The 144179-nt window shown below is 34.8% G+C and overlaps 2 protein-coding genes across 2 annotated transcripts; one reads left to right on the top strand and one right to left on the bottom strand.

Annotated features, from left to right (window-relative positions):
* Nucleotides 1-17138: 17138 nt before the first annotated feature.
* On the bottom strand, nucleotides 17139-101540 carry LOC149561430 (uncharacterized). The gene is made up of 3 exons (XM_089823788.1): nucleotides 101113-101540; nucleotides 18214-18329; nucleotides 17139-18039 (listed from the first exon to the last, which is right to left on the bottom strand). Exons 1-3 carry the CDS (start codon nucleotides 101336-101338, stop codon nucleotides 17413-17415), a joined length of 969 nt encoding a protein of 322 aa, XP_089679914.1. The 5' UTR covers nucleotides 101339-101540; the 3' UTR covers nucleotides 17139-17412.
* Nucleotides 94783-95636, top strand: LOC149561431 (uncharacterized). The gene is made up of 2 exons (XM_089823787.1): nucleotides 94783-95008; nucleotides 95131-95636. Exons 1-2 carry the CDS (start codon nucleotides 94787-94789, stop codon nucleotides 95539-95541), a joined length of 633 nt encoding a protein of 210 aa, XP_089679913.1. The 5' UTR covers nucleotides 94783-94786; the 3' UTR covers nucleotides 95542-95636.
* Nucleotides 101541-144179: the final 42639 nt, after the last annotated feature.

Genomic DNA, 144179 nt, shown 5'->3' on the forward strand with positions numbered 1-144179 from the left:
TCTTATTCATAGTACCTATGTACTTGGAGGTTCTCTAGTTTGATGATGACAATATGGTATTTGATGCATCCAGGGTGTTACTCTCAGTTTTTGAGCGGCCTGTTTATTACATCATCTATTTAGGTCAAGTTGTCACCATCTACTGGATTATGCATAGTTCATTGATACATTTCTACCTTATCATATCGGTTGGTTATGACAATAGAGTTTGGGATCCAGGTGTTGACAGTATGTATCTATGGCTTATTGAGGATTTTGTTGCAGTGCTGCACAATTTGAGACTAGATGCAAGGATAATCATAATTGTTCAATTTATAGGTGCAGAGTTTTTTCAGAGAGCTATATGGGATCCAGGGATCCGTTTGAGAGATAGATTGCAAAGTGACACATTGCTTCGTAGTATGGCCGAAATTGTTTTCAATCTAGGCTACAGGGCTACCTGCAAACTCGTATGGAATCCTAGTACTGATTGCTTGAGGGCAAGAAATTTTAAGAAGGGGAGATTTGTAATGTCCCTTTTTTGGGACATTAGAAATATTGAAGTCTTATTTTATATAATGTTAAAATTGACTATGAGATGTAGACTCAAATAAAATTGACTGTGAGATGTAGACTCAAATTATTAAAAGATCAATTTAATGTTATAAAGAGGGCAAAAGGTTGAGGAATAAGATGAAATGCCAAAGGGAAGTTAAAGAGTCACAAGGGAATAGGATGAAAGCCGGAGGGGAGTCGAAAAGTCTTAGTTTGTGTATTAAAAAGGGAAAGAGGCTCATTCCTGGGCATGCTTATTTTATGATTCATTTCCAGTTTTTTCTCTTGTGAGAGTTTTTCAAAAAGCTTCAGCTTCAACTAGTTTGAGGACATAGCCCCTCGTGCTAGCAGACAGTGGACTTAAACCCATTGTCCCGGGAGACATCAGTTCAGGTGTCTCACATGCGCTTACAGGTTCTTATTGTTGGGCCCATTTGCCGTTGCACCAAAAGCCATGACTGTTAGTGAACATGGAACACCACATAATTAACCACCTGTGGGCAGGGGAGCACATTATATTTATGCTTGTCTTTCATGGATATGGATCTTGAGCTATGGTACATGTGTTAGTTCTGGAGGGTTCATTTGAGAGATGGTTTAGCATTGGTTATCTCCATGTGCATATGTTGTTATGCTGGTTGAGTTTGGGAGATGGTTTTATATTGGGCATATTCCTTGGATTAGGAATGGTTTATTGAGTTTGATCTTCTTGTGAGAGGCTTACATCCATGATTAGTTATATGGTATGGTTTGGGTGTTGTTAAAGCTTCTTGTTGGGGTTTTATGGAGGAGATCATAGCTGCACAGTTTACATCTAGAGGTGTGTGTAGAAGGACATGATACAGGTTATGATTTGCATAGTTTCTCCAGTCATGGTTGTCTTCATGGATGTTTAGTTTTTCCTACATTGGATTTGAGATTGGTTAGAGATTGTGATCTCTAGTTTGTGCTCATGTATGTCATGTGAGAGATGACATGGTTATTCTTTTATCTCTTTCCTCTGTTGGTTGTGGAGAATTTGACTTGTAGTTGAGCAAGGAGAACAAATAGCTGTTGTAGATTCTGATACAGCGCTGTGGCACAACAGACTTGGGCACATGAGTGAGAAAGGTATGAAAGTACTTCATTCAAAGAAAGTAAGAGTGAATATAACCGTTTCCACATAACCCATAATAGATCTGAAATAAACACGGAATTAAAATCCACATGCAAGAGAATAGACAACATACCCACAAAATTGTGACACAAAATATACCCTAGGAAACCCTCATTGAGGGAAAAACCCAGCCTCCAAAAGCATCCATCAACATGTATTATTCAGCAAAAAATACCATTGCCATACAACCATGGAAGCCTTCATGGCCATAGCCACAATCGAGAAAACTATGTGAACAAGCATGAATCAACACATCCCATGCCATGCTTCCAACTTTCACAAATGCTCCCTTGGCTAACCTATCAAGCCTTGTCCCGCTCAACTCTTGCCTTTTCTCCTTCTTACTCTCTACAATAACTACCCTTATGGCTGCTTATATAGTAGCAAGTCCCACAAAACCACCAAGTGGTATTACATAAACCATGTGCTACCTTACCCACTGACCTCACATTTAATATTGGGCATTTAATTCTTTTTCCCAATATTAAATAATTACATGAAATATTTTCACAATATTACAATACAATTCATCAAGAATATTCCATGGGAATCTTTACATGTTGCACATCCATCTAGGTACAATATTACATAATAAAATAAAATAATAAAATATAACAATATTATGCAATGTGTGCAACACCCATTATCTCAACACTTATTCTAGTATTCCAATCTGACTGTTAATCTGTATTTAAGATTGGATTCATTAGTGTTGGTTATTGTATTGTTGTTGTATAATGCAATAATGTATTTTAAGAAGTTAAAGAGTTTGTTGGATTTAATATTATTGGCTTGTACGCATTGCTATATGCTTGAATTCCTGAACATTATTTTGAAAAGATGGGTTTATATCTGTTGGAAGATCTGTTGTTTATCTATCTCTGTTAATAGTACATCTGCCTATGGTTTTAGTTCTGAATATTGGTTTTGAGGAAATAACTGGATAGACGACCATTGGGGATGTTCTCTAGTATTTATATTACCGGCTTTTACTATGCAACTTCACATATGTGTGTTCTGAATGTTATCTGGGAAAGAAATCAGCAAATATCTGGTTAGGGATATTTCATGTTATTCGTGATATATGATTATAAAATTATGTATAAACAATACTCTGGAAACTGCTTTATCTAATTCAAATCTCTATAGATATGCAGTTCTAATAATAAGCTTTGAATGTTTTATGTTGACTATATAAACTTATTTCTAAGTTTATCTAAGTTAATCAACTGATCTTATCTTGGTCTGCGGGCTGGTTTCTCTCCTAACGCTGACTAGAATATTATTGCAATTAATAGTATATTCTTACCACTTATGCAAATCTAAATCAGTAAAATGATCTCTGATTTATCTATCAAGGTTAATTTGAAATTGCAAGTTGAATGTAGATGAGTTTGTATAATTATTCTAGCCTTGAATGTGATAAGAGATCTACATAAATCCAGTATACTATTGCTTGATTGCATGCTAGATCTAGCATTGTCCAACTGTGACTCTTGGGTTATTCAATCTGGACCAAGATGATGTTTCCCATCTAGTATGGTAATCTAATAGTTCAGTTTTAACTATAGGTGATGTTCTCAAATCAACGGTTGGACTTAGAAGGCTTGCACTCATCCTCTACTACCAGTGATGTTAGAGAGGAAGACTATTGTCTTTGTATTGATATAATCATAAACAGATCTAGAAATATTGAAGTATATAGCTTCTATATCATTGTCTGTTGGAATCTACTTGCCCATGTGATGAATGATTCCTGAAGTTTCCATATTCTTCTTTTGTCACCAATGTTTATATGTCTAATTTTATTGTCTTCTCATTTTCTGAAATGTTCTCAACACTATTTGTTTGCTCTTCTTATATCACTGGTATGAAACCAATTCTCCTATTATCTTCCTTGCAAATGTTTCACTGCTCTCTTCCTTATCCAAATGCGATAGAATACTTTCTTTCTGTTCAATCTGCAACTTAGATATGGAACATAGAGATGTGTTTTGGTATATAAAATGCTAGATGTGGGATCCAGCTCTTTCAACATTGTTGCTCTCCCTCTCGAGCTTCCTGTGTGATCTGAATTATATTGCTCTAACTATGGTAGCCATCTTCTTTCCCTGGCTTATCTACCTAACAGTATCGCCAATCTGAATATATGCTTGCTTGATTTCCTTGGTCATCACTCAGGGTACAAGATGTCTTTCCAGTATAAGAACATTGATTCGCGCCTCATATATTTCTCGTCTCATTTGGAAATTATTGATAGTGTTCGCAAGCTCTATAAAATTGAATATAATATATTTTCCTCTTTTAAATTATTATCTGCCCAGATGCTCCATAATGGCTCCCGATGACCTGACTGTGTTCGTAATTTCTACGATATCTTCAAATAATAATCCAATGAAATTCGCAGCTCATCATATCCATACATATGATGATCCAATGCAAGCCGTGGCTATTAGATTGGGCATCTGTCCTCCATATATTTATTGTTTTCTCTCTTATATATTTATACATTTATTATTTTCCTCCTGTCATAATTCACTTTTGACTGGTCTCTGTTCTGTGCATTATTGTAATCCCCTTATCAATCGCTTGCAGTATGGTCTATATACTTAGTGCTGACTGTACATCTCTCTTCCTGTTAGATAGATTCTTTACCATTCATTCTTCCGCCTTTATAATCCTTGTAACTTCTCTGTTATATAAACGGTGATTACCAAGTTGTTCATTGGTTTCAAATATTACTTCCCATCTAAGATTCTAATACCCCATATTTCATCTTAGCGTTATCTATTAATATCAATTTATATCAAATTATGAACGTATATTGTACATTCCATGTGCTTATTTCAAAGTCTTACATATTCGTACTACTCTTTTTCTGCCACTAGGTGAATATAAAGTTATGAAGCATTCAAAAATAAAATATTTAGTACAGGTTTTCGACTCTCTGTAATTCATTTGCTTCTCCATTGCCTTCAAACACTATCTTACATTTTGCAGCCTCACGTTGATACCATGTTGGGTTTCTAGGATCGCTGCAAATGTACTAACAATTGCCATTGTATTGATTATGTTCCAAATGCAAATGAATGCTTACAAATAAGAGAGGAGGAGACATGTCTCATGAAGAGACATGTCTCGACGGTTAATCATCATTAGTTAACATATTAATATATTATTGATATAAATAACCATATATATAATATATTATATATAATATATATAACAATATATATAAAATATATACTATATTATATGCTATATTATATATATATATGTATGTATTATATAAAATAATATATATTATTTAACATGGATAAGTATATATAGGAAATGGTGATTTACCAACAATAATGTGTATCAGATTGAATCAATCTGACTGATGCTAAAATTTTAACAAGAATAACATTTCCCATCACCTCATTCCAAAGGAAGGGAAAGAAGTTTATTTGGACTGAAAAATGTCAAGCAGCCTTTGAATATATGAAGGAAAATTAACTACCGCCCCAATACTTAGAGTACCTGATCCACAAGGCCAATTTGTAGTTATAATAGATGAATCTGGGGAAGGGTTAGGATGCATACTAAAGCAAGAAGATCAAGTTATTGCCTATGAATCCAAGAAATTAAAGAATTACAAACAAAACTATGCACCGCATGACCTAGAATTAGCAGCCATTTCTTCATATGTAGAAGCACTATTTGATAAACAAAACCCTTCGAAATCCAATCAAGTCATCGTAGATTGAAATGCATATTTACTCAGCCTAGCCTCAATGCTCATCAAAGAATATGTCTAAAGTTTCTAGCAAACTATGACTTTGAGCTCAATTATATTTAAGGCAAAGAAAACAAGGTAGCAGACATTTTAAGCCGGTGAAGGCATATATCAGCCATAATAACAATAAATACTGGGCTCAAGGAGCAAGTACTACAGTATCTACCCAGGGACAATGTGTATAACAAGGTTAGTCAAGAACTTCAGAGGGACCCTCAAGACCCCCGATATGGAGGTTACCAACTAGAAGAGGATGGACTCTTGAGACACAAGGGTAGGATGTATATTCCTAATAATCCAAAAATTCAAAGGATCATTTTTGGAGAAATCCATATAGCTCCATATTCTGGACATCTTGGGATGACCAAGATGTTGCTAGACATTAAATCTTTGTACTTTTGGAAAGGGATGAAAACAAAAATAGCAGAATATGTGGTAGGATGCCTCGAGTGCTAGAGGGTCAAGGCAGAGCACCATTATCCAGCTGAGCTATTGTATCCAAATGAGGTTCCAGAGTGGAAGTGGCAGATAATCACTTGGATTTTATTCAAGGATTACCCATGACCCTAAACAAACCCAATATCATCTTAGTGGTTGTGGATAGATTAACCAAGGTGGCTCATTTCATACCAAGTAATTTAACAGATGGAGCACCAAAGATTGCTTGCAAATTTGTTAGAGAAATTTTCAGACTCCACAAGGTATCGGAGAAGATTATATCCAACTAAGATGCTAGAATAACATCCAACTTTGGGAATCAAGCTAAATATCAGTTCCACCTATCATCCTAAGACCAATGGCCAAACAAAAAAGGTAAATCAAATATTAGAAGATCTTCTAAGAGTGTATTGCATGGATCGGCAATACCAATGTAAAATGTACCTTCCCTTAGTAGAGTTTTCTTATAATAATTCCTACCAATCTGCTATCAAATTGGCACCTTTTAAGGCCCTATACAACGGCAAGTGCAAAACCCCTGCAAGTTGGAACCAAATTGAAGACAGAATCATCATTGGACCAGAGATACTATTAGAGATGGAAGAAAGGTAGTTTAGTTCCATCAAAGACTGAAAGAGGCAAATGACAGACAAAAAAGTTATGTAGATACAAGAATAATACCTCAAGAATTCGTAGTGGGAGAAAAGGTTCTTTTAAAGGTAAAACCACAAAAGAACACTATCAAGTTTGGGAAGAACACCATGCTAGCCCAAAGATACGTGGGAGCATTTGAGGTGTTATAAGTTGTAAACCCGGTAGCCTACAGGATTGCACTACCTCCAACCCTTCCCAAATTGCATGATGTATTCCAAGTATCATATCTTAAGAAATATATCAACCATAATGAGGATATAATTGATTGAAGCCTCTTGCATGTACGAGACCCAAGGGTGGTGAAAATAGAGCCACTCAGAATACTCGAGGTGCATAAGCTTTCGCTTACAAGACTGGGGCATAACCCAGTACAAGGTCTAGTGGGACCACTATGAGGTTCCAAAGTGGAAGTGGCAGATAATCACTTGGATTTTATTCAAGGATTACCCATGACCCTGAATAGACACAATACCATCTTAGTGGTTTTGGATAGATTAACCAAGGTGGCTCATTTCATACCAAGTAATTTAACAAATGGAACACCAAAAATTGCTCACAAATTTGTTAGAGAAATTTTTGGACTCCACAAGGTAACAGATAAGATTATATCTGACAAAGATGCTAGAATAACATCCAACTTAGGGAACCAAGCTAAATATCAGTTCCACCTATCATCCTGAGACCGATGGCCAAACAAAAAGGGTAAATCAAATATTAGAAGATCTTCTAAGAGTGTATTGCATAGATCGACAATACCAATGGGAAATGTACCTTCCCTTAGTAGAGTTTGCTTATAATAATTCCTACCAATTTACTATCAAGGTGGCACCTTTTAAAGCCCTATATATGGCTGCAAGTGCAAAACCCTCGTAAGTTGGAACCGAATCAAAGATAGAATCATCATCAGATCGGAGATGCTATTAGAGATGGAAGAAAGGTAGTTCAAATCCAGCAAAGACTGAAAGAAGCAAATGACAAACAAAAAAGTTATGCATATACAAAAATAATACCTCAAGAATTCTCAATGGGAGAAAAGGTTCTTTTAAAGGTAAAACCATAGAAGAGCACTATCAAGTTTGGGAAGAACACGAAGCTAGCCCAAAGATGTGGGACCATTTATGGTGTTATAAGTTGTAAACCCAATAGCCTACAAGATTGCACTACCTCCAACCCTTCCCAAATTGCATGATGTATTCCAAGTATCAGATCTTAAGAAATATATCACCCATAATGAGCATATAATTGATTGAAACCTCTTGCAGGTACGAGATTCAAGGGTGGTGAAAATTGAGCCACTCAGATGACTTGAGGTGCATAAGCTTTCGCTTATGAGACCGGGGCATAACCCTGTACAAGGTCCAGTGGGACCACTATACCTATGAAAATGCTACCTAGGAAGATTATGATGAATTCTTCAAAAAAAAATCCGCACCTTTTCTCGAGGACTTGAACCATAAATATTTTTTTTGTTTAATTGTCACTCAAGACCTTGTATTGTTTATTTAAGTAGAATATTGGTTCTTTTACATTATAAAGTTCATCGTGGACGATAAAATACAAGGGCGAGGGTATGTTACATCTCAAAGTTTTGTCCATTTAAAATTGTCATATAGCCGTTATATCATGTGCATGTCAGTTGGATAGTTAAAACAATTGAATGTCACTATCATGTGAAATGGAAATCATGGTTGATCGTATTTATTTTTCATGTAAAGATGACTGGTTAGCTATTCATTACAATTGTAACTAAAAAAGAATATTTGTTATTTTTACAAATGTTAGTTGTTTAGTAGAAATGGTGGTTAGTCATTGTAATAATTATGAAATAAATTTTTCATTTTAGTTACCTTGATTTAAATTGAGTATGTTATTATCGTGGGAAAATACTTCTTCGATGCAGGAGAGGACGAGGGGGGGGGGGAGGAAGTATTGCTAACAAGAGATAAGGATTGAGGCACCAAAAGTCAATCGGCAGGCCATAAGGTATGGGTTCTAACCGTCTTGGTTAAGGATTTGATGACTAGACAAGCAAGAGTATACCTTAGACAAGCAAGAGTATACCTTGGACAACCATGAGCTACACATTCAGTTCATAACGCAAGAAAACATTAAATATTTAAAATAACATAAAATTGTTACCTTTTCATATTTGATATCATTGTGTATTCACCTAAAAATAATTCAATATATTGACACCATGTTATCTTAGCATACGTACTTAAACCTACATGTATATATACACATGTGGATAAACTAAAATAATGATACAAAAGAATTACATTTATGCACATATATGTATGTATGTATGTATGTATGTATGTACGTACAAATAGAGGTGGCACAAATAGCATGATGCCAATATAATATAAAATCATGAGGAAGGATAACCTTTATGTATATCTTTAATTTTGGCTCCATATTATTTGAGCAATTGCCATCTTCATATCAGCTCATAATTCTTTTAAAATTTAAATCAATGGAGTTACTTTTCTTTATTGACAGATTTTAGTTAGCATTCCATCGGATCACAATTAGTGATCTCAAGCCGCGTTAGGCAACGTAACAATCAACTTCAGGTTACGCAATCATCATTCTTACTAAGTTACCACTTCTTCATATTGTTCATTGTTGATACCAATTGTTGCAAACAATGGTTTTATATTAAGTTGCCATAGATTGTTTGCTGAAGAAACTATTATGCAATCTCTGAACATCATTTTGACGTCAACGTTTTTAAAGTGTTGCTAGTAATTCAGTCTTGCAAATAGCATAAATTGGCTTCGGAGTCTTTGTAAATATTTCCATAACTACTTTCCCTTGGCATATCTTGTGCATGAAGTATTTTATAAACAAGCACCGAAATATTGTTGTGCCTAAATCAACTTGACTTATACAGAGGTGTTGACAATATACCTATGAGATAAGATCATCTCAAGATGTTAAAGAATTTAGAATACTGAATGCTTAATCTGTTACTTGATTTGTCCATGATCTTGGGATCTCCTAGGATACACCCCAACACTAGAAGGGTCAAGCAATAATGGGTGGGAGGAGAAACATCCTTGTCAGAACAAAGGAAAGAAAGAAATGAAAGTAATTAAATCGTAAAACTGTATAAGTAATACTGAATCAGCTCATGGTTGTCCAATATATAATTCTTGTTGTCAAGTCAAGGGGTGGGTGATTGGGCACAATTAGTAGCCCACTGAAATCCTTGACCAAGGTAGGTTAGTGGCATGCTTCTCACAGAAATCACTAGAGGTCAGAGTGCTAGCTGATAGAGGGGTGGTTGTTGGAGTCACAATCTTACTATTTATGCAAACTTAGAGCTTTCAGCCTTGCTATGATTTCCAAAACCCTCTTTCTGTGCTATCCACATTGTAGAGACTTCTTATAACTCTCCTCTCAATACCATGGTCACTTCATGTCTTCATGTTGGCGGACAAAGCCAAATCATCCAACTTGTTTCTATTGTAATGTCCCCTTTTTAGCATTCATAGCATGATGTTGTCGTTAGCCTATTTCCCCACAGTCTCGTAGGCTAACCAAGACATTAAAGGGACTTAGAGGCCATTTGGCCTAGATAGTTTCAGTTGCAGGTCTTTCTGAGGGGTTTTGAGGCAACTTTGGGCATACTTACTATTTATAGTAAGTCATCTTGGACATGGTTGGACATCCAGTGGCAGCGGTATGTCGATGGTAATTGTTTAAAATCGAGAAGAAGACTTGTTTATCATTGATAAGATTTGTTATGCATTAATAAAGCTATTTTATAAAGTTAAATTTAAATATTTAACTTTATTAATGCATAGACTATAGTTTGTGGAAAATATTTAAATTAAAAGAGTCCCCTTTATTTTATAACACATTGGAGACATAAGTTACATAAAAGGAGTTATGTTTTATCCCACATTGAGAAAACGAAGGACTGAGCTCTTGTGAGAACACTATAAAAGAAATGGAAGAGCTTCTTTTTAGTATGCTTGGATGAAGATAAAAGTTATGTTGTTGGATATCTGATTATCAGGCTTGGAGGACGGAATCCTTCTTTGCTAGCATTCTCTTCGCTGTTAGAAGACACAGTCAGGAGGATCAATGGTGTTTTCACTTCAGGGAACACGCTGGGTTTAATTTGGTGCTCTCGCATAAAGAATTTACAAGGGTTTGAAAGTGCAGATCTGAAGTTAGTTATTGCTACAGTGCGCATGAACAGTATTTTGCTACAATACTGCATGAATAGTGTTTGCTACAGTATCGCGTGAATAGTGTTGTGCTACAGTATCACGTGAATAGTGCTGCTACAGTGCGTGAACAATGTTGGTATCAAGTTTACTTGTTTATCCGGCTGATTAGAAGTTTGGACTTAGGTTGTCACTCCATTCGCAAATCACTACAACATTCAATTCCAAGTTTCTTATATCATACTTCCATGTCTATGCATTATAATTGTTGAATACAAGTCTGAATAGTTGTCACAGCCTTTAAGGCAGCTGTAAGTACACATCTACATTTAAAATCACCCTTTTATCAGCACATTAAAAGAGTTTCCAAATTTTTTATATATATAATTAAATGTGTGCCAAGTGTTTGTCAAAATGTTATGATGTGTATTACGCATTTTGAATGTCACTTCATAGTTGTTCGTAAATCTACTCATTGGAAATCAATTTATTGAGGAAATCAGCTTTATGAGTTTGTATACAAAGTGTTTGACAATATTCCTTAAGTTAAATTTCTTCAAGCCAAAGTTCAAATCAGGGGAGGATATTACAACTATCAAAACCCTTTTTGGTCCTCTTTGATAGACCTATACACAGAGGTCTATATCTTTCGAAATAAGTCTTATTTCTTCAATGCAACCGTTGATTTTGGATGTGCAAGTAGACCCCCAACAGCATATTCAAATCTTGGAAAAATCTAATGGTGGAATCAAGTGATATGGTCCCCAAGCCGAGACTAAAAAATTCTGAGACAGTGATTCCTTCAACATGACTGTTACTAGTTACTTCTAGTCTCCAACAAACTACCAACTTGTCTCTTTTCCAAAGATGCTTGGCCTCCTGCACATTGAAAACTCAGAATACATCCTATTTACATTGTCATGGCAAAACTATGGGCCTTATTTCACGTGAGAACAATGCACACACTACATTTTATCAAATTCAATACATTACCAAGGGTTTATAACTAATTTCAATCAGATGCATTATCTTTCTTATTCTATAACCAAATGGAATGATACAAAAGCCAAATGGATCTCAACTCAATTCTTTAAACTGTCCAATAACATTCCTTTTCAAACAGTAGCAAAGGAATCGTCAAAAATCCATGAAATAATGACTGTTCACGGGTTGGAAAAAAAGACAATTTTTGCAGGGAACATAAACTTTTATTGATAGAACTTGCTCCAACATACCATGTCCCATATTTGGGTTTGATTTACAATATATAAAGATTATTTGGTCTCTTAAAACCGATAATTAACCACCTAACTACCCATTCAATTGTTTTGGGGGTTATTTGTTCTCAAACATGTTGTCAAGCTGACAATGAATTGTCAACTTTGACAACTCTCATCTTTTCTTCCTATTGTTAACTATAGCTGAGCATTTACATTTAATTAGGCCTATTCAATACCTTTACATCACAAAATATAAGGACTAACAACCAAACCCCAATCCTCTACATTAGGCCTTCAAGGCTATTGACACTAAATGAGCATTATTGGAAACTTATCAACACCTATTACATTCTTTTAACTGAAAGGCCACAAAATGACTTTCAAAATCATTATTACATTCAAATGACTTTTCCTTGGTCTCGTTGGTAGTCAACCTCTCTTAGGGTCCATTGGTTACCCTTGGTGTTGATGTTTTGGTAGCTTTAGTAGAATAAACCTGCGATATCAAAGAGAAATTAATATAATTACATATATAGATAGATAGATAGATATAATTAAGTTTGCCATTATATTAATTATATTGATGAATAGACATGTCTCATGAAGGGACATGTCTCCTCTTGTTCTATTCCTTATAAAAATACAAAAGGACACTGCCATTTGGAATGTACATACCAAACATTATGGCAGTGCTATTACATTTGCAGCAACCCTCAGAAAATCCACACGGGATCAAAGCAATCTACAAATGTAATAGAATAAGAACCATTCGAATAGGAGACATATAGCAGACACATATCGACACAATCACTGTATATCATTGCTAGTGACTATAGTCGCTGCTCAAATATGGAACAATCAGAAATTAATCCATTCGATTAGAGAGGAAGAACATTTGGGTAGCGATTACACATAGCCAGCCTTTGGGATTCAGAATATAGGAAGGCCATATGTATGGTCATTATAGTTGGAAAATAAAAAGCATCACAGCCAATATAAGAAGAAGCAATAGCCCATATGGAGAGCAATTGTAGCGTATATGTATAAGGATCTCCGAGCATAGATAAGACCCAGTCAGCTTTAAACATTCAATTCATGTTTTTTTATCTGTCCTTAGAATATATATGCACAATGGAAAGCATGTTTAAGTTTATTTTAACTCTTTAAACTTTGGAAAGATTCTGAAACCTATTGGGGATAATGCAATACATTGGAGATAATTATATGATGAGCACTTAAATGACTGAATATTTAATCCACATTGGTAAGCATAGAGAGCAATCGCAACACATATGTATAAGGATCTCCGAGCATATATAAGACCCAGTCAGCACTAAACATTCAATTCATCTTTTTTTTATCTGTCCTTAGAATATATATGCACGTTGGAAAGCATGTTTAAGTTCATTTGAACCCTTTAAACTTTGGAAAGATTCTGAAACCTATTGGGGATAATGCAATACATTGGAGATATTTACTTATATGATGAGAACTTAAATGACTGAGTATTTAATCCACATTGGTAAGCATATAAAAATGAACGATGATCGTATTGAAGGGAGCTTCAGATCTTGTGCTTACTTCTCCAATATGCAACTGTTGATGAATATACCAATGACTAATGATGTTGATAAATATTGCTATTTGCTAGGGCCGCTAGAATTTGTCAAGTATCCAATGTGTTATTCTCCAAAGCTCAATTTTAATGTCCAGTGCGACAATCCTCAAATGTGAGTCTGATATTATTGATGCATTGATGCAACAACTACCACCTTGCCCTCAATACCGAATGGATATGCTCAACAATGTAGTTGTGCTCAATAATGATGTGTTGTGACGCTGCGAACAAGTGATGATGTCACCAATTTGCAGCATAAACGGCAATGAAGAGCACGGGTAGTGGGTATGCTTTTGCCTGGATATGCTCAAGTGACATCTCCTCCTACTAATTTGAAGCTAAAGAATGAAACTGTCTCCTTTTGCCTGAATATTGCGTGGAAAATGTTCTGTGAGTCTAACTTAGCTATTGAAGGTTCTCAATGTAAACGGTGGAACATTACCAGCATCCCCGATGACGGATAATAATATTTATCAATACTGTCATGAAGAGCATTGCCAATGTTACTGGAAAATAACCGCATTATTTTATTTGTGCGATGTCATTTATTCTTTGTTCATCATAATCATGAAGATGTACTTTCCGAAAACAAACTTATGTTGAAGGGGAACTTGCAATAAAAAAGTTGAGTTCTTAAGAAGTATGCGGGTGAGATACAAATTCAACCATCAATACAACTATTGAGGTTTGTGCGCGATTATTTACAAAGTCTTGAATTATTCTAGCTGATGTAGAATTGGAGTCAAGACATCATCAATATTAAGGTACCTAGCATCTATTAATGCCATGGGGACAGTGCAAAGCAATCGAACAGGAATATAAGAAAGGAACACTTATTTAAGGTGTCATAACATTCATGCATAAATTATGGTAAATAAGACATAACATGAAGAAATAAGGGGAAGTCAATAAAGTATTAAGGGCATGATAAAAGTGGAACCATCGACGTCAATAAAGGTAAGTGATAAGGTATGCTTTAATGGCAATGTTTGTTTTTTTCTATGTTGGAATAAACATTATATGAGTTATTAGAGTTGGGAATATATGTGGCAATAAAATGTATTTAAGTATGTATAATTGTATTTGAATTATGTACCTTCGTTCAAAATGACATTTAATAATTTAATATAATGATTGTGAGATTCATTATGGTAGTATGAAGGGTAACATATATTAAGTATTATGTTATCTTACTTCAATTATTGAAAATATAAAATAAAAGTTAAAATCATTTATGTTATTGTTAGTAATAGGCATGATTTAAATTACTAACAGCCTAATTGACATTCTTATTTGCATTTCATATGTACTAAAAGAATTATTTGCCTTGATCTTTTCCGAAATTGTTTGTCTATGAAAAAGAGGATTGCTATCAAACTCAGAAGGATTATGACACTTCTTCAAAGGTAAAGGAGCTCAGAAGATTGATGTTCAAAGAGAGCCTGACATTTCATTAGTGGTAACCTTGAAAGAGGAGCAGAGAGAGGATATGATTCAGTCAACCTTCGGTGATTTCAATCATACTGATTCAGAGGGAGTAAACCATGTTGTGATGGATTCTTCAGTGATCAATAAATTGTAGCAATCAGGAGGATTGTAATTCATGAATATACCTCGTCACTATGTGATTTTAATGGACCTAATCCCTGTGTACATCATCACAAAGTGACGACTTTCAAATGATTATCACTTGTATTTGTAGAAGTTATTGAAAAGTGACAATCTTACAATAACTTAAATTTCTATTATGACAAATATCTTATAATGTCTCTGTAGATCATGATAGATTATACTTTGCATGGTGGATGTTTATATGGTACACATTATGAGAATGTGTGTGCACATACCTTATAAACATTTTTAAGTACATGGTGAATGTAATGCAAATTGATGTTCAGAGGATCATTATTCACAATACATGGTAAATATCTTGCATCTCAACATTCTGAAAGCCATTACTCAAAGAGTATTTGGAGAATATCATATATTTTTATTCTAGAGACCAATACTCAAATGTGACATCAAAATGGTGAATATCATATGTTGACATTCTGGAGACCATTATCGTATTGAGTACATGGTGAATATCAAGTGTTGATATTCTGGAGACCATTACTCAAAGTTTTAGTAAATATCATATGTTGATATTTTGAAGGTCAATACTCTTGATATCATACGTGATATCAAAATTGTGGATATCTTCTGATCAAAGATATCCTTAAAATTTGTCATACTTGATATTACCAATGGTGTAATATGTGCCTTGTGTTTATCCTCCCTAGCTAAGAGGGAGTGTTGATGTTTTGATAGCTTTAGTAAGATAAACGTATGAGATCAAAGAGAAATTAATATAATTACACACACACACACATATATACACACACAACTATAACTAAGTTTGTCATTATATTAATTATATTGATGAATAGGCATGTCTAATGAAGGGACATGTCTCTTCTCTTGGTTTATTCCTCATACAAATACAAGAGGATGCTGCCATTTGGAACGTACATACCAAACATTATGGCAGTGCAATTACATTTGCAGCAGTCCTCAAAAAATCAACAAGTGCTCCTCCTTACCATGGTGCCCCTGCACCAGGATTGAAGAGTGGGGGGAGTGGACTATGTGAAGCTTGTTATTTGGTCTTTTGGGATGAACAGAAGTTTTATTGGAGGCTGTAAACTTATGTAATACCTTCTATAATTTAATAAAATATATATCAATTACCAAGCATTAAAAAAACAGTCTAATAGCAACTAAATTTATTATTATAGGAATGATGACAGTAATAGTGCCATAATGGCAATAAATATATCATTTTTAATGATTCGTAGTTAATGATATAAGTTATATAACAGCTAACACTAACAGTGATTATTTGGATTTTCTACTTCATTGTTCAAAAAAGTCTGAAACTAGAAAATTATCAATATGATATCAGAGTCAACTATTAGTTGCAAAAGAGATTAAAGGTGCATTGACCATGGTTTGGTACAGTTTAATATTCTGAAGTGCGTGCAAACAAACAGTGTTTTTTTTGTTTTTTTCAAACGAGGTTTTTTTCCATCCCAAAAAAATGGCCCTTAGACTACCATCTTCAAAATGCATCTACTTCTCTCTTCCCATTCCCATCCCAAAAATGCCGTGAAACATAGGAAATCACAAAAACTAAGGAGTTAATGAGGCCCAACCTAACCATAAAGAGAATCCAAAGAGTGTAGTTTCTTATATTTTCTACTCTTAAATTGGATTCCAATGAGAATCAAATGCCTCAATTTCCTCTAAACTTTGGTCCTAGTTTTTCTTAAAAGGTTATAATTTGGAGATCAGTACTTTATAACAAATATTAAATTGTAATAAATGAGTGATGATAAATATTTTTGGGTTGGTGAGCATAGCAACAATTGGCAGAACAAATAAATCCAAAGGCATGTGAGTTATCAAACAAAAGGTTTCATGAAATTTTCTTTTGTGTGCAGCCATGATATAGAAATGTATAAACAAAATCATATCCCCAAATGGAAAAAGAGAGGAGCTGTAGCAGTAACAATAACAATATTACAATAGCTACTAGTTTTAAATTAAGGTAAAAACAGGTTTTGCGGGGACCCAAAACCCCTAAAAACAATAAAAAAAATGTTCAAACATAGCATAACCAGGACACAAGATCCTAAGACCAAAAACAAACACAAAATCAGATTTTACAGGGACCAGAAACCACAGAATGTATCCAGAAAATGCAACCAGGTTTTACAAGGACCTGGAACCTACAAGTCTTACAAAGCTTATCAAATAGAAAACTAAAACCAAAAACAGAAAAAACCAGACCACTACTGCAGTTCCTTAATCATCTTGGCAGCCTCCTTCCCCACATCAGTTGTACTAAGAGTAGTATCAGCAGGGGAAAAGCCAATACCAGCAGTAACTTCAGCAGCCTTCTTCCACGAGCTCAACCTAGTCCTTTTACTTGGTCCTCCAGGAGATATAATATCCTTATTGGTCTTCTTCCCCAAACTTGCCACAGCCGCACACAAACTAGAAGTATTGCCACTTTCCTTGATCATATGCCGAAGACTTTGTTCATATTCCTTCAGTTTTTCAAGTATATTTCCCACCTCAATTTCCAGCAGCACAAGTTTGGCCCGGTCATTCTCCTGATCCTTCTGCACTTTGCCCAATTTTTTCTTAAGTTTCATAATCTCATTGTAAGTCCAGGAATCTCCACGAAGAGAGGAGTCGGCTTTAATCTTTGCAGTATTAAGGAAGGAGAGCGAAATCCCCAAACTCGGGTCATCCTCCTCCTTCTCCCTAGGGATCTCCGTGCCCTTCTCATCCTCTTTACCTAAACCTTTCTCCCTTCCCATCTCCTCCTCCACATTCTCCTCTCCAAATCTCTGGGTTTCACCACCCTGGTTATCTTCATTACCAGTATTACAATAGCTACTAGTTATCTCTACCTGTAAACAACATATAATTTTAAAGTTGTAAGGAAAACATGGAAAGTAAGAAGAAACTAACATCATTAATGATGTCTGTCTTAACTTGCTGTGGATATAAAACAAATGTATGAACCAGAAGAAATATAATAAAAATTAGAATGCAAATAAAAGAAAGAAGGAAAGAAGGAAAACCTTTGATTTTCTATTCTGTGTTGTCCTCTGTTTTTGTGTTTCTTTGGACAGATTTTTGATATTCCTGCGTGTACAGGATTTCTTTTCAATTCCAGGCAAAGGAATGTTTTTGAAATCTGCTAATAACATATAAATCCCCCTATAAAGTCAATAAATTAGGGCAACTTAAAGAAAATCACAAGAAGAATAAATATCGATGTGGACAAAAATCCAATTCTAGCCATTTTTAACTCAAAAGCTGTCAGTAAATGCTCTAGTTACACGATGTACATGAATCTGTTTGCTACTCCTGCCTAATGATAAAGAGCCTTTTCTGAATCTAGTAAAGCTAATAAATATAGTATAGCATATAAGTAACATCAGTAATGTTTTTATCCAAATAAATGCTTAATGTTAAACCTTACAGATACAAAACTTCAAAACAGATATGATAAAACTACCAAAGACCGATATATGCCAATTAGAAATCAAATTTGAATGGAGGAATCATAAATCAACTTCTTCTAAAAACAAGAAAACTCATCACAAAAATTTTCCTGGTACATTAATCACTGCCTTTTCACATCAACCAATTATGCTTTTATTACATATTGAAATTAGAAAAAGGACTCTTGCCAGATATGAAGCGTGTGCCATGAAACAAAGTATCATGAACAGACATCATGGTCATTGGGAGAGCATGTCACAAGCTCCAGCATAGCCAAACTAAAGGCATTGAAGGATGGAATAGTAATATCTGATTGTATCCATGCTATTAGAGCATCTCATGCATAATATCCTTCCATAAAACAAGATGATTCGAGATTATTTGACTCCATGTTTAGAGCCACTTCAATAATGCTGCTCCAGTTTCTGATCCAATTGTAGAATGCAGTTCATCCTTTATTCCTAATTGAGATATGCAGCAACCCATCATATAATGTATCATAATAGTATGATGTCTATAAAGTAAAGTACAAGATGACTGGATAGGCTGGACTAGAAGATGACCCCTATATAGGGCAAAATGGCATTAAGTGTTAGGCAGGTGACATTTATTACAATGGTAATTGCTAATCTTGTTCAAAGAATGAAATGTACATACATAGGCAATTACAATGACGATGCATCTTAAAAAAACAATTGATAACTGAAGAAAAAATTAAAAGCTATCTAACCAAACCAATATTACATTATTGACCATTAAATAACATGATATGCAAAATATATGCAAATATTATTCTGATACTCTCCCTTAAATGGTCAATCTGTCAACTATGGAAAGTTCCCCCCTTAATTTTATAAATTTGTCTAGGTGCAAAGACCTGGTGAGAACATTCATAGTCTGATCATTAGTTGGAACATACTGCAATTATACTTATTCATCCTCTACAAGCTTACGGATGTAATGATAGTGAAGAGCTCATGGAAGACTAGATTTTTGACAAGTTTGAGCACACTTTGATTATCACAAAATGGAGGTGAAGGATCTGCTTGAGGCATGTGCATATTGTTAAGGTTTAGAGGATCACTGCAAATGTATTTGCACTGCCCTTTTAGATATGTGATTTCCAAAGGTAGCGATCTCTTTCATTCATATGGAGAATAAACCAAGAAAAAGACATGTCCCTTGATGGGACATGTCTATTCATTATCAAATAATTAACATAATGAAAATTATAATAATAATTTTATATATATATATGTTCACATGTCTCTATATTTTTATCATAATAATATTAAATATAAATATATATATCAAAGAATATGTATATATGTATATTTCTCAACAGTTTTGTCATCTGACCGAAGCTATCGAAACATCAACACTCCCTCTTAGCTAGGGAGGATAAACACAGGATAATATTAGGAACGGTAAATTTTAAGGATATCTTTGATTAAAAGATCTCCATTACTTGTATATCATGAGTATTGGCCTCCAAAATATCAACATGTGATATTCACCAAATTATCTGAATAATGGCCTAGAGAATATCAACACGTGATATTCACCAAGTACTCAATAAAGTAATGGCCTACAAAATATCAACATGTGATATTCAACATATCATACATCTATACAAACAACTCATAGACCATTAACTAAACGACATCTAACACTTAGTTGTTGATTTGCAAGATATAATATATCATGATTTGTTTCAACATTTACATAAATTGTATATCATGATTTAAGTTATTGTAAGATCATCACCTTCCAATAACTTCTACAAAATACAAGTAATAATCATTTGGAAGTTGTCACTTCCTCATGATGTACACAGGGAGTAGGCCCATTAAAATCATACAGTCACACACATGGACTTTCAAACTCCCTCTGAATATCAATCATTTGAGCTCCTCGTCCAAACTTGTGTTTAACAAAATATCAGACTCCCTCTAAATCTAATATCAATCACCTTTATCCTGCAATCACATTCTCGGAGGAAAAGATCAAGGCACATAGCTCTTATAGAAAATAAAAAATAAGAGAGGGACTGCAATGAATAGATAATTGTAATACTCAAAGAAAAAATAAATACTTATCTATACAACAAGATCCTTACTTGTCCCCGTCATGGCTGATGTGGCAATTATACATATAATCCTGAATTTCTTTCACCCTTATACTTAAGATATTATATTCATCTTAAAAAATATATCAATCATTTCTTAAATAAAAATTATTTATATAACAATGTTTTATACATTCTCATTTGTATATAAATGTAAAGCATGGAAATGAATATTCATATAAATGAACGTTACCCATAAATCCTACTAGGTGTCTATTACTACTATTGATGTAAGAAACTTCTATAACATATTTCGTAATAGTTTGCAGACAAACTTAAATAATGATGTGTCACAAATGCTTACCTTAAGGGGATCAATGCCCCAAATTCTTATTAATCGCTTGTACTTCTTAACGAAGTTGACTACCCTCTGTTGAGCACAATTTCTTCCTTGTATGGTGTCTGTCGTCAATTCTTGTTACACAGTCATGAACGTGTCCAAGGCTCAAGAACTCTGCACTACTCATGTCCTATTAAGCACGTGGGAGTGATGTGTTAATATTGTCTATCGCACCAATGTGTAAGGTAGGCCTCACATATATTGGCAGTTGTTCTATTATACACTTCTCAAATTCACACTACTTTGAGAGTATCTTTTCTTTCCGTCAATTAGTCAACCCTCCAGTGCAATTTGATGTTAATTCCTCCTTACATGTGCTAATTTGTGGTGGGTCCTTCCAGTTTCCTTGTGTATCCTTCATGAATTCCATGCGATTAGTATATTTGTTATTGCATCATGTACTGTCTTCCATTAGTTGTAAATGTATGTGACTACGATATGGGTCGGCTTTCCCACCATTGAATCTTTCACCTCTTATGTGTTACATCCCAAATTTTGCTACAATTGAAAATAATTTTCTAGTCATTGGAAATTCATGTAAAGTTAGTTGTTCAGTAAAATTGATGAAATACTTGTTCATGTGAAATTGATCTATCACAAAAGTTGTTGAGATATTTTGATTCTTGTACAATGGAATTTTGATTATTAGTTATTGCATTATGTGACATGTTAGTTAGCCGTTATAAAAAGAATTAAAAATGAATATCTTAGAAATTGAAAATGATTGTAGTATTTTAATATTATTTTAAAATTATGGAAATATGTTATTACTTGGAACCATTTCCATTTTGCAGGAGCACGATGAAGGGGGAAGTGTTGCCAAAATGGAAGTTAGGAAGGGGACATCCAAATCCACTGTTAACCATCAAGTATGAAATCTAACCACCTAGACCAAGGATGAAATGGTTGGACAAGCAAGAAAGTACAAGGATGACCATGAGCTAACTACTTAATTTATTAACATTATAAAACTCAAATAAGAAATACTATCTTTTTATGGATGAGTCCCTATGTACCTTTCTTTGCTATCACGTTGTAGTATAATAATATCATGCCTATACTCATACTTGTGTGGATATAAAATTTGTATATATGTATACACATGTATATATGTGTGTGTGTGTATGAATCTCAAAATGTGGCGTATGCATACATATATACATATACATATATACATATATACATATATACATATATACATATACACACACATGCATATTTAAGCTACTCAAAAAAGCATGAATATAAAGGGGTGAAATTAATATATGAAGGCAGGAATAATGATGTTGTTGCCACCCTTATTTTTTATTTTGAACCATTGCTAAGACTTCTTATTTATTTAATTACCTTGAGTGGCCACCTTTATATCATCGGCTATGGCCTCTTATTTTATTTTTTTTAATTGTGTTTTGAAAGGTTGTGCGAACATTTCTTTGCCACCTCAGTTTTGGCAGAACTGAGCATGCATGCGAGTGATACTAACCTATCTTGCTCACTCTCTTGTTGTATTGTATACTCTCACTCTCTTGCTCGGGCATTCAAATTTTTCCTACTAGTCACACCACAGGATCCATTCTTGTTCAAGCTAATTTATCTTTGTTCGATCCCAAGTAAGAGGCTGATTGATATCAGCAGTTGTACCCTATTTTCGCCAAAGCTTGTGAAACAATTCAGTAATTCTTCCTGAACGTTTTTGGAAGCTTTGTAGCACAGACAGGTGCTCTATCCATATTACTTAATCATGCCAACTAAAACAAGTCATGTTCTACGCTTTCATATATTCGTTATGCTTATGTTTGAAATCTGATTTTGTCGTTTTCTTTCAGAGCTGGCCCATATATTTGTTTAACAATCCAGAATCGGTTGTGTTAATTTGAAGCATTCCTTTGATTGTCGAAATGCTTTTCTTGTAATAAGCTTTTTAATTTGAAAATACTTATTGCTCTTTGTCATGAGTGTTGACCCATATAGAGATATAATTGATATATCTTTCAGATGGGATACTGCTCTATATGGTAAAATAACAATCAGACTGAAGGCTTAATTTTTTTATGATGCCATAGGCCAAAACTGACATGAAGGATGGCAAACATATAAGAACTCATGGATCAAATATCATATAATGAATCTCCTTAGTAAAGACACCATGGTTGAGATCAAGGAGGAGAAAGTGGGAATAAACCTAAAATGAAAGAAAATAGAAAATCAATAATAACAATCAAGTACAGTAACTAAGCTCATAGAATATTTTTGTATATTTTTTTATTGTCAAGTCGAGCAGTGGGTCATAGGGCATTTAAGTTGCCCAACTGATATCCTTGGCCAAGGTAGTTATTGGCACAATAGCCACAACAATCACCACAGATCAGAGTCCTAGCAGTTGTGAGATTGGCTGATTGGAAAGTGTCCACAGCCTCGTCAATTGACTCGTCAACACTCTGACACTAGGATGCTCAATGGCTGGATAAGGGTGTCCAAGGCCAACTCTCAAGGTAGGGAGGGCCTTTCTCAATGGAGATTATGTGGGGATACTAAGAGTCTGCACTTAGGAGGTTAAGCCCACGGCAATGCTTCTCCTCTCTTCCAGATGCCAAGGCTTGCACAACTCAAGGCCATCAATCACTCATTCTCTAGTAACCTTTTTATGTAATTACATTTCATTTGATAAATATGTTGTTTTCCATATACTTTTATATTTCCTGATGTCAAGTAGTTAGTTTATGATATGCAAATGGAATAGTAGTTAGTGACTTAAGGTCAAGAGAAGTTAGTAACTGAAATGGTAGTTAGTTTCTAGTTAATTGGAAAATAATTATGTTAAAAATATATTTTTCCTTCATATGAAAGAAATAGAATAACTGCTCTATCTATCTCTTTTCATTTGGTTAAGATTGTGATACCTTTACTTAATCAGATAACTAGGATATAATGTTCCCATTATAAAATAAATCATTTATCAAACTATTGTTAATGGGCCGATTGATTTAACATATCTTGGACCCATTTTTATTTTGTTTCTATAATTTTTTTTGCCGTCGGCTATCTTTGTACACCCTCGGAAAAGTTTCCCGATGGATATTTTAGCACGACTTGTAGGTAGTCTTTAGGCATGCAATTTGGATTATTTCCTCTGTACTGCGAATTCTTGTTGGGATTCTCTGTTGATCGCCATTTCAAAAGTGAAAGATCTTCCCTATTTGGTCTTTTTGGTTTCGGTGGGATTCAACCCTTGCCTGTAATACTTCGCTCAGAACTAGCAAATCAGAGCACCATCTTTCGGCAATTATTAATTGAAGTTATTTGTATTCAAAATCTTCATTCTTGTTTGGCATTATTTGATGTATTCGGGATTAATAGTTAAGTATAGATTTGAAATCATTCCTTCTCCATATCCCATCCGCAACCCGTAATACTCAGTGCGCATACCATACTTCCCATTCTATCTTCATGTTTGCTTCTATACGACCTCCCATTTGTACGGCCTCTCCTGCAACACCATACAACCAAGTCTCCTACATATGGCTCATACTATCTTTCGTACAGCCATCACTGCTCCCTCAACTATACAGCTTCCTTATAAACCATCGTACGACCAGCAAAGGACACACCATACAACCTCTTTCCATGCTCACCATACAGCATACTAATTACCCCACACTCCACCATACGACCTGTACTGTATGGTTGTTTAATTGCCACCATACGGTCACACAATCTTCCCACATTTCAGTTCGTATGACCTTCTAGCCTGTACATGCCTGGTCCCATCCATACAGCCATTCTAGTTTCTATAACTCGTGTCAATTTGGAGTTATTCGGAAACATTTCAGTGGTATTAGAGCACTTTGATCCTGCCAACTTGTGGACAATTAATGAGAGTTTATAGCCAAAAGAGAAGGACATATTCTGTTGATAGAATGGTTGCCAAACTAGAACCGATAATTGCCAAACTCATGGCACTACTAAGAGAACTTGCCAGGAATCAAGCACAGATCACTGATACTCAGCGACTCATGGAAGAATCTCTCAAAAAGTTGGCAGACAATAAAATATCTGGAGAACAAAATGGTCACAACACAAACTCGGTGTCGAGTAAATCAAACCCTCATCCAGCATGCTCTCGACCTTCCATGCCATCTTTCCTCCACGGACAGAGGCACCACATGGAGGGAAACAACCAACCTTTGAAGAGATGCAAAAAAAACTGATAGAAGACTGGAAGAATGTAAATTCTGAGAAAGATATTTCCTACAAAGACTACACAGATCAAAGAATGAGATATTCGAGAGGCAGAAACAGAGGATATTTTAACGATGATCTCAAGAGGAAGTTGAGTAAAGTAAATTTGTCCCCATTTGATGGATCCAGATCCATATCTGTGCAAGCATGGGTAATAAAAGCCGATACTTACTTCCAGCTGAATCCTATGCCAGAAGAAGCAATCAAATTTGCAGCGCTACACTTGGAGGGAGTTGCACATGAATGGTGGCATCATGGCACCATCACACTGGGGCATTGTGCTGTCCCCAATTTCAGAATAGGTTTTAATAGGAAATAAGGATTAATTACCAATATTAGATTATTAAAATAATATATTTATTATTATTATCTATTTTACAATATAAATATTATTTATAATAAATAAGATAAATAATATTAAATATCTTTAATATATACTATTGGATATATTTAAATCTAAAATATAATAATAATATTAAGGTTAAATATAAATTAGAATATATATTTCATATATAATAACATATCATTATAGACATATATATATTGAAATAATAATAACATAATATATCGACTATTATTATATTTTATACAATAATAAATATTAATATTTTAAGCATATAGGTTATGAGTTATCTAATTAAAGTATATATAATGAATTAATATTAATAATATTGTATTAATAAATAATAATATAATATTAATATTAATAATATAATATACAAACTAAATAAAAAGATGTGTCTCTTCTCTTATTATGATATAAGAAGTATTATGTCAATATGGGGGATATGAATAGATTTTATAAAATCTAAAATATAAATGGAAGGTACAAATGGAGAATGCATGGAGATAGGTCATTACAGTGGTATCAGAGCATGCTCCTGCCATCCTGTGCTCATAGAAATTTATACAAAATTACAAGAGAATATAAAAATAGAAGGAAAAATATATCTTATACAAAAAAAAAAAAAAAAAATCTTACATCAATGTAGGAGTTGATGAAATCCAACTCAACTCGCCAAGATCACCTGCATGCAAATAACCTGTCGAAAGGAAACCAAGAAGGAAGAGGTGGAGCTTGGAAAAACCCTAAACGGACATGAGAGAGAACATGTTGCAAAATAATGAAAATGTATTTACAATGAAAAAAAGTCGAGAGATACAATGAGAGAGCCCAAATACAAAAGCCTCATGGAAGCTTGTAGAACAAGCTGGAAAGAGGTAGAAGATAAAGTTGACAACTAAACACACTTCCACAAAAAGGTGGAACATGCCAAAAGGGAACAAACTCTCGTGTTGTCAACAACTCACTACTACATGCATTAAATACTAAATATTAAATAAATGCATTAACCTAAGTAAGCTTAAGTAAATAGAATAAATAATTAATAAATCATTAATTATTTACTCTAACACCCCCTCTTAACTGCAACTTAGGGGAATGCCTTAAGCTCGCAAAACTAAGATGAAATGCAGAATGGGTCTCGGCAACAAGGCCATGTTAGGTACCCATGTACAATGCAAGAGAAATGCAACCTCTAAAAATGGGGAAAGAGAGAAAACCACGTGGGAAAAACCCTCCCCCAAAAAGAGGTAAGAACCTAGTGAAGAATTGAAGAAGCCTCCAACTAGGGGAATGTCCTCTAAAACAAGAACAAGAAGTGATCATGAAGAACATCACTGAAGCATGAAGAAGCCACAAAATCTGCCATCAGAAAGTAATTGCTGATCTAAAGAACCTCCATGGAAGAAGGCACGAACCAAGCGTGTCTATATGGTAGATGATCCATCTCACCGAAATGCATAAGTGGCCAGCCACTGCAATCGCCTCGTATATAGGATCAACCATTGAATACATAGTTCACACTATTAAACCATCGAACGACGGATGCATTAGAACAACAACATAATGCCCCTTAATGCAGACGAGGTGAGATGACAAGCAACTGAGAAGGTGGGCCAAAATCCTCCACAGACAGAATCAAGAACGACGAGAGAGAAAGAGGTACAAACACCTATAAAGACACGGTCACACCAACGCTGCATTCGTAGAAGGGACACTCACTTGACAAAGGGAGAAGGCCTAAAACAGCAAACAACTATCCCCCCCATGGTGCTTTATAAAAATAATGCAAGAACAACTATCTCAAAAACAACGTTCATGAACCCGAAATGCAAAAGTGGCACTTTATCTCAGGGTGTATACAAAAGAGCTTACAAATGATGTCTACAATGATCAAAACAGAAAAAAAACTGACACAAAAGATAGGACAGCCCAAAACAAAAGAAACTATACCAGAAAAACAATCCTCGAACCTGAAACACCCAAGATATCCACCATAGAGCAAAAATGTCAAAATTATGATAGAAAGAGCATAGGTCAGATTCTAAGGAAAAAGACCACATTTCTAAAAAGGTGACAAAACCAACTTTTCAAAAATATAACGTTTCCAAAAAACTGACATGGGAAGCAAAAGATATGCATACCGGAGTCAAAAATAGAACTTCGGACTTCAACTGAAAAAAGGGCAACAAAACTACATCAAAACCTGAAAAATACCTACACCAATGTCTCCGTCTCTAAACTAGCTTTTTGTCGCTTCTTTCGGATCGGAAAAATACTTCTGTATGCTCAAGTTATGGCCAAAAAACCGCAAGTAGGTCCAAAATGACCCTAAAGAGGTGCAAGAGGTGGATGATGCAGTGCTGATGTCATGTTAACGTCAGCAAAACACTGATTTAAAATTGACAGTTTCTGGACTGTCGTAGCAAAAGAGTCACGTGGCATGCCACGTGGCAAAGAAAGTGACGTGCCAGGGTCCACATGGCACCTATGCCACGTGTCACCTGCACATTGTGCCAAGTGGCAAAAATGCCATGCAAGTGTTGACAATGTCTACACAAGCGCTGTTGACTCTGCGCAAACTGACACATAAGCCAAACAGGTGGCGGTGAGCAAAAGAGCTAAGTGGAGGTTGTGCAGACCTGGCGGTGGCGGCAACAGTGAGAGGAGCCGCTAGTGTGGGTGGCAGTCGGGTGGCCCAATAGCAACGGTTGGGTCGCAACGGTGTTGAGGTGGTGCTACCGGCTACAACGGCTGCCGAGTTGCGCGTGGGCAGCATGGCGACAACCCCGAGGCGGTGTGCTGGTGGCTGCTCGGCTATTTTTTTTAAATTCTTTTTTCCACCGAAAATGTCCGTACGACAATACGGCGAAGCCTGCAAACAAAAAAAAAATTTCCCTCCCGGAGCTCTATCTCCAAAATTGACAAGTTTTATATGAATTTTGACTGCAAATGGCCTTCTGGATCTAATGGCAGCATCCGTTTGGGCCCAAAGTGCTCCGAAAAAATGCTCTTCCCCCAGAATGAAGAAAAATGCCCAAACAAACTAGGGTTTGTGTCTCCAAATCACAGCTTCAAAAAAAATCCTTCGAACAAAAAGCAGCAGGGAGGCTCTGATACCATGTAGGAGTTGATAAAATCCAACTCCACAACTCACCAAGATCACTTGCATGCAAATAACCTGCCGAAAGGAAACCAAAAAAAAAGAGGTGGAGCTTGAAAAAACCCTAAACGGACATGAGAGAAAACATGTTACAAAATAATGAAAATGTATTTACAATAAAAAAAGTTGAGAGATACAATGAGAGAGCCCGAATATAAAGGCCTCATGGAAGCTTGTAGAACAAGCTGGAAAGAGGTAGAAGATAAGATTGACAACTAAGCACACTTCCACAAAAAAATGGAACATGCTAGAAGGGAACAAACTCCCGTATTGTCAACAACTCACTACTACATGCATTAAATACTAAATATTAAATAAATGCATTAACCTAAGTAAACTTAAGTAAATAGAATAAATAATTAATAATTAATTAATTATTTACTCTAACAATCAAATCAACATATAATCATTAGAAGAGATAATTATATAAATCACATATAATGGATAATAAAAATCACAAGACTGGTGCAGCAGCAGCGATAACTTACATTGGAAGTCAGCAATAAAGAATTTATATAGGTAGGATTACAAGCAAAACGTTTTTTTCTGAGGCTACATGGATCAACAGATGCGGTGTGGTAATAAAAGGCATTCGCATCAAAACCCCAACAATCAAATCAGCCTATGAGAAGAGGACCAAATAGCCAATTTATGAGAAGACAAAAACTATGGAAGACATTGCAACCAGCATCTAGAATCATCCTGACAACCAACGCACACAATTGAGGTCTGCAAATACTCTGTATGGAGATAAGGAGAACGACTATCTATGAGAATATATTATTATTGGCAGCAACAAACCAAGCAACACGAGACACTCTTCACATATACAAATCAGTAAAATAAACAAAACACCAGTGAAATAAAAGACGCATATGAATTTTGAAATATAGTAATATTGTTGAGAATATGCATAGTGATTTGAACACCCGACACGAGCCATTCAACCTTCGTATTTGATGTCTGGTTACATGTATATTGCAAACTGATGGGGTTGAATTGAATCATTGATTTAACAATCTGGGAAAAAAGGGGGAAAAAAAAGATATGCAAAGTTAGTGTCCAAATAAGGGACGAGATGCTATGCCAATTCCTAAGGTACAGGTGGTTAAATGGAATATAAGGCATAAGAAGGTCCTCATTGTTTCTATGCAGCCGTTTTTAGTTATTGGAGATTCATTTTGATTATCTGCTGAATCAATTGAAGAGTACAGCAATAAGCTGAAATTTGTGGAATTGTCATTTACTCTTTAATCAATCATTGATGAAAATGGGTCTGATTAAAAGTGATTCAAGTGTACATTAGATATGTGATGTACATTACAGATTTACAGGAGTTCAAAATATTTATACTCTAAAGACTAGATTGGTCATTAATGGTGGCTATAATACTGAATGAAATGCTACTTGACACCAACACTAGATATAATATTGAATGAGATAGAAATGCATACGATCTATTATTGCAAACATTAACTAACTAACTATAACAAGATAGATTTGTTTCTGTCACATCACTTTCACATTCGTCCCATGCCTGCACCAAACTAGTCTCCAACCCACGTTGCATATATAGCCTCTGCTAACACAATATTGTCTCCTTAGTCAAGCTGACCTTGATAGTCACCCATGCTGCTTTCTCTTCCAACTCCTGGGTACACTTAGCCAAGTGTCACTCTACTGCTCTCAACTGGATGATCAGCTCCTCCCGAGCTCTCTATGCATCCACCAAGATGGCTTCACGTCCAACACCTACTCCAAGTGCCTCAAAGTGTATCACCCCTCTTGAAAGGCTTCCTCTGTTGTTCTCTTCATCTTTGGTATACAACCACTCTATGCCTGCAGCAGCTCCAAGTCTCATCCACTGGTCACACTTCCCACGACTGATAACCGCACCGACTGGGGGTCGAGGGGCAATGCCCCTGCCACCAAGACCAAATTAGCACTCTCAAACCCACACAAAAGTCCATGGAACACACCATTATTGGCATTTTCTTCCTATTCCACACTCTTTTTGGCAACTACTTATGTTTTACTACTTGTTTCTGTTTTTCCCTTCCCTTTGACATCATACATTAATCATTCTAAATATTTTTTATTTGTCGTCGTTTTTTTTTTTTTTTTCACTCCTCTTCTGACTGCTTCCTTTTGCCTATGGAAACTTCTGCAAAACCTCCAGCCAAAATTGGCCTCTGCCTGCACAAGCCCGTACAGTGCCAACCAAAGAAAATCAACTTCCAAATCCGTACGGTAGCAACAAGCAATTTATCCTTGAAATCCATACTGTACAGGGAAGAAAAAAATTAGAAGTGTCTTCTTCGTACGAGTATGGAGGTCTCTAAAAGGTCGTACAGTCCCCTTGTGTAATGCCTGGAGTGCCTTCATACCATTAGCCGTACAGTTTTAAAGTTACCTCATCGCCTTGCTTGACGTACGCTATATCCCTCCTTAAAATTGGACGTATGGTGTTTTTAAAGGTTGTTAGTTTCTTGTTAAAGTTTGTACAGGTATGTCACCAAGGCCATACGATGATTTGCAAGACTTCTGTACGGTGCATATCAGGTGCACTATAGTCACCGTACAGTGCCCAACATAGAGTTTAATCCTTCAAAATCCGTACGAGTATGGGGGTCTTATACAAAGACCATACGGCTACTGAAATTTCCGTATGGGGTCTCTCAAGTGCAGACTTTTCCCTCTTTTTTTTTTAAAAAAAAACTTTTCTTTTTTTTTTTTAGACAATCAATTCTCCCTCCGAGTTTCATCATTTTCCAACAATGAGGTCGTTCTAGCATAGTACATCTTGAGCTTTGAGCCATTTATTGCCTCTGGTATTTCTTGTCTGTCTAATGTCCACAACTTTAATGCTCTGTTGTTGCCTACGTCCCGAATCTAGTGGCCCGACCCATTTGACTTTAAACTTGCCTGGTTTGCTTTCGTTCCGTCCATCATATTTCAACACCAACTGCCCCAATTAGAACTTGTTTAGTTTCAGGTGTTTATCATGCCACGCTTTGCACCTATTCTGTGTCACCTCCATGCCCTTCAGGTGTTTATCATGCCATGCTTTACACCTGTTTTGTGTCACCTTTGTGCCCTATTGTGCCTGCAATCATTGCTCATCAAGTTTATTTAAGTTACACGATCTCTCCCTCAAGTTTTTGATATCGCCCAGTTTGTTCCCGAAACTCGATAACATGAATTCCGTCAACTGCCACTCCTTGCCATCAATAACTATATTCTTGATTTTAGAGCTTTCACTCCATACTGCTGAAGTTTTTATTAAACCCTTCCTCTTTGTTTCCCGTGCAGACCGTATGATGTGTTTTCCTTGCTGCCAGCACCTTTCTACTATATCCGTGGTTTGACGTAACATTTTCTTTTTGCGCTGTCTATTTATTGTGTACTATACGGTAGAATCTTCCCTTTTTTTGGGTTTATCCTATATGTTCTTCCCTTCAGCTTCAATCGTAACTGCCTCTCCTTCTGCTTCTTTGTATTCCTTCGAACATTCATTTTCCTCTTCTTTCTCAACTTCGTTGACCCTGAACATATTACAACTCAGAAAGAGCTCGTAATCCTCCATCTACCAATGGAAAAGGCTGTTCACCGAATCCAAATTATTGTCCGTCGATCTACCTTCCAACCGTAGAACTCCTTCCCTGTTAGGTTCCAATCGCTGCTTTCCTTCATCCTCTTCTTCGGAATCAGATGATACGGCTTCTTCGCCCACCATTTGCGTGTGCAGATCAATAATGAATTTCCTCCCTTTGCTTTCCAGTGATTATGTATTTTTCTTCCAGTCATGCTTGACCTTCGCTTGCACGAGCCATCCACGGCCCAGAATAGCATCGTATCCTCTCCTCTTCAACGGGATGACAACAAAGTCGAGTAGGAACGACTATGTTCCAATCGTCACTGGTTGTGCCATCAGGCTAAGAGGTTTAATGTCATGTTGATTCACTATTAGCAACTGGAATGTAGGTGGCCACAACATCAGCTGTCCCAACCTCTTCCAAGTGTCCTCTGATAACACATTCACACCGGACCCTCCGTCCACAATTGTGTCTGTCAAAATAGTTCCCAGAATTCCCATCTCGACTACCGCCAGATTTCGTCCGGATGTGAGGGCTAGCAGCATCGGGTCCTCCGCACGTGCTCCACTTTCCTTCTCCCTTGTTCTTCTAATAATTTAGCAGCAAGAGCGATGTTCGTGAGTGCCGATTGGAGTTGAGGTATTGTGAGCAGCAAATCATTTATCTTGACCGGTACTATTGTTTGTAATATCTATCGTATGATGTTCTGTTCCACACAGTTTCTTGTTGAGGTACCAACAATGTCCTTCAAGTGTGCTTTTTTCCACCTGTGTCGCCTTCTCAATTTCTGCCCGTGCTTCCTCTAATCTCTTCTTTTCCTCGGTTGGATCAGGGTACAATTTTGCTTGCTTCCGTGTGATTGCCAAAACCTCCTCTTCGTCCGTCCCAATGGTGATCAGATTCACTCCTAATTTCGGGCACTTGGCATCTTCATGATCTCTAGGACCACACCATCTGCATAACAACTTCGGTGCGTTTTCCATTGTACAGTCTCGGGCAAGGTGGCCCCACAAATTGCATGCTCAGTATTGTACCATTGGGCAGCTATTCACATCGTACTGAATTCGGCTGTGGTTTCCATTATTATTGTTAGCATTGTTGTTGTTTTGCCCTCGCCTATTATTTCTGTACCCTCCTGACGTGGCACCCTCATTACCGGTATTTCTGCTCCCTCCTGACGCGTAAGCCTCCTGGGTTAGGAGCACTTGTTGAGGTCCTCTTGTTTTCATATTGAAGGAGCATTCCTTTGTAGAATGTCCCATGATCTGGCAGATTTTGCAAAATTGGCTCTTTGGATAGGGTCCCTTAGTGTGACCTTCTGTCTTACATTCCATGCACCAGAGATCATTTCCCTTCATCTCCTTCTGCATGTTCTTAAATTCTTTCATCATTCGGATCATATCCTTCTGGAGGGCTCAGACCTTCTTGCTGCCCTTTTCGTCATCAGTGCTCTCTTCTTCCGAAGATGCTTCGTCATTTGACTCGGATGAGCTACTCTTCTTTTTTGTTTTCTACTCACTTTCTAAGTTCATCGCCCGATTGTATGCTTCAGTGTATGACGATGGCGGCATGATCCTCATCTTCTTTCGTAACTTTGGGCGTAGTCCTTCAATGAACCATCTCTTTTGCAGCCCATCCACTGGCTTACTTTCCATCTTGTTTATTAAGTCTTTTAACTTTCTAGCATATACTCGAACTGTTTCATTTTTCCCTTGCTTCATGTTGTATATCTCTGCTACGATCTCATTGTCGTCACGCAATAGTTGAAATTTTGTGGTAAATTCCTTTTTAACGTTGTCCCAATTGATTAATTTCTAGGGATCCATTTCGGCGAACCAATCAATTGCTAACCCCCCTTAGGGTTGCTAGAAATTGTTGGACCCATTCATTTGTATTTATTATGCCATTTGCCCTCCAAATTGTTTCACATGTTTCATAGTGTCGGATTGGATCGGTCATTCCATTGCCATCAAACTTTGGCAACTTCTCTTTGGGTCTTGCCATTATTACTTGATTTTGTGTATGGGCGCTGTTTGGCACTGCGACACCAGCACTGACCCCGATGCTTTGTATTCCAACACCAACGCTCTACTCTCCAGTACCAACACTTTGTATTCCGACACCAACGCTTTGTATTCCAACACCAACGCTTTGCTCTCTGATACCAACACTTTGTATCCCGACACCAACACTTTGTATTTCGACACCCATGCTTTGCTCTCCGATACCAACGCTTTCTATTCCAGCATCAATGCTTTGTATTCCAGCACCAATGCTTTTCTCTCCAGTACCAACGCTTTGTATCCCGACACCATTGCTTTGTATTCCGGCACCAACGCTCTGCACTCCGACACTGACGCTGTTTCAAGTAGACGTCTCATTCCCAACAACTGCATTGTTTGGTGAAGAAGGGTCTTCATTAAGAAAACTTGTCTGTTCCGGAAGTATATCACAAATGAAGAGTTTACTCTACGCTCGTGCTCCCTTGGCACTCCGAGCCGTGCGAGTTAATTCTCTTCCGTCTGGATTCTCTTCTCTTGGCGAATACAGATTCAAAAATTCCTCCCTTGCTTCTTCCACCAATTCCACTTGCTGTCGAGTTTCCTCCAACAATTTTTCGGTGCTTCGGTGTCTGTTGGTAACCCACTGAAACCTCCATCTACGCTCGGCCTGTTGTGCCAAAATTAAATTTTCTTGAGCAGTACGTATTCCATCTTTTCCCTTTATCTTATTTTGAACCTTGTTAAGCTGATTTGGCATTAATCTTCATTCCTCTTTCGTTCTAGGTTCATCGAGTAACAGCGCCAAATGTTTACTATATGGGGTAAATGAATTAATGCACACAGACCATAGACAAGAACAATAGTACTCCTTTTATTTATTCGCATATGCCAAAGACATTACATTATACTTATGATGATAATTACAATGATCTCAAATGGGTACATATACTTTTCGAAGAACCTTCCCGAAGAGGTCCGTCGGCTACATAACAATTACCGAAGGGCTCGTCGGCTACATAACGAGAACCTTCTGAAGGGACCCGCTGGCTACATAACAATAACCTTCCCGAAGGGACCTTTCGGCTACATAACAATAACCTTCTCGAAGGGACCCGTCGGCTACACAATATCTACCGACAACATAGGTGGCTTTGCATGTAATGGAAACACATGCACTTGGATGCCTATGCCTTTCTAACAGAGAAACATGGTTCAAAATGCCTTCTTTATGGGTGTTTTTGCGTTTAGACCCGAATCAAGTTTCTCAGTGTGCATGTAATGTCCCCTTCCTAGATGAATTAAATGAATAATAAGAATCAAAACATAAGATTAAATAATAAAATTATATATATATATAAATAATAATAAAAACATAAATAATTATAATTAAGTTATAACTGCTATGCTCCACGGGGACGCGTCCCCTGCCTCTGTACCCTAGTACCCGTACCGAGTACGAAACGGGGACGCGGGTACGGATTTTGGCCGTACCCTGCGACGTCCCTTTTTTGAAAAATTCAGAAACGTCCCCGAAACGGCCAATTTTTTTGGGCAGGAAACTTGGGGACGGCCAGCAGTATCGGGGACAGTTTTGCCGTCCCCTATCCGTCCCCGAAACTGCTGGCCGTCCCCTTTTTTCCAGTCAATCTGGTAAAGGCAAACCATCCCCAAAAAAATATTTTTTCCTAATTTTTGTTGTTCGTGTGGCCCCTAGTCATCTTAAAGACATAATAACAATATGCAACCCATATTTGGTCCATTAAAACACTAACTCTTCTACTCATTTTTCGATTTAACATACTTGCTAAGAGGAAGGAAGAAAACATAAGAGCAGTAGCAGCAATGAGCAAAGATTGTGTTTAGTGAGGCAAGACAGCGTTCGGTATTTACTATTTACTAACTATTTTAGTTGGACTTCTCTTTATTTCATTCTGATTTCAGCATGATACTTGAAGCCTTCAGGCATTTTAATTTTTGCTATATATGTATGTGATATTGTTATAATGGAAGCACTTAGTATTTGCCATTTGATAATATTCCATGTATTTATCTTCTAAAATGTCTATGGTGAATGGTTTATCAATGTTATGATATACATATTTGAATTTTGTCTCTATATTAAAAAAAATCCCCTATGTTTTTAATCGCCGTCCCCTGATGTCCCGTCCCCTAAATTTTGGCTTCGACCCGTACCCGTACCGGAAACACATCCCCGTCCCCTAAAACGTCCCCGTCCCGGAAACTCCGTGGAACATAGGTTATAAGTAAAGAACGTACTATTAATAATATTATATAATATCATTAATAAATAAATATAATAATATCAATAAACAATCCATCATTCCATTGAAAATAAACTCAAAAACTTCACATTGCAGATTGATATTGATTCCAGCTTCAAGATCAATTCCAGATCACGCTTGATTATGCAAAGAATTGAGACTTCCTACCATTCATTGCTATTGAGATTATGATTCATCAACATCCTTTATCCACTTGAAATCATAGCCTAAAAGACAAGTTTCAATACATGTCGATTATGAATAGGAGACCCATACACATCAGATATGTTTCCAAGGCACAATGACAATCATCCTACTCATTCAAAACCTACAAATGCAGGGAAGGTGACAAGTTCTGACAGGAAGGAAAACCTTGTCCAAAGAGAATGGTTGTCAAGCAACGTGTCTCACATTACATAGAGACCTTGTATAGAGTCAACCGCTGATTAGAGAAGAAAACACAGATAGGCTAATCTGCCTTTTCACTATCATTGTCTAAGCATAGATGGGGCAAAATGCCAACTAGTATAGGACAGATATATCAACACAATCCTCACTAATGACTACCAATCAATATACTAAAGATGACAAGCTAAGACAAATTGCAGCGAGAATATTGAATTGATCAATATACTGAAGATGACAAGCCAAGACAAATTGCAGCAAGAATATTGAATCGAAGATTAATTAAACTTACACTTTGAGTAAGGAAATAGTATTTGCAAATTATACTAAGACAAACTAATCACAAACTGAGTGGTGTATTCAAACAACGAAGAGGTGTAATCTTAATAGACACTTTTATTCAAAGAATAGGCTCCTATAGATATATATATGGATGCAGAATCCATCAAGAAAGGACATCGAAAAAAATTCATTTTAGTCAGAAACATCCCAAAAAGAACAACCATCAACCAGTCTGAAGCAGCATATATTCAGTTGGGAGTTTACGAATAAAGGAAGATAGCATTCAAGTCATCAGACAACACCCTCTTGCCTTAGACGCAAGGTTCAAGTTCTACAGATCAGAAATGGCATCTCTTTTAATTGCAAAGTCAGTAGACATAAACAAGCAAGCATTTATATCTGAAAATCTTATAGAATCCTTATATTAAACATATATACTAGACAAGTGTTCATATAGATCAAAGATAGGACCAGGCCCATATAATTGTGTATATTAGATATAGCAAGTAAAAGTGATAATTCAATTGGTCATACATCAAGAAGAGTATCATATAAGCAATTGCATAGTTAAACTATACTATCAGGAATAGCATAACCCTTACACTACACAATCTTCATAGATAAGATTAGTAGATCACAAAATAGCAATTAAACATACGTTGGATGGATATTGGCATAAGATTTAATATACATAATCTAAGATTTTTGTAGAAAAGATAAGATTCAATCAGAATTCAAAATATATCACATTCGGGAACAATGAGGCCATCACTATACAAGATTGTGAAATATAACGTCTGCATAAAGTTATAGTTGTTTACCTCTAAATTGTAGTTTCAAGAAAGAGGAGTCTCCTCCAATCAAAGGTAATCCCAAATACTTACAAGATTAAGAGGGGACATCACAGTGCATTACATGTAACGTTTTTTGCTTGAGACGGAAATCGAGCTTTGAGAAGTCAAACACATATTTAAAATATGCAATGTTGTTGCATGAGACCCACTTGGGGACCAAAATTGGGTTTCTCAAATGCCATTGCATGTAATGTTTTTGCATTGGAGTGAAAAAACATATTTTAGAAAACCTTTTTCATGTAATGCATTTGCATTCATTTGGCCGCCTAGACCAAAAACAGGTTTCTTGGGAAGCATTACATGTTTAAATTACTTGCTTTGACAAATCATGGTTTAGAAGTGTCATTACATGCATGCATGCAAAGACCAAAATCGAGTTTCTAAGGATGCATTACATGTATTTCATTTAAAAAGTAAATGTAATGGACTTGCATCACTTAAGTTTTCTATTTACCACATGTCTATTTGATTTTCTTAAGCAAATCTCACTTAAAGGGGTAAAATACATATTTACACTAAATATTTAACATATGTGTAAATATGCTCAAAAAGTGATATTTTACTTAAATGGTTTAAACTAAAACATTAAAGTAAATCTCAAAATCAAATTAGACTATAAAGTGATAAATTAAGAAGAAACTCAACATCAAATTATTAAATAAAGTTCACTATAATGACTTTAATCACTTAAGTGATAAATTTGAAGTGATAAAGTAACTTAAAAACTTAACACAAAGTGATTTTAAGTTATATTTTTCAAAAAGTGTTAACCTTAAAATATAAGGCGAATATTTTAAATATGCAATTAAAGTCACAAACCCCACTTTTTGGGCATTTAATCCTTAATATATTTTGACTAACAACTTCGTTTAAGCCTCAAGATAACTCAAATCAAAGGTATGATCGAAAGAAAGAGATTGAAGGAAACAAAAAGGGAAAAACAAACAAAACAAACACTTTAAGACACAAAAGGGAAATTGAAGGTCTCATTCAAGTATACACTAACAAACTGAAAAATCAAAAAAGACTTGATAAGAACCTTCAGTAAAACGTTTCATTATGTGGAATCATGACAATCATTTGATCTCTTTTTGCCAATCAAATAATAAGTTATCTTAGAGAAATGTGAAACTCAATTGAAAAAGTTATGTATTGTTACATCCATTTTGTCATCACAAAATGGAGGACAACAAACCCAAGGCTATCTATGACACATCACCTACAGGAAATTCTGATTCTTGGGGATTTAATCCCTTTTCTACCACCTTTAGTGAGTCTAAACCTACTTCACCTAGGTTGGAAAACGGTGTCTCTTTAAAAATCTAGAGAGGACTGTGACAAACGAATAAACAAACTATTAACTAAGATGGCAAATGAACAGTTGCAATGCATAGAGCAAGAAAAATAAGCCTATTTGAAAGAAGAAGAAGAAGAAGAAGAAGAGCAAGTTTGGCTAGGAAATTCAACAAGGGAACTTCTAGACATGGTTCACTTTCACCACAAACATCACAACATACTAGACAAGCATCACAACATGCATCCAAAAATGATTACTCAGATGAAGAGATTACCGAAGAAGAAATCTTACAATTTCAACAAGAGAAGCATTTACAAAAGCTCATGAAACTCACTTTGAATCAAGAAAAGGACAAGTACTTCATGTACTCAGCCTCACAAGGAGTCAAATGGCCACATAGCTTCAATGTAGAGAATTTGATTGAAAAAGAGGACCTATCACCCTTAGAGGTTGTGTTTAAACAATTGGAAGAGATTAGAAAGGAGATAACCCAATTGAGGAAAGAAAAGAAACACTTTAACAAGGGAGCTTCTAGACATGGTTCACTTTCACCACAAACATCACAACCTACTAGACAAGCATCACAACATGCATCCAAAAATGATGAATCAGATGAAGAGATTACCGAGGAAGAAATCTTCAATTTCAACAAGATAGACATTTACAAAAGCTCATGAAACTCGCTTTGAATCAAGAAAAGGACAAGTACTTCATGCACTTAGCCTCACAAGGAGTCAAATGGCCACATAGCTTCAATGTAGAGAACTTGATTGAAAAAGAGGACCCATCGCCCAAGGTTGTGTTTAAACAATTGGAAGAGGTTAGAAAGGAGATAACCCAATTGAAGAAAGAAAAGGAACAACCTGATGGAGCCCAAAATTTGGGTCTCCATTCTTGATTATGCAAAGAAACACATCCAATTATTGTGGAATTGTCCACTTAAGTTCAATTAACACATATAGGATGTAGTAAGCAATGATGGAAGCATTTTGATTGCTTTATGGGCCTCTAGAATCTGTTATAAAGCAAGGATTGTAAGAATTGAGACAGGGTGAGATCCGCTGATATATATATATATATATATATATATATATACACACACACACTGCTGGAGGATACTATCACTGTTACTACCATGGACAATAGAAGTGTTGGAGATGATCTATGGTTGACTCATTGTGCATTGCAAGTTAAATGACACATAAGGCTTTGAAGGTTCAAACTTGTACTGTATTATCAGAAGTTGAGACTGCAATTCATGGGGATCATTGAGGTGAATTTGGACAAGCCTGCAGACATGAATATAGATAAAGCTGAGGATTGCCATGAATATTTCAAAGAGTAAATGTTTTTACTTAGTTGAGCCATGGCGGTAGTGCCCTATTACTCAAATTGGGTTATTGTTATGAGTGCACTTAATGTAATCCTAGATTTAAGGTTTTTCAAAGATAAGGAGACCCTCTACAGCTATGGAAGTCCAGATTATTAACAAAACCCAAGACGTTAATGAAATATCAAATGGTGTAAGTCTCATAGCAAAACCGACAATGAAGCTTTATGATTTCTTAATGCTAGGACACAGATGTCAAATGGTGAGACGTGTTTTAAATAGTGGCATCTGTACAAAAAATGAAACCAAGCAAAGAGACAGCGATGGTATACTAAAAGCCACCAAGACAAAGGCATCTTAGATTTCAACCATATCATGCAGCAATAAAATTATATAGGAAGCAGCATGGAATATGACTTCCCGCACTTGCATAAGCAACCTCCAAATTCATATAGCAACTTGTATAAGCATTGTATTATGGAGACTAGAATGGCCATTCAGTAGATGAATAGATGCTATTTCAACAATTAATATGATGTTTGTGATAAATAGTAGAAGTTTGCAGGTGTAGAACACATATTCAGATTTGAAGTATATCGAATCAGATTTTGCATTGGAAAAGGCCCCATAAAGTTGTAATAACCCCAACCAGTTATAACTTCAACAAAAACCAAATTCTTTACTAATTCAACTGTTTGACATTTCGTCAAACACTCTGCAACCAAGCTCTGATACCAATGTAATATCCCTTGCAATTCTGATTTTAATTTCCTGATTTCTAACCTGAGAATTTCGTCAAACACTTTGCACACAAGGGATATATTGCAGATCTAAATTCTGATTTCTTTCCAAAATGCCAAACTAAAAGAGATATGCTTGCAAACTCCAAATGACTAACAATGGCGATGCAAATATTTTTTTGTATTTTATTGGAACATATAAACATGGGTTACAAATGAGAAAATATGCATCTTCAACAATAAGTCATTAGGGCAACAAATTCTAATATATAACTCTGTCAAATTACAACAGATTTTACAAACCCTACCAATGCCCTAAACATCTACTCTCAAACAATGCAAAATGTAGTAGATAAAAACCGAGAATTGGTTTAAAAATATGAATTTTCCCATAGCAAATCACTGTAGCGACGACACTGTAGCAGCGTCACTATAGCAAAGTCACTATAGCAGTGGTACTGTAGCAATATCCACCTTATTCCTTACTCCACAAATTTGGCCCTAAGCCACAAATTTGGCACAATGAAAAGACTGATTTGTCTTCTCCAACAATCACAACCCTTCGGAAGATATTTCACCACCTCAGTTATGCAAATCAATGGGAGTGTTTGTTCCCAACGATAAATATAGCAACTGCAGAAACCCTTGGCTCCACAAGTTATCCGGAAGAGTAGAAAGCAACACATTCGATGCTCAACAATGAGGTTGCCCTCCCTATTTATTCTTTTCCTCCAATAGATGACCTCCTTCTAAAAGAAATAAAATAATATTTAATTCCTCCTAGAAAATTCTTTTAATTTATTTATTTAACTTTAGTCACTTTTAATAAATTTAATTAACTATAAAGTCACCTTTTAATTTTAATTTATTTAATGACTTTATTAGAAATTAATTTAATCAATTTCTCCTTATTTCTCCACTTAGCCTTCGGAGAATGTAAAGGCTAACAACTCCACTGAGATGCTAAAAAGATGGGGACATTACAAAAGTATAAAAGGGAATATGCATTAGCAGCATATCCGTATACATACTACAAGTTTGAAACAAGTAATAAAGTTCCAGATGTGATGAGTGTGCAAGGAAGAAACGATTCTGAGCATTTGCGTGTAGGAACAACGATACAATACAAAGTCCATAACCTTAATTATGTGCCGGCAAAGTAGAAAATTGCTTCTCAGACATGTAAAATCTCGATGTGCCCTTATTAATATTGGAGATAGACCAATCTAGTGATTGGTTACCAGTGGAATTGCCACTCGGATAGAAAGGGCGTGCGTGGAGATTTGACGGAAGTCGCCATTGAAGGATTGGATATTTACGATGTGCAAAAGGGTTGTTTTCTCATCCACGGCAATGACCAATCGATCTATTTATGACAATACAAAGGAGCCCATCGGAATCCATGTGATGTCTTCGTTAGCATGTGGGAGAATGTTTCTAGAAATCGCTTGTTCAATTCATTCTAAACAAAAGATAATGGTTCCATTGAAGCAGTATAATGTTCAGAAGTAAACTAGCAATCGTATTAAAGAAGAGAAATAAATTTGCCACTAAGTATATTATCTTCAAAAGGCTCCCATAATACAAGGTTGAAGACTCGTGTATAATCACCAAGTTGTAATTAAAATTTAATTTTAAGAAGACAATGTAATTTAAATGTTAGTAATGAAAAGACATAAACTTTGGACTTGAAAAGTCACATCCTTCATCAAATGAAGATATAAATAGAAGTTTTATGAAACTAAGACAGATTCAAACTATTATATTCTCAAGAAGAAGCATTTTATATTTATTTGTATGGAGGAATAAGGGCTTAAATATGACTTGTAATATAAATTCAAATATTTTATTTTTATAATAAAATAAAATGTCTTGTTTATTTTTAAACGGCATGGAGATTTAAACTACAGATGAATTGTCCTTTGTAATTACTTTTGGAATTTTGTATACAATTTAAATTTTGGATAAGTGGACATGGTCATTTAGCATTTTAAATTCGATCATCATAGATATAGTGAAATGTATAATTGTTTCTGTATTTGTGTCCACTTTGTCTCCCTATCAAAGGAGTTAAAATTCAATCTAGACTAATTTAAGATTCCATACATATTTGATCTGTCGTATCTTGTTAATTTAATTGTTGGCAGTTCAAGTGCATAAGAAGGTATGTGAAAATTCACTGAAGTTGACTCTATTGCCCAGATGAGCAAAGGCACTAGTCTTTCTATTATTGAAGTCAGAAAATTTATATCTTCCTTCCTACAAGCATCAAATTCATTATTAACAAACCTTATACAAAACATTCAATTATTTTAAGTGCTCGGCATTCAATTTCAGTTTCATCGAGTTAGAGGACCTTGCCAACCAAAAAACTCCAAAGCTTAAATTTGCTTTAGAAAAGCTCTAAACCAAGTGATCAGGTTCAAGGAGAAGGTCTACCTGCCTACATGTAGCAGAGCCTAAAGTGCAGGGTAATCAAGGTGATTCTCGTTCGTTGGCCAATACTGATTGTGGAATCCTATCGGAGAAGTGGCAGGCTCTTGCATTTCCAATCTGCAGTTTTGGGAACCAACACAACCTAAGACACAATTCTCAATTGAGACGATTTGTCCTTTTTTCCTTTGATAAAAGTCTTTACATTTCCCTTAAAGACAAAATTTCCAGAGTATGAAAAGCATGATGGAAATGGGGACCCTCGTGATCACCTTAGCGAGATTTGTGCTCTTAGCATGGAGTTTATACATGAACCAATATATCTCATAAGACTATTTGCAAGGATCCTTAATGGACAAGTCATGGAGTGTTTGACCAAACTATCTCTAGCCTTTAAATCTTTTGATCAACTAGCAAAGCACTTTGTCCAATAATACTCATAAAACATTCAACATCTTGTCACTATGCTTGATCTTTGTAACACCAAACAATGCACAGCCTTGCATGCATCTCTATTCCAATGATCTAATAGGCATTTTTAGCTATCTATTTTAGCAATAAGAGAACCCCACACTAGGTAGCTCACCTCATATACGTGACAAGGGCCACATGAGGCCAAGGGGGAACAATGTATCTGCTCTTAGGCCTAGGGTTGGAGGTGAAAGATGGCAAACAGCGATAGGACCTAGCACTGGTTAGCCCACCTCATATGTATGGCAAGGGCCACACAAGATCAAGAGCAGAGAATTAGCACTCTTGGGCCTAGCCAAGGAGGTTTTAGGGGCACCTCATCAAATCACCCTACACGTCTATGGTTGGATAACCTTAATGTTAAATTAGCACTTTGTTGATTTGTTAATATTTGTTTCTAAAGATCTCTAACTATGGCATTCTAATTATAAATGAATAGTCACTATAATGCAAGATTTCAAACTAAGTAACACACAATTGGAACACCCTATAAATGGTAAATCCTAACCCTAATCTTGTGCAATTGTGATTTTAGGGAAAGCTAGGAAAGGGACATTACAATGCAAAAGGCAGATTTCCAATCAGCAATCCTTGGCACTTTTAGAATTCCAACCAAGAGTCCTAGAAAAATGCCATTAGAATATTATAATGTTTCTTTCATGGCCATTTTAGTTAATCTTTAGTTTATTAAGTAGTTTCTATTTCCGTTTTTAGTTCATGAATGTTTGTTTTAGAAGTATCGTATTTGCAAATTTATATAAGGAGCTTCCATCTCCTTTATAAAATACAACTACAATGACATTGATTTACCATAACATAGTATCAGAGAAAGTCAACGGGATTTCATAAAATTCAGTGAATTTTTTAAGAAAAACTCCAGCCTCTTTTGATCTGAAAATTTTTCCATAAATTTATTTTTCGATTTTTTGAAATGAAGATCCTTAGAGGTATTTTATGAAATGTTTGGTGTAATGCCCTACCCGAAGATCCTTGGAACACAAGGATAAAACATGCACTAAATAATTTTTTTTCTTAAGATAAGTTACTTAACAACAGGTTAAAGTAACCAAGTGCCATAGCGAAACACCAGGACAATGTGATGAGAATGGGGAACATGGCAAGACTCACATGTTCGCCTACACCAACAGAAGTCTTACAACTACTTCCAAAGATCTCCAAGCTCTAGACTGCAACTTAAAAACCAAGACCACACGAATCATGAGAATATATTGAGGGGATGTTCACTTTCAAACCCAAGGTAAAAGCTCCTAGCATGATTAGACATACAAGTCATATCCACTAAACATATTATAATCGAGAACCACAAGCAGAGACCAATAACAGTTATGCTGAAGACAAAGGCTCTAAGCTACCACCACTCATCTATTGGACACCATGCTGAAAGATAAATATTGGCTCCAGAAATATGGCTAAGCTTGAAGTCCTGAAGCCTTAAAAATTGGCTATCTGAATTTCAAAGCTCTAAAATTTCCTAGAATCTTTATCTTAACTCAAAGAGGTCTGGAACCTATCTCAAATGAATCGTCGTATATATTAAAATATATCATTAGTATATTTTTAGCCCCATAGAACATCTGCTGAACTAGGAAGGTGTGCAACCCTAAAGGGTACTCAAAACACCAATCAACTCTCAACTGGAAAGTCCAGAGATACCTATTGTTTGCCCAAGCAGGTTTTTGCAAGAAAACCAGACAACACTTTACAACAACTAGACGATAATTCTTACTATAGTCAAGCGATACTTTTCACTATATCCAGGCGATACTTCTTAGTATGGTCATGCGATACTTCACCAATATTGTACGATATTTCGCACTACTATGGTGCGATACGTTCCAGTATCGTATGATCTTTCTCCTTAAGGCATGCGATACTCTTTCAATATCGCCCAATGTTGAACCACTGTCGCTTAGGATTGAAAAGAAGCAGCCCGACGAACAATTAGAAGGGAAAAAGAGTTAGAACCTCCACATTGGGGAGTACCTGATCCAATATAATCAAGGCTTGGACACTCAAACACATGAAATGCAAGACACCATGCAACAGGAAGGAGAAAACATCTATTCATTCAAACCATAACAGCATATGAAAGAACATGTGGAAAGCAACATTACAATGTACATACATGGGTCATAAACCAAACATCATATGAAGGAAAAAAAACATAAATATCTAAGCACCAACACAACAGAAACTCGTGCGCGGTTCCTCTCAACCGTAATAGCATCATGAGACCTCAAAGGCCCTAACCATCCCCTACATGTAACATCCCAAACTGCCAACTAGATAGTTGGAGTTGTCTTATGAGGGTGTTACTATTACAAAAGTAACTAACATCGTACGAACAGGGAAATCTAACATGCTAAACAAAAGCAATAGATACTCCAACTAAGTGAATCAAATCATCTAATCATGTGCTTAACATCATAATATAGGAATGTGTCAAATAAACTAACATCATCTAAACATGATATCCATGCATTCCAATGAAAGCATAAATCACAAGGAAGCATACTCTGGAATCCTGAATATACCAAGTGAACATCAAGCACCGATCACAACTAGAAATAGACTGTCTTTGTACACTAGTCCCCAGCAGTGGTATAGGTAGCTACATCTCCCAACCACGTGGAACCCATAGGTCCACTCCCCCTGTGCTGATGGAGATAATGATCCAACCAAAAAACACACATAAAGCAAACATCCATGGCTAACACACATGCCAGACAGTAAAAATAACTACAACCAAGATTATGAGACAATACAAGTACAACAAATCCTGGTTAGACACTCAATGGGTCAACTATATAGGAACTTACTAGAGGGTAAATCCCCAATGGAAGGCACACGCACTATGTCCTCGAACTAACACCAGGTGCTCACATATCATTTTATTATCTTGAACTTATTACCCAATTATTTATTTAGTTATCACATAATTAAACCTTCTTCACACCAACCTAGGAAATAGTCACCAAGGTTGTTGTAGAAGCCCCTCCATGGTGCTATCCTACCCTACCCTACCCATACTCATCCAACAATGAGTGCCCGTAGGCATGCATAATCCCAACCCAAACCCAAATGAACATAACTCCACTGAAATACAACTGGGAGTTCAGGCCTCGCAAGTCACCCGACAAATGCACACGCACGTGCTCGTGTGTGCGTGCACCACCATCACGAAGATCATAAAACAAGGACTAGATGAGAACACAAGCAAAATAACACTCAACCAAATACAAGCTTGGGAGTACAGATTCTACACAAATCACAAAAGACAATAAAACCATGCATCATGAACTCACTCAACCGACCTCAATCTAGGAGTATGGATTCTACACGAATCCCAATGACGCAACCAAATCCCACACTATGAACTCACTCAACCGGCCTCAATCCGGAAGTATGGATTCTACACGAATCCTAGCATCCATGAAATAGCAACAAGGGTTTGATCAAAACAATAACACTAGATACGAAATCACTCAACCGAACACAAAGTTGAGAGTACAGATGTAGCACGCATGCCAATGCAAACATAAAAATGCAATAGTGGTCGGATGGACATCCTACGAATAATCCAAGTCCAAAACCAACTTTATGCCAAGAAAACTCGAGAAAACTAGCCGGCACACAAATTGAGGTGAAAACTTCAAAACTCAAACTTTGAAATTAAAACCCATTTGGTCTTAGGGCACAAAAGCCATGAATATCAAATAAAATCTAGGTTTGGAGTCTATATGCAAAAACGGCCAGCATAACGATGCAAAACCCCAAACCCTCATCCTGGAAAACAGGGAAATGCTCATACCTACCCAACTAGGTAGAGCTAACATACAGAAACGGAGGGGAACACTAGTTTTCAGCCTCTTAACAAATGGCTACCCAAAATAGAAGTAGAAATGGAGCTGAAACATTAAAACGGGAGAGCCCTACCTCGCAGCCAAAAGGGAAAATACGCAAACATGAGCAATAAAATAAAAACCCTGTAGAAGTGGCCGAAAATCACAGCAATCCAAGGTCTCACCGAATTGGATCCAATGAGACCAATCTCATGATGATCTCATGCCTGTAGCTCCCACAATGAACATAACAGAGTTTTCTCATGAAGAGGATTTTGGGTTTTACTCTCAAACTTTCTAATTCAAAAGTGAGAAGTGAGGAATAAAATTCTTTTTTGGATACTTATTCACTTTTCAAGTGAATGATGAATTAGGGAAAATAAACAAGTCACCTAGTTAAACCCTAATTCAACCCAAACGAAAATAGACTATTCCAAGTAATTGGAATTCAACTATGGCAAAGCTGTCAGGAATTAAATTAAATAAGATAAAGCCCAAAATTCCCTTAAACCAAAATCATAGAATTCCTTAACAACTTTTGCAACAATTGCGAACCTCTAAATGCACAGACATGCTCACGGGTCTAATCAAATAATGCAAATGAGTCTGGATTTATTAATCACCAGAGGGCTTAATTTAAACGATTAAATAGGATACCTCAACCATACAGTGATGACAATGGTTCAATATGCACAGCTGAATCACTAACTCCATGTGTCACTGTCAGGGACATAAATCTGCACACTAAACAACAAGATCAAGTGCAATTGCATATAATAATATAGCCGAAGCAATAAATGCATTAAATCACATTAAATAACCATTTATTTAATCACATTAAAATCATTTATTTAAACAACCCATTTTGCATAAATTACCAAAATGAACAAGGTAAATATCCATAGCACATAACCAATTAATCCAACATGGACAATTCATTTCTAATTAATTAAGCATTTAATAATGGTTGTTTAAACAACATAAAAAGGCACTTAAAACACATAAGTGAACACGGTCATATACATGACTAAACACTTCTACAAGAACCTAGTCCAGTGTAGCAGGATACCTCATGATACCTCAGCAATCCAGGTAACCAATAGCACAAACCTAAGTGAAACCATCTAACACATCATAATCTCATAAATCAGCCATAAGCATAATCAAGCAACTGATGCAATAACATAAATCAAATCACCTCAAGGGTGTAGACCACTCATGGTCTCAATCATGATCACTCACCAAGCAAGATCATCAAGGTTGCATCTATCAGGATGAGTTACAAAAATCAAATGGGAAAGGCACTGCATTTGGCTTGTCTTCGAAGATTTTTGCTGTAAATTGCAAGCCTAGTTGAAGATTTTGATTGCGTGATTTCTTCGTTTGAGCAAGACTCTAATTTTCGAAGGTTGTATTTGCATGTGAGTTGCATGTTCTTGCATGTACATTTAGTTACTTGCATGTACTTGCATGTGTTGTTTTACCATGCGAAGTCTCATTTTTGCAACATGAAGGTTTCCCTAACGAGTTTTCATTTTTTTTCCCCCTTAACAAATTTCTGATGGGTTTTCATAATCTTTTCCCTTAAAAAATGTTTAATGGGTATTCATAAAAAAATTTCCCTATAAAAGTTTTTATTTTGTAATTTGCAAAGTTGCAAGGAATTCCTTTAAGGGTTTATATATTTTTCCTTAAATATCATTTGGTGGGTTTATAATTGTTTCCTCAAAACTTATATGTTGGGTTTTACCTTTTTTGCTGAAAAACGAAGCTTTGTATTCTTTGACTCGTGTTGTGATGTCCCCTTCTAGTTGACAACAATCAGCGGATTTATCACTAACCCTCGTAGGCTAATGAGATTGGGTAGAGGTCCCTTGAGGTATGCAACTTCTTTAGTGGTCAGAATTTTGCAGGTTTGACTTTTGTTCAAGACCTTCAGGACTACATATGCATTAGTTGCTACATTTTATTCATAATTGGTTTTGAGAGGCTTAGAGAGGGGCCCCTGATATTTTTGGAAATGAGGTATGGTCGTATGCGACTTGCTCATGTCAGCCCCTAGTTCAAACGACGTGCAAAGATGATGAGTACTAATGGAGATATTAATATTCATTTGGCCAAAATAAATATTAAGTTTTGATCTTGTATTATTAAGTTATAATATAATTTTATATTATAACTTAAGTCACTTAAAACTCTGGAGTTGATGCACAAATAATTCTATTATTATTAATTGTTCACTTGGCTCCATCTATGACAACAAAAAGTGGGAATATATCTTTTATCCCACATTGGCCAAGAAAGTGTTTGAGCTCTCATAAAAAAAGGATAAAAGGGACTTATGAGCTCATTCTCAGCCATGTTATGTGAATGTTATTTTGTGGACAATATTTGTCTTGGGCTTGTGGATTTTTTGAGGGTTTTAGCCTTTATAAAGACAATGAGTATCGATACGGAAGAACGTGAGACTTCTATGTATCAGCATTCAGAGGCTATGAAATACCAGCTGATATTGTTTTAGAGTTGGCTTCATTCGGGAGTCAAATTTGCATAGACTTATGGAGATTCCTTTCGGTATTGCAAGTTGATTGTACTTGTGATTTTTGGTGTGGCTTTAATAATCGATTTGCAGCCATAATTGCAATTGTACGGCTGCTGCAATTTATCTGTTGTATGCGGCCAGCAAAGAGGAAATAAGCTTTTTAATAATTCTGGTACTCTTTATCTTATATTTTCCTCAATTTATTTCATATGAATAAATGTAAGAGTTTCAAAATGACTGGTTGTAATACATGAAGCTATTTGGTTATCTATTGAATTTAAATAAAGCTCCAGCATTTCTATTGTGCTCTTTGGCATTATTTGTCTTCAAAAATTGCTATATATCAAGACGTTGCAAAGAAACAAACATACGCACTAGGGTCACTTAAATCACAAAGTTAGCCTAAAGAGACAATGAAGGGTTCTTCCATTGGTATCAAAGCTAAATCCTGCCATCCTAGGGGTTAAGAATTTTACATGCAACCAGAAGAAGTTGGTCCTCACAGGTATTATAAACGCAAGAGAGACTTCCTTGAAGGTGAACAACTTTTAGGCAGGCAGTCGATCACCACGGGTGACAGGCATAATGGTAGGCCGCCCAAGGGAAATAGGAATGATGAAAATCAGGAAACCAGAGAGTTCTTTAGAGCCTTTGGCTACACGATAGCAACAGGTAGCTCAAATGTTGCAAGCTCTGACCACTATGGTGGAGAGCATGAACACAACAACAAGGCAAAATCTGGATTAGGAGGATAACAAGAGTGCTATAGGATCTCCACAGGCACAGAGGACACATTCTAGGACAGCAGACAAGCCCACGCATCCTATCTTTGTTAGAGAGGAACCAGTGCAAGAGCTTTGCAGACATCCTTATGGATGCAAATTATGAGTGGGAACTATTGGCACCACAAGTGCGAGAGAGGATGACTTTTGAGGGGTTTGTGAACCAAAGAAGAGAACACGGTTGTGCAAACAGACAAGGCAAGAGACCCAAGGGCCAAAATAATGAGTTGTAGCATGCTACAGGCAAGCTTACTTTGTCCACTTTTGATTGTAGTAATAGATTGACGACGCAAGCTTGGATCCACAAACTTGATACCTTTCTAGCATTGAGGCCTATGACTGAAATTGAGGCAATAAAAAATGCCACTTTACATTTAGAGCGAGTAGCACATGATTGGTGGTAGCCCAGGTTGGTCACTCCTCAGCACAATCAGGTGCCTTCTTACCAGGACTTCATGGACAGATTGATTGAGAGGTTTGACAAGAAATATCCAAAGGTCTACTTTAGAGACTTGGCATAGCTCAAGCAAACAGGGAATTTAGAGGGTTTCATTAATGAGTTTCAGCAGTCCTCAATTATGGTGCCACATATTTCAGATAGGAGGATGATAGTTTTATCTATTGAAGGCTTAGTTGAGCCATTGAGAGGTTGGGTAAAGGCTTTTGATCCTTTCATTGTTGAAGGATGCTACAAAGAAAGCCACGAGTACAGATCATGTGGCTCAAGTAAATAAATTTCAGTTCAAGACAACTTCCTCCAGCAAGGACAACAAACCATTCTTCAAGAAATTGGAAAGGACTGATTTTTAAAATGAAAAGAAAGATAAGTTTTTCACACCTCTTGATAAAGAAACACTAAATGAATTGAGGAAGAAAAAATTGTGTTTCTAGTGCAAAGGACCATCTGATGCAAACCATGATTGTCCCTTAAGGCCACAAGGGAAAACAAACTGAATTCTGTGGGCTCATTATGAGGGTTCTGATTCTGAAACTTCGGACTAGCAATCTAAAAACGAAGAATTTGAAGAAAATGAGAGCACAAATGATGAAAAGCTTAAACAAATGGCTACAGGTGATGAAAAGACGAAGGGTAAACTTAAGGAGGCTCGTCTCACCAATGTACAGCAAGAGGGATCATTCAGAAATTGAGGAGTTTTGGTAGGGCAGCGAGTTCTCACTTTGCTTGATACAAGTGTTACTCATAATTTCATTGATAACAAGTTGGTTGAGAGACATGGGATTCAAACAAAAAGCAGTTTGAGCCTGAGAATTGAGGGTAGTTGATGGCTATGTCCTCAAGTGTGATAGGAAGATCAAAGGTCTACCTCTAAAAATAAATAACTTTGACTTCAAGGCTGAATTATATGTGGTTAACATGGGTGACACGGATTTAGTACTTCATATGACTTGGTTGCATGACGTTGGAGTATTCACTCAAAATTTGAGAGATATGGAGATGAGATTTCATTCTAATGGTAAAACTCAGATACTTGAGGCCATATGAGATAGTGAGTTTAGGATTATGTCTTGGAGACACATGGAGAGTTTGTTGCGTCATGATCAGGTTGATCGAGCATCCCGTTGCACTTTGATGCCATTACAGGGGCAGCAAAAGACACGGGATCACTCAAACATAGAAGAGCAAACAATCAAATACTATAAAGTGTTCAGTGATATTCCACCAGTTAGACCTCCTGATAGAGGTATTGAGCACATCATTGAGCTGGAGGAGGGTGCCAAACCCATTATGATTATACCATACAAGCACCCGAAAAGATTGAAAGATGAGATAGAAAAAACCATCAAGGAGTTATATAATATGGACCATATTAGACCATGCAAATCTCCTTTAGCTTCTTCAATGGTTATGGTGAAGAAGAAAGATGGTATTCTAAGGATGTATATTGATTACAAAGACCTTAACAGAAAGACAATAAAAATAGGTATCCCATCCCACGGATTAATGAGTTGTTAGATGAGCTTAATGGAGCATGTTTCTTTTCGAAGATTGATTTGAGATCAAGCTATCATCAAATCCAAGAGAGCAAGATGTAGAGAAGACAACATTTAGATGTCATTGTGGTCATTTCGAGTTTGTAATTATGCCATTTGAGATATCTAATGCTCCAGCTACTTTTTAGTTCACAATGAATAGGGTCTTCCACCCTCAGTTAAGGAAATTGGTATTGGTTTTCTTTAAAGACATCATTGTTTATAGTAAACCATGGGATGAACACTTGTGGCACTTGGATATAGTGTTGAGCATATTGAGTAGAGTCCTTCTATGCAAAGGAATAAAAATGTGATCTAGGATTGTCAGAGTTATTGTATTTGGGTCACATTATCAGTGCACAGAGCATATGCATGGATCCTAAAAATATTTGTACTATTGTTGAGTGGCCTACTCCGGTAAAACTTACATAGTTGAGAGGATTTATGGGTTTGTGTGGGTTCTACAGGAGATTTGTTAGTGGTTATTGTTGGGTGGATATTTTGCAGCTGACAGTTTTTGATAAAATCCATTTGCAAAATAGGATGAGCAGCCACAACGTGTGAGACAGAGTCTCTCCTACCTTAAATGGAAGGCTCCCCCTTTTCACCATTCCTTGGATCAAGTCAAGGTAAGTCAGAAGTTGAGAGATTTTGTAAAGGGGTGTTACCAATATTCTTTCCTATTAACTTTCTAGAAGGAATCCACTTACCTGCGGAGCGAGTAATGGGCAACATGAAACCTCAAACTACACTTCTATCTAAAGTTGTAAATGGTGATACCAATAAACCAACACTAACTCAAAGGCTAGCTGAAAGCGTACCAATTTGGCTCTAAGTTTTGTTTTAACCTATTCTATGAGAATAACCTCTACCATTGCGGCACAAAAACTTCCAGAAGTAGGGAATACTGACTATTTTTTATCAATTTGAGATGGTAATACAAGCTACAGTCAAAGCTCCTAGTCTATGTATTGCCATAACTGCTCCCAGTCAAAGCTTCGGTTCTGCTTGTTTCTTAAATCACTATGCTCTATTATTGAACACACAATAATAACATGAATCAAAGACAATAGGCACAAATTACAGTCAAAGCTTCGAATCCAATTGCTTCTTTTCACTTTTCTCCCAAATTGGTACTACACAATCAAATTTATGCTTGCACAAGTTTGGCAGAGCTTTCTTGCATACAACAAAAAATGATTTTACAATGAAGGGGCAATTGAGAAAAAGGGGAGGAAAAAATGCGAGCAATTAAACCAACTTTGACCTAGTCTAACTAAAAGAGAAATTATTGGGTTGCATGCAACTACACATGCAACTCGCATTAGATGTAATTACATCCTTTCATGCAATACATCCTTTTCAATTACAACCATGAAAGAAGAAGAGAAAAGATGGAAACGAATTGAAACAATCCTAGGGATAGTAGTGAAGGGCCTTGTACTTGGTGATGCAATCCCAGAGGATAACAGAATTGGGAGTTCCTATATTTTATGCCACTACATTCACCTTGATAACCATGGTGTTGCATCTTTTGATAACCTCTGACTCTCTTTGATGAATTGTCCATTGTCATTTAAATACTTGATGTGATCAAGTTTTTTCTCATTCAAGTTGTTGTGAATTCTCTTTTTGTAGATCAACACAAACTGGAGTCTCTGACACTTTGAAAACTTTCTTGATGGTGTTTGAATATAAACTCAAAATAACTTTCCATCAACAACTTTAACTTTTCTTTTTCTTTTTTAAAGAAAGTGCTTGGCACATTCCCACACGAACTCAGGTTCTCAGACAACCATCAAGACAATGGAGACCAAATGAATTAACATTTTTTGAAGCACGCCTTCTTTACTGGATTACTTCATTCTTTATAGAAACTCTAGCATATCTTGACTTTCTGCAACATGAAAGTTTCAGTGGGATTGAATCCTTCAGAACTTTTGGGGTTTGAGTTACAATGACGAATCCATGAGGAGTGGGTATTCAAAGTATGGATTAGACACTTATGAAACACATGTGATAGTTGTAAATTAACTGGAAAGTAGTATTTGGATGGAAAGGGCCAAAGTTAGACTTGGAAAGATATGCTTTGAAACATGAAAGTGGAATGCATGGGAATGCGTGTAAATGAAAATTCTTGACTTTTTAAAAAGTGACTTAGGCTTTCAATATGTCATTGCACAGAAAGTGGATTACATGTATATGCAACATGTAATGAAGAATGGAAAGTGAGATGACATGCGAATGAGGATGGAGAATGAGCTTACATGTAAGTGCATGTGAAGGATGAGATGAAATGCTTTATGACATGGAATGATGGAATTACATGTATTTTTCTCATGAAGTGTAATTGCATATGAAAGGAATGGATGCAATGTGCCTTGGCATGTAATAGCGAATACAGAATGAAACAATGCACTTGCACGAAGAGTTGAAAGGTGGAGTGAAGTGAAACGTGCTCAAGTTCTTGGGAAAGAACTTGCAATTTCTTCCAAAAGAAGAAAAACAAGAAAGCAAGCAAACAAGCAAAACAAAAACCTTTAGTCTTAAACTCATACATGTCAACAAGCAAGTTTCTATCAAATGCAAATTCGAATTTGAAGTTTGTGGAAAATCTAAAAGTTTGAAAATGAGAGTTTTCATCATATTTAAAGGCAAAATGCACTATTCATGGCATATATATGGACAAGTGTGCAACATCAAGCTAAAATATGCATGGAAATAGCAAGATAAGCATCGATTGATGAGAAAGTTTGAAAAAGTCCACTTCTTTGGAGATCAAAGAGCCAAAATAACAAGAATCATAGACTTTGAAGGCCAATTCTCCTCCAAATCCGGATTCTCAAACAATAATTTCACTTTTTCCATACATGCATTCAACAAATATTAATGAGCAATGAAGGGTCGAATTTGACATGAAAATGCCAAATACATGGTCTCCAAAGACAATAGCATGTATTAAAACTAAAAAATGACCCCTCTTGATCCAAATGTATGGGCTGAAATGTCGTTTCTTGAGTTTTTTTAACTGACTTTTTTATGCAAAAATCTAGGGCCATTTTTGCAAAAACATGACCAAAAAATGCATGTTTTTGAGTCATTTTTGACTTGTGAATGCAAAAACAACTTCCCCAAATGTTAATGCCTAGATCCAAATGCAAAAAAGTGATTCCAAAATGCATAAAAGTGGATAATTTTCTAGGTTAAGGCATAAAAGTGGATAATTTTCTGGGCGTTTTTAGCAATCATAAAAGGCATGAAATGAAGCTTTTTTGACATCTAATGGCAAAAATGTGTTCTTCAATAGTATATATATGGACTGAAATTCCAAAATGACTTCTATTTGAGCCAAAACGTGACCTTTAAAGGCCCAAATTTGGGTGTTTTTGTCCAAAACGTGACTCCAAATGAAGCTGAAACAAAATGTTTTAAGCATGAAAGGTTGCGAAATGCATGGGAATGCATCAAAAAATGCTTCTTGAGGGAAAGATTTCAAGTCATTTCATGGAGAAATCTAAGAGATATCACTAGAAACAGGTTCTTGGAGGCCAATGTCATGAAATTCTTCAAAAATGGGTTTTGGAAGGGCAAATGCATGAAGTTGAATGCAAAACGAACCTTTTTTGTCATATTTTAAATATGCAACATAAACCCAAACACACCTTTTAGAGGCCATTACATGTTTTAAAAACATGTAATGGACTCTCCCAAGGCAAAAATGCACTTTTTTGGTGCATATGCATGTTATAAAAACATGTTTTTGCCCAAAAACGGGTTGGGGAGTGCAATTACATGTCTTTGTGCAACAACTCACCTTTTTGGTGCAAAGACAAGTTTAACTTGCATGCATATGCAACTCAAGGCTAAAGCTCACATTTTTTGTGCATATGCATATAGCACATGTAGCTCATCTTTTTGATGTCATTGCATATTTTAAGTGAGTTTACATGCAATGGCATCAAAAAGGTCCACTTCTAAGTGATTTTACACTTTAAATTGAGTTTTAATTGCAATGGCATGAAAAAGGTCCACTTTTAACTGATTTTTACATGTAATGACATGAAAAAGGTTCACTTTTAAGTGATTTTTACACATTTAAGTCATTTTAATAAGCGCATGGCAATTTAATTTTGATAAAATATTACTTAAGTGAGACAAATTATATTTACATTATCATATTAACAATATAATGTGTGAATATAATTTAATAAGTAATATTTACTAGAGCATTTGAATTAAATATCAAAAATTAAATTGAACTATATAGTTAATAGAGTCACTTTCACTTAAGTGAAAAATCAAAAAGCAAACTCAACTCAAAAATATAACATAAAGTGCACTATAGTTACTTTAAGTGAAAAATTCAAAAATAAAGTAACTTAAAAACATAACATAAAGTGAATTTAAGTTATATTTTTCAAAAAGTAAATGTCAAATTAAAAATATAACATGATAATTTTAATTCGTGTAGTTGCATCAAAAAGGTCCACTTCTTGAGCACTAAATTGGTCATATCTTTTGATTGACAACTCCGATTAAGCCCATGTTAGATCAAATCAAAGGGGATACCGAAAGCAATGAATTAAGCAAAACCAAAGGACTAAAAACCAAGAAACACACACTCCAAAATTTAAAAAAGGACATTGAAGGCCTCAAAAATCAAGCATATGCTCGACAAACAGAAAAACAAAAAAGACTTGATAAAAGCCTTCAGTAAAAGGATTCATTATATTAATTGGAGTTGATTGGTTGATCAATACTAATCAATTAAATAACAAACTAAACTTAGAGAAATGCGAAACTAAGTTGAAAAAGTTTTGTACTGTTACCTGCATTTTGTGGTGACAAAATGCAGGACAACAATTTTTCCAAGCATGCAGCACCCTTGACAAACTTGATGAGAAAGGGGGCTTTCTTATGGACTCCTGAGGCACAGGAGTGTTTTGATAAATTCAAGGAGTTGATGACTTCTTGTCTAGTGCTAGCATTACCAAATTTTAGCAAGCCTTTTGAGTTGTACTTGTTTTGATGTAGAACAAGCACCTAATTGTTTGTGAGTAGGAAGCTCAAGAGACATGAGGAGCTTCAATATTTATGATAAGGAAATGTTGGTCATAATGCATGTCTTAGCCAAATTCAAACACTACTTGGTAGAAAATTTTGCATAAAAACATACCATAATAGCTTGAAACATTTTCTGGGGTAGCAAGACCTTAATGACAAGAAACAAAAACGGGTAAGTAAATTACAGGCATATGATTTTGATATTACCTATTTTAAAGGGGCACAAAATGTTGTAGCAGACGCCTAGTCACAGAGACCTCATTTGAGTTTGATGACAAATAGATCAGAGGACTGGAGACATTTGATCCTTGCAAAGTATGCAAAGGATGCCAGGGAATCAAGATTCATTGATGGATCCACTCAGGACAGTAATTTTATGCTTGTGAATGAGCTCACCATTTACAAAGGGCATATTTATTTGGTTCCAGGGTCAGAGGTGAGGAGGATGGTGTTGAGGGTTTATAATGATTCACCTATGGCAAGACATCCAGGGTTTCATGAAACCTACCAGCAGATTCGAGAGCGCTTTTCTTGAAAACGGCTCAAAGTTGAGGTGTTGCAGTATGTAAGAGAGTCTCCTACTTGTCAACAAAATAAATAGGAACCCTCTTATCTAGCCAGTTTACTACACCACTTCTGAATCCTAATAGGAAGTGGGAGTCTTTATACATGGACTTCAATATAGGACGGTCGAGAGGCTAGGGCGAAGTATGTGTATATGTTGTTGTTAATCGGCATACAAAGTTCCCCCACTTCTTTCCAGTCATGGCTACACACATTGCTACACAGGTGGCAGAGTTGTTCTTTCGAAAGGTATTTAGGTTGCATGGCTTACCTCGAAGCATAGTCAATGACAGGGACAGCAGGTTTGTGGATCACTTCTAGCAAGAGTTATTCATATTGTGCAAGACAGAGCTCACTCCAAGTACGAGCTACCACCCCCAGAAAGATGGACAGACTGAGATGGTCAACAAATATGTGGAGGGATACCTCAGGAACTACATAGCAAGGCAGCATAAGGCTTGGGTTAAGTGGATTTATTTATTTGAGTATTGTTATAATTCTACCTATCACATGTCTATCTAGATGTCACCTTTCATGGCATTATATGAATATAAGGCACCAAATTCATGGATCTTTTGTTGATTGATAGTAGAGTACCTAGTGTTAGGGATTTGTTACAAGAGAGCCAATACATTGTAAATGCTCTTAAGGAGAATATCAATAAGGCACAAAATCAGCAGAAGCAGTATGCAGATCAAAAGAGGACTAAGCGGACTTTTGAGGTAGGGGATATGGTCTATTTGATGTTGTAACCTTACCGTCAGTCCACTCTCAAAAAGAGTGGTACTGAGAAACTTAAGCCACAATACTATAACATTTATGAGTTGGATTTGTCGGCAAAGAGCAAAGTCCATAATATTTTTTATGTGTCACATCTCAAAAAGGTGTTAGGACGCCAGATTGTTCCTTCCATGGTGCTTCCAACCTTAGACGATAAGGGGAAACTGGTTTTAGTGCCAAAGGCTATCATTGATTTCAAGGAGAGGGATTTGAGGAGACGTACTATCAAGGAGTACTTGGTGAAGTGGAAGGACCTACCAAAAGAGGATGCTACGTGGAAGAGTGGGGACATTTTGCAGCATCTAGAGTTAAAGATGCTTGAGGACAAGCAATTTAAAGGAGGGCAGGCTATGATGTCCCCTTCTCGTTGACATTAGTCAAGAGATTTATTTTATCCTATTAGTAACCCTCGTAGGCTAATGAGATCGGTTAGAGGGTCCCTTGAGGGATACATCTTGTTTAGTGGTCAAAATTTTGCAGGTTTGGCTTTTGTTCGAGGCCTTCAAAACTCCATATCCAGTGTAGTTGCAACGTTTTTCTATTTATATGTGGTTTTGACGCTTAGAGAGGGACCCTTGCTAGTTTTAGAAATGAGGTATGGTTGTATACAGCTAGACGACATGCAGAGATGATGAGTAATAATGGAGATATTAATATTTATTTGGCCAAAATAAATATTAAGTTTTGAGCTAATATTATTAAGTTACGATATAATTTTATATTATAACTTAAGTCACTTAAATGGAGGGTCAAGTTATCATAGATGGGGCCAAGTGAGAAATTAATTATAAAAGAATCATTTGTGCACCAACTATAGAGTTTTAAAGTGAAAAATTTAAAAAGTGGGAATACATCTTTTATCCCACATTGGCCAGGAAAGTGTTTGGGCTTCATAAGAAAAGGATAAAATCATAAAAGGGACTTATGAGCTCATTCTCGGCCATGTGATGTGAATTTTTTTGTGGAGAATATTTGCTAAGTTAACATGGTACCTCCCCCTCCCCCCTCCCGCACAAGGAAAAGTTCAAACCCGTCCACGATACTAGTCTAGTTTGGACTTGGTTCAAGAAGGGTTCGATCCAGTTCCGGACGAACCAACATACAAAAGTTTGAACGCAATTTGAACCCACAGCGAAATGTGTCCTCGTGGAAGGTTGGAAAGTGATTTTTAAGGCAAAAATTGAAATTATTTGGTGTCCGAAACCCTAAAAGTTGTTATGAATTGCTTTTGGTGGCCTCTCATTATCATTTTATATTTCCAAACAAGTTATTTTTTCTTAAGGAAGAACACGTAAGTTTTTGAGCAAGCATCCGGTTGTGCAAAGAGTTTGAAGATTGATTTGTGAGTGTTCTTGAAGTGTTTGTGCATCATTCATACACATTTACAAGCTTGCAATGGCTCGAAAAGGTAAGATATTATTCCATTTGCTATTGTTTTTGTTCTAGTTTTTTCATTTTCAATTTTTTCAGAATTTGTCATTTTCTTCCATATAAATTATGAACATGTATCTAATTTCTTGCCATAGGGAAAGAAATGCATCTACCTCTTCATCAGTAGGCAATACCCAACAAAAAATAGAACCCAGCTCTAATTCTCCTCTATGGAAGTATATAGACATTATAAGACCCCTTCTAGGAGGTGGTGTATTCCGTTGGAGATGTCGAGGTTGTGGTGTAGAAAGAAATAATTCTTATTATTATGCGGTAAGTCATTTGTGTGGATACACTGGAACAGGAGTCAAGAAATGCCCTGGCAAAAAAGGTACCCCTATACCAAATGAAACCGTGTTAAAATACATTGAAGACCATGAGGCAGCCGAAGAGAGAGAAGGATGTAGGGCAACAGAACTCAGCAGCAATAAAATAAGTAAAAGAGCAAAGGGAATGCAACCCCCACCAGATGTTATAGTACAAGACCACCCCTTTTTTAGTACCGCAACGGACACTGACACTAAATTTCTCCCCCTTGTACACAAAAGAAAGGGACCACTAGAAACTATTTTTTTAAATAAGAGTCAGGATATTGCTGACATGTAATGGGCACCTTGGAAATGCCCATGAACTGAACCAACTGCTGATAAAGATTTTAATGTTTTTTGCATAGATTTTGAAACCACATATCATGAACAAGAAGGAATTTTTGCAAACTGAAGATTGAACTACTACTAAAATAATATTAGTTTTCAAACTAATAAAATTAAATATAAAGAAAACTCACTAATTACTCCAGCATCATAAACTCAAATACATAACAAACTCTTCAACTCACTAATTACACCCAATCTGCCTATAGCTGAAAATGTGCCCAAGCTGCCTATTAATGAAGTTGATAGGAATGAATTCCAAAGGCCAAACCCCAAGGGAATGACATCTAGAATGTCACAAGAGATGATAGACGTCCTCTAATGCCAAGAACAGATCTGTAACTCACACATCCATGTTCTTCTCATATTCCACCGTGCCTAACAATAGCTACAAGCTCTCCTTTTATTCCTACTTCATAGGGTCGAGCACTTTACACAAGCAGTGTGGGATAAATTAAATTAAATTAAATTAAAAGCTAACAGTCGCACAACTGGAAAAATGCTAAAGTGGGGACACTACAGTCCACCCCCCTTGAAATTGTTTGTCCACAAGCAATCTCAGTCCTGTTTGTTGTAACACCTGCTCACTCTCCCAAGTAGCATCTTCCTCTGGCAAGTCTCTCCATCTGACTAAATAATCTTTAATCACCCTGTCTACAGAGTCCTCTCCCTAGTATCCAGAATAGCCTCACGAATCAATATGAGCTTCCCCTCCTCATCTAATAGTGGAAAATCTGCAGAAGGCACAACTCTCTAACCGATGGCTTTCTTAAGCCTCAACACATGAAACACATTATGCACCTGACTACCCTCTAGAAGGTCAATCTCATAGGCAACCTCGCCCACCCTGCGAATCACTCTGTAGGGCCAATAAAACCTAGGCTTTAACTTCTCTGCTCTACTCTTCTTGAGTGATGACTATCTATATGGTTGTAGGCTCAAGTAAACCATATTCCCAACCTCAAAGCTGCGCTCTATCCGGTGCTGGTCAGCATACAATTTTTGTTGATTTTGGGCTTGCTATATATTCTCCTTGAGCACCCTCAAAATATCCTAGCTATCCTGCAAGAATTTTTTTTCTTTGGGCACTCTACTATCCCCCAAAACCAGATCCATGAAACTAGGTGCTTCATAACCGTATAGTGCCATGAATGGAGTCATCTTGATGGACATATGATAAGTGGTGTTATAGCAATACTCTCATATGTAGCCATTTGACCCAAGCCCTCTGCTGTGCAGTCACATAGTTCCTCAAATAACCTTCCACCCATTTATTCACAATCTCTATCTGCCCATCTATCTGTGGATGGTAACTAGTGCTAGGTGTAAGATCTATACCACACAACCCAAACAATTCTTGCCAAAAACCACTCATAAATTTACTATCCCGATCACTGACAATGAAACTAGGTAGCCCATGTAACCTGAATATCTCTCTGAAGAAAAGATCGGCCACCTGTGTAAGTGGATGGAATAGCAAAGAAGTCAGCAAACTTCGTCAGCCGATCAACCACCACATAAATGCAATCTCTCCCCTATACTCGTGGTAAACCGATGATGAAGTCCATAGAAATACTTTCCCATTTCCTATCTGGAATGGGCAAAGGTTGTAACAACCCTACAAGATATGTGCGCTCTCTCTCATTCTGTTGACAAACTGCACACTCCCTGACATGCTTCTGAACATCATCCTCGAGCCCTTTCCATGTGAACCGCTCACGGATTTGCCTGTAGATCTTAAAGACCCCTAATGTCCAGCTATAGGTGCATCATGAAATGCCTTCATTATTACCTCCCTACACTGTGACAAAGGAATCAAATATATCCTACCCTGGAACTTGACCAATCCATCCATCATCACATAATGATCATCCTGTATGGTGCCTGCAATCACTCTAGAAGCCCAAGTGTCCCATGCATACTCTGCCATAATCTTATTTCTCCAATCTCCTGTAATCTCAACTAGAGCACAAATATGAGGTCTCTTGGATAAAGCATCTGCCACTGCATTCTTCCTACCTTTGACAAACTCGATGTCAAAGTCATAAGCCTGCAACTTCGTAATCCACTTCTATTGTCTATCATTCAAACACTGACTCATGAAGTATTTGATGCTATTGTGATCAGTCTAGATAACAAACTTCCCCCCAACTAGGTAGGACCGAAACTTGGCCAATGCTTGCATGGTAGCCAACATCTCTCGATCATAGATGGAATAGCTCCTCTCCACTCCACAGAGTTTCCTACTCTCAAAAGCAATGGGATGCTTCTCCTACATCAAGACTGCCCCAATCCCATCACTTGACACATCACAATAAAGCTCAAATGACTTCGTGAAGTCCAGTAGAGCTAATACTGGACATGATGACATCACTTTCTTGAAATGATCGAAGCATCTCTGAGCTTCCCCTATCCATACAAAGGCTCCTTTCCAAGTAAGGTCTATCAAGGGTGCAACAGTCTATGAAAATCCCTTAACAAATCTCCTATAAAACCTGCAAAGACCAAAGAACCCCTTAAGCTGTGTGAGGTTCGTAGGAGTAAGCCAATCGACAATAGCTCTAATCTTTTCGAGATCTACCTAAACTCCATCTAGGTTGATGATATGCCCAAGGTATAGTAACTTGGTCAACCCAACTTGCACTTAGATTTCTTGGCATATAGTGACTTTTTCTCCAAAATGGACAACACCATCTCAAGATGATGTAAATGGTCCTCCCGAGTCTTACGAAAGATCAAAATGCAATCAAAGAAAATCAAGACAAATCTCCTAAGTTGTCCCCTGAATACCTGATTCATGCAACTCTGGAATGTAGCAGGGGCATTGGTTAGCCCAAATGGCATAACCAAAAACTCTAAGTGGCCATACTGACACCGAAAAGCTATCTTCTCAATGTTCTCCTCCCTCATCCTGATCTGATGATACCCTGACCTTAAATCAATCTTCGTAAAAAGGCATGCACCATGCAATTCATCAATTAGCTCATCTATCTATGGGATGGGATATCTATTCTTAACGGTCTTCTTATTTAATACCCTATAATCGATGCACATGTGCATTGTCCCATCCTTCTTCTTTACCAACACTGCTATTGAAGCAAAGGGGCTCTTACTGGGCCTAATATGCCCCATCTCCAACAACTCCTTAATTGCCTTCTCTATCTCATCCTTTTGTTTCTTAGGATGACGATAGGGAGTAATCATAACTGGTTTGGCTCCCTCCTCGAGCTCAATAACATGCTCTATCCCCCTGTCAGGAGAAACCCCATGTGGAATCTCGCCAAATACCTTAGTGTGCCTATCAAGTATCTCCTGGATATCTGGTGGATGACTCTTCACCTGTGGCTCCCAAGAAGCTGGCATAGTGAAACATTCGGCTGCCCACTCTATGTCATTATGCCAAAAACATCTTTGCATTCTCCTCAAAGAGATTACTTTGCAACTCCCATCTGAAAGTCCTCTAAGTACAACAGTTATGCCCCCATGCTGGAACCTCATCTCCAATTTTTGCTAGGTTGAGTGTAAACTCAACTAGCGAGGCCATCCATGTCATGTCGAGGATGACATCATAGTCTCCCATGTCTACTACATAGAACTCATCCTCCAACTCATAGCCATCTCCAAACCTGATGTGAAGATTAGATATCTTTCGAGCGCATAATAATGGTTAGCTACCATGACTCTAAACTCAGCATGCTCCTCAGTCTGTAAACCTCTCTTGGCTACCAATTGCGCATCTATGAAATTAAGTGTAGCCCCAGTGTCAGTGAGTGAGATCACTTTCTGCTCCTGGATAGTATCCCTAACCTTAAATGTGATTGCCTTCTGCACCCCATTAATCGTGTCAATGACTTCTCATCCTCAGGAATGCTGCTCTCCTCTATAGTGCTATCCTCGTCTTAATCAAAGTGTTGATCCTCCCTCTCTGACTATGACTCCTCTGCTAAAAAATACTCCATTTGATTTGCCTTAGCCTTGAGAGGACACTTATGAGATAAATCTCAAGGCTCTCTGCAATGACAACATAGCTTCTTCTTTCTTAAATCATTTAGAGTGTCACTATCCAACTTATCCCTTTTTGGCTGAGCATCCTTGTGAAAAGATTTTTTGTCCTTCTCATTGTCCTTGATCATATATGAATCCCTATGCTAAAATTTGCTCCTAAAAGAAGAAGGTGCTAAGTCACGAGCTTTTTTAGTGGCCTTCTATAACGTAGCTGGGTCATGCCCCTTGACCCAACCTTGCAAGGGATCTGAGAGTCCATCCATAAACAACACTACTAACCTCCTCTCTGAAATATCTATGACCAACATAGCTAACCTCTGAAATTCACTAATATATGTCCCAATTGATCTCCACTACTTGAGTTGTACCAACTTCTTAAATGGTAACTCAGGATCCCTAGTATCAAATCTCTCTATGAGCTTCTCGGTGAACTCCTCGTAAGATGTGATTTGATTATGCTGCAAGGTTACCATGCCATGGTGCCACCACTCATGTGCCAGTCCATCCAAGTGAATAGCTGCATATTTTATAGCCTCCTCCTCAGGCATAGGATTCAGCTACAAGTATGTATCTACCTTCTACACCCAAGCTCGTGCGGTCATCTTCCCTGAAGCATCATAATAAGGTAAAAAAAGTTTCCCAACTTTCTTTCTTAGCTCAAAGTTTTGATTTCTCCCTCCTAATCTGGGCATGTGTCTCATCCTCAAGTCCATATAATCTCTGAGGGAAATATCCACCTAAAACTCCGGTCCACTAGCCTTCCAGTCCCTCTTGAACTAATCCTGTAACTCGGTAATCTGCGGTTCATTAACTAGTTGAATTGGATCTCTGGGTGGAAAGGTGGGTAGAAGAGGTCTCGAGCTCGTTGTTCGAGTTGGGCGTGCAATAGCCTCATTCCCATTGTTGCCATGTCCATTATTACCATTAATGTTATTCTCACGATCGTTGTTGCCTCGGCCTCCATTATTATTGCCCCTATTGTTGTCGTTTCCCCCATTGTTATTGTTTCTATTGTTGACATCACCTAGATTAATATTGATGCCCACCTGTCTAGCCATAAGCTGCAATATTATATCCATTCGCATATTCTACTCCTGTTGCATATGTTGCCCCTCCTCTAATATACCTAGTAACCGTCTGAACATTACCTCCTCCTGATTTGGACTAGTATTTCTGCCTTCGCCTAGTCCTGTATCCCTGTCATCTCGATCACCCATACTGTTGTCTTGTTCAAAAAATATCTCCTCTATGTTTGTATGACTGGATTATATGTCCCTCTGCACGAATAAACTAGACTGTTCGCTCTACAAGTCTAAACTTCTACTTTGTCTTGCTCTGGTATTGTGAAAATTATAAAGCCCCTGTTGCATGCTTAGCTCTTTTAATTTCCGATTTTAGTGTTTTGACATTTTGTTAAACACTTTTCCCTCTATCTGGCTGTCCCAAATTCCCTATAAGACCTCTACAGTATGGCAGGACTTATAGCTCCGACACTGCTATAATGGGCACCCTGGTAATGCCCACAAACTGAACCAACTGCTGATAAAGATTTTAATGTTTTTTGCATAGATTTTGAAACCACATATCATGAACAAGAAGGAATTTTCACAAACTGAAGATTGAACTATTGCTGAAATAATATTAGTTTTCAAACTAATAAAATTAAATACAAAGCAAACTCACTAATTACTCCAACATCATAAACTCAAATACATAACAAACTCTTCAACTCACTGATTACACCCAATCTGCTGGAAATGTGCCCAAGCTGTCTATTAATGAAATTGATAGCAATGAATTCCAAAGGCCAAACCCCAAGGGAATGACGTCTAGAATGTCACAAGAGAGAATAGACGTCATCTAATGCCAAGAACAGATCTGTAACTCACACATCCATGTTCTTCTCATATTCCACCATGCCTAACAATAGTTACAAGCTCTCCTTTTATTCCTACTTCATAGGGTCGACCACTTTACACAAGCAATATGGGATAATAGCACCCTGGTAATGCCCATGAACTGAACCAACTGCTGATAAAGATTTTAATGTTTTTTGCATAGATTTTGAAACCACATATCATGAAGAAGAAGGAATTTTCGCAAACTGAAGATTGAACTATTGCTGAAATAATATTAGTTTTCAAACTAATAAAATTAAATACAAAGAAAACTCACTAATTACTCCAACATCATAAACTCAAATACATAACAAACTCTTCAACTCACTGATTACACCCAATCTACCTGTAGCTAGAAATGTGCCCAAGCTGTCTGTTAATGAAGTTGATAGCAATGAATTCCAAAGGCCAAACCCCAAGGGAATGACGTCTAGAATGTCACAAGAGAGAATAGACGTCATCTAATGCCAAGAACAGATCTGTAACTCACACATCCATGTTCTTCTCATATTCCACATGCCTAACAATAGTTACAAGCTCTCCTTTTATTCCTACTTCATAGGGTCGACCACTTTACACAAGCAATATGGGATAAATAAATTCAATAAAATAAAAGAAGAGGCTAACGGTCTCACAACTAGACAACTGCTAAAGTGGGGATGTTACATGACATTAAGGTGGGAAGATGCATGTGTGCAAATGGGTTGTCCTTTAATGTTGTTCGCTCCAACAAGCCATTCATGTAGTAGGGAGCTTCCTCAACCCTCGTTTTTTGCTTCTCAACATCCTACTCGAATCCTAATGGAGAGGATATGGAGAGCTTCATTGCATGCATTTAGAGGATGATACTGAAGCTTGAGGTGAGAGATCTCATTGTGTCTGAATTAGACATGTACTAAAACACAAGTGGTAAGTTATTGTAATGCCCACCCATAGTTTTCTTTATGTTTTGTTTGCTAAGCTATTTTAAGCCTATTTTCATGCATGTGTTAGTTTCAGAGATATTTGGTATGATATTATTTCATGACTTGGATTACATTTATACCAATAATGATTCCATAGTTGATAATATTTCACATCTTATTTGATGATTATGATTACTTTTGTATTGTCGATGCTTTAGTTACTCTAAGTTAGTAAATGTGATTGCTCTCATGATGATGTCATGGGATGTCTTTAAATGATTATTTTATATTCATGATGATGAGTGGATTATATCTAAATACGCAAATGATTCATACTCGTGATTTATTATGGTACTTACCCCATACTTGCATGTGTATGATGTGCGTGTTTGTTTTACTTTTTTTGTCTGATGTAGTTGAGGGACGGAGTCATAGTCACCTACTAGTTGGAATCTACACGATGTATCATTCCCCACCATTGTCTGTTGAGTTTAGATATATATGCATATGTACATGCTCGTCTTTTATGCAGATTACAAGTATTGGGCATCGACTTCCCTAAATTGTCAGGATGAGTGTAACCTAACGCAATAACTCAATGATAAGAATGGGAAGCTAATGATCAGATCAATCCCAGCCATGGCCTAAATACTTGTCCTAAGAAGGACACATATATGACTGACTACCCTTTTTAAACCAGTGAGTTTTTCTTTGCGTATGTTTTTTTTACTTTGGTCGGTTTTGTTTATGCGTTTTATGTGGCTTTGACTTTGTGAATTTGCTTGGTAAAACACTTATTTATGACTTTTGGATTAATCATATGATATTTGAATTATTAAATATTATTTGATTTTAAAGGGGAAATATTAAATAAGAGGACATTTAATTCATTGGAATTATTTGAAATGCTTAATTTAAAAGATTTAATTTTAAGTTCTAATTTAGAAAATAAAATTAAAAAGAATTTAAATATTAAATATTGTTTTATTACTAATATTTAAATAATGAACTTTAATTATCTTTATTGATTAAAATAATAAATACTACTTTTAACATACCTGCATTAAATACTAAAGTGGGAGAAATAAAATAATAGAATATTTTAATTTAAAAATGAGTTAAATAAGCATGAAAAGATTAATCAAATCAAATAATTATATTTGATGGCTTTTTAGAGATAGAAACCCTAAGGAGAACCTAGGGCTCTATATTAGAAGTTTTCGGTTCATTATTAGACATGTTTTTGAGAGCAAATTTTCAGAATTTGAGCAAAGGAATTATTGGGAGCTTCAAAGGGTTTGGAATGCCAAGAGATTCACCATATTGTCCAGACTTTTTTAAGCATCAAAATAAGGTAGGGTTTGAAACCCGTAGTAGAATCTATTTGGAAAAGATCTACATTCTCTGTATCTGCTTGGTCATTTATGAATCAAATCGTAATTTTAATTGAATTGATATTGGCTCAATGGAATTCAGTATTAAACAGAGTTAATTAGATGATGAAATAGTTTTGTTTTCAACTAGGATTTGTTTGAGCAGGGTTCGATCACGAAAACTCAACAGAAACCCTGGTAGACAATTTCAAATAGAATTCATCCCTACGTATCTGTGTTATATCAAAAAATCTATGATTAAAAAATCCAGTAGATCAAACCAGTAAATTATTCCAAACGAATTTTGAATGACTGGAAATAGTTCATCTATCAAGCTATTGTGATGAAAACCAATAAAAATGTGTAGATTGATTTGGGTTTCATTTTATTGTTTCTATTACAAAAAAAAAAAAATTAAAAGAATTTTTTAAAATATATAGATTGGAGGGGAGTTATCAACTCCCCCCCACCTTCTTGTCATGGTCGCTGCTAGTAAACTGCAATTGCTCATAGCAGTGCACAGCTGCTAGGCAGCCACCTTGCCTTTTGGGAGGGCAGCGGGGAGCCCTTATGGGCCATGATCGACGTGGGCCCCACCCCATTTGAGGTTAATAAACAAATTTAAAAATATAATTTATTTTTATTTTTAAAAAAAATTAAAATCATTAATTAAAATTTGAATATTCATAATAATTTTAATATTATAGTAATTTAAGTTTTTAATTAATTAAAATTATGGAAGGTCTTTTATTAGTGATATTTATTTAATTTATAAATTTATAAATTCAAGATTTATTTGTTGTTTCAAATAAAATTTGGTGACAAGAAATAGAGTTATATTTATAATTTATTAATAAAGTAATATTGATAATGTTATAAATGTGTTGTTAGAGTCATTGGATCTATAATTTTAATAATGCTTCTTAAATGGATTTTAAATATGTAATCTGGAGACAATGTTTACCTTTGAAAACATATACAACATAATGACTAAATGTCCAAATGGTCATACTAGACTTTTGAGAACAAATGATTTCAACTATATGCTTGAAAACCATGTTTTTCCTTGTGATCTCATTTGAAGATATGAGTTGTTTTTTTTTGTGGTGGTTTCGTGTGAGATGTTTAGTTGGCCAACTGGGACATACACTAGAGGCTTTTGAGCTTTCTATTTATCTGATTCGATGTTATGATGTGCTTTGTGATTTAAATTGATAATTACATTTATGAGACTTACTTGGTTGAGCATTTATGTTTACTTGGGTCTTGAGAACCAAAATATTTTCGATCGTTATGGGTGTTCTGGTATGGGGCACAACTGTGGTCTATGTGCTTAGGGGAGGCTGCCTAGGTACATATCTTTGGGAGTGGCTTGCAATGGGGGTCTGGGACCCAAAGTGATCAATGCCAAGGTAACCTATTGTAAGTTGTGTAACAAGTGATAACATAGTAATTAAAATATCTTGCCTAGCCCTTTCCTTAAGATACATTAAAAAGATAAGTTAGAGATATGCCTCACCTATGCCTTGAGTGCTTATACAAGCTAAGGATGGGAATGGGATGATACCTAGTGAAAGGTATGACTGGTTTACCTCGTCTTCATGAGAGGGTATTCTGGTTATGCATGTGTCACGTTGAGGGTTCGGAGTCTAGAGTGATCAATCCAGAGTAACTCAATGCTTGAGGGTCCGCGGTCTAGTGAGAGACCAATCCAAGATAACTTAGGTAGTTTAACCATGTGATGACACTCCCTAGTATATAGCATGAGTCTCCTCCATAGATTTTTGGTATTTGCCTCTGGTGGTGTTTTTATTGCTAGATGTTATTTATTGAGTTGTAATTTGGTGATTGATGATAATTATTATCTATTGTTTATTGTGCTTTTAACATTTGGCACTTCAAAATGGATTATCTTTCAGTGTTTTATCTCTTTAGTTTGGTACTCGTTTGTACTTGGAATCTGATTTGTTGAATTGGTATGAGGTATTGGGTTGGTTCATCCTCTTTTTGATTTTGGTTATCTTTTCTTTATCAGTGGTTTACCCTTGAGGTAGATTTGCTATCAAGATTCCTTGCCTAGGATTTTATTATGGTTTGAATATCCATATGTGGATCGTTCATTAGCTTCCCTACACAGTGGGAGTGGGAGTCTGACTAGGTGACCACGCGGTCGGGAGGTAGTAACTTCTTACCACTTGGGTTCCCCTCGGATTAACAAATGTTGGAATGCTCATTGATGCAATTGTACCATTATCATTCTTATTCTTATCTTGGAGACTTCTATTTAGTTGATGTATATATGTTATTATATATTTTATATTTTGATGTATTTGTATCTGTTCTCACATACCCTGTGACATGTGCATCGGATGTTTATTCATTAGATGTATTTCACTGTATCTGTCATATTTATGCACTTGTTTATGAGATGGTGTATCTGTTATTTCTTTACGATCATGAACATTGTACTTAAGATTGAAACTAATTAATATAAACTTCTTAAACGTGACTTAATGTGAAGGAACACTTGAGGAACAGAATCTGTATTATATTTGCATATGTATAATTGATGTGTATGTGTATATTGCTTCTGCATTGTTACTTGAATATTGTTTAAACTTTTTAAAAAATAGTTCAGTAAACATTGTACCGTGTTAGGTTTATTTCTCTTGGGTTCCCGATTGAGGTGTTACAATTATTCTCTTTGGACTTGGCCAAGAGAGGAAGAGCCACTCAAACCCTAGGTATGATATTTGGAATTTTGAATTCCTTCACATGCATGATAAGTAGATAAGAAATAATATTTTCACATGCCTTGCTTTATAAATCTTCAATAATTTATTTTGCAAATGCTTACTAGTGAAATTCGGGTGGAAATGCCCCAAAACTGCAAAAATTGCCCTTCAAATGTTGTGCCAACCTTATAATTCATCCAATTGTGAGCACAAATGGAGATTGTTCGAGGCTTTCCACACAAAGAAGAGGAACGAGTTACCATGAAAATGCCTCAATGACTTTATCTTTGTGCAATATAACTTTTGCTTGCGCAAAAGGAAGGTAGAGGAAACTAATTGGGCCACTTGTTTTGGACAACATAGATCCTTACAATGATTGGACATCATAGAAGCAATCTCCATTGTTTACAAAGGACAAGGTCTATAATTTGGAGAAGCAAGCTATGGAGGAAGGCAGTGTTTTTGGACTAACATTAAGGAGGATGATGAGGATTCATTGCAAGTGCCAACTGTATTGATTTCCCATGCTCGTTTACCACCGGCAATGATGTGCCCTCCCAACCATAGACAATCCAAGATGTCTCCCCGAGCACTACATCTACTTGAAAAAGGAGATAGTATGTTTCCATATCACATGTATTCAAGAGAGGAAGATTAATTTTCCTTTATACCAATTAGAGGTGTCCTTTAACCAAGGGACACTACTCTTCCAGGGTTGGGCCCCTAATAATATAATATAACAATTACAATATTATTATAATAACAATGACACCTTATGATAAGGTACCATAGGTACGCCAAAGCTAGTGATGTGTAACTCATATGAAACTCTGTGTAATTCAATGTAAAGCATTAACATTTAAATAATACAATATGATTTCAATACAATATTAAATAAAATTAATATAACAAATTTTATAGGGATAATTAAGTTATAATTGTGAAAAAGTACATTGAAAACTTATTAATTTAAGAGATTTAATAGTGCAGGATAAAGATTGAGGCCTAACTTTATATAATAGATTGTCCATTGGCTTTTTCGACATACCAAAGTTAACAACGTGCACCGAACTGTTAATCCGTAAGTCAAAACTTGCTGATTGTTTTGGTGAACCTTTGTAGGTAATTGAAAAGTTTAAAGCTTAAGCTTTAGGCATTTTCATATTTACAGAGCTCTATGTAGAAGTCGTAGAGTGCGAAGTGATCAAAAAGTGTCATTTCAAAACATTTTCCCAGTACCCGTTATGTTCACCCCCCAATAGCCACTCGCCAAAATAAATATTACTCTTTGCACAAATCAACCAATCAACAACCAAGAAAGCTACAAAATGATCAACTATTAGTACATGTGTGATCAGCTAGTACATGTTTTATCGGCTATTAGTAAATGTGTTATCATTTTTTGGGGCTTTTAAAAGTGGTAATTGGGAGGGATCTATAACGATACCGTTAGCTCCCGAGTCTCTTCCCCTATTACATCCAAAGATTCACTTTCAAACATGTTATATTAGTTAATAATAGTTTTCAATTTATATATGTATTATTGTTTTAAATTATGAATTAAGTACATAATTAATTTTTATTATAATTATAATTAGATTATTTATTTATTTTTTAAAAGTTTATGTTTTAAGCATAATACTTATATGATAATATAGAAATAATAATTAAAATTTAAGTTTACAATTAAATTTATTATTATAATTCATAATATAACTATTTAATCTAAATTAAAATTAAGACAAAAGTCTACAATACAACAATAACTTGTGTCATTTGAAAGCTCTTCTCTTACTCTTTCATATTGTGTTCAGCCCTCAAACATACATTTTTAAACCAAATGAACTTCATTTTTTTCGACAAAATTAATATGCAGCATTAAAGCATGTGTCGAAGCAGTCGCTTAACCATACAATATCAAAGGGTATCTAGAGGCAATAATGCCCTCTCACAGATGCTCTGGAACTGTACAAAACCCTTTGCCAATACAGAGATGATAACATTTGCACGGGAAACTACATTGAATAGAAACAGTGATAACAAATGGAAAATGGGCCGATGAAATAAAGATCCTAAGTTTTTCTCCACACAACCTTCTTTACGGTCCAACTGCGAAAAGGTATTAAAAACAATTAATGAATATGATGTAAATGAGAAAGGCGCAATAGAGTTTAGCGGCTAGAAACGAGTGCAGCATGTCCAATATAGTCATTCGCACACATTACCAATGTCATTTTCTTGTTCAAGCCTAGACAAGCTCGAGATGGAGAAGCGAAGCATGGCATGAATATTGTGAAGAGAAGAGATAGGAAATACAAGGGTATACTAGGAATGACAAATATATAAAGGCCTTCCATTTTTATACCTTATCCTATATTTTAAGGCTATTTTTTCGTGCACGTCCACTTCAAGCATTAATTTTGCTTGATACAGAGATGTCCCTGACAAAGCAAGAAAACCAATAAATTCATTGAAACTCTCATGATCACCATAGTGCATAGGTGAGTCATTGAGAGAAACCATCAGATAATCAACAACGATGAACAATTTTTCATGCTACAATCATCTTACACACCCCTTGTATGCTTTGAACCGTTGATTTCAAAAGTCAGGTTGTTTACTTTAGTATAGGTATGCCTTTGGCGTAATAATTATTATTATTATAATATAATTAATATTATCACATAATAATAAAATTATATATATAATTAATACTAATACAATTAAATCATCTCACACTAATATAATTATTATATTTTTATTAATCAATATAATTATTGTATCACAGATTTTATATTATCACAACCTTTATGATATCCATGTTGGCTAGAAGGATTTCGATTATAGCTATTATAATGTAAACACTCCCTCTTAGCTAGGGAAAAAACCTTCTAAATAACTTCTAGTTCATCCTCCTGAAAATAACATTAACACTCCCCTCTTAAGCTAGGAAGGATCTTCTACTGAACAACAAGGTCACAACACGGTGACAACCACTGTAGTCACTCCCAAAGGATGGGTCCATTCTGTCTACTACCATTGATGGACATACAATAAAACACAAGTTCTTATTGTAATCTTAACATGATGTTCACTAGAGCTACTCCCAAAGGGTGAACAAGTTCAATCATGGAATTTTTTCTATGACATTATCCATACCTACATGCAAAGGCTTGCATTATCATGCCTATTGTAGAGGATGGAAAAAGGTCTTACACCTCAAACTTCTCCCAAAGAAGAGTGTATTACCACCTTGCCTACTTCCAGAGGGTGATTCCACCATACCTACTCATACAGGGTAGACAATGAGGGTTTGGACCTCAAACTTATCTTAGAGAAGAATGCATTACCACCTTGCCTACTTGCAAAGGGTGGTTCCACCATACTTACTCACAAAGGGTGGACAATGAGGGCTTGCACCTCAAACTTCTCCCAAAGTAGAATGTATTACCAACTTGTCTACTCGTAGAGGCTGGTTCCACCATACCTATTTGTAGAGGGTGTATAATATATCTCAATGTATCATTGACGTTGAGACTCCCTCTCAACTGAGCTTCATTCACCACAGAGCTTCATTCACCACAATTCCAAGCTTCTCTCCAAAGTGCGCAAACTTCTCTCGAGCAAGAGGCTTGGTAAGAACATCTATAATTTGATTTTCAGTACTAGTGTACCTTAACTAAATAGCATTCCTTTGCACCATATCTCTAATATGACCTTCACATGCTTTGACCTACCATGAAATGCAAGGTTGGAGTCTACATTACTCTTGTTGAATACCAAACTCACAAAGTATCCATCTATTAGGAATATCACCCACTAGGTGTCAGCATAAAAGCTTTCCAACCTACACTTATGGAACTTCATCCCATGAATCATAGTCTTCCGACTGTTGATCACTAAAGAAACCATCTAAACATCATCCACTCCTCCAATATGATCAAGATCCTTGGAAGTCAACTAAAGAAAACCCTCTAGTTGCTCCTTCTATCACACGGTCCCAATCATGGTAGATATCTCGCTCCAAGAGAATCTCATCTTTTGGCATGATCCACACACGGTTGAAAGTGCTAGATCCAAGACCACCCTAGACAACTGTCATAAGTTCAAGCTCTAGACATATGATCATCCTAATACTAAAACAAAATACCATTGTAATCCTCTCCATCTCACTAGGAGAGGCCTCTTCTTGACTTTGCTTTGTAATCCCTCGGTTAAGACCCAAACAAGCTTTCGAAAAACAAAATGTCATTGCCACTAGAAATGTGTCAATTACCAAGGCAACAATGCTAATCTTCAACCTACATAAAGTGGATACCAAGCAGTCTAGTAACATGCCTTTACAATATTCAGGCACCAATATACATTTAAAGAAGAAATTCAAGGAATGCACAACAACAATCACAACTCCAGACTCTACCAAAATTTGTCCACTATTTGTTTTACATAACCAAGTTGATTTCAAACAAAGCCAAAAAATGAATTCTATATAGTAAGATAACAACACCCCTCAAGTTCTTGTCACAACATGCATGAATGAGACAACCCATACTAAACTTGTATGCATCCATGCTTCTAGCAAGGATGCAGATAACTAATGACCAACAATTTAACCTTTTAATTTAACAACAGGGAGCCCACACACAAGACAAGTAATATCTAACAATTTCTTGTAACCAAGGTGGGGATGTTATTCAGCATCAATCAAACCCGACTCTACTCAAAAATGCATCTATTCTTCTTCAAGACAACTTTGTTACCATAGTCACAGAAAATGGATATATTGAATAGTTTCAAGCATCACAATCATCTAAAGATTCATGGACCATAGGATTGTCTTCAATTGATACCAAGGCAGGGATTGTTTGCAGTTCTCATGCAACTTTACAATTTTCTTATATTTTGAAAGTACCTTGTTCACATTGTTGTCAATAAGGTGATCGAAAATGTTTTGCTTCAATGTTTGAAGGAACTCTGCCAATCTACTTTGTTTGAGCAAAGACAAAGATGGCCTGGCTACTCCAGGAAGTTTTATACACATATAAATTCTATTGAGAAAAAAGCAATAGCATTAAAATTTTCATTTCCTTCATACAGGTTTTCAAAATTGTAAAGTGCCTCTCCTAAAAAATCTTCTCCAAATGAATCAATTATCATCTCCTCCCATTTTCAACATGAGGCAGCCAAGGTTGTTGTCAACAATACAACCAGAGAGAGTGTATGTAGAAATGGTGGCACCTCGCGTCAATCAAATGAATAGCACACGTTCCTTCCACTAGCATAAACATTTGTCAGAAACATCTTTTTTCTTCTTCTTCTCTTTTGGTTAGTTTGCCATCTTGATTTAAGGATGAAGTCAACTTAGTATTTCTATGGTATTTTGCTTGATGGTTCACAAAATTGTCAAATTCGAGAAAACTAGAACACCAAGTGCATGTTGTGTTTGACTATGCATACTCCCATATGGGAGGACATTGTTGTTAGCTCATCTTCCCACCAAAATGCACACTAGACTTTACAACTGGTAACAACACACACCCAAACTCTGTTTAATGGTTTGAGCCGATTTAGCTTGAATACAAGTAATTGTGTCTGAAATATATGAATCATGATATGTACATTTTTCCTTTGGATCAATGGAGGTAGGAATGGCTTTAACAATGGAGGAAACTAAACGTTAGCAGGTCAAAATTGGGCACCAAGATGTGGCTCACAACATCTATTACATCCCAAATTTTGCCCTAAATTTTGCCCTAAGTTTTAATTTGATCATAGCCGTTGGTTTAACGAATTATTTCTTTCCTGAACTAGTTAATGATAGACGTATCAATTTATTTCTTTCCTGAGCATGTGAAGTGAGTTAGTTAATTATATACGTTGTACCAACTAATAATGAGTTATTCATTCATGATCATGTGAAATGAGTTAGTTATTATAGACGTTGATGAAATCTATAACTATTAGCAGATGATCAACAATTGTTTGATTGGAACTAATGATCAATATATCTTTGAATTAATGTCTTGGCGAGAATGTTTTGCTTGGGTAATTGCAGGAAGAAGTGAAGGGAGGGGAAGCATTGCTAAACAGGATCATCGAAAGGGGATGGTCGATTAGTCCAGTCATTAGAATCACCAAGTTTGACCTAAGACTACCTAGGAAAGGATACGAAGACTTGACAACATATTGCATTAAAGGACTGCATGAGTCAATAGGAAAACAATATAATAACTTAAAATAATTAAAACTGAATATAATTCATACCTTTTAAGAATCATTGAATCTCTTTTATTTAATCATTATTATAAACTCGTAAATACAAACTTATATAGATAAAAATAAAGTGGCACCAATAAATTATAAATAAATAATCTAATGATGCCACCTTATCAATATACATATGAGAATGTACATAAGAGCTTATAATAATAATAATATAAAAGATTTAATCTTTTCATTTATTTTTTTCCCTCGTTTAACTTCCTGCTTTTATTCTTTTGTTTCCAAATTGAAAATTCTTAGAGCAACCGAACAGACTTCTTGGAAACGTATGGAAGCCAAGAAGTCTCGATTTAACTTTCAAGAGCCATGGTCAGGATTGAATATAAACATGTCTCTTGGACCCCATGATTTTTCAATGCTCGGAATACTCCTTCCATACTATCGAACAACATTTTGTTTATACAATCGAATCCCTGTAAATACATCTTTAGTCATTCGCTGTGAACTCGATACATCTTCTACTGTGAAAGAGAAGCCAAGACTCAACCACCGATTTGCAGGAGAACAGATTAAAACCAAGCTCATAGGACATTCTCTTGTTTTGTAAATCCTTAGTAACCGATTGTGTAATGTTGCAATGGCAAGTTTAATACTTATAGACAGTGAAACATGGAATCAATCTATCCGAACTTAGCTGAATGTAAATATTGTGCATACATACTTCTATATTATATTTATTACACTTCCTTTCTGTATCAACGAATTCCCTCAGCCGGTTAGGAATAAATGTAGAGATAATCCAAAGTGTTTTTCTGTAGATGACTAAGCTATATATTGTACCAATTTTTCCAAACGATCTTGAGTTTACATCAAGTATGCAGTCTGTTGTAGACTGGGTTAATAATGAATACTAAACGAATCCACTTGAATGCCATGCCCATATATGTAATACCAGGCTTGAAATAAGATTACATAACACAAAGGAGTTCACCTGGCAATGAAGCCATAGTATGGGTGAAGAGGTGTAAAATCAAGTCGAAACCATGAAAACACCAAGAAATTCACTCGGCAAAGAAGCCAATAAATGGTGAAGAGGTGTACACTAACCTGCAAGTAAATAAAACAAGAAATCAAAATGGATTGAATAATATATTAGCTCATGCATGTCCTAATGATGAAATACGTTGTCAAGTCGAGTGGTGGAGATCAGGTTTACGAACCCAACTTTGAAAAGATTTGCCGAACATAAGATCTTTTTTGTTTGTCTAGATGCTTCAATTATTTAGGAATAACTGATGGGACACTCAAACCACCGGATTACTCTGATGGCTAGACTTCATCCAGCCTGATCCCGAGGTAGGGAGGGTCGTTCTATTAAGTTAGATTGTGTGGGGATAAGTATGGTCCGTGGTTGGGAGGTTAAGCTTATGCGAATGCTTCTCCTCTCACCAATGTTGAGGCTTGAACAACAAGACAAAAAGAATTCTCTATCATATCTGATGTTCTTTTGCACTTTTACCTTTGGATTCATGGAAGCATAATTAGATAGTGTAGAATATATGCATGAATATATTAGATGTTTTAAGTGGTAGTTGTTACTTTATTTTTCAGTTGAACATGTTAGATTGATTTTAATGATATCAAAGTAATTATTTATTTATTTCCTTTTACATACGATAAATTTAAAATGCAAACAGATTAGGTTGCAGTTACTTCTTTCTAGTTATAATTAGTTAATGGAAATCATTGTCATGTGAATGGGATTAGTTGATAGTTAAATATTGTTTTAAATTGGTTAGAAAAATTCGTATGTTACAACATCACAATCAACTACTACCAATCGAAACATCAAAATCTTGGTTTCAACAACTTCCAATTCACCCACACCGCTCGTCACTCTCTTTGGCCACCAAGGCCTAGTTTGGTGATGCCTCATCTTTAGTCAATATACACTATCATGGAACATGTAGCAATGAGCAGCTTCATCTTGTCCGCAGTCGTAAGAAATAAGCAACATGGACAAATTTGTTGACTCGGTAACATTACCAAGCAAGTGTGAGGCCTCGCCACGATCCATCATATCACATCTGATACATTATATTTTGACACATTATGACTCGATATGTTGAGACATTATTTGATGGACTGGACATACTCTATATTATTTATGTCATGTGATGTTTTACTTTATAAATGCTTAATCATGTTATTTGATGTTTAATGTGTAGGCATGCATTATGATGGTGTATTTTAGTAAATAATTCAGAATTATGAATATGTTAAATTATGCAATTAGTGATAATTAAATATGTGTACAGAAATGAGAAAGGTTATTTAAATGAAAGTTTTAATGTTTTGGTCAATGTGATTATGCAAATTTGGTTTAAATAAATGAATGTGATGTTATCGAACTACTAATATTTGAATTGAATGTGCAGGATAATTAACCATGGAACTAATCGAAAAATCGGTAATTGACCCTATGTGCAAACTATAAGACTAAGGTTGAATCCAATAAAATGATTCGAACCTCGTTGTCTAGTGTTTAATTTGTATCGTAATCTGCATGTATGTGTATCATTCTATATAATTTGTGACATGTCGAATGTTATGTAAAAGTAAATCTTGTGGTGTCACTTGACACTCGTTATATGCATATGCGTGCTGACATGTCAATTTAGGGTTAGCAGAATAACCTGTTAATCTAAGACTGATTAACTAGTAACCTAAAGTAGTTCCCTTAATTAGGGTTTAGTGGAAAAGTTATATCCTTAGGGTTTTTGAAGATCAAATATTTCAAGCCACTTGTATACGTCTTAAAATGATCGTAGAGGCCAAATTTAATGAAATTCAAGTGCCCAAGTGGTATGTGTATGGGTTAAACCTTTTCCACCCGTCTAGAACTTCCTAGCAATATTTATGACCCTTAAAATATCCCAATTTCCCTTTTGTGCGAAAATGGATCGTCACCAAGAGGTTTCCCATGTTTTCACTCTTCTAAAAGGTTGTCTTTATGATGGGGGCAAGTGGGAAGACCATAGGAGGCTTAGAGTCGAGATTGGAGTTATTGCTATTTTGGGTGGGTGAATTTAGAGGCTATTTAGAGTCCCTTTGAAGAGTTTAAGGTTGTTCACCCATTCTCTACATTTAGAGAAGTCAAGTTTGGAATTGCAAGAAGGAGAGGATTTAGCTCATCTCAAATTTCATTTGCCATAACCTTTGTGAAGGTAGGTTCTCTATAACAATGGTTATGTTCTTGTTCATTGCTTTTGTGTGTTAAGTCCTTGCATATTGTAGTATGTCTGTGTTTGTATCATGTGAAGGATGGGTATGTGGGTTTTACTTGCTTTCTTTTCATGTTTCTTTTCCTTGTTTTGTTGGGGAAACTATGAAAGGAGTGTTGGCATTACTCACCCTCAAATAGGGAAGAAGTGGTCATGTACGAGGGAAGGGCTTTAGTTGGACTTCAGGTCAGTGCAAAGTCTCTTCTCATGTTGAGGAGAGGGAAAAAGTAAGGTGTTATGGGCCCTTGCTTGTCAATGCAAAAATGATTTTGTTTTGGGGAAATAAGGAGAAAAAGAAATGGAAGTTTATGAGATTTGGTAGCCTTGGAAGAGGCATGTGATTTTGTGTTCTTATTGACATCTCCTATCTGGAAAAATCCACCTTCTCGATAGTCATAGGTTCATTATGAAACCAGTTGTGCATACCTTGGATGGGAATTATATGTTGAGTGTCATTATGATTGTTTTCTGAATGTCACCCGGTCGGTTACTGGTTCTTCTAGCTCGAGGTGTGGCCTCCTTGAGGCCTAGGTTGGGAGGTGAGCTCTCCATGGTTGTTCTATGTTTTTTGCCTCGATATTTTGGACATGACATCAAGGTGTTGCAATTAATCGACAATGGCACAAAAGACCTCATAATGACGCCACTATCGCTCAATGCATATAATCTCTTTGCAGACATCTTTTGTTTGAAGTGCATAATATTTGTATACAAATCAACATAGGCTTATGTGATAACTCTCCCTAGCAGGAAAATCCCTAAGACAGAGTGGCCTTAATACCATGTTGATGTTCTGTGCTCATTTACCACAAGCCATGATTCGCCCTCCCAACCATAGATAATCGAGGATTGTCTCGCCCAAGCACTATATTTGCTTGATAAAGATCATATGTTTCATATCGTATATATTCAAGAGAGGAAATTAATCTTCCTTTGAACCAATTAGAGGTGCCCCTTCACCAAGGAATGCCACTCTTCCAAGAGTGGGCCCCAAATAATATAATATAATAATATACTATATTGTAATAAAATAATTATTTTATTATATAATTATTTATTTATTTTGATAGGTAAAAGGCCATAATGCCCAAGATTGTGTATAGTTTAAAAACCATCTCACTTGGACACCAAAGACCAAAGATGGATAGGTATCCTTGGTATAGCCCTTACATAAATATCTCTAAATAATTTAACCAATTTCAGTGCATGTTTTTTATTTCCAAATTTATAACTTTGCTCTTGATACTTCCTTGTGAATATAACCTGAAAATTAAACTTGGCTACAATCAAGTTGTTAGAACAAAAAGAAGTATGTTTCATAATAAAAATGAATCTTATCTCCTATTAACTTTAATTTTAAAATCAAACAGTATACAAAGAAAAGTTTTGAATTACCAAAAATATGTCACTTATTAACATTAAACGTCCATGTCAACTAAATTTAACATGTATTTTGACAGTAAAAGTTCTAAACCAATTTCGCTTAAAAAACAAGTGTCTAACTTATACTTATCATATCAGCTTGTCATATAAGAATCTCTTCTCCATCTTTCAAGGCTCTCCAATTTAATTTATCTTTCCTATCTTTATAATTTGCCTCCCTACTTTATAAAAATTGATTAAAAATCTAATTTTTCCTGTGATGAAAGTGGAGTTTCATCTAGGTTTTCCGCTGCCATCCTCTGTACTGATTATCGTTAATTTTAATTGTATTATCACTCACATACTTACCGCACATAGCTAAATGGGTATTTTTTATGTTTATAGGTAGATTTACACTATCTGGAGAAGGAAGCCCATCCCATGAATCTTCCCAAAATAAAGCATCTTGCCCTAAACCGATATCCCAAGTTAAGTTATTCGCTATTAGTGGGCAGCAATTCAACATAAAGTTCCAAATTCTTGAACCTTTTGGAAGATTTTTAGTTCTTAACAAAGACAGGATTATTATTGTTTAAATATTTATGATATAAAATTTTGGCCCATTTACTATTGCGTTCTTTAAACATTCTCCAAATAAGTTTTCCCCCTAGCGCCTCATTTTGCCAACTCAAATTTTTTATGCCTAGACCTCCAAATTCTTCAGGTCAACATATTTTTTCCCATTTTATCAAAGCTTGGTTTTTAATCTCTAGTACCTTATCAAAAGAAGATTTTTAAGTTTAGAGTCTAATTTCTTTTTTACACCTTTGGGTAGGGGAAGACATGACATATGATATGTGGGGATGGCCAAAAGTACTGCTTTGATCATAATCATTCTACCAACTTTAGTTAACCATTTCCCTTTCCAACTTCCCATTTTTTTATCCAACTTTTCTAAAATTGTATCCCAAGCTTTACTTTCTTTAATGTCTTTAACAAGTTGAATACCAATGCATTTGTATAGAAAGGTAAATTTTTTGAATTCCATTTTTCTACAAATTTCTCTCTCCACTTCCTCTATGGTATTAATAAAAAAAACTCTGATTTGTTTGGATTACCTTTTTGGCCTGATGCTTCCATATAATTATTAATTATTTGGTTAAAATTTTGAGCTTCTTCCAAAGTGCTTTCTCCAGGTAGAATGGTATCATCTGCAAATTGATATGTGTCATTTTAGAGACCTCATCAGTTATTGTGATTCCTCTAATTTTCCTTTCAATTTGAACCTTTATTATAGCTCTGCCAAAAGCTCTTGCCATAATAATGAAGAGAAAACATAATATAAGATACCCTTGTCTTATTCATCTAGATATGCTAAAAAACACTTTTAGAGGTACCAATTATGAGAAGGGTGATTTTTGGTGTCGAAATGCAGTTATATATTAAATTGATCCATTGACGAGAGAATCCAAAAGCTTCAAGTGTTTTACATAAGAATCTCCAATCCACTTTATAATAGGGCTTTTGGATATCTAACTTCATTAGCATACAAGATTCCTTATTAATTTGTACAAAATGAATGAATTCTTGAATTATGATAATACCATCAAGAATTGACCTATTAGCAACAAAACCTATTTGTTCCTCTGACATGAGCTTTAGTAGTACTTTTTTAATACTATTGGCTAGTGCTTTTGAGAGAATTTTGTAGATTGCATTACATAAGGCTATGGGCCTAAAATCTCCTAGATCCATATGTTCAGTTTTCTTTGGAATCAAAGCTAGGAATGTATTGTTAATTTCAATTACAAGGGATCCAAGATTCCTCATTGCCTCAATTGCCTTCCAAAGGTTGTCTCCCATAATATCCCAACATTTTTTAAAGAACAAAGATTGAAAACCATCAATGCCCTGAGATTTATCAGGATTAAGTTGAAAAGGGGCTTCTTTAATTTCTTCTTTAGAAAATTTCCTATTTAAGTTTTTATTATCTTCTGCAGGTATTATCTTCAGAATAGAACCTAATATCTTATTCTTAGCTATTAAATTTGATGATTCGAAATTATTAAGGATGTCTGTCTAATAACTCACAAAGGTTTCCACTATCTCATTTGGATTTTCAATTACTCTTCTTGAATTATCCTATATTTTTGTTATTCTATGATATTTCTCCTATTAATTATTACGAAGTAATTGGAAAATATTTTCTTGTTATTAACAATGATCAAGAGACTGAACGACGTTTCCTTAAGAAACAATCGTAAAGAATAGAAACATTCTATTCTAGAAACAGAAAAATAAATATTAGGAACATTCTAATATTTACACGAGATTACAATAGATAACCATTAGATACTAAACAGAGATAATAGAAACTATCTATTATCATAATACCCTCCCTTAATGGTTAATCCAACCAAAACACAAAGCTTTCAAAAAATGTAAAAGGAAGATTCGGTCTGCTCAAGGTGCTTTGCACTGTTCACTATAGGCTGCTAACCAGAGTGCTTAGATAGGGCAACTAAGCGCTTCCGACATTCAACCTTCATGTGACCAAACTTGTGGAAATAGTTGCATTGAATGTTCTTCTTCTAGGAGCCTTCTGAATCTGGAGCAAAGGATGTCTGTTGAAAAAGTTGTTGATTGTACTTTGGATAACGCTCCAAAACTTTGCAGATGAGCATAATGCTCCAAAACAAACCGCAAAAAGCCATGATTTTTGAGAAGAATCTATCAAAACCCAACATGATTTTTGTGATGAAACATCAATCAAAACCCAACTTGATTTTTGAGGTGAAAAAACAGTCAAAACCCAAAATGATTTTTGGGATGAAAAAACAATCAAAACCCAACATTACAAAGATTCATTTTTAAGGAAAAACGGTATACAGATGATTTTTGAGGGAAAAATTACAAACCGACAAAGGAATCCCACACAACTTTGCAAATTAAAGAATCAAAAAAATTTAAAGGTAAATTTATAGAAACCTAAAAGAAAAAAATTTTAGGGAAAAAATATGAAAACCTATCAAAAAAAAAAAAAAATTGAGAAAAAAAACTATGAAAACCAGCCAAAATTTTTAAGGGAGGCAAAACATAAGACTTTGCATGGTAAAGCAACACATGCAAACAACATATAACTACATCAAACAAACATGCAACCCAAAAAAAGTAGACCCAAAAAATTTGAAGGGTGACCCAGAAGAGAGCTCGAAAAATCCAAAAAGTATATGTTGTCAGTTTTTAGATCGGCTGGATCAAAAATTGAGGCATGAAAATCAAAGAACCCAGAAAAATCTAACAACAACACAATTGAGCTCTTGAAAAACCCACCAAGAATCAAAAGTCAGCAGATTCAAATCTCTTAGAACGGAAACCCTAGTCGGATTATAGAGAGTTGGAAGCAAATATGCATGTAAATAATTTCAAAAATAAAAAGCAGATAATTTCAACCAAAAAATTATTATTATTTTCGAAAAAATTTAGAGTATTGGCTCTAATACCATATTACAAAGTAATTGGAAAATATTTGCTTGTTATTAATAGTGATCAAGAGATCAATTTATACAAGAGACTAAACAACATTTCCTTAAGAAACATTCTATTTTAGAAACAGAAAACTAAATATTAGAAACATTATAATATTGCCACGAGATTACAACAGATAACCATTAGATACTAAACACAGATAATAGAAACTATCTATTATCGTAATATTAATAGTACAATTATGAAAAAACATTATTTCTATCACCTTCTAAATACCATGTCTCTTGATTTTTGTTTCCAAAATATTTCTTCTTTTGCTAGTGTATTTTCCTATTTATCTATTCTCTTTCTTTGGTATATTTTTTATTATCCATTCCTACCCTTATGATTTCTTCACTTAAGTTTTTCAATTCTTCTTCATTCTTTATTTTTTCTTTAAATATGTTATTAAAATGTTCTTTATTCCATTTATTTATTTTTTCTTTTAGTGATTTCAATTTGGCTATGAAACAAAACACCTTGATCTTTCAAATTTCTCTTCGTGCCACCATTGATATATATTATTAAGAAATTCTTTATCTACAACCACATTTTTTCACACTTAAATGGATTTTTAGATGGTTTTTGAGATTCACCTATTTCTAGTCCAACTGGATAGTGAGCATCCTGCATTAGGGAGAATCACTGTATTGAAAAGATGATTAAAAGATATTAAATTTCCTTTAAATATAAATTTGACCAATCTTTCTGCTATATTACAGAAGCTAGCTCGTCTATTATTCCAAGTGAAGACCCCATTAGATGTTGGAATATCAATCAGGTTATCTTTTGCAAACCATGCTTTAAAATCTAACATAAGCTGGTTAATGGATGTGGATCCAACTACTTTTTCTCCAGGGTGTAGAATTGCATTAAAATCTCCCCCAATGAAAACATTTTCTTGTGGATTTAACTCTAAATAATTGCTAATCTCATTCCAAATTTCTTTCTAATCTGTTGTTGTTGTTGGCCCATATACATTAACAAGTAGGAATTGAATTTCGTTTTTGAAGCTTTTTACTTTCCCCCCATCCAATTATTATTGGATAAAAGAGGAGTGAAATCTACCCTCCATGGGTCCCATATAATACCAATCCCACCTGAGGCCCCTATTCAATCAACTAGTTAAGTTTTCCAAGAACCTAGTTTTCTTCTAAAATTTTCTCCTTCTTTGTTAAGTTTCATTTCTTGTATTAAAACTATATCTTATTCACATAATGTTAAATTGCACTTAAATAAGCGCTCTTTGTTAGGAGCATCTAGGCGCCTAACATATTATAATTATATCATGTCACAATAATATAATTATTATATTACAATCAATATAATTATTATAATATTATTAATCAATATAATTATTGTACCACAATAATTATATTATCACAACCTTTATCGTATCCCTATCGGCTAGAAGGATTTCAACCATAGCTACAATAACATTAGCACCAACACCATCTATGTCCAAGATGGAAGTTGAGTCAGCCAATCATGTCTAGTAAGGAGGAACAACCACAACAAACTCCTAGGACTGGACTCCCTACCTGTCTCATAGTTTTCACTAGAGCTATCGAGAAGGGGAAGAGGAAGATGTAGACTGTTTTGATGTTGTATTTACTTATAGTGTTATAAAGACAATTAGCTATTCTAGTTTTGCTTCAGACTATCAAGCTACCAGCCACTATCATTCTACACGAGGAAATTTGCATGTAAATATATCTAGATTCATCTTGTTTCTTTTGTTTACTCCTTTATTGACTCATTAGATGCATTGCCTCATTGAATTTTGCAAAAATAATGCATTTGTAGTTAAATTTAAGTAATTTTTTAAGTTGTCAAGTTTTTTGACGAGTTTTTTTGGGCATCGACAAGTAGTTTCAAGTCCAATTTTTCCAACCATGATCTTGGTTGTTGATTTAGAACCAATTTGGACCCTTCAATTGTGATAGAGAGGTCTATGAGAGACTTGAACTCATTGTAAAGGCATTAGATAGGTGACGGAAAGTAATGGTTGCAGTAGGAGGAAATTAGAAAATGCTACCAAGACAATGCCGAAATTAATATACAATTTTCATTAAAGATGTGGTGGATCTTTGTGTGTTGTTTCCACATTTTGTATGCTTTCCACTTCTCAAGTTTTAGTTGAAGTTCATTGGTTTTAATGAATAAATGTCGAGATACTTGATGGATTCTTTGGTTCATACTTCATAACATTTATAGTTGTTGATTGCAAATCATAGTGCATGGTTATTTTGATCCCCATTAAGCACTAGTTCGATTGTGGATGTTCATTTGGATTGCATCAGAATTGGATATCTGAATGAATGTTTACAATATGAAAATCCTTCGTACATTTGGAGATTGCATTGTTTTTTTGTAGTTTCCTTGTAGCAAAGCAGAACTTGATTAAGATGTCCATCTATATAAGCATTATATATTGTTATCATTGTCCTTAGGAGTTAGAAGTAGATTAGATTTCTCTAAACCCTTATCCTTTTCGTAGTTTATTTTAAATCCACTTAGTTTAGTATTTGAATTTCAACTGCTTAGAGGGAAAAGAGTGGACTAAGTTTAAAAACAATTTTGTAAATCCCTTTTTATGTTACCAGGGAGATCACATCATTTTAGTAAGTCTATATCCAACATAAAGTCACATCCAATGTAATCCTTCAAAATTGCCTTATTTGATCACACCATTTCACATTATTTAGCATTTGAGATTTCCTTGTTTAAGAGAGGATGGAATAGTTGGTATTATTTCTAATGACCCTTGACTAAAGATAAATAAAATTTTGTATTAATGTAATTATCATTATTTTCTTCTAAATGTAATCCTAATCATGTACAATAATGACAAATTAATGATATCAATAAAATATATTCATAAATGAACCTTATAGACTCATTCTCTTTTATATATATAGATTCAATAAATACAAAATTATTAAATATGTATGCTAAGTGCTAACTATACATACATATACATATATACACAAAACATATAAATTTTATAAAATAGAAATTGAAATATATTATATATAAGCAGAACATATATAGAAAATTGACCTATATTATAAATAAATAATATATATAGAGGCATTAAATAAAAATAATAATAAACTAAAAACTAAAAGTCACGATACTAGTCTTTGGAAGGTCATTTCCCTGCCTTCTCCCCATGCGAGTATTAGAGGGGAAGAGAACAAGTTAAAAAGGCAATCAAACATATGAAAACAAAAATAAAAGCAGACAATCAGAACCAAGAAACCATTACAGCCAGCAAAAGACAAAGAAAGCATTGAACAGAAATAATAAAAATTATATTAGCAGCAGATCATCTATCATATATAAGAAATAAAGAGTTATACATTCAGAACAAGAACTTAATTGCAGTCAGCAGAAATCTATATAGATAAAGGTGAACATATAATTTTATCATCAGATTGAAGACTCACGGGCTTATTATACACTTGCATCAATAGATTGAATACTCCATCTGCATTAACAATCCAATCAAAAGTTTATGATAAGTCAACACTTGGGACATCACTAGCATATAAGATATAATCAGCCACCCACCCCTAATCAAATATAAGTCCATATGCAGCCAGCATTACCTATAAAATTACAGTCAACATCACACACAGCCAACATTAATTTCAGAAGCATAATCAGCATTCATACATCCCATCCCAAAACAAGAATAGTAATCACAAGGCACAGAAGAACTAAATCTCCGCTAATGAAGATAATTACGAGTCACAGTTGGAGATAGACAAACCCTAAAAATTATTTTTCCAGCACACAGTAGCTAAGAAGAAGGGAATCTAAGATAGAAATGCATTAAACATTAATACTTCAAGAACGGTGTATCCCAGCAATAAGCAGCCCTCCTCAAGGACAACAGATCAAAACTAGCTGATTGGAGAAATCCTCACTGACAAACAAGACAAAGAACTTGCATTAGCTAGTGAATAAGAACAAGAACCAAAGACATTCTAAGTTGAATGTTATAATTTTTAATAAGGAATTAAGGCAGAGGTTAGACATCTCTGAAGGTCAGTATATACTGTTAGAGTTATGGACATATGCATATGCGAAGATGGATACACTCAAAGTAGGGTATGCATAAGACTTAGGAGAAAAAGATCTTTTTCCTAGGATTACAAGGATGGATCTTCCAAGTAATTGGATATCCATAAGGTCTTAAGCAGAGGGATTGTGATGAGATGGTGATATAGTCTGAGGACTGTTCTAAGTTGGTGTGATATCACCTTCCATAAAATAAAGTTTAATATTAAAATATAATAATCATTATCATTATGTGCAGTACCAAAGGAATGATATGTTAATTACTGAGTCAAAGAAAAGATTGGCAATCAACAATAATAATATATTAATAACTAATAAAGATGTTACAACTGAGTAAATAACATGGATTAGCAACTAATACTATTAAAATATTAAAGAGGATCATTGAGAGCAACATAATCCTCAAACGGAATCACATTACCAAGAAAAGATGATCTGATAGCTAAGTAATAGCAATTATGGAGAAGCCAAACTATTGTAACTCACTCTCATCCTCAGCGCTGTAGAACATGACCCTATCTGTTGATTTATTAACGCATGAAAGGAGCAGCAACTGTGTCACACCAAGATGGGATATGAATGGAGATATCATTAGAGAAGCATAGGAAAATCATCCGAAATAAACTATTAATCTTTTCAAAAAGCCGACTATTGACAAAGATTGCTATCACTGGAACCTTCTGTTATGCAGTGTTGTTGGCACATAAATGTGTTGAAGGCAATCGGTATTGTGGAAAGTCTAGAGAGGACTAAGTGTATGTATGTGGAGACTAGTCAAATGATTCAAAGACTCAGTTTAGCCGTCACATTAGAGGAAACAAACATCCTATATTGCTGCAGCTTGCATTATAAACAAATCAGTATAATTCTGGAATAGATATGATTGAGTTGGTAATTACAAACCATAACAATGATTAATAATAATAAACAATATTTAGAGAAGGATATCGTTTATGAATGCAAGCAGTAGTTAGTTTATCAGCAACTTATTTAATATTGGTTAAGGCAAGAATAATATCTAATAACAAATCAATGAAAGGATGTGATTAGCATAATGAATGCAAATCTAATCAATAACTATTATTTTCATGAAGTGGTGTGATTAGTAAAGGTCAACGAATGGAAATGAGACATGTCTTTTGCAAAGCAACTCATCATTCCACTTGGAAGATATATGAAGGCGCATTTCCACTTCAGCAATGGGGGGAAAGAATTACAGATTAGCATAAGACCTAAGTTACCGGATTCGCACCCTGGAGCTCGGGTCCGGGTCCGGATTCATTCGGGTCCAGATCCGAGCTCGGGTCCACGACCGGTTCGGGTAGGGTCCGCATTTTGGCCTGCAGGTCCTCCCCGGTCCGTGCGACCCGCAGGCCAAAATGCGGACCCTGCCCGGACCGGTTGCGGACCCAAGCGAATCCGGGCGGACCCGCGGCAAGTGGGGCCAAAAAGTGGCCCAAAAAAGCAATAAAATAATGTTTTATTCTTTTTTTTTTTGCCAAACCCTAAAGTAAGGCCTGTTAGATGCATTTCATTCATCTAATCTCTCATTTGCTTTGTCATTTTGCTCTCTCATTTTGGTGTGGCCATTTTGCAAGTTTGAAGAGAAGGTTGTAGAGATTATTTGTGGAGTCTCAAATCCTTCAAATAATCAGTGTTGAGTGTTCCAGGTATGCATTTGATCCTTCCTTTTGCTTCTTTCATAGTTTGTTTTTAGTTTTTTAAATTTTTTATATTTATTGTTCTAAATTTTTATCAAGTTTTGTATAAGTTTTGAAATATTTTTTTAAATTTGTTTTTATAGATTGCAAGAATCCAAGAATGAGTAGTCAGGGTTCAATGGGTGGGGTGGGATCCCAAAGATTTAAAATTGATAAAGGCTCTCCTTTGTGGAAGTATACAACAAGAATTGAGCAATGTGCTGGTGGGGGAGGGTATATATGGAAATGCAATTTTTGCCAAAACCAATATAGAAGCTCCTATTTCCGGGTTAAACATCATTTGATAGGTCCACCAGGTCAAGGGATTTCCATGTGTGAGGGGCCCCCAGAGGGAGGTAAAAAAGGGTTGTCGGCTCCTCAAATAGCAGGCATGTTAAAAGAACAAGAAGAGGCTGATAGGTTAGTGTCAAAGGTAAAAAAAGATAAGTCAAAGCAAATACCACCAACACCACCCTCTCAAACAATTAGTAAACCACATCCCTTCCTACCTACCCCATCTATGGATGAAGATGAAATAGAAACACCTACATCCCGCAAGAGAGGCCCATTAGATACGACATTTGAAAATGACAAGAGAGAAATTGCTGACATAAAGGTTACGCGTTGCCTCATTACAAATGGTGTTTCATTCAATCTAGTGAGATCCCCTTATTGGAGAGAGATGGTGAAAGCAATAAATGATGCACCTCATGGTTACCAATCCCCGGGATATGAAAAGTTGAGAACCACCATATTGCATAAGGAGAGAAAGAATGTAAAAAACCTCCTCAAACCAATAAGAGATTCTTGGATCCAAACGAGGGTGAGCATTGTCTCTGATGGATGGAAAGATTGCAAAAACCGTCCATTAATAAATGCGATTGCTGTTTGCCCCAAGGGGGCAATGTTTTTGAAGGCGGTTGATTGTGAAGGGCAAGTAAAGGATGCAAATTTTATTGCCCAACTTCTCATTGAATCCATAGAGTCCGTGGGAGTTGACAATGTTGTACAAGTAATAACGGACAATGCTAAAGTTTGTAAGGCTGCAGGTGCTTTGGTAGAAGCACGATATGAGCATATCTTTTGGACACCATGCACTGTCCACACCTTGAACTTGGTGATGAAAACAATGGGCAGCCAAATTGAATGGATGAAAAATGTGTATGAGGAGGGTGAGCAGATCCAAATGTTTGTGACAAACCACCATATGTCACAAGCAATTTTCAAAACTTTCTCCCGCTTGGAATTATTGAAGGTAAATTTTAAACTTTATTTAGCTTCATTTATCATATTAATTTTTGTGTCATACTTTACAAAATTTAATACATATTCTTAAATTTTTGTGTTATCAACTTATCATATTAACTTACAATTTGAATTTACATGGTAATAGGTTGCTGAAACAAGGTCTGCTTCACACACAATCGTCCTTAGACGACTTGTGAGGGTGAAAGAGACATTGGGTCAAATGGTTATTAGCAACAAATGGGGTGGATGGAAGCAAGCTGATACAGAAAAGGCCAAAACTGTAAAGGATTTGATCTTGAGTGATAATTTTTGGAATAGGGTGGAATATGCATTAGAACTCACCGAGCCCATCATGTCTATGCTTCGGTATGCCGACACGGATGAGCCTTGTTTGGGAAACATATATGATGCCATGGACTCTATGCTAGAAAGAATGAAATCAGTAAGTTTAAATTTTTATACAATACTTTATCCTTGTTTATTGAGAGATTTTGATTTTTTATTTTAATTAAGTTATTAACACTACATCAAGATAACTTACATGTACATCATTTGACATCCCAGGTCATTCAGAGGAGAGAGCAGGATCCTGATACCTTGTACACTAAGGTGGAGAAAATTGTTCTACATCGTTGGAACAAGATGACTACACCTTTACACCTCTTGGCATATGCACTTTCTCCTAGATATTATAGCAGTGAGATACTTGCTATTCCTGGTAGAGTGGCACCATATAGAGATCCTGAAGTTGCTGCTGGGTATAAGAGGGCACTTAACAGGCTCTTTAGTGATCCTAATGTGGCATCAAATGTTAGGAGAGAGTTTGTTGATTTTGTCTCAAGCAAAAATGCAGAGCCTGATGCAATCAATGACCAAAGTAAATTGGATGCCATTGGATGGTGGTACTTACATGGGGAAAGTTACATGTACCTCCAACCTCTTGCCATTAAGATCTTGTCACAAGTATGTATTTAAGTTTTTTTTCCTTTTCTTATGGCCACTTAGCTTGTCGAATTAGCACTCTTAAATTCCTATTGTATTGTAAAATTACTTAGCTAATTTTTTAAAATTTGTTGGTTGTCTCTCTAGGTTGCAAGCTTTTCTGTTGCTGAGCGGAATTGGAGTACATACTCCTTTATCCACTCAGTGAAGCGTAACCGGTTGGGTTCAAAGAAAGCAGAGGACTTGGTATTTATTCACAACAACTGGAGCCTCTTATCACGCAAGGATCCAGGATATAAGAAGGGACCAGAGAAGTTGTGGGATGTACTACCTGAGACTTCTAACTTGGATATGACTGTCCAAGATATATCTAGAATTGCCTTGCTAGATGTTGAGGAGGACGAGGAGGAGGATGTAGCTGCATCTGGGGCTAGTGGAACCTGTTTGGGTTCCAATGATGTGGAAAATGTCAATGATATAGATGAGGATGAAGCCATTGATCTCTCATATTTTGATGACCCATTTGACCCTTGAAGGGCATTTGCATCTTTGATAAACTATGTTTAAACATTTTTCATTGACTCATTGAGTCATTTATGATTTATCACTATGTTTCACAGTTTCAAACTTTATTAAGTCATAATTTATTATTTATCAATCTGATGAATTAGTCTATGTTTTGATATTCCATTTTGCATTTTAGTAATTCAATGTATGATTTTATTTACAACATTAGCATAGATTAATGAGTGAGTATTTAATGTTTATCTTTGACATTTGGCATTGATCAATAATCAAGTAACATTGGTATATTCATACTATGGAATGACTTAGTTTTACTTTTACAACTATATGAGTTTATATTTTTTTTGCATATATATATATATATATATATATATATATATACTAACGAACCCACCCACGAACCCAAATGGGGAAAAAAAAAATTGCCCGAACCCACGAACCGAACCCCGAACCCGAACCCATCCCTGAACCCAAATCGGCAACTTAGCATAAGACCAAAGAGATTATGAATGTAAGTCTAATCCATAACTCTAATTGTCATGAAGTGGTGAGATTAGTAAAGGAGGTCATAACGAATGAACATGAGACATGTCTTTTGGGAAGCAACTCATCGTTCCACTTGGAAGATATATGAAGGTACATTTCCACTTCAGCAATAGGGGGAGGGAATTATAGATTTTATAAATAAATATAGTGATTTCTAATAGAATGGATTTGGAGGGATAAATGTTATATATTGTATATACTATTCTATGGAAGATATCAGAAAATAAGTCTATATCTGTTTACTAGCAAGCATTGGGTAACAACAAGGATATGCTATAATTGACTAGATTTACTATTGCTTAACAAAAGGATATATCAGAATTTTAGCATTGATAAGGAACCCTTAGAGGCTCTCTCTCTCTCTCTCTCTCTCTCTCTCTCTCTTTATATATATATATATATATATATATATATATATATATATATATATATATATATTTAAGAAGTAAAGTCCACACCCAACTAATAGGGGGTGGGGGCTGAATCAATTGTGAACATATATAATTAAATCCAAACTTATAAATCTGATCGCCAACAATTAAAACAATGATGCACAACAATAAGAAAGCATACACCATAACACAATGATTGTTGACTTACAGGGAAAACCTCAGTGGGGATGGTACCCACAAGACAATGTACTAATGTGTAAATTCTTTGTTGAAAGGATGTGACTCTGTTAGGAGTCAAATACAGTTCATTTAGTACAATAGTCCCTGTTAAAGGACAGATCCCTATTAGGAGGCCTTGGACCCTTCTTAGAAGGTTCTAACCCTATTAAAGGCTGAAAGAACAAGCAGAGCCATTTTCTAAATGCTCCAACAAATGTGAAAGACAATACTTTCAAAATGGCATATCCAATAAATATGAACGGACTGATCTGCAACTTACTTGCCAAAACAGTTCCTTTGAAGTCCACTTAACCAACCAACAACATCTCTACTCTGCTTTGATTATCCAACATAAAAGCGTGCATCATATGTATCCAGGCATACAATTCTAGTGCATACATACTCAACCAACGAAAACATCTCTCCTTTATACCCTTTACAAATAATTGACTAGCTCAGCTTTTTAGAGCTTCCCCAATGTACAATTAATTATATAGGACCATGATAAGGCATACACGCTTTCATAAGCATTATTAAAATCATTGCATTAAGTTTCCCAAACATTACAATAAGAATATTACATTTGTCAATGATAAATCACACGCTTAACACAATCGGCTGCCAATAAAATATACCACATGTTCCGCATTAGCAACCTTTTCAGAATAATCCAAATGCTTCTCACTCCTGAACATACGCATACAAACAAGTTTTCTACCAATGCTCACCAAAGTCAATTCTTGTTCACCAATAAGATATAACTAAAATACTTGCAACTATCTCTGTCATTGCTTCTTGTGCACTAGTCTACTACCAGTCTTTTACCAAACAATATGTAACTTAAGCAAATCATAAGATACAACATAGCAAACATAGATACGATATCTATACTCATCCTACACCACACATGTGAGCTCACATGTCTAATTCTGTCAACCACCATCCTCGTTGATCTAATAAATAACCTACAACATACAGAATTTGAGTATGTCATGAACATAAGAACATATGTTGGCATCAATGACATAACTTGTCATCAATACAAAATATTTGCAGCTCATCCAAGTGCCAACAAAGGCATCAATTCCTAACAATATATATATATATATATATATATATATATATCAGAATTATATATCACTTATATTATACAGATGTACATATATTCAAGACCTATTACTATTTTAATCTAAGAAAGGCAGGCTGTGATGTTTTCAAGGAGAGGCTTGTACAAATCCAAGCAATGGCTATCTATACCAAGATAGGATAGGGATCAACAACCCTAAGCGCCTTGCCGGCATAGTCCCAAGATAGGCTAAGGGCTTGTCATGCCCCTGCCACCCCCCACCCAATGAAGTAATTGTTAACTTGAAACTTAGCCATTCCTTATGCATCCCTCCTTAACTTGACACTTAGCCTATTTCTTATGTATCCCAATAGGCTAAGATGAGAGCTTAAGGGATGTCGAGTTGTAATATGGGTATTCTGAGCATTTAGTGTTAATAGTGTGAAAATTTTCCTTTTAATATTCCACATTACAACTAACTCCTACACGGTGGCACATTCTAACATTAGTGTGTGGGCCATGTATAGTGTTCAGTGTGGCGCCAATGGTTAGTAACGGCTCTGAAGTATTTTGTCGGCATGCAACTCACTGATATCATGACTAGCGGTTTAGTTGAAGTAACTCCGTTCCACATTTGCTGCACTTGTCAATGGTGGCAATGAGTGAATAATGCACATCTTGCTCAAAGGGAACTAGCGGCATGTTATCTGTAGAGTTAACTAGAGGAAGAAGACAAAAGAGGTTTGGAAAAAAGAATCACTAAGAAAAAGGAACCTTGTAGTCACTGTGACCACAAAAGCATCTGAGGATGACCATCTTCAAATTCAAGGTTGGACGTAGTCCCAACCAGGCGGAGTGGATCCACCATAAGATTCACCATGGTTTAACAACTTATTGTGAAACATGGAGATGGAGAGTGAGAATCGATATCGTGGATTCAACCAGTAAATCCACGAATCAGACATTGTCATTGAAACTTGCTATTGTTTGAGGAGTCGGGTGTTTGGCTCAACATCAACAAATCTGAGAATCTGGATACCGGAGGTGGTGTAGAATCATTTTGGGTTGGGGTTGAAGTTCTATTGTCATGCACGAACAACTAGGAAGTTGGCATTACTGTTATATTAGAAGTCGTGCCACATTATGATAACAACCAGTGTGTTGTGGAATTATTAGGTGTGATAAAGACGGGTGTTGACTATCGAAGTTCAAAGGCCCCTACCAAGTGTTTGCTATACAAAGTAGTCTGAGGTTACCAGTGAACTCTATTCAGTTTCTTGAGTGCTCTAAAGAAACACGAGTCTTATCTCAATCATACAAAAATGTATCTTTGGCAATACCCCTCAATTGTAAATAAAGCAAAACTGCAAACAAGTCAGACCATGGACATTACAAGGCTTGGATCTGTAAATTTTGAGGGAGCTCATTGCAGTTGGTCTCTAGGCACCTTGGTTGCATGCCTAATCCTTCCTTCATTGAGTTGAAGTAGTAATAAGGTAGATATGGATGACAATAATTTGTACAAATAACTTAAATCTAATAACATGAATGACTAATCTTATCAATGGACATTACAATCCAATCACTAATTGAGGAATTTAGGATAAAATAAGTAAGGTCCCAACAGGAGACATTACAGTTAGTCACGAGCCAATTAGAGCCCCAGGAAGCCCTCCCCAAAAGGGCTAAGAATCTGTAACAGACAATCCTATAGGGATTAGGAAAGGAGTAGCATGAGAATAGACTTTTTTTTATTTTTTTTATTTATAAATACATATAGATTTTGTATGGAAAGTGCTATCAAACGCTGACGCCAATGAACTTACCAAAGAAGAGATAAAATTCCACCCATACCTCAAAATTATGACTCTAGCTAGAATTTTCAAGCGCTTCTTTCTGGCAGCAGATAGCTAACTAAAAGATAAATGGCATTCTCCTCATGAAACGAAGGCGTTATGCATTTGAGGCAATATGGGCATTTGAAAATGATACACCCATTTAAGAATTGACGTGTCTACTGCAGTGCTTAGCATAAATTCAAAATTCTCGAAATTTTAACAAATGACATTCCTCTTAATTGATAAATACCAAAAACCTAAGATGACTCTATAAAATATCTAACGCCACCCTAACTTCAAAATTATTTCCTTAACTAGAGTTTTCAGGTGCTTCTTTCCATTTCAATTAACAAAAATAATTAGCAAAGCGTTTAAATTAGCATTCTCTTATTTCTTAAGGGTTCATGCATAGCTTTGGGGGCTTGATTGTCATGTTCATTATTGTCATGTACATTGCAATGTTTAGAATCAACTCCTCTTTCCTACCTACCCCATTCCAGAAGTTAAAAGAGCGCTCTGCCTCGTGCACTTTTGGGCATTTAAAAATTCGCGTGTAAATGACATTCATATCCCAACTCTCGTGCAAGATGCAGCTCCCAATAATGGGCATTCTGCTTCAAGAACTAAAGAACTAATTGTACTTTCGGGCACTTTGAAAATGTAAAGGTTCATATATAGTTTTGGGTTCTTGAAAATTCACATTGGCGTGTTCATTATTGTCATGTACATTGCATTTTTTTTTAATCAACCCCTGTTTTCCGCCTACCCCATTCAAAAAGTTAGAGGAGAGCTCTGCCTATTGTACTTTTGGGTATTCAGAAATTAACATGAAAATGACATTCGTATACCAAGTCTCATTCAAAATGCAGCTTCTAACAATGGGCATTCTGCTTCCTGGTCTAAATAACTAATTGAACATTCGGTCATTTGAAAATTTCAATTTGCATGACATCCATAAATGCAGAATTTTGCATTAATTCAAGCATGAAATATTAAAACAGAGGCATTATGTACTTACCCGAAGGTTCAACTCTCCAAAGAAACTCATGCTTAGCTGGGGAATTGGGATAGGTAGCCAGAAACTTGGAGAGAGCAACCTTAGAACGAATTCTCACTCCATCAGGTGAGACAAAACAAATGTCCTTTGCTCTTTTACCTGTCACCCATTTCCAGCGTGGGGGAGCCATGGGAGGTCCCTCCCCTTTTCTGAAAGCTAATGCATGTGGTTCGTGACTGACCACCATTGATAATTTTTAGCTACTCTCTCTCTGTTCCCTCTCTAATGCTGGATATACAGGCCAGTGATCATTCCAGAAGAATTAATTTGCAAAGAATGTGATTATTGAAACTCCATTACCTCTGCAATTCTGCTGATATGATATACACAAGTGTAATTTACATTCGGTTGTCGACCTACAAATTTCCCAGTCTTCTTTAAAGGTTTTGGCTATGGAGGGGCCAAAGTGCACTTGCATAGTCAATTTGTTTGTATTTTTTTAATAAAGTAACTTTTATATGTAAGTTTTTAATTAATTAATAAAAGTGCATTTTGGTCCCTGCATAGAGAGTGCCTTCTTTAAAGCCTAATCATTATCAGTGGCACATGAGCAAGAAAGATTTGACATACCTGAAATGAAAGGTAGTTTTTAAAACTGATAAATATATGAATGAATTAAAGATTTTTAATGATGTCTACGAGGCCATAAGCCTAAGGGACCCACATAAAACTCCTTGTCATGTGATTTCTCTAGTCTATCTCTTTTGTTGTGAATTTGCATAAGTAAAATGGCCTCTTGAAGAGTCTTGGTCATTTGAAAAGGTCTTTTATGTTGTTCACTTTTAATGTTTCTTTGTGTTGGTCGCGAATATCTTCATATGTTGTACAATCCTTCAGATAGTGCCACTCTATTTCCATCACACCCTTGTTGCAAAATCTACAAATTTGGTCCTCCCACTCTTCCGTAGGGACCTTTCATCTACCAGTTTCACATTTCAAACAGTGGGAACCAAATCTCAATTGAGCGATTAGGATTTTTGCCTTTCCTTTGATTAGGATTAGATATGTTAGGTCGGCATTTTATGGAAGGGGCTTTCTAAAAAGTTTTAAATGAATGTTGAGAATTTTTATGATTATTTAAAGATATATAATTGTTTTTAAAATCAAGCTTAGATATTTTGGCGGTTTATTGTTAATTAGGTTGGAGTCTTATGGAAGGAACCTTTGTAAGTAAAGTAATTTGTGCATTGATAGAAGAGACAAAGTAATTAGTATTTTCACTGAAAATCAAGGTGGGAATTTTAGTACCCATGAATCTCACTATGTGGGAATAACTTTGTCATGTTAAGAGCAATTGTTAAGGGCATAGTTGGTTAAGAGTGTCTTAGCCCAATTAAGAGCTATTACAAAAAGTAATTGGGATCTACTTGGTTAAGGGATTTCAAACTCCTTATGAGAATCACCTTGCTAAAGGATTTGTATTTTACGTAGATGTTATTGTAGACACCTAAATCTGATTATACCATTTTAGTAATCTTATTTAGTTATCTTCTATGACATTATTGATAAGTATTTAATATATAATTAATTAATTAATATCATCCGCTAGTTAATTAATCTAATTATATGACTACATTCCAATTAATAATCAAATTAGAACATATAGTTTGGTTTATTAATTAGTCTCATTTTCCTTTATTAAATTGAATAATTACACTAACCTAGATTTAATTTAATCGCATTTGTCTCCCTTTCTAATTTAATGAATTATTTAAATCAAATAAATCCTCAAACATGAACTAAAATCCCTAAGCCAAATCCCAACTAGGAGCTCAATCCTAATCCACCCCATTCACCCATGTTAATCCTCCATTTGCCTAATTAACCTCACGTAATTACCCAACCCACTTGCCTTCACCTAACCCCCTCACTTATCTCCTAATTCACCCCCTAATCCCATCCTAAACATTTACACAACTTTAAGTATGGATTAAGAAATCTGAACCCACACCAAAGTCTACCTTCATGTCACATCCCTCACATCCTCACCCAAATGCATTTAATGCTCTTATAGAGCATTTAAGGCCTCTTACAATTCCCTTACAAACCCACATTCCTCATAACTTTACCTTGTCCCCTCGTATTCCCCAAAATGATCACATTCCTCCATCCTCTCACACTCACTCTCCCTTTGACAAGTGTCATCTCCTAATTAGCTCCAAACAAACACAATCCATATGTTCCCCTTTCAGGGGATCCTAGCCCTTCCTCACCAAATCCTCCATCTCACATCTTAGCCATCCATTTGACTACCCCTTGGACTCTTCCCCTCTCAAAAATTATCCACCTTCCATTTCAAAGTTATTATGCTATTTTGAGAGCTTACAAACTACCAAAATACCATTATGATGCTAAAATCCTTCCACACATCCATAGCTTGAAACGCTTACCATCCTCTATTGTTGACTACACTTGAAGATTGAAGCATCCTTAAGCATACATCTTTCATCATTGGACATATCCAAAAGTCAAGGAGATCATCTTGAGAGCTTGCCATGCTTGGTTTGCATTCTCTTATTTTGTCTCAATTTTGTCTTATCTATATGTTGTTTAATGCTTAATGTTCTTTACACACTAATTCAATAGCTTATAGTTATGATCATGCTCACCCTATTAGGAGTGACCTAATTAAGGGATTATGCTTGCTAATATATTAGAATCAATAAGTAAAGAGTGATCTAATATTTGCACTCAATACATGATAGATATATAATGTATCTTTGACCAATGCATAGTTATGAATTGCTTCTAACACACTTCTAGTCTTTTCTAAGGTCGCCACAACACCAATAATCACACCAACAAATACCGCACATTAATCTTTCATCTCCTTTTAAACTTATTTTAAGGCAGTAGAAAACCCCCAAATGCGTTATCATGTAGTTGGCTCCAAGTGCAATTCAAATTTTACGATTGAGTGTCATAATGTCAACCCAATATAATTTACTAGATGATTAATCTATCTTTTAGCTATAAAACATTATTGCATTATCAATTCATCACAACTAACCGTGTTGGTTATATTGTGACTTGTTTATGACATCAAATCTTCACCTGTACTCATCTCCAATAGATGAAACTTTGGAAATAGATATTTCTGCCTCTAGTTAATCATCTCTATTAACCACATACACTAAAACGTAGAGAATAGTACCATAAATCCAAAATATTTTGACTGACTGTTTCTTCATCAATACACTACATACTTCATAACTTTGTCAATCTAATCACTTCTTCGGTCGATATAGTTGATATGTAAGTTGTAGATCATCATTTTTCCACAATGACAACACTAGTATGATGATTCACCCATTCTCACTCAAACAATCGTTCTATTCATCATCATCATCCCAATACCACAAATTTTGTAGTCTAACTAAATTCTAAATATATGTAAGTTGTAGATCATCGTTTTTCCACAATGACAACACTAGTATGATGATTCACCCATTCTCACTCAAACAATCTTTCTATTCATCATCATCATCCAAATACCACAAATTTTGTAGTCTAATTAAATTTTAAATTTTAAATTGTGCATAAAAATAAGTGTCATGTAGTGGTGTGTACTTGTCATTATAATTAATTGTAATTTAAAAAGTGATATGTATAGGGTTATCAACATTATATCATTATATATATAGTTAGATCTCATAGCAATTGTTTGAATTAAATATAATATTTCAACAAGGAATGTAAAGTTACATAAATAGAAATATATTTGATTAAAGGTAGGCATATGAAAATATTTATAATTAGATAAGTTGTTATATGATTTAAACTTTTTTATAATAATATAAAAATAAATATTTTTAAAATTTATTTTAATTGTTTTTTAAGTAGATAATGTACATCATTTATGCTACAATAATTAGAGTTTGTCAAGGCATTATTTCAATTATTAATTGGTGTTTTTCACACCTTTGTTTTCTTAAAAAAAATCAATAAATATTTAATTTTTAGATCTTTTATTGAAAGAAATCTAATAGTGATATATCTTCTCACATTTAGAATTATAAGATTTTAATATGTTTTTATTTATATCTAATAATATAAAAATAAATACTATTATTAAGTAGTTGTGTGAGATCAATTATGTTAAAATAACTAGTATTTATCTAGGTAATCCTTTATTTACTTTTTCTTTTCAAATTATTTTACTCCTTAATAAATTACAACTTCATAATTAATCGTTATTATATGTCTTACTATCAATTACTTGCAAAAGAGATTGCTTCAAAACTATATAATTTGTGGTTGGAGTATGATCCAAATTATTGATAAAGTATGTTATGGAAATGATTGAATCATATAGTACAATAGTTATATAATTATGACTTGTGAATGGGTGTTCAAGGTTTATCTATCTCTTACCTTGAGGATTGGGGACCTTCAAGAAAAGCTTGGTGAAGGGTGGTGGAAATGTAACTCTAATGGTGCTTCAAAGGCAAACCATGGCCCTTATGGAGCAAGATTTATCATCTCAAATTCAAATTGTGATCTCATAGTGATGTAGGAGCATCTTGGGTTCATCTGCAATCTTGCATCAACCAAAAATAATTCCTTATTTTCGTGATTTTAATCTACTAATCAAGTGAATAGTCTTAATGTTACTATGTGTTTCACCTATGAGTACAGTTTCCTAAGGTGGACCCATCATAAAGGATCTTATTCCTTTTATCATGGGCCTTAATGTTTTTTAACTAGAGAGTTCTCTTTCATTCTTTCTTGAGGCGTGTTCTTTGTTGGTACCTTGTGTAGTGTGTGGGAATTGGCTTCAAAAAAGTTCATGTTATCTTGTGATCTTATGTGGCTTTGAGTATGTTTTCTTGGATCACACATGGACCTATTCCTAAGCCAATGATTCTTCATTTGCATAATTATGTGGTCATTGATTTTCCTTTGGGGTGGGACCTATTTCTTTTTTATATGCTTTATATTTTGTAATTTGTTAGTTGACCTATACGTCTTGATGGATATATATTGTAATCCAGTTGATGATTAGGGATAGAAAACTTAGAAGAATAGATCTGAAGGTTAGATTCTTGAGCTCCTAAGCTCACATGTTGGATTTTTATTATAATTGAAGACCTCAACTAGGTAGGTCTTATGCCTGACAAACTATAACCAAACTTCTTTGGATCTAGATATAATCAAGAGAATTCTATTATTCCTATCTATCTTTTGTTGTGCTTCGATGTATTACTCTAGTAAGTCTGTTGACAACATTTCCTCCTTAGACTTTTCCCTACCAACCTTGTATTAGGTGGTATCAGAGTAAAGTTCTTTTCTTGTGGAATTTTAGGAATCGTGTAAAACCCTAGGTGGATTAGTTATAGGGTGGCAGACTTGGTTCTGACCTATAGCCTACAAAGGGTTGTAATTCTTGTAGGAACTATTTCAAGATGATTTTTTGTAGAGGAAAACATGATCCTACTATGGAATTTTGAGACAAATTTCATCTAGATTTGAAGTTCTTGAGACAACCTAGAGAAGAGGTAGACATGTTGAAGATTTTAGTGATGAAAAAGTTGAAATTGTCATAGAATAAGCCCCTGATTTGGAACAAGGTGATGATATATTCTTGAAAGCCTTGAATAGAGCAAATTCCAGACCACATTTTGATCCTTTTGGTTATTATGGTAAGCTTAATACTGATGATTTTTTGGATAGGATCTCAAAAATGGATAACTATTTTGAGTATGAGAGCACACTTATTGATAAAAAAGTGAGGAAATGACTATTGAGTTGAGAGAACATGCATCTCTTTGGTGGGAATATTTGCAAATTGATAGATAGAGAAGAGGAAAATAAAAGGTTGAGACTTGGGAAAAGATGGTTGCTAAGATGAAAGGTAAATTTCTTCTTTGTGATTACCAAGTCATTTCATTAAAGAAAATGCAAAATTTGAAACAAAAGGACATGACTGTAAAAGAATACATTGAAGAATTTTGTAAGTTAGACATCAAACATCATAACCCCATAATGATATAGAAAACTTATACAAATATATGTATTTTATTTATTCTTAATAAACCATTGCACCCCATTAATCTTTTTAATGTTGACCATTTACATTGACCAATAAATATCCATAACATTACTCAATTTATCATATTGATTTATCATCAATACTTTATTATAGAAACATGCTTATAATAATAGTTGTATTTAGTATAGAAGAAAAATAGTAATCATATATTATTTTAAGTCATCCCACTCACTAATAAATAGTAATAGCTATGCATCAAAGGGTCACGACCCCCCCTGCAATCACCAATGGAATATATAAATCAAACAAAGGTCATCGGTGTAAGGGGGGGGATGATAAAGAACAATATAAATAATTGAGGAAGGGTGCATACATAAATTACTAACAGACATCGGTTACAAAAAGACATCGAGCCAGAGACCAATCAGTGGAAGCTTACACAACACTAAGCATTGAAGGAAGACAGCGAGTGGGACGGGTCAGACATGTACTAGAGGACTCATCTGATGAGGGGATAGGAGAACCCTCTAAAGAGTTTTACCTTACATCAGCAATGACACATATGTGGAGGAGAAGTTTATCCTATGACATATTCGACAAGACAACTTTGTGCTTGTGATGTGGCAAGTCAATAAGGATCATCAGAGTTTGGACAAGAGAAGGGCAACGACTGCCCAAGTAGGAGGATCGACTGCCTGGATCGCCGAGTTTCTCAAACACCATGCCACGCCCTGCCATGCCTGTCCTCTCCACTGACAGTGTTAGAGAGTCAATCGTGCACCCATTCTATGGAGATGATTTTTCATTTTTTTAATAAAGTATTAACATACTTCACATTGCATGGTTTTTATTGAATAGTTTTATGGTTGTTAATATAAAATTAAGTTTTTATAATTGTTTATAAAATATTTTTATAATTAAATTAATTTCTATAGACTTAATTTTATGTTTTATTACTTTTTTAAATTATAAGGTATATTCATTTTATTTTATAACTTAATTTATTTTGTATTTATTAAAACATTTGTATTAATCGTATAAATAGTTTCAAAATAACAATATATAAATAACGTTTGTATTTATTGAAATAACATTTGTATTTATTGCAGTAATAAATTTATTGTATAATTTTACAAATATTTAATAAAAATAAAGATTATTATTTTTTGATTAAAATGAATTGTCAAGAACTTATTACTTTTTATATTTAATATCATTTAATAAAACATTACATTCAAACTTAATTTAATTTTTATCTTATTAAAAAGAAATCGTTTGTAATACTTTATTATAAATTTTGCTAGCTAAATAAATAAATAATTTTGTTTAATACTAGCAAAATTTATAATAAAATATTAAAAACGATTTCTTTATACTAGCAAAATTTATCTAATCATTTTTCAATTACACTAAAAGATAATTTTTTTTTCATTTTCTAAATTTGTAGTGCTTTATTTTTTAGAACAAATATTTTAGTAAAATTTTACAAAAAATATTTGAATTTAATTAAATTCTAATTCATAATAAAGCTAATTAAAATTAATATCTTTTATTTGATATAACAAATTTATAAATTTTTGAAAAAATGAACTCAAATCTATTAATATTCAAGTTGGTTGAAGTTACAACATTTTTTTGGAAGATTTTTTTAAAAATCAAGACTATATTAAGTTATATAAATTTTATTTAAATCGTGACTATATTATTTACATAACTTAATATATTCACCATCTCATAAAGGACAAAAACAATGGAAATGTCAAGTTCAAGACGGTGAAAATTAGAACAACGAAGCACCTTTAATGATTATAGAATTTAAAGGTGCTTCGTAATAATATGTAAATTGAAGTACCAAATTGTTGTTTAAGAATTGGAACCCTTGTTTATAAGTACAAATTATAAATGCAAAAGGTCAGTTTTGAAGTAGAATGTATTTGCAATTTTAATTTTTGGTTTTTGTAATTAAACATTGGTATTTTTGTTAAGATATTCAAAACCCATCAGGAAAAATCTTCCCTATGATTTTGTGTTTGTTGGAATTGGTCAAAACTTGGATATTTAACAGAATTTTGGTCTCAAGAATCGATTTATGTTTAAGAGACTTGGAAGATTTTAGAATTGGTTAACATATTCCTCATAAAAAAATAAGACAAGGTATGATTTATGTTTAAGAGACTTGGTAGATTTTAGAATTGGTTAACATATTCCTCATAAAAAATAAGACAAGGTATGATGCATGTTGTGGGATCTTCATGCCTCCAAATATCAATCTCATTTAATTTATAATTGCAAAATGGTGGGTGCATTTTTTTAATTTATGTTTGACGGTATCAATAGTGCATATTGTGGAATACAAAAATGGATCTACAAAATGCATCATGCTACACATTTGGGAACTCCAACTTGATCAATAAAAAAATTAATTTAATATGTGACTTGAACTATATAGAGAAATGATTTTTCACATTTTCATAATCTATTTAGTCTCATTTTGACCAACTTGATCAATAAAAAAAATAATTTAATATGTGACTTGAACTATATAGAGAAATGGTTTTTCACATTTTCATAATCTATTTAGTCTCATTTTGACCAATATGAATAGAAAATAAGTTTTGATTAAAAACTGAGTGAAAGAATGATCTTTGGAGAAATTTTCTCTGTGGAGTGTAGTTAAGAAGCCACTTTCTATGATTTCTGAAATTTGAACTTTATTTTTGTTGAGTAGCATTAGATAGTTAACAATACAAATTCAATTATTTTTCATAAGGCAGAGTATATTTTAAGTTTACAAATCCAAATTTGCTAAGCTTTGTTATATTTTTATTTGTGGAGGGGAGATGTTTTGGATTTATTTAGATGATAAATTCTTTCATTTATTCAATCATTGTAATTGAATAACATAAAATAATTTCAACTATATTAGTTATTTTCCTTGCTTGAATATTCACAAACTCAATGATCTCTTTGAATCCTATTCTCAAGATCAAATTTTGTATCTTTGCAATTCTAGTCAAAATCATGCCTATTTGTTGCCAATGATGCAAAATCTAGAATTTTCTATGTACGAATTGGTGGTTGTTCTATTTAAGTCTTCAACAAATTTCAAGAGCTTTCATTTTTTTAATCAATCTTACTATAAATGAATGCAATTGCATTTCTATCAGACTTTTCTCCTGCAGTAGATAGAGATAGTTCAAGCCGAAAATAAAAAAGGCGAAACATAGGAAAACCTGATCAAAATCGATGCAATTACTATTCATTATTCATTGTTGCAGTTGCAAACTTATCATAAAGCAACAACTTCGCCAAGGCAAACATAGACTCTCCAGTCAAATTGAAAGAAATGTCTCCAAGGTTAAAAAAAACACATAAAACTCCATAAGGTTTAGCTAGAAAAACATAAAGAAAATCCAAATCCTTGAGGAGCTTTGTAGCACCCAAGGACTGGTAAAAATCGTGGCAAACCAAAACATTGATAAAAGACTACAACCTCATTTATTAAACCTGAGAGGAAAAATTGGAGGTAAAAGGGTCTAGTCAATTTAGCAATGGATGATATAGTATAGTAAATACCCCAAGCTAACATCTTTACAAAATAAGATCTTTTGCATCGAGAAAATATAAAAGTGGAAGCACACTCCAAGGAGTCGATGATGAGTAATGTGCATTAATGAAGCTATTTAGGAGTCCTCGAAGAGAGGGGAGATTGATTCTTGATACTTTTATTTGGAATTCATTGAGACAAGCACACAATTTTAACTAAAATGCAACTTATATCAAATACTCATCAGAAAATTAGAAAATATGTAAATTCTATAATCATTAAAGGTGCTTCGTTGTTCTAATTTTCACCGTCTTGAACTTTACATTTCCATTGTTTTTTTCCTTTATGAGATGGTGAATATATTAAGTTATGTAAATAATATAGTCACGATTTAAATAAAATTTATATAACTTAATATAGTCTTGATTTTAAAGAAAATCTTCCAAAAAAATGTTGTAACTTCAACCAACTTGAATAATAATAGATTAGAGTTCATTTTTTCAAAAATTTATAAATTTGTTATATGAAATAAAAGATATTAATTTTAATTAGCTTTATTATGAATTATAATTTAATTAAATTCAAATATTTTTTTGTAAAATTTTACTAAAATATTTGTTCTAAAAAATAAAGCACTACAAATTTAGAAAATGAAAAATATATATATATCTTTTAGTGTAATTGAAAAATGATTAGATAAATTTTGCTAGTATTAAAAAATCGTTTTTAATACTTTATTATAAAGTTTGCTAGTATTAAACAAAATTATTTATTTATTTAGCTAGCAAAATTTATAATAAAGTATTACAAACGATTTCTTTTTAATAAGATAAAAATTAAATTAAATTTGTATGTAATATTTTATTAAATGATATTAAATATAAAAAGTAATAAGTTCTTGACAATTCATTTTAATCAAAAAATAATAATCTTTATTTTTATTAAATATTTGTAAAATTATACAATAAATTTATTATTGTAATAAATACAAACATTGTTTATATATTGTTATTTTGAAACTATTTATACGATTAATACAAATGTTTTAATAAATAAAAAATAAATTAAGTTATAAAATAAAATGAATATACATTATAATTTGAAAAAGTAATAAAACATAAAATTAAGTCTATAGAAATTAATTTAATTATAAAAATATTTTATAAATAATTATAAAAACTTAATTTTATATTAACAATCATAAAACTATTCAATAAAAACCATGCAATGTGAAGTATGTTAATACTTCATTAAAAAAAAGAAAAATCATCTCCATAGAATGGGTGCACAATTGACTCTCTGACACTGTCAGTGGAGGGGACAGGCATGGCAGGGTGTGGCATGGTGTTTGAGAAACTCAACGATCCAGGCAATCAATCCTCCTGCCTGGGTAGCCGTTGCCCAAGAGAAGCACACATAACATAGCCCACAAATGATGGCTACAAATACCAATTGAAGTAAACATTAAGGTGGCTACATTAAGGAGAGTTACGAGCATTACCAAATTAAGAAATGAGGGGCCTAGCCAATATTTAAGTATTAGGTCCCAAACAAAGGTACGTAAGAAAGTCACACTTCATATGATAAATATGTGGGAATTAATAGTTATGTAGTAAATATTCATTTTACATTACTTAATGTAATGAGTTAAGGAACACATATACAAGCTTTATATATATATATATATATATATAAGTCAATAATCAAAGTAACAAAGGAATTGAATTATTATAATGTCTCTTATCCAAGCTATGCTTGGTGGAGGGCATTCATTTTTAATGTCATAATATGATTGAAGCTATGGTTGGTGGAAGGCATTTGTTTTGAATGCCATAATATGATCCAAGATTTGTTTGGTGGAGGACAGTCATTCTGATTGTCATAATATGATCCTATGATCCAAGTTTCCTTGGTGGAGAACATTCATTATGAATGTGACATAAAATGATATATGTATGCATGCAAATTAAGATTGAAATATTTAGCTAGGCATATTATAATCTTACAATTATTACTATCATCCTCTTCCTAATTGTGGGGACATTACATCAGATCTAGACATGTTGATGATGGAGTGGAAAAGATTACAAGGTGCATGAATGGATTTAGGATTTCTATACAAGATGAGATTAATTTGGTAACTATGGGTAGCATGGAAGAAGCATATTAGTTCACCCTAAAAGCTGAATAAAATTTGGCTAGAAGACATGAGAAAAGGTAGAAAGGAAGAGGAAGTATATTTCAGAGGAGTAGATGTAGATTTTATAGTGAAAGTAGTAGAATTCAACTAGACAGTGCAGATCAAGATAGTGGTAAGGAAAAATGGAAAGATGAAATTTCTTATAGAGGAAGAGGTAAATTTTCTAGAGGTAATTACACTAGGAATATAATAACAATAAGAGAGAAGATAGATCTTGGTTCAAAGTTACTTCTTTTAAATGAGGAGAAGAAGGCCACAGAGCCTATACACACCATAATTCAAACAAGAAGATAGATAGTAGTAGTAGTAGTAAAAATTCTTTGATTTAGAAAGATACATATAATTCACCTCATGAACCTAAGGAAGGAAAAAATCTGATGGCTAGAAGAATTTTGTGGAATGAAGAAAGGGGTAAGGATCATTTTTCAAGGAAAAGTCTTTTCAAGACCAAATGTAAGGTCATAGGTAAATATTGCAAGGTAATAATTGATAGTAGCACTTCAATAATTTGATATATGAGGAAATGGTTACAAAGTTACAGTTATAGAGATTGAAGTGCCCTAAGCTTTATCAAATCACTTGGATCGAGGATGAACATGAGTTACTATTAAGTGAGGATTGCCCTGTGAAATTTAAGATTGTAACATAAGAAGATGAAGTCTTGTGTGATATATGTCTATCGATTGTTGTCATATCTTGTTGGGTAGGCCTTGGCAGTATGATAGACAAGTTTTACATGATGGTAGAGCGAATCATTATACTATTTGGGCTAATGGGAAGAGGCAAGTTTTTCTACCTTCGATTGAGAAACCTAAGGATGATCATTTTCAATTGTTAGACTTATTTTGGTTGAAGGAAATTGGTTTATAAAAGACTTGAACAAAGAGAATGTTTATTTTGTTTTGATTCCTAGAAAGACAAGAAAGAAAGATGAAAATGAGCATGTACCTAAGATTGAATCTTTGTTGTTATAATTTCAAGATATAATTTCACATAATGTACCTGATGGATTGCCTTGTGTTAGAAGTATCATTGCATGGATCTTATTCTTGAAGCTAGTTTTCCTAAAAAGTAACCACATAGATTAACACCTATAGAGAATGAATAGTTCAATAAACAAGTTCATGACTTGTTGTAGAAAGGTTTGATCAAAGAAAGTTTGATGTAGGAGCATCTTGGGTATAAGAGCAATCTTGCATTACCGAAATTTCTTTTTCTTTTTAGTCTTTTTAATCTTAATAAGGACTAGTAGACAGGGAGGTTGCTATTTCTGAGACTTGGTAATTTTAGTAAGTTTTTCATATGAACTTGGAATGTTCTCATTTTCTATATGAATTCTCATTTAGAATTATAAGCCTACCATAAAGATCTCATTGCTCTAGCTTAAGTATTAGAGAAGTTATTTTGGATTTTTAGTGGACAAATTTTGTAGAAAAATCTTGAGGATCACCATTGGAGGCCTTAGAGTGCTTAGATTCTAAAAACTCGATGGAAGGGCGCTTTCACCATTCCAATCTTGTAGATTAGGTGTTGGCATTTCTGAAAACTGGTTATAATAGTGAATCAGAGCAATAGTTCGAGAGTTATGGCCTTCCAAAGTTGGGCTACCCACAATTTCTAAAATAATTGTCAAAGATGTATTTGGCCAACTTTATATGTTTTGTTAGGGTCTGTCGACCCTAGGTATTAAGTTTGAGCATCTAGAACCTTTCTAGGTAGCATAAAATTTTCTATTTAAGAAAGGCATGAACATTTTCTAGAACAACTCTGGGTGGTAGTTCATAGCTTAGTCTTGTAGATTACTGTAATGAAGGTGCCCATGTGGGTTAGCATATTGTACTTGTGAATTTTGTAATTTTGTATTTGCGATGATAATAAAAAGTCCATTTTTTGGTTCTTGCATTTGTTGTTGTTTCTTTGTTTCTATTATGTGTTTATGATATTAAGGGGAACATCCTTCATTAAAGTTTGAGTCCTCAAGTGTGGTATCTACTGTATTGGCACCTAAGAAGAATTAAGAATGGTGAATGTGCACTATTACATAGCTATAAATAGAATAACAATAAATTATATTTTTTCTTTTCCTAGGATGGATGATATCATGGAGCATTTGCGTAGATCAAAGTATTTTACAAATATTGACTTGGAGAGTGTCTATCATTAGATCAGAATCAAAGTTGAGTGGAAGACTACTTTTAAGACAAATGAGGGTTTGTATGAATGGTCAGTTATGACATTTGGTTTAACTAATGCACCTAGTATTTTTATGGGGTTAATGAATGAGGTTCTAAAGGAATTCTTTAGTAAGTTTGTGATTGTTTACCTTGATGGTATCTTGATATTTAGTAAGACTAAGGAAGAAAATTTGATCCACATATGGAAAGTCCTATAGATAAGTAAGAAAAGTTGTTGATTAACTTGAAGAAACATTCTTTTATGAAAGAAGATATTATGTATCTAGGTTTTTTTGGTTTAATATATATCTTGAGAAGGTAAAGCCTATTTTGGATTGGCCTACACCTAAAAATGTTGGTGAGGTTTGTTGGAAATACAATAAGAAAACTCTGAGGGGGGTGGGGTGTGTGTGAATCAACACTTCAAAACTTCAACCATAAAATCATTCACCTCACATCCATCTCACAATTTAGCATGTAAATTGAATTATCAAACTAAACATATTCATTTATGGCATGGAATCAAATAAACATTCACACATATGACACAAGATATGATTACCCAAAAACCCTCCAATGAGGAGGTAAAACTAGGGTGGGGATGACACCCAAAAATCTTTACTATTGCATTTATAAAGTGTATCCAATGAAGGTTACTATTGTTTGATCATGAAACATGATCTACCTTGTGAAAGGTTTACCCTATTAAAGGCTTACAAGATTGTTAGATCTTACCCTGTTAAAGGATTTCATCACCCTGTTAGAAAGTGTGTTTGGTTAAAGGACTTCAACTCACAATTAAGTGAGCACCCTATTAAAGGATTTCAACACCCTATTAGAAGTGGTCATGGTTAAAAGACTTCAACCCACAACTAAGTAAGCACCTTGTTAAAGGATTTATAATAGCTTGTTAAGACTACTCTGTTAAGAGATTTAACTGATTCCTATTAGAATGTATCAACAATGATCCTGCGATTAGCATTCTGCTACTAGATAAAAGATCACCTCTTTGCATGTATCCTTGATTCTCTCTAATCAAATATAACTCTTCTATCATCTAACTACTTTTCTCTGTTCCCCTCTAACTGATTTTGCAATTCATAGCTTTTGATCACAACTCCTTAGTCACAATGAAATGCTCTGTTTGCATGCACAAACTTCTCTCTCCACACTCTCACAATGTATTAGAATTTTCCTTCCTTATGAAGATCTTTGTGACTTAGGGTTAGGTATGAATCAACGATTGTGATTCACCCATATTTCTACTTAATCCATCCCTTTTTCTGATTGGTTGGATGTATTGCATAAGGATCATCAATTAAGATTTGTCCTTAACATCTAGGATCTCAAAATAATCCTTAAGTAATCTCGAAAATGGTTTACATACTAGTTTTCCCATTACAAACAATTATGTCAAAAAGTGTATCACTCAGCACTTGAAGTCTCTTCTACTCAACATCCATTATATCTTCAATGTTGTAACTCGGTATCTGAATGACTTGACATCCATTGATCACTTGACATCAACTGTCTACTCGGCACATACTGACTATCTTACTCGACATGCACTATCTTACATTTTATGCTCGACATGCATTACTTGTTTGACATGAACTAAGTTCTAACTTATAAATGACTTAAGTGTATTGCCACTCATATGTCAAAACCAATCTGAGATCAACAATCTCCCCCTTTGACATGAGTGACAAAAACACTTGGTCATGCATGAATAACCTTAACTTATGAGCATAACTCAAATACTCTCTATCCTTGTTCAACACATATACAAGATTTCAAAAAAATTCAAAATTTTGCAAAACTATGACTTAACAGTCATACCTCAAAATTTTATAACTCCCCCTGAGTTTATTGTGTTTTTTTAAATCTGAATCCAATACTCCAATGCTCTTGTTGAGTAAATATGTTGAAGTACTGTGTTGTGCTTTGTTTCTACCTTTTTGACTTTGTGCTTTGTTTTTGTCTTTTTGACTCCCCCTTTGTTTGGTCTCCCCCAAACCTTATTCATTCTCCAAAATATTTTACCCTTCATGTCTCCCCCATAGATACTATCTTCACCTTTTATTTATTCATTTCTCCTTTTGAATACTATATCTCCCCCTTTTTCTTCTATCTCCCCCATTCTTCTTGTCTTCTATTATGTTCCCCTTTTCAACACTTATGTCATGGGTTATACACGTATAGTGTGTTTGTCCAAGAATGTTTTGTGGACCTCTAGTATAATCTTCAAAGTTTCATTCTAGTTATCACATGCTACCTCCAAATATTTTATTTGGATGGCTAACTTGGCAGTAAGTGAACTAAGCCTTCATGTGTAGAAATATGGGGATCTTTCTTCATCAAGGTTTATGCAAAGGCTAGCTCCTTATGTAATATTTCCATGTGAGGGGTTAATATGGATTGGATACTGATCAGTGTAGCTTGAATATTTGCATCTTCAGCATGTAATGCTGCTAACTGCCCACGGGAGTTCATCAAATTTCTAAAATGTTTTTTACTCTAAGTTGGATATTTTGGTAGAGTATTACTAGTTGCTTGCATATCTCCTTCTAGATTGGTGAAATTTTTTTCACTTCTTGTGTGAATAGAGTTGTATTGCACAACTTAGTGTATAAAGAGAAAATATTCTCTAACACCTTCACACCATCAATTTTGGTTGCTAACTCAACCTGACTAAGTGCAAAGTCACTTGATATCTTTTCATTCACTTTTCCTTGAAATTTTCTCTTAGATCATTCAAGTAATTTAACATTTGAATCTAGGTATGCATCATTGATCTTCTCTACAATGTTTGCCAACTTCTCAATGATAGGATTGTCTTCTTTAGGTGTAGGCAGGATGAATGCATCAAGAAATATGTCCTTGATATCTTGTAATGCTTGTTTCTACCCATGCTGCCTTTTGAGTAGTTCTTGGTGTTTCTTCCTTGCTAGAGCATCCTACAATATGCTTATCTGTTCAATTTTGATCCTAGAAAGATCAAACTTTGGAAAAACAATCACCTTATCCAAGCTAACATCACCAAATGGTATAACTTCATTAACCTTGGATGTGCTAGGATTAGGCCTAGATGACTACAGTGGTGTAGCTTCTACACTTAGCCTGTGAAGTGCTTGACTATGAGGAGTAGCAGTTTCTAGCAAGGTAATCAGTGTTTGAATTGCTAATTGATCCTCTGGCTTCATAGTCAAGACTGATTCTTGAGTCCTATCCTTCTCTTGTTTGTCAATTTTAGTTCCACCTTGAGTTTGTGTTGTAGGTGCAGGAGTATCTTCCCAACTTGTTTTGACTAGTGTCCCATCTTTTTCTTCTATAACAACTTCTTGCACTGACACATTTTGCACCAATGTGCTGATATATGTCATTATTATCTCTTTCCTTTGGTACACTACAATAGGCAATGTAGGTTGTACCACTATAAATTGAGAGGGGTCTTGGGATATGTCATGTTTCCTCCCCTACAGATGTCATCTTTGCCTTCTCAATTTCATCCACTATCATGAATATGAGATGATTGCAAAGTTTTTCCTTGGTGGTGGTGTCTATCAATATATTTTTCATATCCTCCTCTATTAGGGGACTAATGTTTTGAGTGACATTTCCAGAAACATCCTTAATCTTTACTATTTCAATTTCTTGGTCTACTTCTTTATCATGTGGTGGACTGGTACTTGACATTTGTACATTCAATACATTTTATCTGTTTGCTGCTCATCCTTAGTTGTTGCATGTGTATCTGCATTTTTCTCAATGCCTTCCACATGTCCATCTTTTACAGTTTCATCCTTAGTAACCTTAGTTACCTCTTGTTCATATTTTTCCTCACCTACTTCAATAGGTGCATGTTCAATTTCCTTTGGTGCTTTTAAACCATATATTGATTTCCACAACTGGGTGGACTTTTGAAGAACATCCTAAATATTATTCTGCAAAATACTAAATGCTCTATATTTAGGAATGAATCTCCCTTTGTACTTGTTAATGACCTTTTTTGTTTTGGCCTTATCCAGTTTTGGCATCACTTGTGCAAGTGTAGTCTCTCTGATTTGTCTTTCTATAGTGAGACTATACTCCCACTTTTGTTGAACTCTGTCATAGAGACTCTTAGGTATAGAGTTGGCAAGCTCAATTAGAGTCTTCTTGAATGTTTCCATCATGGCATATATTGATTCTTCTACTTGGTTCATCTCAATCTTCCCAAGTTTGTTAAACTCAACATGTGTGAATCCAAATAAATCAGCATTATTCTTAATATTTTCACAAAGGTTGTCAAAATCAGAAGAGGGGTTGTGACTCACCACTTTAAATTGGTTGTAGTCATTAGATTTTGTCCCCTCCTCATCTTATTCAACTGGAGCAATGTACTTTATCCTTGGTCTCTTCTCATATTCATCTTCTTTTGTAGTTGTCCTAGCTCTCTTTCCCTTTGGCTTCTCTACTTCCTAAGTCTTCTTGGTAGTAGCTCTTGTGCTAGCCCTAGTGGTAGGAATTGTAGGCTTTGGTTGTGTAGGTTTCACAACCTTCATTGGTTTGCTGACTATTGGTGTTTTGGCTTTTATCTTCTTCTTATTTGTGGCAATAGGTGCTTCATTAGATTCTTCTCCCTCAACACCTTCATCAAATTTTGCTTCCTCTTCACCTTGACCCTGTGTTATAGCCAATGGTGCTTGGGTAGATGCTTCATCTTCTTCATCTTCTTATACCTCATCACCAAATCTTTCTTTGAGCTTCTTTACCAATTTGTTCTTCTTCCTCATCATAGAGGCTCTCTTCAAGTCCATTTTTATTTTTGATTTGGCTACATCATAGTTCCCAAAAGAAATAACCTTCTTATCTACTTCTTTTGTAAGAAAAGTAGTAATTGATGTAGATGTCTCATCAACATTAATCTCATAACCTCGAGGCTTGATCCATCTCACCCTTGGAACATCAACCTGAACACAAGTAAAGTCAGCATCAACTAGAAAGAAAACATCATTGAGATGCTTCTCTATTAGTTATATTGGTATCCTTAGTCTTTGCTTCATTGAATTCTTGAAGTCTTCAAAATAACTTGTCATCACAGATTCAAAATTCTCTCCTAGTTGCTCAATGTATTCACCTATATGTACTGTAATAGACCTTTTGATCTTCCAAGAAACTTTACCAAAAGAAGGAAATTTATTTTGTACATATAAAAATATACAAATAAGTATTGAACTAAATTTGCACTACACACTCTTTGTTTTCCTTATGGCTCCCAAGTTTTATGATAATTGTTGTAGTTGTAACTTAGCAATGTCATAAGAATGATCCTTCTTTATTATCTTATAGCCTAAATTGATAGCTATACAAGGTACACTATTCAATATGTTGGATTGAAATAATTTATGTGTTATTACTCTCACTGCAAATGCAATTAGGGGATCTGTGATTGTGTCAATTGTCATCCCTCTCTTATTCCATATGGCCCCTATGTTCTTTTCAATAACCTCTTTTGCATCACTTCTCATAGTTTTAGGTTTGTCTAGGGTAGGATACCCTATTATCCTCTGTACAATCCTCTTTTTTATTTTGATAGGTCTGTCCTCTAACCATACAGAGTTGTCATGAATCCTGCTTAAAACTATTTTGATCCACTCTATCTTGAAAATGTTGGATAAATCTAGGGTTTGAGTTAATCCTTTTCTCTCTACAACCTTGTTGTCCTCCTTCAACACTCCATTTTCAAAAAATTTACCATATAGGTCACTAATTTTCATGTCACCTATGCTTCCTACCTTACAAGTGTAACAACATCGTACATCTTTTATTGTCAAGACTTGTGGTGATATCATCGATGCGCCAGGCGGGTCTTGCTTATATGCAATATCAAGAATAGCTCTAAAATATGGTTGTCTGATCTCATTGTTGATTAATTGAACATTCAAAACTTCCTTTCCCTCTTTAACCACAACAACAAAAGAGCTAGATGCTATAACAACTACTTAGGGTTTGCAAAAATTCAAACATCGTAGCTCGACACATGATAATAACTTATCAAATATGATGATTGGTGTCTAATAATGGTTGAATCTAGTCTATAAACACTTGAATCAATCTCTTCAATTTACCTTATGCTCTCTGTGCTCTCTTCAAACTCGAATGATTACAGATGAGTCAAAAATTGATCATATAGCCATTAAAACTTCACAATTAATGCTCAGTGCTTATAGAGGTGTAAGCTTGGCTTCAATAGCAATTTTAACTCACTTGACTTCCATGAAATTTCCATCACGCTTGACAACCATAGCGAGCTTGGCCAACACTATCACCTTTGATAGCTCGACATAAACCTGAAAATTGACAAAACACATAGATTTCTTCAAGGTTCTAATCAACACTTTGCATATTTCTTCATGCACATATGATCTTTTTAGAACTTGAATCCTTGGAACTGATGTATAGTATGTCATTTGAAATATTAGTCCCACACATACCTCTTGATTTCTTAGTTGGAGGTGATGTGATCACTTGATCCATTAGATGAAGTGATCTCATCTACATTTTTTGTACTGCAATCTTCTCTTTTCTTCCAAGTCTTGTTCATTTGCACTTTCACTTCTTCAACATCAATCTTTCCTTTGCCTTTTTTGAACTTTGTGTGTGGTGCCTTGACCTTTTTAGGAAATGTCTACTTATGTGACCAATCTTTAAGCAACTAAAACATGTAGTCTGGCTTAACCATCTCCTATAATCACTTCTAAAATGTGTTCTTATACAATTCTGAGAAACATGTCCATACTCTTGACAATAGTGAGAACTATACCTTGTATTATAATCCCAATTATAAGAGTTTCTATTGTGTTTTACCTTTGTATGTTTGTTTGGTGACCACTTAGGCTTGGATCTACACTCATATGCTCTATGTCCATACTTCTGACAGCTATAGTAGTATTCTTCAAATCCTTTTGTGTTTATGATCTTGGTTTTGCATTCATGTGTTTGATGTCCTTTTTTGTTGCACTTATGATAGTAACCCATGTACTTCTTCTTAGTATTCTGATTTGCAGTCTTGCTCCTGCAAATGTTAGTTGTATATCCTAACTTTCCACAATTTTGATAAGTAGGCTTGGAGTTCTTACCTTTGTTTCTTTGTTCACCACTTTTAGATGATTCTCCTTCCTCAGTGTTGGTGTATCCTAATCCAGTAGTATCATCATTAGATCTAGGAGATCTCATCATCTTCTCAAAGTATTTGATGGCTTCACTTGGTTTGTTGAAACTTTTAGAAAATTATTTCCCTTCTTAGATCATTACTCAACTATTCATTATGTAATTTTAGGGTTATGATCTCAATGTCCTTACCATTCAATTCATGATTAGCAATCATCACTTGATTTTTTGTATCCAATTACATCCTGGCAATTCTTTGTACTTCCGATGTCTTCTCTTCCAATTTGTTGGTCAATATCCTTTTGTAATCTTCAATCATGACTTTGTCTTCCATAGCTTTCTTTTTCTGTTCAATTACTTCACAAAGCAATATGACTTGTGCTTCTTGTTCTAGATTTAGATTTCTGACCTCTTCAATTAGGGTTTCATTCTTTTCCATCAAATCTGCAACTACTGCATCAAATTCTCCAGAGTTTCCTTCTGCAAATAGTCCAGTACTGTTAATCTCTTTGTGGTGTGTGTCATTATCTTTAATAGCTATATTTTTCCTTCTATTTAGTAAACACTTAAGATTATCTTTTTCTTCATTCAGGTGATGTAGGGAAAGCTTTATTTCAATCTTCTAGTTCTCAATAGTCTTTCCCAACTTGTAGACTTCAATCTTCAAGATCATTCCTCAAAGCTACAAAGCTTTAGTTTCTAGAGAACAAGGCTTTGATACAAATTGTTGAAAATATAATAGGAAAAGTAAACTCTGAGAGGGGGAGGGAGGTGAATCAACACTTCAAAAATTCAACCATAAAATCATTCAACTCACATTCATCTCACAATTTAGCATGTAAACTGAAATACCAAACTAAACATATTCATCTATAGCATGAAACCAAATAAACATTCACACATATGACACAAGATATGATTACCTAGAAACCCTTTAATGAGAAGGTAAAACTGCATTGGTGATGACACCCACAAATCTTTACTACTGCAGTTGTAAAGTGTATCCAATGAAGGTTACAATTGTTTGATCATAAAAAATGATCTACCTTGTAAAAGGTTTGCCATTTTAAAGGCTTACAAGATTGTTAGATCTTACCTTGTTAAAGGATTTCAAAACCCTGTTGGAAGTGTGTCTAGTTAAAGGACTTCAACTGATAATTAAGTAAGCACCCTGTTAAAGGATTTATGATAGCCTATTAAGACTGCTATGTTAAGAGATTGAACTAATTTACCTATTAGAATGTCTTAGCAATGATCTTGCGGTTAGCACTTTTCTGCTAGATAACATATCATCTCTTTGCATGTATCCTTGATCCTCTTTGATCAGATATAACTCTTTTGTCCTCTAACTCCTTTCCTCTGTTCTCCTCTAACTGATTCTAAAATTCATAACTTTTGATCACAACTCCTTAGTCACAATGAAATTCTCTGTTTCCATGCACAAACTTCTCTCTCTGCACTCTCACAATGTGTTAGGGTTTTCCTTCCTTATGAAGATCTTTGTGACTTAGGTTTAGGTATGAATCAATGATTGTGATTCACCCATATTGTTTCTTAATCCATCCCTTTTTCTGATTGGTTACATGTACTACATAGGGATCATCAATTAAGACTCATCCTTATGATATAAGATCTCAAAATAATTTGTAAGTCGGCTCAAAGATGATTTACATAGTAGTTTGTGTCATTACAAACAACTATGTCCAAAACTGTATCACTCGGCACTTGAAGTCTCTGCTACCCAACATCCACTATATCTTCAATGTTGTAACTCGACATCTAAATGACTCAGCATCCATTGATCACTCTGCATATACTGTCTTCTCATGACATACTAAGTATCTTACTTGACATGCACTGTTTGACATTTGATTCTCGACATGCATTACTTGTTTAGCATGAACTAAGTTCTAACTTATAAATTACCTAAGTGTATTATCACTCATATGTCAAAACCAATCTGAGATCAACAAGGTTAAATATATCATGGTTTGACTAGTTTCTATAAGAAGTTTATCAAAAATTCTAGTTTAGTTTGTAATGCAATGAAAACTATAGTGAGATATGATAAAAAGGAATTTGAATGGATCATACATGGAGAAGATAAGAGCTTTGACACATTGAAACAAAAGGTCATAGAGATACCTATGTTAGCTTTGCCTAATCTTACTAAGGTTTTCCAAGTTGACTACAATGCTAGTGGAAATGCAATTGGAACTATTTTAATTCAAGAAGGTATACATATTTCTTTTTACACTAAGAGGTTGAATGATGCTAAGAATAAATATTCAATCTATGACTAATAATTCTATGCTATTGTTTAGTTTTAGAGCATTTGTGTTATATAGTGATCATAAACATTTGCAATGCTTGGGTAGGTATAACAATTTTAATTAGAAATACATGAAATATGTTGAGTACTTTCTAAATTTCACTCTTTTGTTAAATCGTAGAAGTAGATAACCAAACAAGGTAAAAAAATGCATTGCATAGAAGAAGAAACTTGTTAACATAAATGAAATTTGAGGTACTTGGTTTTGATGATCTGAAGAACTTGTAAGAAATTGATCTTTCTTTTGTAGTCTAACCTTGGATATCTTGTAAGACAATTGAAGAAAATAATAAGAGTAAGTGGGTTGACGAGTTCATTCTAGAAGGCATGTATTTCAAAGGAAATTAGTTGTGCATACCTAGATAATCAATGAGAGATAAGATGATAAAGAAGAAGCATAGTGGAGGACTTGCAGGACATTTTGGAATTCATAAGATAGTAAGTTTGATCTCTAGAAGATACTTTTGGCCATAGATGTATAAGGATGTTCATAAATTTGTGGGAAGTTGTAGAACTTGTCGAGTTGCTAAAGAAACAAGCCAAAATGTTGGATTGTATACAACTTTGATTGTTCCTTGTAAACCTTGGGATAATAATTTTATGGATTTTGTTCCTTGATTACTTAAAACTAAAAGGGGTAATGATTTTGTCTTTGCCATGGTTGATCAATTTTCTAGAATGGCTTATTTCATACCATGTAAGAATACATTAGATGTAGGTACACATATATAGTAGATTTATTCTTCAAAGAGATTGTAAGATTACATGGGTTGCCCAAGTCTATTATTTCTGACAGAGATCTTAAGTTTACTAGTTATTTTTGGAAAGCAATTTGGAAAAGGTTAAATATTTAATTAAAGTTTGGTTCTAGATTTCATCCATAGACTACTGGACAAACTAAAGTTGTTAACAAAGGTTTGGTTAACTTGTTGAGGTGTTTGGTTGGAGACAAACCTAGAAATTAGGATTTGGTTTTGGCACAAGAAAAGTTTGCATACAATAATTTTGTGAACATGAGTACTAAGAAGATGCCATTGAGATTGTTAATGGTTTATATCCTAGAGGAGTAGCTAAATTTAGAAATCTTGATCATGAAGAAAAGAGGAGTGTTGAAGTAGAGGAATACAGTAGTTTTATGAAATCTTTGCATGGAGAGGTGAGGTGTAACTTGGAGCCCAATAGTTATAAATATAAGAAAAAAATAGATAAGAGAAATAAACATAAGAATTTTGAATTTAGTGATTAAGTAATTGATCAGAACATGGTCCATGATGATCCTGAGGAGGCCGACAAAAGAAGAAATGGGAAAATCTCAAAATCTAATTTTCTAGTATTTTCTATGTTTTAGCATATTGCATTTTTGGAGGCCTTCAGAGCATTTATGGGCCTTAAAAGCTTTCAAGATGTTGGTCTCTTAAAATTTGGAGATAGATAATTTGATTACCTTTCCAACGGTGTAGGCAGTGTACATTTTTGAGCTATGTGCTGAAAGTTATGACATCTACAAGTAGACATAAAATTTGAAATAGTTTTCATAGTTTTATTATTTTATTATGTAATAAACATTATGTAAATTGTTCATTTCATTTTTAAGGGATGTTGGTGGGCCTTCATATTCATCAAAAATTGTATAAACTTGAGTTTTGAATGAAATGAACCACTTTTGGCTTGCATAATCTATTGTACTGAAATTGTGCTATTGGCATTAGAATTAACAATACCGTAGGTATCACACCAATTGTTGTAATCAAGAATTATAATTTGGATTAGTGGTATCAAAGCTTGTCCACTCATGTATGTCCTATCATATGTGGTCATCTTAAGGTTGGGATTGGGTATGAGAGATCCTTTAGATTATCTTCCTTTGAGATGTACACGATCACAGATGGCAAAATAACGGGCTAGTGGTATGGAAGAATCCTTCAAAACACTAGTGGAAGATGCATTGAATAAGCAATGACAAGAAATGATGAAGCAATTTTCACAGATGTTGGCAAAACAAGATTCACAGTCCAATCCAAGGAATTCAACATTTGGTAGGAAAACCCCATTTAATGTACGAGTACATTTTGATATCCCAACTTTTCAAGGGAAAAATGATGTAGATGATGTTGATGATTGGTTGCCAAAATTGGAGAGGTACTTTTTGTTGAAAATAATTGATCAATTGTATATTGTCTTTGATGTTACACAAAATGGCATACATTCACCAATCAGTGTCTACCGAGCTCACTTGGGCAATGAATATAGTTCTCTATGTCTGCCAGGCATTCATGTGTATGCCAAGTTTAGAAGTCAGTGTCTACCGAGTTCGATCAGGAGATAAAGGAAAGTTATAAGATAACGAGTGTTAACCAAGCTCACTCAATTACCAAAGAGAATTTGTAGAAGACAATGTCTATTGAGTTCACTCAGGAGACAAATCTAGTTGGCATGAAAACCATTTTTAACCAAGCTCACTTGGTTAACGAAGGAAAATCTATTTTGGTTAGTGTCTACTAAGCTAGGTTGGCTAACAAAGGATTTTTCCTATTTTTGTTTATTGAGTTAAATGAATATGTTTGATGATTCTAGTCGACTAAGGAGATGAATATTAATTATTCTAAGTTATATTCAAGTCGACTTGACAATGTATAAAATATAAATATAAGGTCAAGTTGAGGATAGAAAGAATGCAAGTGATTTGAAGAATGTTGAGAGGAAGCGAATTCAAAGGATAAGAAGAATATCCTTGTGGAGTTGCAAAGATACATTCGATCAGGAAGGATCAAGTATTGAAACCAAAATTGAGATCTATAATCAGAAATTCAATTGCATTAGAAATTAGGTCATCTCATTGTTACTCTCTAACCTTTGTAGCAGTGATTTAAATCTCTCAACAGAGTTGTCTTAACAACTATTTTTAAATCCTCTAACAAGGTGGCATTTCTACTTGAAGTGTCTAGAAGACCTCTAACAAGGTCACTCCTAACAGGGAAATTAAATCCTTTGATAGGGTCACACCTAACGGTGTGTTTTGTAACCTTTAAATAGGATTGGCTCCTAATAGGGCTCACTTCAGAAGAGTGAAAAATAGCAACTAGTTGGAATTGGTGGTTTTCCAAAATTGGGTTTCCACATTAAATCTTGGTGTCACTTGTGTTCATGTTATTTACTTATGTGTATACAACTAAGTTAAATTAAGATTAATCACAGTCAATATTCTTAAGATCAATATATTTAGTAATTTTAGAGTTATAATATTTGCTAAGTGTAAACCAAGTACTTTTGTGTTTGCCAAGTTACAATAGAATACAATTTTATTAGAGTTTGTATTTTGATTTGTGTTGACATCTAAGGGATCTGGGATTTATTTTTGTGGTAATTGATTTACCCCTCCCCTCTCAGTTACTTCACTTATATTTTCAACAATTGGTATCAGATATTTTGGTGCTTACAGAAAAGGTTTCAAGGACCTAAGCTAAAGATAAGGATGTCTTACATAAGAGAGATTCCCAAGATGGATAGACACAACTTTGTAGCATGGCAGGAACTCACGAGGTTTCATTTAGCAACTATCAGTGGTTCAAGTTGTAAATATCTTGATAATCAATACAAGGCTCTCACTGGAACATTGACAATTGAAGAGATTGTTGAAAAAAAAAATCATAACATCATGATGATTGATATCGCTTCTGCTCTTAATTATGCTAAATTTAATGAGGTCAAAGGTTGCACTACTGCTCATGAAATGTGGACCAAACTGAAGGATATCTATGGAGGTGATGATAATGTAAGGAAAGCCAAAGAAGAAAGTCTTAGAGGCTAGTTTGATTAGATGAAGATAAGAGAGGATGAAAACATTGCAACATATGTTGAGCGAATTAAAGCAAGTGTGAGTGCAGTTAAAGCATCTGGAGGAGAACCCTTCTTCCTATTAATGCAATTAGAGTGTTTGCTATTCAAGAGATGAGATTTGATCCAAATAATAAGATAAATCTAGATGCTCTAGTGGGAAGATTGACAACTTTTGAATTGGATAACTATGATAACTATGTTTCTAATTCCAAATGTACTGAGTCTGCACTTGAAGCCAAGCTTTCACTCAAGAAGAAAGGTGGAAAATCAAAAGCCAAAAAATCAGAAAGTGAAGATGAATAAGAAAGTTATAACAATGACATTGAAGTTGCTAAAGATCTACTTGCAAGGAAATATTCCAAAGGTAGAGGAAAGTACAAAGGTAAGATTCCTCTAATCTATTTGTCATGTGAAGAAGTTGGTCACATTGCTGCAAGGAGTCCAAACAAAGAAAGCAAAGATGAAAAGAAAAGTAGTAACTTTAAAGGCAAGAAGGAATTCAAGAGCTACAAGGACAATAAGAAAAAAGGTAAGAAATCTTGTTTTATGGCTAAAGATTCTAATAGCAGTGATGATGATGAAATGGTCTACATAGCTATAAAAGATGAATCAGATGATGAGTCAGATAAGATGGCACTTATTTCTTATGAGAGTAAAAATGATACATGGATTATTGATAGTGGTTGCTCCCATCATATAACTAGTGACAAAACAAATTTTGAACATATGGAACATTATGATGGTGGAAGTGCTAGATTTGGAAATAATGAACCTTGTTGCATAAAAGGAAAAGGTTGTATTTCACTAACCAATAAACTCAAATGTGACAATGCCTACTGGGTTGAGGGACTGAAGCATAATCTACTAAGTGTGGCACAGTTGAATAACATTGGATTCAAGGTAGAATTCATGAATGGGAAGGCCAAGCTACTAGATGGAAGAGGAAATCTAGTTGGGTTTGGAAATCAGACAAAAGGTAACCTATTGTACCTTGATCTCAGTAAAAGTTCATGTTTTATAGCTCAAGTAGAAGAAATATGGTTATGGCATAAAATGTTATGTCATGTGAACTTTGATAATCTAGTCAAGATAAGAAAAAACAAAAGAGTAGGAGGTATTCCTAGTTTGAGGAAACTTGATATGGGTCTATGCAAAAATTGTCAAATTGGAAAGATGGGAAAGACTAGTTTCAAAAGCAAGAACTATCATTCAGAAGAAATCTTGGAGTTGGTTCATACAATCCTTTGTGGACCTATAGGAATAGAGATCTACAATGGAGATAAGTATTTTATTTTATTTGTCGATGACTATTCCAGAATGATGACTGTAATGTATCTAAAAGAAAAATATGAAGCTTTTCAAAACTTTAAATGGTATCTAGCTAGAGTTGAGAAAGAGACAAGAAAGAAATTAAAATATCTTTGGTCAAATAGAGGAGGTGAATTCAATGAATTCTGCATTGAGAGAGGAATCAAAAGACAAGTATTAGCCCTTGGTACACCTTAGCAAAATAGTATAGCAGAAAGAAGGAACAAATCTATCATGGATTGTGCAAGAACCTTGATGATAGAAAAGAATGTTGCAATCAAATACTGGAAGGAACTAGTCAGTATTGAAGTACATATCTTGAACAAAGTATAGTTGAAGAAAGACTCAAATAGAACACCATATGAGATATGGTATGGCTACAAACCTAATGTAAGTTACTTGAAAGTATTTGGTAGCAAATGATATATCTTGAAGGAATCTAAGAAAGGGAAACTAGATGTCAAAGGTGATGAAGGCATATTCCTAGGTTACTCTTATAGAAATAAACCATATAAGTGTTTGAATCTAACTACTCACAAAATAATAGAAAGTACACGTGTGAGAATTGATGAGTTTGCAGAAAAGAGTGAAGAAGAAAGCATCAAAGAATTTAAGAATTATTGAAGATTTGTGTATTATGAACCTATTACATTGCCAAATCTAATTGGAAGTCAAGAAGCTTCATCTCTTGAGTCTCCAAAATCTCCAAAAGTACCCAAATAGTAACTAGTGCAACTTGAACTATAGTCTAAAGGACCTGAGTCACAGTGAGAAGCTATCAAGTTACAACTATTGCAACCCAAGTCATCAGAAGGACCCAAGTCATAGATAGTGGGACCTGAGCTTGAAGATCATGTCGAGCTATGTGAATCAAGTTCTAAATCCAAAGTACTTATATTAGCAAGATATTTCAGAAGGCACCATGCAACTGAGATGATCATTGGAGACAAATGTGATGGTACAATGACAAGAAAAAATTTGAAAGGTACATGTTTTCTTCCTGAATTTGAACCTAGAAATGTTAAAGATGATTTGGATAATAAAATTTGGATTGAAGCAATGAATGAAGAGATAGAATAGATATAAAGGAATACAACCTTTTTCTCTTGTTCCTAGACCCAAGGATAAAAATGTGATTGGCACAATGTGGATTTTCAAAAATAAGTTGAATGAAGATGGAGAAGTTTCAAGAAACAAAGAAAGGTTAGTTTGTAAAGGTTATTCTCAAGAGGAAGTTAATGACTATGGTGAAACTTTTTCTCCTGTTGCAAGATTAGAAGGTGATAGCATTTTACTAGCATATGCAAGACATAAAGGATTTAAAGTATATCAAATGGATGTGAAATCTATATTCTTGAAGAATAAGTTTACATAGAATAACTAGAAGGTTTTGTAGATCCTAGCAAAAAGGATATGGTTTGCAAACTACACAAAGCATTGTATGGTCTCAAACAAGCTCCTAGAGCTTGGTATGAAAGATTTCATAACTACTTTATAAAGATTGGTTTTCAAAGAACAAATGATAAAAATAGCCTATATATCAAAGAATGACTAGATAAGAAGATTGTATTGGCATAAATCTTTGTGGATGACACATTGTTTACTAGAAATGATGAGTTGTGCAAAGCATTTTCAGAAGAGATGAGTACAAAATTTGAGATGTCCATGTTTGGAGAGATAAAATTCTTTGTTGGATTGCTCAGTCTAAATATATCAAGGAGATACTAAAGAAAATTGGAGGATTGAAAGCCATTTGGAACATCTATGTCTACTAGACATAAGCTTTCCAAAAATGATGACTCCAAGGAGGTAGATTTGACCACATATACATCAATGATTAATAAACTAGAATATGTTTTACATATTATGCCTAACATTTTTCTTGTAGTTGGTATGTTGGAAAGATTCTCAGCTAATCCTAAAGAAAATCATATGATGGCAATCAAGAGAATCATGAGGTATCTAAAGGGTATTGAAGATTATGGCTTATGGTACAAGAAAGGAGGCAACTTAGAGTAACAAGCCTTCCCTAGTGTTGATTAGGCAGGAAACATTGATAACAGAAAGAGCACCAGTGGTGGGGAATTCCTTCTTGGTAAAAGGCTAGTGTCTTGGACAAGCAAAAAGTAGAATTGCACCTCTTAGTCAATAGTAGAGGTAGAATATGTTGTAGTAGCAGTCAATTGTTACAACATTGTTTGGTTCAAGCAACTATTGGCAAGTATGAAGATAGAAGTCAAGCATCCAGTGGTTATCTTCTATGATAACACTAGTGTAATCAACATATCAAAGAATCTAGTGATGCATACCAAGACCAAACACATTGCAATAAAATATCATTTCTTAAAAGAATTAGTATAGGACAAGGAAGTAAGGTTAGAATATGTGAATACCAAGGAACAAATTATAGACATATTCACCAAGCCATTACCTAAGGATGCATTTTTGTATCTAAGAGGTAAGCTAGGGTTCATTCCCCTATCTGAGGCTCACTAAAAAACATTTAGTGATGCATCAAATAATGCATATTGAAGATCAGTAAAGTTGATGCAATATTGAAAGAGCAGATTGCATATGAATCAGTACTTGAGGTGCATTGGAAACTACATTGTTTATGATCTTTGGCATTGGATGTAAAAGAGGGAGAGTTTTTGGTGTCATAATTTATCCTACAAAAGAGAGAGAGAAGTTGATGTTGCATGAATTGCTTGGTCTGATATCAAAAGGAAGAATTTTCTATCAGATAGAGACTTGGAAGAGTTTTTTTGATAGAAAGAGAAGATTGAAGATATAGGGAGTTCACACTGATAAGGAAGTCCTCATGGATGAAAATCAGAATGAAACTAAGGATATTTTCCTTACTTTATTTTTCTCTGTAAATTTCATTGTATTATGACATATTGTGTTGCCATCAATATCAAAGAGGGAGATTGTTGAAAACAATTGATCTATTGTATATTGTCTGTGATGTTACACAAAATGTGATACATTCACTAGTCAGTGTCCACTAAACTCACTTGGGAAATGAAGATAGTTCTCTGTATCTGCTGAGCATTCCTGTGTATGCCAAGTTTAGAAGTCAGTGTCTACCAAGTTCACTCAAGAGACAAAGGAAAGTTGGAAGATAATGAGTGTTAATAGAGCTCACTTAGTTACCAAAGAGAATTCATTAAAGACAGTGTCTACCAAGTTCACTCGGGAAACAAAGCTAGTTGGCATGAAAACTAGTGTTAACCAAGCTCACTTGATTAATAGAGGAAAATCTATTTTGGTTAGTGTTTATCGAGCTAGGTTGGCTAATGAAGGATTTTTCTTGTTTTGGTTTATTGAGTTAAATGAATATGTTTGATGGTTCTAGATAAGTAAGGAGATGAATATTAATTATTCTAAGTTATATTCAAGCTGACAAGACAATGCATAAAATATAAATATAAGGTCAAGTTGAGGATAGAAAGAATGCAAGTTATTTGAAGAATATTGAGAGGAAGCAAATTTGAAGGATAACCAAAATATCCTTGTGGAGCTGCAAAGATACATTTGATCATGAAGGATCAAGTATTGAAACCAGAATTGAGATCTATAATAAGCAATTTAGTTGCATCATAAATCAGGTCATCTCATTATTACTCTCTAACCTTTGTATTAGTGATTTAAATATCTTAACAGAGTTGGCTTAACAACTATTTGTAAATCCTCTAACAAGGTACCATTTCTACTTGAAGTGTTTAGAAGACCTTTAACAAGGCCACTCCTAACATGGTGATTAAATCCTTTGATATGGTCACACCTAACAGTGTGTTTTGTAACCTTTAATGGGGTTGGCTCCTAACATGGCTCACTTTAGAAGAGTGAAAAATAATAACTAGTTGGAATTGGCAGTTTTCCCAATTTGGGTTTCCACATTAAATCTTGGTGTCACTTGTGTTCATGTTATTTACTTATGTGTATGCAACTAAGTTAAATTAAGATTAATCATAGTTAATATTCTTAATATCAGTATATTCAGTTATTGCCGAGTTACAGTATTTGCTAAGTGTAAACCAAGTACCTGTGTGTTAGTTGAGTTACAGTAGAATACAATTTTATTAGAGTTTGTGTTTTAATTTGTGTTGACATCTAAGGGATTTCGGATTTATTTTTGTGGTAATTGATTCACCCCTCCCCTCTCAGTTACTTCACTTATATTTCCAACACATTGTGTTAATAATTTATTGGATATTCAAAAAATGACCTTCGCCCTCCTTAAAGCTGAGAATCATGTAAAATTGGAATTGGAAGCTGAGAATCATGCGAAAGCTAGAGAAGCCCAAGTAGCCCAAGATGAACATGGATTTTTTGTATTATTGGATAGTACACCCACATGGGAGGATTTTGTGGAACACATAAAATAAGAATATTACCCTAAACATACCTATGAACAAAAATATATCCAATGGCAATTACTTTGACAAAAGAAGGACCAATTAGTTTAGGAGTACACTAACATATTTCATTCTCTGTCTATGAAGCTTGGTGTAAAAGATTTAGAAAAACATCAAGTTTTGAAGTATGAGAGTGGTCTTCATAGATACATCCATACTACAATGGATTTCTTGAATAAAGAGACATTGTCTAGTGCTTTCAAATCTACATCAAAAATTGAGGAGAAGTTTAAACAAAAAGGGAGAAGGGAAAACCCAATGAACAAAAAAATGGAAAGGTGAAGGTAATAAGCCTATAGGGAAACAAATATTAAAGGAGCCATTTCCAAATTCACCAACAAAGAAGATATGAGGTGTGAAGAAAATAGGCCAAGAATGAGGTATGTGGTGTGAAGTCCACAAAAGCCCCTCTCATAACACCAAAGATTGTAGAACTATAAAGAATCTAATTATGGAAACCCATGAAGAAACCACTAAACATGAGGTGATAGATTTTGAAAATAAAGGGAAGATGAACAAATCATTAAGGCTGACCCATATGTCATTGTGACCATTGCAAAGGTATTTTTTAGGGATGAGGAGGAGGGATTATTTAATTCACAAATGTGGGTAGGAGGAAATGCTTTACATTTTATTTTTGATAGTGGTAGTCAAAAGAATTTGATATCTATTGAGATTGTAAAAATATTATATCTGAAGATAAAGCCACACACACAACTATATTCTATGGGATGGGTAAGCCAAGGGTGAGACATTTAGGTAAATAAACAATGTCATATTTCATATTTCATATACCACAAAACCATTCAAGGATGAGGTGATCTTTAATGTAGCTCCTACGTGATATTTTATTGGGACAACTATACATGCATCAGTGCCATGAGGTGTACAAATGTAGGCCAAGAAGTGTGATAATCAAATTGAATGAACAAAAGTATCGAATACCAGAGGTAAGTCTTGCTCACTTTGTATCTTTGATTAGTGCAAAATAATGTAGAAGATTGATTTCTCAAACTAGTACATTTGTGTTATTAATTATTAATTCTAAGGAAGAGAAAATAATGGTATATAATTCTCATACCACCATGTCCATCACAAAAAAACATCCTTATACATGAGATGAAATTGTTCCTTATGTACAACATAGCTACAACGGGGCAATTCAAAGTTTAATTGGTCATAGCCCCTTTGAATTTTGTCTTGTATATCAGCCATTGGCACCAATTGTTGGAAACAACAATGGGAAACTTAATACTGGGAGGGGTGAATCAACACTTCAAAATTCTAACTATAAAAAATTCACCACACATCCATCTCATCATATAGTATGTAAACTGAAATAGCTAACTACATCATAGCAACCATAGCATAAAGTAAATGTAACACATGACACAATATATTTGGTTACCCAAAAACTCTCCAATGAAAAGGTAAAACTGGGGTGGGCATGACACCCACAAATCTTCACTACTGTAGTTGTAAAGTGTATCCAATTAAGGTTATAATTGTTTGATCATAAACCATGATCTACCTTCTGAGAGGTTTGCCCTATTATAGGCTTACAAAGACTATTAAATCTTACCCTGTTAAAGGATTTCAACACCCTACTAAAAGTGTGCATTGTTAGAGGAATTTAACTCACAATAAAGTAAGCATTTGGTTAAGAGATTTAACAAAAGTCTGTCAGAACTTGAAACCTTTTAAGGCTACTTTATTAAGAGATTTTCACTAATTCTCCTATTAGAATGTTTTAGCATTGATCCTTTGGTTACTAGATATCAAACCCTCTCTATCTTGATGTATTCTTGACCTTTTTGATCTAATATGTCTCTTCTATCCTCTCTCTACTTTGTTCTATTCTACTCTAACTGATTCTATAATACAATCCTTTCATACAACCTCCATAGTCACCTTGAATTCTCTCTCTCCTATTAGCATTCATCCTTCTCTCATACACACATACTAGGCTCACAATTTTTTTAGGATTTTCTCTCTTTTTAAAGACTTAGGTGAACTAGGGTTAGGTAGGAATTGACATTTGTGATTCATCCATTTTTTGTGCTTAATACATCCCTTTTTCAGATTGGTTACATGTATTGCATAGGGATTCTCAATATACCTTCGTATATACCTGCTAGAATCATAAAATAATCCTTAAGTTAGAGCAAAAATGGCTTACATAAGAGTTTGTGGCATTATAAACAACTATGCCTAAAACTATTTACTCGACACTTGAATCCTCTTATGCTCAGCATCCACTATATCCTTAATGTTATAACTTAGCTCCTAAGAGACTCAATATACACTATTTTACTTAGCACCTAAATCACTTGACATGTATTGACTTGCTCGATACTTGAGTGACTCAGCACATACTCGTGCTCAACACTAACTATGTATATTGCTTGGCATGCATTATTTGGCAACTTATGCTTGACATACATTACTTACTTGGCATGCACTAAGTTCTATTAAGTAACGACTTAAGTGTTTTTTCATTGCCTTGTCAACATCAAAATGAGATCAACAATCTCCCCTTTTGACATGAGTGGCAAAAAAAAGTTTTCGTACATATACACCTTAACTATGAGCCTAACTCAGATATTTGTATACATTACTTGTCTCTCATACAAAACTACAAAATTTGCAAAACTAATGACATAACTATCATACCTTATTGCATCAATACTCATGACTCCCCCTAAGTTGATATTTCCTTTCTGTATCTGAATTTTGTACTCATGTTGAGTAATATTTGTTGTTCTGCTATTCTGTTGTTGTCTTCCCTTGTTTCTACTTTTACTCCCCCTTACTTATTCTTTCTCTCCCTTTTTATTGTCATTTCTCTTTGTGTCTTTTCTCTCCGTGTCTTTTCTCTCCCCCTTTTCTGACACTTGTGTCATAGGTGGTACACTGATAGTGTGTTTGTCAAAAATTTGTTATGGACCTCCATGATGATCTTTAGTGTTGCATCCCAATTGTTACATGCTACCTCTAGAGATTGGTATTGGACATATAGCTGGGCAACAAGGTCTACTAAGCCATCATGAGTAGAAAGATGAGAATTTTTCTTTGTCAAAGTTTCAACAAAGGTTAGTTCCTTATGCAACACCTCCATGTGTGGGATCAACATGAACTAAATATTTATCAAGGTAGCTCTAATGTTTGCATCTTGTGAATGTAACACAACTAGTTGACCTTGAGTAGATAATAATCTTTGAAAATGGGCTTGGCTTTGACTAGGAAACAACTTAAGAATATTATTTATTTTTTATAGCTCTACTTGCAGCTAGTCGATATCCCTCTAAACTCCTTGTGTGATTAAATTCACATCACAAAGCTTTGTGTAAAGAGAAAAAATATTATCCAACACCTTCTTCACACTCTCCATCTTGGTTGCTAAACCAACTTGTCATAGTGTAACGGCACCAGCTATCTTCTCAAGTACTTTTGTATGAAATTTCCTTTAAAACCATTCTAGAAGTTTTGTGTTTGTGTCCAAGTATTCATTACTGGTCTTATCAACAATATTCACCAGTTTCTCAATAATTTTTTGTCTTCATTACATACTAGGAGGCTGAATGCATCAAGAAATGTCTCTTTTATGTCATGTAGCACTTGCTTCTACTTGTGCTCCCTTCTAAGCAACTCTTGGTGTTTCTTCCTTGCTAGAGCTTCCTGTAGAATACTCATTTTCTCAATGGTGATTTTGTTGAGATCAAACTTGGGTAGTTTAATCACCTCATCAAGACTTGCACCCCTATATGATGTATTATCTAATCTTCTCGATGTTTATGCACTTAGCCTTGATATTTACAATGGTGTGGCATGAGTTATTGGATTCTAAAGGGCTTGACTACCGGTAGGAATAAAAAATACTTGGAGAGTAACCAGAGTAACCAGAGTCTATATGGAAACTTGTTCCTTTGTAACGGTAGTCACCTTCAACTCTTTAATCTTTTCAACTTGACTTTCCTCTTTGTGATCCTCACCTTGTGTCTATGAAATAGGTGCAAGACTTACTTCCTAACCTAGTTTGATCTTAGTTCCATCCTTCTTGACTGTAAGTAAGGCTTGCTTATGTGATATGAAGGGAACTAGAAGAAATGCAACAAGTGTTGTAATAACACCTTGCTTTTCAGTGCTTTCACTTTGTTCATTTCTAGCTTTTACCTCTGGGGTTACATCGGATGTGTCAATCTATTTCTCCCTAGCTAATATGACTTCTACCTTTTCAATTTCTTTTGTTCTCACCAATACAAGATTATGTTGACTTGTTGGTTAGCACCTCCTTTGAGGTTTGTGACATGGCTTAACAACCTCTCATGGATCTGGGTAAGTCTGGTGTTTGTGACATTTGTTGATAGCTTAACCTTTTGGCGCAACGACAAACATACCAACAATTAATATCAGAGCCTTGGGTCACGAGTTCAAATCTTGGGATTTCTCCTTTATTCCATCAATGTGGAACCCTCAATTGGTACTGAGGGGGAGATTGTCAACTTGGTGGTTAGCACCTCCTTTGAAGTTTGTGACATGGCTTAACCACCTCTCATGGATCTAGGTAAGTATGCTGTTTGTGACATTTTTTGATAGCTCAAGCTTTTGGTGCAACAAAAAACATACCAACAAATTATTGCATTATTTTGATGCCATGGTGGAATCCTTCATAATCTTCTTTAAATCATCTTCTATTAGAGGATTAATGTTCTAAGTAGAGTTGTCAGGAACATCCTTGATTTTTATTGAGTCCTACTCACTCATTTGGTCCACATGAGGGGGACTGGCACTCGACACTTGTACCTCATGACCATCCTTGACAGATACATCTTTCTCATCTCCAACTTCCTTACGTGCTTGATCACTTGCCTTTTATGTTGTCAACCCATAAATAACTTTCCATATTTGGGTGCTCTATTTGACAACCTCTTCAATCTTATTTTGCAAAATATTAAAAGCTCTATATTTGGGGGGAAATATCCCCTTGAATTTTTTTATGGCTTTTGTCATCATTGCCTTATCAGAGGTTTGCATTACTCTAGTGAGAGTAGTCTATCTTATCTGTCTTTTAGTGTCAAACTATACTTCCACTTCTTCTCAAATCAGTCATAAAGACTCTTAGATAATGAGTTGGAAATTTATATTGGTGTGGTCTTAAATGTAGCCATCATTTTATATATAGCTTCTTCTACCTTTTTCATATCTATCTTTCCTAGCTTATCAAACTCAACATGTGTGAAGCCAAACAAGTCTGGATTATGCTTTATATTATTACACAAGTTGTCTAGGTTAGAGGAGGGATTATGGATTACCACCTTGAATTTGCTTATGTCCTCTCCTCATCTGATTCAGCTGGAGTAACATACTTTCTCCTCTCTCTTTTTATCTTTAATGACTCTGTTCTGCAGTAGCAAAAGCTCTTTTGCCTTTAGGCTTCTTAGCTTCTTTATTTTTCTTAGCAATTTCCCTTGTTCTAGCCATGGTGATAGGTATTTCTGGCTATTGTTGTGTAGGTTACACAACTTTCTTTGGTTTATCTTGTACAAGCTCCTTTTCCTTCTTTGCCTTCTTTTCTGCTGGTTTAGGTGCTTCCTCGACTTCTTCTTCCTCAACACCTTCTACATTTTCTTCTTGGTCTTTAGCTTGGCCTTGTGTGAGTGCTTGTGGGGCTTGGGATGGTTGATCCTCTTCATCATCTTCTTCCTCCTCTTCTCCCTCTTCACCAAATATTTACTTTAGCTTCTTCACAAGCTTATTTTTCTTTCTTATCATAGTAGTTGTCTTTAAGTCAATTGTGATCCTAGACTTGTCTTCCTCATAGTTTCCAAATGAGGTGGCACTATTGTTAACTTCTTTTGCTAGTAATGTTGTAATAGCTGCAGATGCCTCATCAACATTGATTTCATAAGGTAAGGGTTTGAGCCATCTAACCCTACATAGGGCTTCCTGCACATATGTGTAGTTTGCATCAACTAGAAAGCATACATCATTGTAATATTGTTCAACTAGTGACACAAGAATTCTTAGCCTCTATTTTATAGACTTCTTAAAGTCTTCAAAGTAGATTATCATTAGTGTTTCAAAATTATCTCCAAGCTACTCAATTAGATCTACAATCTATAATCTAACTAGCCTATTGGTCTTCCATACTATTTGAGTAAAGGTTGGGAAGGTGTTCTACACATAGAAGAATATACAGACAAGTAGTGAACCAAACTTTCATTGTGCACTCTTTGTCTTTCTTATGCCCTCAAATTTTTTTGATAACTCTTGAAGTTGCAACTCGGCTAGGTCATAAGTGTGGCCTTTCTTCACTATCTTGTATCCTAAATCTACAACCATGCAAGACACATTGTTCAATCTGCTAGATTGAAATAACTTGTGATCAATCACTCTCACTACAAATTCTATTAAGGGATCTAAAATTTTTTCTATAGACATCCCTCTTTTGTTCCATACTGCCCCTTTATTCTTTTGAATTACCTCCTTTGCATAACTCCACATGGTTTTAGGTCTATCTAAGGTTGGATACCCTATCACTTGGTGGATGATCCTTTTGGTGATCTTAATGGATCTATTTTCCAACCATATGAAATCATTATGAATACGGCTTAGAACAATGTGTATCCATTCATTCTTAAAAACTTGGGGAAAATCTAGGGCATGGTTAACCCTTTTTGTTCAAAAATTTTGTACTCTTCCTTCAACACTCTATTATCAAACAATTTTCTATATGTATCTCCTATTTCCATGTCTCCTACTTCTCCTATCCTTCTAGTGTAGTACCATCTCACATCTTGCATCATTAACACTTTTGGTGGTATCATTGATAGCACACTAGATGAGTCTCCCTTATATGCTATCTCAGGAATAGCTCAGAAGGGTGGTTGTCTAACATTATTGCTAATTAATTGCACATTAAAAACTTCTTTCCCTTCCTTCCTAACATTTGTAGAAGAACTAGATGCCATTTTATGTAACTACAGTTTGCAAAATTTCAAACAACACAACTCAACACTAGTGAAATACCTTTTGAATTTGACGAATGATAATGAGTAGTAGTTAAATCTAATTTGCGAACACTTGGATCTTTTTCCTCAGTTTGTCTTATTCTCTTCATGCTCTCATCAATCTTAGATGAATACAAATGAGTCAAAAATTGACTATATAATCTTTGATATTCGACAATAAATGCTTAATGCTTATAGAGCTATAAGCTCATCGATCATAGGATTTTCCCCTCACTCGGCTTGTACATGATTTCCACTATGCTCAAAAACCATAGTGATCTTGGCCAATACTAACATAATTCCATCACTCTATAACAACTAAAATTTTATTCTTACTCGACAACAACTATAAAACTTTTCATGCTTGACAACAACATAAAAAACATCAAAACTATAGATTTCTTCCAGGTTCAAACTAATACATTGCATCTTAATTCATGTATATATAATCTTTTTAGATCTTAGATTCTTGGAATTGATGTATGAAATAACTTTGAGATATCAATCCCACACATACCTCTTGGTTGCCTAGTTGGGGGTGACATGATCACCTGATCCGTTGGATGAAGTGACCTCATATGTACTTGATGTGTTGCAATCTTCTCTCTTTTTCCATGTATTTCTCATTTCCACCTTTAGCTCCTCAACAATAACTTTCTCTTTTCCTTTGTTGGATCTGTTACTAGGTGCAAGTGACCTTGTTGGACAGTTTCTACTAATGTGACCAATCTTCAAACAACTACAACATGTAGTTACACTTAACCATCTATTGTAGTTGCCTTTGAAATATGTTCTAATACAATTCTTAGTAACATGACCGTACTCTTGACAATAGTGACAACTATATCTTGTATTGTAATCCCAATTGTAAGAGTTTCCATTATGGTTTACCTTTGTTTAATTGTTTGATGACCATTTAGGCCTGGATCTACATTCATATGTCTTGTGTCCATATTTTTTATAGTTGTAACAATAACCTTTAAATATTTGTGTGTTCATGGTCTTGGTCCTACATTCATGTGCTATATGTCCTTGTTTGTTGCAGTTATAGCAATTTCCTCTGTAATTCTACTTAGGGTTTTGATTGGAATTTTTTCTCCTACAAACATTAGTTGTATGACCTAATTTAACACAATTATGACAAGTGGGTTTATTGTTCTTACCTTTGTTGCTCCTTTTTTCACTACTTCTATATGGTTCTCCTTCTTTAACAAAGTTGTATCCCAATTAAGTAGTGTCATTGTTAGGTCTTGGTGGCTCCATCAATTTCTCAAAGTACTTTATGGCTTCACTAGGCTTGTTAAGCTTTTCTCTTTCTACTTTCAATACATTCTATAGTAGGGAATTTTGTTTCTCCAAGGTTGTGATCTTAATGTCTTTCCTATTCAACTCTTGATTTGCAATCATTAATTGATTCATTGTATCTAGTTGCATGTTGGCAAGATTCTACACATATGATGTTTTCTCATCTAGTCTATTAGCTAGTATTATTTTGTCTTCTTCAATCATGACCTTGTCTTCTTCAACTTTCTTTTCTTTTCAATTGTCTCACACAATAGTATAGATTGTGCTTCTTGTTCCCTTTTAAGATTTATCACCTCTTCAACTAGGGAATCATTCTTCTCCATTAGATCTACAACAACTTCATCAAACTCTTTAGAACTTCCTTCTGCATATAGTCCAGTGGTGTCAATTTCTTTGTATTAAGTGTTATCTTTTTTAATAGCCATCTCTTTCCTTTTCTTCAATAAGCACTTTACCTCATCTCTTGCATCATTCAACTAATGTAGAATAAGTTGTATTTCAATCTTCTAGTTTTCAATAACTTTTCCCAATTTGTAGACTTCCATCTTCAAGATCTTCTCTCCAAAGCTGTCAAGCTTTCCTCCAAGAGAACCAACGCTCTGATAGCAATTCTTGTAAATAACAATGGGAAATTGAATATTGAGAGGAGGGGGAATCAAAATTTCAAAATTCTAACTATAAAACATTCACCACACATCCATCTCATCATATAGCATGTAAACTAAAAGAGCTAACTACATCCTAACATCCATATGATAAAGTAAATGTGACACATGGCACAAGATATTTGGCTACCTAGAAACCCTCCAATGAGAAGGTAAAACTGGGGTGGGGATAACACCCAAAAATCTTCACTACTACAGTCATAAAGTGTATCTAATTAAGTTTACAATTGTTTGATCATAAACTATGATCTACCTTGTGAAAGGTCTACCTTGTTGGGGCTTACAAAGACTATTAAATATTACCATGTTAAAGGATTTCAACACCCTACTAAAAGTCTTCCTGTTAGAGGACTTTAACTCGCAATAAAGTAAGTACTCAGTTAGGATATTTAACAAAAGTTTTTCATAACTTGAAACTTGTTAAGGCTACTCTATTAAGAGATTTTCATTGATTCACCTATTAGAATGTTTCAAAATTGATCCTTCGGTTATAACTTCTCTACCAGATATTAGATCCTCTTTAACTTGATGTATACTTGATCCTTCTGATTAGATATGTCTCTTCTATCCTCTCTCGGATCTATTTGGTTCTACTCTAACTAATTTTGCAATATAATCCTTTCATACAACATCCTTAGTCACCATGAATGCTCTCTCTCCTCTTAGCATTCTTCCTTCTCCTCTCATACATGCATACTAGGCTCACAAACTTTTAGGGTTTTCTCTCCTTATAAAGACTTAGATGAAATAGGGTTAGGTTGGAATCAATGATTTTGATTCATCCATTTTTCTACTTAATACATTCCTTTTTTTGATAGGCTGCATGTACTGCATAGGTTTTCTCAATATACCTTCATATATATCTTCTAGAATCATAAAATAATCCTTAAGTCAGCCCAAAAATGGTTTACATAAGATTTTGTGCCATTACAAACAACTATGCCAAAAACTATTCACTCAACACTTGAAAGCTCTAATGCTTGGCATACATTATATCCTTAATGTTGTAACTCACCTCTTGAATGACTCAGCATACACTATTTTACTCGACACCTAAACCACTTGGCATGTATTGAATTTCTCAA

Source organism: Cupressus sempervirens, chromosome 4 (genome assembly GCF_028749045.1).
Source record: "Cupressus sempervirens isolate cs-2001-9-10 chromosome 4, ASM2874904v1, whole genome shotgun sequence".
In the NCBI taxonomy this organism is placed as follows: Eukaryota; Viridiplantae; Streptophyta; class Pinopsida; order Cupressales; family Cupressaceae; genus Cupressus; species Cupressus sempervirens.

What these genes read in the sequence shown, in the direction of transcription:
- LOC149561431 (XM_089823787.1), top strand. Translation starts at nt 94,787, where the DNA reads ATGGTTATTAGCAACAAATGGGGTGGATGGAAGCAAGCTGATACAGAA. An exon ending in TGCTAGAAAGAATGAAATCA is followed by an intron (nt 95,009 to 95,130) that starts GTAAGTTTAAAT and finishes TTGACATCCCAG; the next exon opens with GTCATTCAGAGGAGAGAGCA.
- LOC149561430 (XM_089823788.1), bottom strand. Translation starts at nt 101,338, where the DNA reads ATGGTGGTCAGTCACGAACCACATGCATTAGCTTTCAGAAAAGGGGAG. An exon ending in TTGGAGAGTTGAACCTTCGG is followed by an intron (nt 18,330 to 101,112) that starts GTAAGTACATAA and finishes TGTTATTAGCAG; the next exon opens with ATTTCAAAAACATTCCTTTG. An exon ending in CACAGAATAGAAAATCAAAG is followed by an intron (nt 18,040 to 18,213) that starts GTTTTCCTTCTT and finishes TGTTGTTTACAG; the next exon opens with GTAGAGATAACTAGTAGCTA.